Below are 108,955 nucleotides of genomic sequence, written 5' to 3'. Positions count from 1 at the left end.
CATTCCTCTATGAAACCGGCCACATGAGTTCGATTCCTGGCCACGGCTAACAGTTTCGAGTGATATATGAACCGGGCGCTTGTCATCCATTTCACTAACCCGGACTGTTGATCAGCTAGGTGAAGTATTCTCAGACAACCCCTAATGATCCCTAGTCTGCAGATGATTAATCGTGACAAAGGATTACGTTATTATAATGTACCAAGTAAATCGAACTAAAATAATATGATTTATGTCAGGACAATAGGTACATGAAAGTGCTTTTATCTTTGAAGTTGATAAATACATTGAAACATGACACCCTGTTCTGTTGAGTTTGTCTTGAACCAATTCTGCCAAAATTATGCACTCACATGGTCGTGACGGTTTATGAGATGTGTAGATGAACAGTTATATGAACTTGTATTGTCTAATTTTAATGATCTCTGCAGCGCCGCTGTATGTTATGATGCACAGTAAGGGATTCTGAGTGCTGGTTAGTGCGCCATCTGTTGGCAATCATGGGACTCGTTTGAATTTATAATTTCAATAGTGCGGATGAAGAGGAAATTTAGAACGACCACTAGTGTCAACTGAAGTGTTGAACAGATTCCGATCACATTTGGGCGGGTCTGCTGTCACTTGGTTGATTATTACGAGCTGTTAATTCTTCAATACATGACCATTTTTGACCATAACTTTACTGATTTAGAATTTTCCAACAAAGGTCTTATTGTAGTGAGTGCCGCATGTTGCTCTCTCACACATCGGCAGATATCTCATTTAGTCTCGGAGATTGCCAGGCAGGTGTTTTTAGTGCTGCCTATCCAAATGTGAAAAGACCCAACGCAGAAGATGCCTGGGTTTGATCTTCCATGAAGCTCATGGTCTACCCTAAACTGCATCAGCTGCACAAACCAAGACAGGTATAGATACCTGATGCACAAATGGAAAATTTAAAACTCTTCCGAGTGTGCGACTGTGGTCATCCAGAACAGACCGTACAACATATAACGACGCAATGCCCAGTCCACAAATATGAAGGTGACATCACAGCGAAATACTCTGCTGCTCTGGATGCGGTTATCTGGCTTGACCACCTGAATGTGAAATTGTAGACGTTGCTCTGCATCAGCCGTATGAATAAAAACACCCAAAAGGCATAAAGAGGTGTGGTCAGCACTGTGTACAACTCATTTGGTGATATTTTATGGAATGTTGACTTTTAAAAAGGCCTGAACAGGTGTAGATACCATTTCCGTCACTCATGTTGCATAATTGGCAACCCTACCGATGTATTCGGTAGGCTGCCCAATTGTTATACTCTTTCTCGAATGTCTGGGATTGTAGCGTAGTGAAAAAACCACTGCAATATAGCCAGCTCCTCTCCGCACATATACAACTACTGTATGTCCATTTCACCAACGAAGGTGGGCAAGGCTGGAAAAAAAAATCAAGCAGTATAGAACTAGTTGGGTAAATTCACTTTGAGGCAGGAATTTTCTGGTTCTAAAGTGCCCAGAGGTAAATCTCGAGATAATAACACTTACGCAGAACACAACATCCAGATGTTTTTTTATTTGTATTACTTTGTACAATGTTATCTCAGTACACGTGTGTGTACTCGACTTGAGCAGGTGGCACTCCTTAAACATGTATACATTCACGTGCACACGGTTATACAACAATATTGCATGATACAGAATTCAAGCACACGAATAAGGTGAGAACACCTTTGATCCTGGCATAGACTAAATGTATCCGTTTATAAATAAAGCATACTCATGTGCCTCATTGTTGTCACGTGTATTTAAAAAATTAGTCAATATTAGCATTGTGTGGGGGTACAGCGGTGTCGCAGTGGTAAGCACACTACATTATGAATGAGACAACCTGACTTCTATTACCCGTCACGGCTAACGTCAGTGGCAAAGTGATATCTGAACCAGTCCTGTCCCCTCTCTAAACCATCGCCCGCCACCCCCCCCCCGACCTTCACCAACTTGCACTGAATATGGTCTAACTACCCCCAGGATTGACATAGTTGCTGGGAGGGTTTCATCCAGCAGTGGATTGTAAAGAGCTGTGAAGTATAAAATAGGTACCACTCAGCCATTATTCTGGGACATTTGAAACTCAAATTTCATTGGATTACATGAGGATTGATATTCCTTATTCTTTTAAAGGCATGAAGAGCATTGATGAATCACGAAGAGACCACACTTTCCATGAAACTGTTCAAAAGATAATCTCAATAATCTGAAAAGAGACAGCTTGACCGCAAGCTGCGAGCCATATGAATAAATATACGTGTAACTTGATTTAAGTAATGTCATTCTATTATTCACACACAATTACATATGTTTCCAATAACCCCATTGCCAAGTCGGTACTTTTTTAACAATTAAAATGACAACGGTTTTGAGATAAATCCTGGTATTGTGTGACATTATCCGACAGCTCTGTTCTTCACCTGAGGACGGCTGCTTGTGTTGTGGCCGAGACGTCGTGAGAATTTTATTATGTTTTATTTTTATTATTTTATTATTTCCCTTCTGCGTGACTTTACCGAAAGATCCCAGAATATGAATCCCTGCAGTCACGAAAGCTTTAAATCGAAAATTATTCCTTCCTGAACCAAGTTTTTTTTTTTTCTCTCCCGGTGTTGCCCTTTCATTAAAAAAAATGGAACCATGCTCAAAATCAGAACGAGCAATGTTTATGCACATGTATCTGCTGCAGCAACCTTCTCGTGAGTCACGCACGTCAGGTGGGGTGAGATAAGTAACTTAAGGCTGTAAAACAGCCGAGGTGGCTGGTGTCAGAAGTACAGAATACACCATGTTAGACCACGTTCTCACATGTAGCCACATTCCTGGGGAATAATAATACAACTAACGCAGCACTTGTCATTAGATTACTAAAAAATAAAGATAGGTGGCTGGTGTCAAAATACAGCATACACCAGGTTAGACCACGTTCTCACATGTAACCACAGTCCTGGGGAATACTAATACAGTGAAACCTTGGATTGCGAGCATAATTCGTTCCGGAAACGTGTTTGTAATCCAAAGCACTCGTATATCAGTTGTGGTCACGTGACGCTCGGCAGACAAAGCGTATACACGTACTACTCGTATTGCAAGACCTCACTCGTTTATCAAATAAATATTTATTTTAAAAAAATACTCGTCTTGCAAAACACTCCCAGACCACGTTACTCGCAATCCAAGGCTTTACTGTACAACTAACGCATTACTCTTATATTACAAAAAAAAGATGGTACCTGTAATCCAATTTCAGTCGGCAAATGAAAGTATTGCCAAACAGATTGCCATAACTTGTATTCGATGATTACGTTCATGTTGGAAAAAATATCTAATTTGGCGTCACTTCACAAGGCCGAGAATCATTTCGAGTCTCTTGCAGCGCGGTGCAAACCTTCATCTTGGAGAACGTCCGATGGAAGTGGATATCACAGAGTTACCTCTGAGATTCCTTCAAGTGACCTCTGGTCCACACAGAATAGAGGGCAGCATTATCCCGCTCTGCATATGAGAGTGAGGTTCGTCGCATGCCGGTCAAACTAACATTTGTATTCTCAGAGGCTGAAATTTTGCCAAATTAAGTGCAGAACCAAATTTTACATAATGTTTTTTTTCACGTAGCCTTCGGTAACCAGACTGAGGCCATCGACTCACTGCACTTAATGACCCAGTTTAATCAGAATATTTATTGAGTGGAGGAATCCGGTGAGCTGTGAAGCTCTTTTTCATAGACGTCCAGATCTCCGAGGTGCTAATGCAGCACTCTTGACTTCTTAGCTAATCGACCACCTCAATTACTTTGATAAAAAAAATATATATTCAAAATATTCAAATACAACTATACATAAGACATTGCTGGGCCAGAAGCCTGAGTTAATGTGAGGACAACTGCAACAGATGCATATAGGTTACAGCCTACAATCATTACACCGCCGTGATTCTTGAACTTAGTTTAATCGTAACATAGTAATTTTAAGACAGTATTAATAAAGGTAATCAAGAAATCAGATTGCATTACTTTGCAAATACAGGATTGCATGACATGCATTATTATACCTTGAGTTATTGGTTATCGGCACATTTCATTCAACACCTAGTGCCAATACTGAACCAGCAACAGACAATCATTCATCATTTAATTGAAATACTTACACCGATGATATACGTATAAACATTGCACGTGTAAGAATCTGTTATCTAACATGTATGCAAAACAAATGCAAATGTTACGCACTAATCACAGTTTCGCTAACGAAGCATACCGTTTGCAAATAATTTGTATAAATCTAAACATGTTGATTCTTACACGTGTGATTTGAGCCTTACAAATCGGCATGAGGTGATGAATCTATTTTAGCAGGCCAGGCGCCACTGAGCTAAATATCTCTTTTTCAGAAGTAACCAAGTCACAAATGATAGCTAAACGAAGTGGCTTATCACGTGGAAATGTATAGCAGCAACCAAATATTCTAACCGAGTGTTTATAAATGTAGAGGGAAAAATCAGAGGACTCGGATAAAAATCCACGCAACCGTGCAAACTCCAAATCGAACCCACGACCCCCTGTACACCAGGCGAGGTAGGTAACATCTCACCACCGTGATGCCTTCCGATGCATCTTTACACCCCTCACCGAAGGTAAGTACAAGCATATCACAAAAAAAATCTGGTGCCAATACCAAACCAACAAATGGCAGACCAGTCGACAAGGTAGTCCAGATGTCTTCTGACCCTTAATTCTCGAAAACCTAATATATATATTTTTTAAGTAAGGTTGATGTAAAACACAAATTAATATGCAAAGTAAAAACAAATGTTAGGGGTTAATGAATTGGGAGGCACAAGATATCTGGACCGCCCTGTACAGCATGAACAGGGCGGGGGGAGCATTGAAATAATAAAGTACATAGACCTCTGTTCATAAACAAACAGAACAAGCCTGATGAGTCGCTGAAAGTCGAGCGTTTGTTTAAACAAATGTTGCTGTCCAACAAATTGCTCTGCAAAGCGTGGAGCTAGCTTGTTGATGTGTTGAGACGTCTACTGTTAGTCCTCGTGCATTCGTTGAGTGGTGTTGGAGTGCCATCTTGTGGATATTCTTAGAACTACGTGCAGTGAAACCTCGACAAGCAATTCCCTATGATCGATGCAATAATTATTCATTACATATTTACTCTAGGCAAGCCACACTAAGTCGAAAGACTCTTTTTGTTTGCAGGCGCGTCCTACATTGGCAATTACATCGTGTTTTGCCAGTAACCACTTTATATGTAAAGTTACATTGGTGAACGTGCCTCTGGCTTTTAAAGGTCTAGGCATGCTCATTCCATTGTCGGTGATTCCGTTGTCGATGATATTAAAGACTTTCACTTCCTGAGTGTAAAGTGCACGGGATGGGCCTTCGTCACATCGTCCGGCATCACTGACGCTCATCCGCATCGTCCTCACCTTCGCTCGCATCCTCTTTGTCACCCTCTTCCCGATGATCTTCGAAGTCACCCTCATCGCTCTCTTGGCTCTCTTTCACATCTTCACTCTTGTCGTCTCTGAGATGCGGAGGTGCACGCACACACATACAAGTACATACACATGCACATGTACACACACACACAAACGACGATATTATACTCTTTGGTTCTTTCGGTAAAGTCACGTAGGTAGAAAATAAAATAAATCACGCCGTTTCGGGCGCAACACAAGCGTCCGTCATCAGGTGGGAAAGCTTAATTTAATGATTCCATGCTTTCCCACCTGATGACGGACGCTTGTGTTGTGCCCGAAACGTCGCGATTTATTTTATTTTACACCTACGTGACTTTACCGAAAGAACCAAAGAGTATGGATTCCTGCAGTCACGAAAGCTTCAAATCGAAAATAATATAATTTAAACTTGTAGACCACAGGGAAAGTGCTGTGAGGGAACACCTATGAAAGTATGACGCATGAGGGGCCGGAACCATACTCGACTGCCCACATCTCAAAATTGCTGATTATTACACCCTGCTGGAAGCTCATTATTTAAGGCCGAATTGTCCCAGGGCAAATCCAGAACATGCTCACATACCACGTGACATCGATGTGCAAGGCTGGAAAATTTAATGCAGCTTGCCAGGACCATAGCGTTGTGGACGACATCGCCTTATTGTGGGGCTTAAAATGTAACGCCACCAATGTCAATTACATACAGCACCTTCAGGCGGCAAACGCATGTTAAAAAGCGTATGGATGGTTCTTCTTCCCGTGTTTACTGAAGCCCCCGTGTGGCCCCCACTGTGAGCGAGCGGCACCTGCTGTTCTGCAGAGGGCGCGAGGCCTGGGAGTCTCCTTGGCCGCCAGAGTCCGGAACGCCGCCCGTCATCCCCGTGTCGCTCGCACCATCGACACCATCGTCATCATCGTCGTCGTTACCGTCTTCATCAGCGGGCCCGGCCGTCTCCCCGCCGGCCGCCCCGCTTCCAAGCTCGCGCACAAACTCCTCATCCATCCCGGTTTCCCGCAGCGCCTCCCGATAGCGCCGCTCCGCCTGCCTCTTGGCGTTCCTCTGTGAAGGCGCAGTTCCACATCGGGGCCGAGTGTCTCCCTTGGGCATTCGTAAGTGGATGACAGTCAAGCTTCGTAAACCGGATAGGTTTGATGGTAATTCATAAGTAAATTAGCATCAAGCCCTATCTGGTTTACTCACCTTAACAACAAACGCCTTTTCATTTACGGCATGTCCCTAAATTGTACGAAAAAAATGGGTAATTTTGTCCACCCAGCAGTATAAATGGGAATACCGCAGCTTGTCGACCCACTGGTGGCGTGTGGGGGGTTAAAGTGTGGGTACTCACACATTTTTCCAAGCTGTCTGCCCAGTGGAGGTAGGTGACAATTTGTGTAGTATTCTTGGTTCTTTCAGCATCCCTAGGATGCTGTATTTCCGACAGCTCTGTTCTTCACCTGATGATGATTGCTTGTGTTGCAATCGAAACGTCGTGAGAATTGAATGTTTTATTTTTATTATTTTATTATTTCCCTTCTACGTGACTTTACCGAAAGAACCAAGAATGTGAATCCCTGCAGTTACAAAAGCTTTAAATCGAAATTTGTGTAGTGTTTAAAAAATTTAAATACACCCAATGATAAAATCAGTCGAGGGATGAGTCAACTTGCTTTGGTAAAAAAAAAAATGGATATCTTAGTGGAATAGTTGGCGCATTGCTCAGAGTTTATGCAAAGCTTGATGTAAAACTAACATTTCCATGTTTACATTCTATCCATATTAGCCACAGAGAAAACAATGTGTTGTTTACATTTTATCCCAATTAGCTACAAAGGAAAATATGTGTTGTTTAGCTCACTGACTCATTTAAAAATAACCATAAATTGTATTAATTTACATGTGCATAGTTCTTAACAGCTGGTGTATTTGATTTCATTCATTAACGCCAAATATAATCTCTCTTGACAATTGCTCATTTTCATAAAATCTATCATAAAAAATCCGGCGGATCCCCATTGCCACCAATGAAGCTTTTGTCCACGTCTTTACAAAACATAATCTGATGAAAATGAGCAATCATTTGGATGATAAATGACACCCATTTATAAGCTCTTTGGTAACACATTTCCCTTGTTATTTAAAGACAGGAACAACCCAAAGATAGTTTAAGGAAGGAACAACCCAAAACACAATTGAAGTCACAATGCCCCCCCCCCCCTACTCCTCAAATGAGCAATAGGGCAGTGCCCGTCTTATGTTGGAGGCCATGAGTCAGTTTTATGTAAAACGTCACAAACCCATGGTGGGAGTCGGTCTGTGAAAGTGGGGAATTCCGACAACGCGGCACTGGTGTCGTTGACCTTGTCAGGCTGAGCAAACTCCGAGCAGGATATGAACTCGGAACTTTTAACAGCGTCATAACCTTGAGTGACCGGTTTACATGATGATGCATTACATGACAAACAGATGCAGACGAGGGACGTCTGAGCGGAAATATGGCAAACCACGCTTCCCGTGACACATTTGCATTCACAAGCTGTCTTGTTGTCATTGCACTGCATAGCTACACAATACAGGACACCATCAATCACGATGAGAATCCAGAGACTCAATATCTTATCTTACCTTAAAGAAATGTATAAAGCGCCTTAACCAAGGCGCTTCAAAAGTAATTAACAATGGTACATGTGAATGTAACGGTAGAGATGAGGTCAATAAAAATTGATGAGAGGAAGCGATGGGGGCAAATCTGTGATGCGTGAATTCGGTGAAAGCGAAATTGATAGTAAATGATGATGAATGGACAGAATGAGTGAGGACTGAGTGACAGCCATATAATGAGAATATGATGAGGGATAAGTAACGGTGGCGGTTACGAGGGGGGGGGGATTAAGTGGTCGTGGGGCGAGCTAGGGAAAATAGGCGAGTTTTTAATGAGGGGCAGAAACTAGTGAGCGAAGGTGACTGCTTAATGTGGAGGGGAAGTTTGAATCCAGTGAAGGGGGGCGAGACGAGAAAACGAGCGAAAGCGTGGATTGAGCACAAGGAGGAGGAACGGCAGAGATTGAGAACGCAGACGGCAAGGTGACCTAGGATATATCCTCGCACCCTCACTCCATGCATTCCCTGTCGCAGGGTAAAAGCCCCTTGATCCCCGGCTACATCGTGGCGTAGTTTTTGGAGCGCTCTTTTAGAGATGTGCGGTGAAATTTATCATAGACACCTTCCAATTCATTCCCTCTTGGTATTATCCCTACCCAGAATTGGTCCGCAGAAGATACGTATTGTCGATGCATCGATTCTTCTGTAATTCGCCCTCAGTCTCTTATCCCCGCACCTCCAATTAGCATGGTTGGCTACGTACGGTGCGAAAGATATTCAACATACATACACAATTCATAATACTGTAAACGTTTTTGGGTTAGATGGCGTTATTTATAAATGTGTCAGTAACCCTCCACTATCCCGACACGGCCAATCAGTAAAAAAGTGTCACGTTGAAAAAAGACAAATAGTTCACTACTTTAGCCCACCGGTGTGTTGAAGAGTGAAACCACAACATTTACAATTTTTGAGTACGACGTTTCGCTGCCAATTACATCCAGCATCATCGGGCAATTTGCCAGGGTTACGACACATTTATAAATAACGCAATCTAACCCAAAAACGTTTATTATGAATAATATTGGTCGCGAAAGCCTACGTGTTAAACATACATACACAAATTAACAGATAAGTGGAGTAAACTGGAAGTGGTTGTTCAGATAAATGTGGCAATAGCACCACCCCCCCCTAGATAAGAGGAGTTTCAGCTGATTTCATCCTAAAAGTAAACAGTACATTTCTATCAAAATTGATTGATCAAAAGTGTTCAATATTTCACAGAAAAATTATACGCAAATGTGTCTTTGGGTTGCTCGTTTGTTTTTTTAACAGATCATAGAGAAATTCAGTGATAAAAAAAATCCTCCTCCAAAATGCCATGAGCCAGCAGACTCTCCTGCATAGGCTTAGGGACATTATTGCGCTAATGACCTTGAATGGCGCATTTATGCATCGGCAAAGGTTACGCTGGCAAACGTCATTTGTGCAACGTCCCTGTCATTTCAAAACAAAAACAATGCGGTGCGCAGCTGTGATTTCTTGTGATGCGCTCTCATTATAAACACAACCACAGGATGACAGAAATTATTTCTTATGAGCTGTGCATCCCAGCAAAACAACAATTACCCTCCAAGATTTTCTTTCTGGTGGTCTATGGAGCTCATGCTCAGCAGGCCTTTTCTCGTAAAACTACACTTGGAAATGTGCAAAAACTCTGATTTACCGTATTTTCTTCATTATAACACGCTCACAAAAGCGAGACGCACCCCAAGCTTGTACCTGGTGCAAATAAATCTATCTACATCTCGTCTCTCTGTCACACATACAAAACCCAAGCATTTTATACAATGCACCACCAACTTAGGAAAAAAGTGTGTCCTATAATCAAGAGAATACGATAATAAGCTGGGCCTAAACACAGGCCATCAAGGGCATGTTCAGTTTCCCTATGAAGCGTGACGTGCTGTAAAGGCTTGTACAAAATAAGGATGTAAAATTCCTTCATGACTTCAGCTCTCTGATATGTTCTTACCCATTGCGTGCAGTTTGATGTGCTTCATTAAGATCACAGTGCGTTATTGTTTTTGTTTGTAAATTGTTTATTGTTTATCGTTCTTGTGCGAGATTAATTTTGGTATCAGCAGGTTTATGATGCAAGAAGCTGTGCCCATTTGTTTACACGTTTACTGATCTTACTGTGGCACCAGGCCTCTCTTGAAAAATACACTTTTGGTTTGCCAATATGCTCTCGGCAACTTGAAACAAACCATGTATGTATGTGTAAGGTGATGATGACGAGACCTGGGTGACTTGCTCCAGCAGGAGAGGTCTTCTGGCCACACGATCCTTCATGGCCTGCAGCTCTGTGCTGTACTCGTGAGTGCGTTTCTTGTCCTGTTCCCTGCGGGAGGGGGGGGGGGGCGATGCACAGGGAGGGGTAGGTGGAGACGCACGATGCACTTTTATCACCGTATCTTGCCCTCTTCAACTCAACGCGCGCTTTACCTGCTGGAGCTACGTTGTTTTGTTGTTGGACAGCTTATGCCGAGACGAAAATGTTGCTTCTAGACTTGAAGTTTTCGTGACTGCAAGGATTCATACTCTTTGTTTTTTTCGGTCAAGTCACGTAGGTACAAAATTAAAATAAATTAGATCACGACGTTTCGGGCGCAACACAAGCGTCCTTCTTCAGGTGGGGACAACTTAGCGAAAGCACACCGCTTAAGTGTGTCTCAGAGGTAGCTGTGACGAGTAATTCTATAATTTATTTAAATTTTTTACCAACGTGACTTTACCGAAAAAACCAAAGAGTATGAAAATGTTGCTCTCTGCTTTTGCTGCTGCTGCTGCTGGTGATGATGATGATGATGACGATGTCTCATGACCTAATTCTCTGGTGGGATGTCGAGACGTTGATCGGCAATGTTTAAATGTTCACGTCGATGTTAATGGGCCAGTGAATAACTTCAGGAGAGCCTGGTGAATATCTTAAATTGTTCATCATCAGCGTAGGAGATAAGTGCATCTGCTGTGTGACGTTCTGATGCGATTCAATAGGCACCATTGAGTTTAGGTTCTTCTGTGAGTGATTAAGTGCTTGTGAGGGATGTTGGAATTGTCCCAATTTCCTTTTCGCTGAGTTTCAGGATGGAATGAGGATGATAATGATGATTAGAAACTCTATTGATCTGTGTGGAACTCACTTGACCTGCGTGGAACTCACTTAATCTGTCTCAGCTTTCCGGGGTGGCTCTCGGCGAGGCTGCGATGAGGGTCGTTGGCGCGCGCCCGTCGCAAGAGGTCGGCACGCATCGCTTTCTCCCTCTCCCTCCTCGTCTTCGCCCTCTCCTCCTCATCCCTCTCCTTCCGCTCTCTGCCCTCCAACGCCCTACTGCTGCCAGGGAAAAAAATAAACAAATAAAAATCACACACGCGGAAACATCCCCCGGGTTGCGGAAGACCCGACTTATGGAAATATGACCTTCTGAGAATGCTCCCATCAATCACGTGAAAAAAATGTCAATATGCGGAAATGTTTGCGTTAGTTATGTAAGCGTAAGTAGTACAGCGCGGTGAGGCTGCGGATGTCACCTTAACTGAACCAGAGTTTCACTAGCATTAAGGTAAATATAATTTTTTGTAGCGTTACGTAATTGTTTTTCTATCTTAGAACAATTTTTTTCCCAACGTTTCAATTGCTGGTTTTCTTCATTTTAAGTTTATTTCACGAGTTATTTACTGTGAGTAATTTATGTAACACAATTACACTTCGACCGCTTATGGTCTCAGCCAACAACGATTGGAGATGTCTACGCCTAGACTAATGCACGGTAAACGAACATTCGGAAGTGAACGCGTTCTGTTAACAATTAATATAAAAATGTTTTGTGATATTCATAAACAATTGGATACAGTATATGTTCCACTAGTTTCATTATGGGTAGTGTTAGCGTAGATATTCGATCAAATGAAAGAATCACAGGAAGTGCAGAGCCTATGTACAGCGATACGTTACAGGTCACGATAGAAAACGGACGACAGCAAGATACAATACCGAGAGAAAACGACCCTAGTAATCGGGTAGGGGAAGCACAACTATTTCCGGCTATGGGATTCTATCGTTGATTTTGGGGGGAAATTGTTCAGTTTCCGAAATACGGGAAATTCGGATGACGGGTCGTTCTCGGGAACCGAACCCTTCCGTAGCCCGGGGACTGCCTGTATGTCGTTGTCAAACAGAAAAGGCCTGCTGATGGGCAGCAGAGGGCAGTGCAGTAAATTGCACTGCACTTTTATGTTCCCACGTTTGTGCTCCAAAGCCTTCACCGCCCCACCCTTGACCATTGTGGTGAAGCATGGTCAAGTAATCTCCATGACCGGCATGGCAGGGTGAGGCCCTCATTCGGCAGTGGATTGAGTGGCAAAAATACAAAATACATCCTCTCGCTAGCCTAAAAGAGCGTACATGAGTGTAGGTGGTTGCTCCTTAGCTCTCTGATGCGTTTCTCGGTTTCTACCGCATGCTGTACATACAGAAAGCATTGCAGAGCTGCCACGTGTTCTCCAGAATACAAGATGTACTTTATCCTGTATTTTAGACCACAGGTTTTGGTGTCTTATAATCCAGTCGGTGTGTGTATATGTATATCCAGATTTATATAACTTTATTGACACTTGCGTACAAATTTCGATTTAAAGCTTTCGTGACTGCAGGGATTCATCTTCTTGGTTCTTTCGGTAAAGTCACGTAGAAGGGAGATAATAAAATAATAAAAATAAAACATAATAACTAGCGTACAAGTTTGGGGCAAAGTCTTAATTTCCGGAGCGTCTTAGAAACTATTGAAAACTTTGGCTCTTTTTCAGAAGCGACCTGGCCACAAATGATAGCGCAACGAAGTGGCTTATTGTGTGGAAATTTCTAGCAGCCAAATACTCCAAATGCATGTTTCTAAATGTGGAGGCAAAAACCTACAATTTATGTATGTATGTTGAACTTCTTTTGCACCGCACGTAGCCAACTGTGCTAATTGGAGGTACGGGGAAAGGACAACAAAACACAAAAAGTAGTTCAATCTAGATAATTTAAAGGTCCATAGCTCCAGCGGCCTCCTAATATTGGAAGGAAAAGCATTCCAGATGGCCACGGAAGCGCATCTGAATGCGCGCGGTGTGGTAACCACCGTCTTTATTCGATGGTTTAGCCAAAAGCTGCCGCTGCTGCTGCTGCGATTGCCGGAGTTGGCGTGACGATGGTTGATGCTCCTTGACGCGATCAGCGAGGTAAATAATGGGAAGAATGCGGTACATCACAACCGTTAAAACCTACGCAGCAGCAATTCCTCTTGCTCGACACGTTCCAACCTTGGCGCGACCTCACCGTATGGATTCGTGCCGCCGCCTCGCCGCGTCGTTGCTGCGAGTTGGGATCCAGTCGGCCGCCGCGGGGCATGGGCTCGAGCGGAAGGCCCTTGGCCGCTCGTCCCTCCCGGCGGAGGCCGTGGCTGCGGCGGCCCTCTTCTCCCCGCGTTCCGTCGTGCGCAGCGCGAAGGGAGCACAGGCGGCGGGCGGCGGCGGGGCCGAGCGGGACAGCGAGCTGCGCTGGAAGTCGCGCAGCAGGCGCTGGAAGTCGGGCACGCTGTGGTGCACGCGCGGGCGAAACGACGGCTCCGAGCAGCGGGTTGCCATGGGTGCCGTGCGTGACCTGCCTGTCGCACGCAGCGGAGGGTGCAACTTCGCGCGTTAGAATGCAAGCGGCGTCCTGTACAATCCGTGTTACGCTTGTACGTAGCACTCTTTAGTGCAGAGCATCCCAGGGTGCCTTATAACAAAAATCTCCGACAGTGATATAAACCAGTCGGCCAATCGATCCCACTCGAGGACAAGCTAGTGTAAAACAAACACGTGTTGCCTTCATTCTAATTACTCAAGTCTGCTCACCGTAATCACCCCAAGCCTGCCCACCATTCCACTGCTCACCCCAAGCCTGTGCCACTCAATCACTGCTCACCCCGGGCCTGCTCTGCGATGTGGGCGTGGAGTCCGGGTGGAATGGCCGCTTTCTCCAGGAGCTCCTGGGCACGCATGCCGGCCCGCACTCGCCGCAGAAGCTCTTCAGCCGCCAGCCGCTCGCTCACGCTGGGGTCTAGCACGGCTCGCAGGGCCGGTCGCTCTGCCGAGCCCGCGCGCCGGGACTACACACGTACACAAAGATCCCCGGTGGAGCGTTTAACAGACTGTTGGTGCAAGCGCCGTTAGCGAGGAGCGCCTGTGAAGGTCGGCACGGCACGCGATGGGGTGGGTGGTCTGAGGGTCAGTTGACCCAGGGGGAGGCACGGGACCTGGTTCAGCTATTCACCGATGTCGTCTGCGAGCGGGAAATTAACTCAATGGCCGTGTCGGTAGCGCTAATCGCTGCACTGATGCTGCCTACACACACAGCGTACACAAAGACAAAGATCCCCCCCCCCGTATAGCCTATAACAGACTTTTGGGGCAAAAGCTGTGAGCGAGAAGCACCTATGAAAGTCGGCATTGCACGCAAAGTAGTCGGTGGCCAGCACCACTTCCGGTCGCCTTGGTCCGCCAGTGCTGATATTTTACATGCCGCACCGGCTACTCATTTTGAGGCTGAGTCGACCTAGGGGAGGCCCAGGACCGGTTTAGATATTCGTCACTGATGATGGCCATGAGCGGTAATCGAAATCGTGTCGCCGGATTCGTAGGGCAGTGCACCAACCCCTGCGCTGCCGCTCCCCACATGTACACAAGCACACGTTACACAGGCACACAAGCAGTGACATTTGCGACACTTTAGGTTTCATTGATAGCAGCAGTATTGGCGAAATATGTAATATTGGGTAAATATATTATATTGGTGGACACGGATGGAAGTGGGGAGGGTGTGGATGGAGAGTGGGGGAAGATGGGGGGAGGAGAGGGGGGTCTCTCTGACTTTCGTATGGCATTTGAAGAGCAACTGATTGCGTGTGTTGAGTCTGGTAATCCATTCGGTGGCATCAGGAGTTGCCGTCGATGTGTGGAATCCGTACCGCCTGTGTAAGCGCATAATGGGAAGTGGTCGGTTACGTGACCGACAGATCGCATTGCGCCACATTCACGCACGTGGGCCCCTGTAATTTTCCATTTGAAAAAGAAACAGCCGCACCTTTCGCGTGTTGTTCAAACACGATTAGGCAGAGGTGGGTGTTAAGCAGTTTATAATGAGCAAGTAAGCCTTGTTATGGGTTTTATTTTGCCTTCCATTTGTGTCACCGGTGGCACAGCTAAACACTACCGGCCACTGGATCGCGGCGCAGTATTAAATATCCACAACAAGTTCAATTGACAATTTTACCACATTCGCCTAAGCCCAAGCTAGTGACTCCATTCTCAAGTTTGCTCTGCTGGCAGCCCTGATGATTGTTGTATATTTGGAGTTTGCGTGTCTCTCACTCTCTCTCTCCCCGTGGTCGCATAGATTTTTTTTCTCCGGTTCCTCCGGTTTTTCCCTCCACATTTTCTCAACATGTGTCGCTATTGTTTAGATTATATTTGCTGCTATACATTTCCACATGATGGGCTGCTTCGTTGAGCAATCGTTTGTGGTCAGGTCGCTTCTAAGACAGAAAGAGATTAGCTTTATTTGTATATATTGTTTAAACAGATTTGTTTACCTTTCCTATACTCTGCACTCCTATCGTGTTTTTGTAGTTTGTTGTGGTAACGTTCTGACCTGCCCCTACTGGACATCTGTGAAAAAGAGCTTTATAGCTCATCGGATTCCTCCAGTATAAATGCTGATTCTGATTTGGAGAAATCTGTGGTTCGTGTGGAAGCCAGTAAATTAAATGTCATTTCTTTCAGCAATAGAATAACAAAAAACTTAGCCTATATTCTCATCCATGTGCTACGAAGGGCCAAAAGGTTGCCTTTTTAGGCAGTGTTGATGACTATTAATAAAAATTCAAATTTATAATGCGCATTCCATCCTAAGATACCAATGCGCAATGCATGAAGAGCAGGAAACCAAAAGCAGAACCAGGAGGCAACCGACCAAACTGATGAGGGAAGGCCCCTTTAAAGAGATGGGGTTTCAAAGCAGACTTGAATATATCCCGACTCCGAACGTGTTTTCGTTTTTTAATTATTAGTGCTTGTGAGGTACATCCTGGAAGTGTTCGGTTAGCTGCGTCACCTTAGATGGAACCTCCTTTTCCAAGTTGTGCCGTGGACGCACTCTCTCCTCCTCTCTCTTGTTCTCCTCCCTCTCCGCAAACTCAAACGGCTTCAGCGATGCCCGCAGTTCTTCCTGTTGGTCACCGCCAGCACCACAACAATACATGCACCGGTCTTCAGCGTCGAGTGTAACCGGCAAACAAGCGTGGTGCTGCAACATTAGCACAATTGCTCCGAACGGCGCAAAAAAACGTTCAACATCCATCTTTGTTCGACCTGATTGCACTTTGGATTTAAGTGAGGGAGAGTTGCGCAGCCTTGACCTCACTCTCTCGTCCAAACTCATCTGTATCCAGTGGTAAAACTGTGTCTAGACCGCTGCAGATGATGCTGGATCAGTGGATGGTCTTAGGAGACCTTCTGATGGCATTTCCTCCACCAAGGGTTCCACAGATCCAACTCAGATATTGAGTTTGCCGGGTTAGTTAACTGCCGCCCGGGGTTCGGCGTTGGCAGCTGCTGGCAGTACCGACTCACCAGGTGCAAGATGGAAAGCACCTGGGGGTGTGCGCCTACGGTAGCAGCGAGGGTGTTCCCAGCAAAGACTGACTCAACACCCAGCTGGCCAGACCGCATACATTCACACAAACGCTCGTTAAAAGTATTGACCAAACATCCCAATGCAGGACCCTCCTGATAAAGAGTCCTGGGACTCAGTGTAACTCTTCTCCTCCTCACCTTGCAGCAAAGGATGGTGCAGGTGCTCACCCATCTGAAGGAGCACCCTGACGCCTGGATCGGCGTGGACACACACACACACAACGGCGCTGCATGGCCGACGAAGAAGGCCAGAACGAGCGTCAGCACAACGGCGCCTTACTTTGCGCGCAGAGCGGTTGTCGAGGCTGCGCCGCTGCGCCCGCTCGCGCAGCTCGTGGTAGAGGGGCAGCAGGCTGCGCGCCGGCACGGGGGCCGCGCGCACCCTCACGGCGCACTCCGCCTCCTCGCGCTGCCTCCGCTCCAGCGCCAGCTGCGCCAGCTCCTCCGCCAGGCGGCGGCGCCGCGTCCCCCGCGCCGCCTCCCGCTCCACCTCGCGCTGCACCAGCTGCACGCTCGGAGGTGGCGGGCGGCGGGGATCGCGGTTTGACAAGCTGACAAGCTGGCGCTGGGGGGGGGGGGGGGGGGGGGAGCTATGCACGACGGTCGTCCGCAACTCTGCAGGTAAAAAGGTTGATGGATCACTCACTGGATATCTATGAAAAAGAGCTTCATAGCTCATCGGATTTCTCCAGTATAAATAAATATCCTGATTCTGACTTCGTGAAACCCCCTGCCTACCCATTGGTGTCGAGGTCACCGTCTCCTGGCTTGCCAGGGTATAGCAGTACAGCAAGTTTAACTGAATTCCATAACGTCTTAAACATAAAAATAACAATAAACTTCAATAAATCTGCGTGGGGATTAAGTGTTATCCTCCCTACGCTTGCATGGCTTTTCTCCGGGTCCTACCATTTCCTCCCGCGTGTATACACATTCATTGATGAGTTGGTCAAGCATCCCAATGTAGGACCACAGAACTTGGGCAATAGTTGGCTGGCTGACTTCCTGCTTGGCTGTGGTTTGCCACGCCTCCGTGCGAAAACTGCGCGCGCGAGACAAATCCTACAGCATCATGAGATGCAATTTGCGTGAACGACGCTACGTAAAGCTCAACATCATTATTATTAGAACAAATCGCAATCAGAAATGCTCCCATCTTCTGCACGGCCCTCGGGCCAAAAGGCTCTTGGAGTGGCCCGGCCACCTACGACTCGACTCGCCCGAGACATGAATAGATACAAATTATGCGTGAGACGAAAAAAATAAACAAGGGCTAAAGATGAGATGGCAACAGACACGAGAGTAATGAATCCTGTCTCCTTCCCATTCACGTGTAAGCCGCTGCCTTCTAGCAGGCGGGCAAGGGATCTTTAATTGGCTAGGCAAGTTCAGGGGGGGGAGTGGGCGGGCTAGAAGCAGTCGTCCCACACGCTGGCTGCTGATGAAATGGCCAACAATCACACGAAGAAAAACAAAGGGACCCCCCCCCCCGTGGCCTCGCTTCCCACACGATTCTCAACAAACTCCTGCTGGTGGTTTCTTGGTAATCCTGGCCGTGGTTTCTTGGCAATTCGCAGAATCAAAATAAGTTACTTGGCGGAAGGGGAAGCGTTTGTAAAAACAACGTGCACAAAACACACAATCTGGCTCACTCCTTTTGAAATTCGTGTCTATTATTTTCCCCTGGTGGAGCGGGATTGCTATCTTTATTACTTACGGAATAGGAGTTGGGTGTGGAGTGGGTGTGAGGGGGTGTTTTTAAAGGTTTTTTTTTATGAAGGAAGAGAGGGGGCGAGGGTGACAGTAAAACAATGCAGTTTTGTTCTCTAATCTGTGCGTTCCTCTTCCTGTCTCTCAAAATAATTCCAAGTATGCATCTTTCCATGTCAATTTTCACACTTTTCAATGTGCCTCAACAAGAAAGGTTTATTTATTTTTACCAGTTTGTACTTCCTGCTACGAGACACATGGTTAAAAGAATTATGATCGTTAACAAAAATAAAATCGAAGAAAAAACTGAAAAGCATGCTGATGGAAATTGTTATGCAATCTTTAAAATTTTTCTACATATTTTTCTTAAATGACCACATTTCCAAAGCGTACGTCAAGAGCAGGTAGTACGCGGCGCATGACATCACTGCATTGCAATACGTATTGGGGGTCACGTGTGGCAGCTGGCTCGCATATCACCAGCCGGTGAAGCCGCACGCAAACCCACCGAGAAGGGCTTGGGGATGGTGACTTTGGGCGAGCGAGCGCACGAGGCGCTCCGAGGCTTAGGCCTTGGCTCCGGGCGCCTGTGAAACGCCGCGTAGTCATCCAGACGGAAGCCTTGCCACAGCTGAAGCACTCGCCTCACGGCCGGCGGGGTGTCCACCCCCGAGTCGTCCCACGACCCGAGATCGAGCAGCGAGCGCCAGGGCTTAGAGTGGGAGCTGACGCGCATGCCGCTGCTGCTGGTCCCAGTGTGAAACCTTCCCGCTGAGCTGTGCGGAGACAAACGGCAGCAGGGACAGTGTTAACGTGTAACGCCCTGAAAGGGTTCTTAACACTCGCAATGTATTAACCCTTTCCTGTTCCGATGACGTAAAGTTTTTCTTCCGATTTCATTCTGAAACTGTAACGAAAATTTAAGTAAAATAACTTCATCGGTACCGAGGCTGCCACAAAGCCATGCGGGAGGGTGTTGAAGCACAGTTTGCCTCCAGGTATCATAGAGTGCGGTCGTGACGCTAAAGTTCTCTGTGGTGAGTACAATGTCTTTAAAAACAACGCAGCTATGCCTCTCTAAATAAAATTTACGTTGAACCGCTTGCGCGTTCCGAGATTCAGAGGTGAACGGGACACCCACCCTGCAGCTCGAAACGTGCGTTTCGAGCATTTGGCGGTTATACATTTCCCCATGATAAGCCACTTTGGTGAGCTATCATTCTTGGCCACGTCGCTTTTGAAAAACAGCTATATAGCTCAATGGAGCCTTAGCTGGTAAAATGTTAAAAATGTTTTAACAGTTTTAATAGCTCATATTGAACGGATATTTTTTTTTCTCCGTCTAAAACGGCAAACCTGCGCAACGGTGGCTTGGACGCGGCATCACGGCGGTTGTCGACGCCCCATGTGTGCTCGCTCCACCGCGCCGGCGTTGCCTTCGCGGACGGCTCCGGCGAGCTCCCCTCGTCCTTCCTGGGGGTCTCAGGGGAAGGAGACCGTTGCTCCTGGGCCCTCTTGACGGCTTCCCGGTACAGGACTTCCAGCTGCTCTCCGCCCGTCCCCTCGCCCACTCGCTCGTCTGCCTGCTCGGCGAACCCCCGCAGCCGGGCTGGGTCAGACACAGGGGCGGCCGTGGTGGTAGGGACGGGGCAGACCCGCGTGGAGGGGAGTGACGCCGGCCGGCGTGGCGGGGCATCTTCTAACCCGCTGTCGGAGCCGCTCTCCCGCTGTGTGCACACGTGAGAATCTTTACTTAGACGGCAGGAGGAGGGATACGGTGAGCTATGAAGCTCTTTTACACACAGATGTCCAGTATGGACAGGTGAGCAAATACGCACAGACTCTAGATTTGAAGCTTTCGTGACTGCAAGGATTCATATTCTTAGGTTTTTTTGGTAAAGTCAAACTTGACAGACTCATTAAGGACTTCGGACACCGCTGTTTCCTTCGTTTAGTTGCCTCCTTCACATACACGATGCCTCCTTCACATACTTGGCTATTCGTGTAAAAAATGTTCAAGTGATTTTAACACATCCCATCAGCACCACGGCCTTCTGGGAGTTCATCATTTCAGCAGCAATGGTTCAACACAAGTAAACTCTGGCATGTTTTTCGCTTATTTATATTGGAACATTCTCCCCAAAGATGCTAATAATTATTTAATGAACTTGGCTGGGTTTCTCAGGGAATATCAATGCTACGTCTGCTTTGGAAGGAGAGAATAGGAGAGGATAAATAGGTAATATACACGTAAATAAACATACATTAGGTCCGGGATGTGTGCTGTGATGTAATGATGAGAACACTGGACTTACAATACGGAGGTCGCCGATTCGATCTCCCTGTGTGACAGTTTAAACAACGGTGCAAGTTTCGTAAATTCCTCCGTCTGCCTCTGTTCACCCAGCATCATAAACGGGTTCACCGCAGCAAGTTGATCGGCAGGCCACGTGCGGTGGCTGCTCCAACCTCTTCCAGTATGACAAGCCAACGTGGAAGAGGACACAAATACCCCTTAGAGGTGCAGTCTAGGGCTTCCTCGAGTGAAGGCCCTCACGCCAGCAGTGATATGAACAAGTCATTGCAGAGTCGCACCTTAATGGCTGCTATAAATTCCCTGGTGTTAAGCCACTCGTTGAGCTATCATTTATGGCCAAGTCGCTTCTGAAAGGGAGCTAAATAGCTCAGTGGGCTTTACCTGGTCAAATAAAAATAGTTTAGTTTATATTTGTATTTTAAAAAAGTCTACATTCACTGCAATTAAGAGGCCATCCAGAGCAGGACACAGGACTGTAACTTTCCTAAGTTCTTTCCTGCAAGAGTAAATGTGTCTAGTCCTGCTTTGGCTTGTTTAAATAAAAGGCACCGCCTTTACAGTTTTACAATTGGTTTAGAGCTTTAACACAATTTTCTTTATGACGCTTGATCACAGTCACTGTATCTTCAGTTTAACATGAGCGGAATGTACAGTATTGGCAAATAGCAATCTGATTAGGGCTGGTAATCCCGCAGTGGTGTAGCTGTGCTGGGAAGGCATTAGAGGCATTAGTGGAAAGAACATATGTGATGACAAGTATGAGGGCTTGGAGCAAAGACAGATGTGCTTCTCAACGTGTGTTCACACATAAGGCCATGTATGCAAGTGGAATCGAATTAAACTGGATTCCCATAAATGTGAAAAGGGTCAAAGATAAAGGTGCAGCCCTGCAAAATCCTGCTTATGCCACTGCTGGTACAAAGGCCTGCAATGCAGGAAGCTCCAGAGAATCCCACTAGTGGGTTGTGTTGGCATCTTTTACAATTATCAGGAATCTTTGAAGAGGTGGGGGTGCCCACGCTTTACCCCACCACACATTGCTTCAACTGCCATGCCAGAAGATTGAACCAGCGAACTCTGGATTGCAAGTCCTGTGTATTAACCATACATAGCGGCAGCATTATCTTTCAGTACGTAATAATATACATAATAAAGTACGGAAACAAAACTAATGGAAGTTATTAGCCCACAGTGCCAACGGTGGAGTGTCTAGAAAACATAATTTAATGCAATGGTTCAAACCGATGTCAGCTGTAGCTCTGCATTAATTGCACACTGTGATTTAACTCCAAACTTAGCAATACAACAATTCTGCTGCTATGGAAACAGATACAATTGCTGCTTGTTGCGACGTGACGTAATGTAAGCCAGACCACACCTCAACTGCAAATAACCGCACTCCCAGTAAAATTGCCAAGTGTGACGTTGAAATCGTTTAAATCGCAGCATTTAATTGAAAGCAGTAGTGCGAGCAGCAGGCGATCGGAAGGAAGGTTACAAGTTCAAATGCTGGTTGGGGGTTGACTCATCATACCTCTAGGGTCAATAAAATGAGTACTGCTTCAACATGGACACGAAGATACAGGCTGGTCTAGTGGTCAGCGTTAAAGCTTCAGTACATTTCTGCCAGGAAGAGTCATAAGTACATTCTGTTGTAAAATGGATGTTGAAGTCGTCATTGTCATGTTAATTAAAATGTCTCGATTATGTCACTGCAGACTGGCGTCATCGTCAAAATTCCCAAGTTTCACAATTTCCATCAGCCACGTGACCACGTCTCACTTGCCAAACAGAATGTGGAAAATTCCATGGGCTCTGCCAGATTGCGAGATAAGAGATTCAAGTGGCTGCATTGCATGCGGAGCAGGCAAAAAAAACACTCTAATTGCATGAAAGTGCTTACATTCTTACTCTTAGGTTTTTCGGTAAAGTCACGTAGGTAAAAAATAATAATACAAATATAATTGAAACTATCTTATTTGGACCATCTTATTTGACAGGTACTATTCTACTTTACCGAGTGTTGCCATCCCCAGCGTTGAACAGCACTCTCCTCTCCTTTGTTGTATTTGGATTGCCAACCAACATCGTGTAAAACATCAACAAGATGCTATTTTAGGTGTTTTCGGTAAAGTCACGTAGGTAAAACATCAAAATTAATAAAAATAATATGCAGCTGATCTGGCTGTGACTGTCCCACCTGATGACGGAGACTTGTGTTGCCTCCGAAACGTCGTGATCTTTATTTTATTTTATTAATTTTGATGTTTTACCTACGTGACTTTACCGAAAACACCTAGGAATATGATTCCTTGCAGTCACGAAAGCTTCAAGTCTAGAATCAACAAGATGCACCAACTGTTCTCTTTTAGCCCCGCCCCCCCTAACACGTTCCACTCATTGGCTTCCACATTAAGATAAGCCCCTCCCCCTTCCCTCCCCCCTTAAACTTGTATTTAAGAGCTTGACTCTTGGAATTCTGCCTCACTTGAGACAGTAAATCTAGCTGTGACTGTCCCACCTGAAGACGGAGACTTGTGTTGCCTCCGAAACGTCGTGATTTATTATTTTATTTCTATTATTTCAATTATATTTTTATTATTCACTTTTGACTTTACCGAAAAACCTAAGAGTATGAATTCTTGCAGTCACGAAAGCTTCAAATCTAGAATTGCTTACATTCTTGACAAGGCCTACCTACACAAAATGCCGCGTAACATCCAAGGACGACCATGAGGTTCAGAAATCGTTTTACAATTTTAGGCTGGAGCAGATGTTGTCAGTGATGTCTGAACATCCTTGAGTTTGGTGCATTGTCTCAAATAAACTTCGGGTATCTCTGAGCTCAACTCTCACTAATGCCTCATTCTGCATCGCTGTGCAACTCTGTGGTCATGAAATAAAACACATTCCTGCGGAGGGAGCTGGTAGGAACGTTGGGTTGCTCGGTCAATGGCCAGGGTCAACGGTGGCGTGGTGTATTCCGCAAATATGCCCGACTGTGAGGGCGGGCTCAAGCCGGCGTGAGTAGGTTAAACGTTGAGTTTTATAAGGGCACCACGGGGTGACCAGCCCCTCCCACCCAGCCTCACCCCTCCCACCCCCCACCCAGCCCCACCTTCCCCACCCAGCCCCTCCCCTCCCCACCCAGCCCCTCCCCACCCAGCCCCACCCCTCCCATTTTTGGATGCACGATGGACGGACACAATAATCCCCTGTGGGCTGGTGTAACCAGGAGGTTCCTACCAGTATGAATAAACCTCCATTCTCTGTCGGCACATACAAAAATGTTTTAGTCTATTGATCTTCTAGACGTGTGTTCATCGTGAATATGTGTTGAGACAAGCAGACGCAGGACCAATTGATATACAGGATGCCTTGAAGACCGGCAAACTAAATGCTTTATGTTTCCGTGATATTTGTATGTGGTTGTATTTACATATGATTCAGTAACAGCACGTGCATTTTAATCCAGCATTGTTTCGTTGTGTTGAACAAGTGCTCTGACTGGCTAACATCTGGCTAACCAACAGCAGCTGTTTAACAAGTTTGACTCAGCTGATGATGATGTGTGGCTGATGGCGATGATGGTGCCAATGGCTTGGCAACTTATGATGCTGCTTCTAGTGGTGATGATGCTGATGTATGTGATGGTTATGCTGCCCTTACTTATAATGCTGATACCAATGACCAATATTGCGGCTATTTCTGCTGATGATGATGTTGTTGCGAGGAAGGTTACTGTCATAAGGGGCCATCAATGGCAATATTGTGACTGTTATAAACGTCAGTGTTAGGAGATGCAGCAGTGATAACTGTAAATCAGTTGATAGCAAGATAAATGTTTATAAGACGTTGCTCCTGATGATGTTTTTTTGTGTGCTGGTGATACTGCGACTACAGATGGTGATAACGCTGGCAAATTACGCTTCTGCGGCTGATAATGCTGCTGCTGCTTTTGATGATGACACAGTGATGATTCTGATCATTTTAAAATCTGCTGCTTCTGCTGTTACTGATGATTATTGTATTAATGGTGCAACCGTTGATGATGAAACTTCTGCTGCTGACACTTCTGATACTTCTGCAGCTGATGCTGCTGCTGATAGTGTTTCTCATGCTTCCAATGCTTCCAATGCTGTTCACGATACTGACAACACCGATGATGATTTTTCCAATGCTGAAGGTACTGATGGTACTTATGCTGCAACTGCTGATAAGGCTTCTGATGCTGATGCTAACGATACTGTCGTATATGCCAATGCAACATTTACAACTGAAGGTCCGATGCCTGAGGGCCTTTTCCTACGCCTTGTGGGTCGTGGGGTCACATGCCCATACTTCACCACAATGGTCAAAGCGGGTTAGGGACCGTCCATAAATGACGTCACGCGATTTTGGACGATTTTTGACCCCCCTCTCCCCCCTCGTCACAGCACGATAGCTTTGATACAGCTGTCGTGCTGTGACGGTTCCACCTGAAGACGGAAGCTTGTGTTGCCTCCGAAACGTCGTGATTTTTAATTTATATTTTACTTTTATAAATGTATTTTTTTTACCTACGTGACTTTACCGAAAAAATCAATAAGACAGTTGTTGTTGTTTACCCGCAGTGAAACGTCTGCACGCCGCATTGACCCGAACACTCAACCCCCCCACCACCCCCCGCGGCTGTACACGAACACGTGCTAACCCGTATGGCTTGACGGCTATGCAGCAGCAGCATCATCAATGATCGCCGTCGTCGCTATGAGCAAGCGATCATCACGACCATCAGCGTTACCTCCACGTCCGCTGCTGCTGCCGCTGCTGCTGCCGGGACGACTCGGGGCCTTGTGCGGGCGCCGGCGAGCAGCGCGGACAAGGCGTGTGGAGACGACATCTAGCAGCGGCAGCCCCCCCCAACAACACTGGGGTGGCGGCGGTGGTGGTGGTGGGTGATGGTGATGGCGGTGGTGGTGGTGGCGGTGGTGGCGGCTTCCGTACGCGTGGGGGGTCAACTTCTTGAGCCACCGTCACGTGAGGCGGCCGTGCCGATCGGAGGCGCTTTGTGGGTAGGCAGTCCCGGCATACACCAGCAGCACCACCAGCAGTACAGCCAGCAGCAGTTACAACCACATGCAGCAGCAGTTACAACCACATGCAGCAGCAGCTACAACCACATGCAGCAGCAGCAGTTCCAGCAGCAGTACAACCACAAAAAGCAGCAGCTACAACCACAATCACCAGCAGCTAAAACCACATGCAGCAGCAGAACCAGCAGCAGTTACAACCACATGCAGCAGCAGCAGTACAAGCAGCAGCAGTACAACCAGCAGCAGTACAACCACCAGCAGTACAACCACAAGCAGCAGCAGCTACAACCACCAGCAGTACAACCAACCAGCAGCAGTACAACCACAAGCAGCCGCTGCCGCAACACGCGTTGCCCTGGCAACGGCGGCGAGCGCGCGGTGCCGCTTGGGTAGGGGCGGGGCCTCGGTGCGAGGGGGCGTGGTTAGGTTTAGGGGGCGGGGCGTAGGTGTCGAGGGGGAGCGGTGGCGCGGCGGTTAGGGCGCTTGCGCTGCGAAGGAGATGCTGATTCAGCATTCACAAATTTAGCATTCACAAATGAGATAAAAATATTTTTAAAAAATGAACAAATAAATAGATAATTATTCCCCCATTTTATTACATTTTCTATCTACGTGACTTTGCCGAAAGAACCAAGAATATTAATTCCGAAAGTTTGAGGTCAAAATTCACAAATTAAATCACGTAATCTCTGGAGGCCCTCCTTAATCTCTGGAGGGGCCCCTGGGCTGCAGCCCCTAGGGCCCCTTGCCATGATCCGGCCCTGCCTGGAGGAGTTCGATTCCCGCTCACGGCCAACACGGGCGACAAATATCTGAATTGGTCCTGGGGCCTCCTCTCAGAATTGCAATAATTTATGCTGGAATACGATGAGCTAAAAAGCTGGATTTTTTACAGATGCCCCAGTAGAACGTTACAACAAACAATATGAAACACGACAGGGGTGTAAAGTTTATGAGAGGTAAACAAATCACAAATACAACTAAACTTTTTTTTTAATCTTACCAGGTAAGGCCGACTGAGCTATAAACTTACTTTTCAGAAAGCGACCTGGCCACAACTGTTAAGCTCGACAAAAGTGTCTTTTTTGGTTCTATATTCTTTCTCTTTTTATACCTACGTGACTTTACCGAAAAAACCAAAGAGTATACAAGTGGCTAGTCGTGTGGAAATTTACAGCGGCAAATTTACGAGCGCAGCCTCGCGTCTGCGTTTGCGCCATCCACGCGGACGCTTCTTGACCCCCTGGGTTCTGTGGCACGCAGCTTGCCTCGAACTTGGCAACGCCACTGCTTTGCCCAAATGCGCCTACGCGCGACCGAGGGAGTTGAGATAGGGCCGGTGGTGGTGGCTGACGGTCGTCTGCCGCACTGAGAGCATGCTCGACCAATAGGAGAGAGGGGAGGGCGGTAGGCGGCGGGGGGGGGGGGGCTGTACTGCGCATGGGCAACCAATAGGAGAGAGGCGAGGGCGATAGGTGGGGGCTGTACTGTGCATGCGCGACCAATAGGAGAGAGGGGAGGGCAGTAGGCGGCGGGGGGGGGGGGGGTACTGTGCATGGGCAACCAATGGGAGAGAGGCGAGGGCGATAGGTGGGGGCTGTACTGCGGTGCGCGACCAATGGGAGAAAGGCGAGGGCGATAGGTGGGGGCTGTACTGTGGTGCGCGACCAATGGGAGAGAGGCGAGGGCGATAGGTGGGGGCTGTACTGTGCATGCGCGACCAATCGGAGAAGCGGAGGATGGTAGGCGGGGGGGGGGTTGTGTACTGCGCATGGGCAACCAATGGGAGAGAGGGGCGGGCGGTAGGTGGGGGGGTGTACTGCGCGTGCGCGACCAATGGGAGAAGGGGAGGGCGGTAGGTGGCGGGGGGGTACTGCGCATGGGCAACCAATGGGAGAGAAGACAGGGTGGTAGGTGGGGGCTGTACTGCGCATGCGTGACCAATCCGAGAAACGGAGGATGGTCAGCGGGGGAGGGGGGGGTGTACTGCGCGTGGGCAACCAATGGGAGAGAGGAGAGGGCGGTAGGTGGAGGCTGTACTGCGCGTGCGTGACCAATCAGAGAAACGGAGGATGGTAGGCGGAGGGGGGGGGGGGGTGTACTGCGCGTGGGCAACCAATGGGAGAGAGGAGAGGGCGGTAAAGTGGGGGCTGTACTGCGCATGCACGACCAATGGAAGAGAGGGGAGAGCGGTAGGTGGGGGGGGGGGGCTGGATCGGCCACTGAACGGCATGGAGGAGGAGAGTTCGACTGCCCCAGCTTGAGGACAGTGAGGTTATTTCCTTTCTCATAATTCGGAAAATACCGCGACACAACGGGGGCCACAGCAGCACGCCAGTTGCTGAGCACCAATTAACCAAACCCTAAGATCTTTACCCTGGAATATTTCCCCATAGGCCCAGGTCAGGGATCGGCAAACCAAAATAACAAGAATAGATCTTTCTTACGAATTGTGTAAAAAAAAATAACAACCCCTCAATGTTTCGGTCTCCGCAATGCGTGTGAATACGACACGGTGGTCCTCACTAGCGAACGTTAGGAAGCAGTCCTTACAGAGCCGCATGCAGCTAAGGAGCCGCAGGTTGCCGAGCCCTGTGGCCTAGGTCTATCAAAATTATGCAGGAAACTAATGAAGTTGAACACAATGCCACCAAATGTCAGTGCATATCAATTACTGCCACCTGAACACAGATGCCAATTCATGGGCCGTCTGGGTCAAAGCCACACAGGTGATAACCCAATGTACACTACGGGTGTGTGCATGTGTCCATGCGTGTGTGCATGTAAGGGGAGCGATATTGTAATGGCTAGAGCACTGCGCTACGGATCCTACATCCCGAGTTCGATTCCCGCTCCCAACCAACATCGGTGACGAATATCTGAACTGGTCCCGATTCCCCCCTCGGTCGGCTGGGCCTTTAAATGAAGTACCTTGTGCCTATGCTTGGGTCTTTCGGTAAAATCACGTAGATAGGTGCAAAGAAAATAACAAAAATAACAACCTATCTATGTGATTTTACCGAAATACCCAAGAATACGAATTCCTGCAGTCACGAAAGCTTTAAGTCAAGAATGACCCTGTGCATGTGTGTAACAACATTGGTCAGACAGGCAGCCGGGCATGGGACTGACCGCCTACCTCATCGTGTGATGTGCCGGTCTGAATTTGTGCCCTCTAAAAGCGCGTGTCCCCCTACATTGTGTTAAGACGCCTCTACGGGATATTTTTGTCTCCAGATCTAAATTGACCATGATGATGATGGTGGTGTCGTCTAAAACTTTCCACCCTACGGAGCCGCTGACCCAGATGGCAATTGCCTCACTCATTAAAACCTCAACCCACGTCATCAGAATTCATATTGAGCCCTCAATCCACGCCGTCATTACACGGGAATTAAGCAAAACACCGCGTGCTCAGACACCGCCAACAAGTGATGTCTCAACTTCCTCTTGTTACAACGTATGCCCTCACGTAATGTCAACGATTACGGTAACCCACGAACACATTGTGGTGATGCTGGCCCAATAGGTTAAAGCATTTGTTATCACGTGGTTCGCCCGCCTGCCCCAATTTCAATCTATGAACGTGTCATCTGGCAGGTGAGATGTGGTGGTAGATCAGAGGTCGCAAACGGGTTTTGATTCCTTATCCGTACCCGTACCCGGCCGCACCAGGGTCGCAAACGGGTACCCGTACCCGGCCGGGTACCCGTACCTGTACCCGGCCGGGTACGGGTAGGGTACGGGTATCTTATTGCGACTTCTGGGATGAAGCCATGTTGCAGGCGCGGGTGGGTTGATTCTAGGAACTTGAATTGTGAGAAGAGGCAAGACTTTGGGAAATGAGTTACAAACAGTTACTCCTAGATTTGAAGCTTTCGTGACTGCAATGATTCATATTCTTAGGTTTTTTTTCGGTAAAGTCACGTAGGTAAAACATCAAAATTAATAAAAAATAAAATAAAATAAAGATCACGACGTTTCGGAGGCAACACAAGTCTCCGTCATCAGGTGGGACCGTCACAGCCAGATTAGCTGCATCAAGTGAGGCAATGATTCAAGATGTAATCCCTTAAAAGCGAGTTGAGGGGGGAGGAGAGGGGGGGGGGAGCTCATCAGAATGTGGTAGCCAATGAATGGAACGTATCGGGAGGGAGGGGGGGGCTGGGCCAAAAGTTACTCACCAGTGACTCACGGTCTACCCGTACCCGTACCCGGCCGCACCAGGGTCGCAAACGGGTACTCGTACCCGGCCGGGTATGGGAAATCCGGGTATCGGGTAGGGTACGGGTATCGGGTACCCGGTTGCGACCTCTGTGGTAGATCCTAGTCCGGCAAACTGAACAGCCTAGGCTAGGTACGATGTCAATGGAAACCTATGTTTTAAAAAAATACACGCAATACATAGCGGACATCTGTGAAAAAGAGCTTCATAGCGCATCGGATTCCCCCGATAGAAATACATATTCTGAGTGTGTTACACATACACATGTACTCTACAGTGCCGTACATATGTCACAGATGAGTGCGTGTGGGTATGTGTGGTGTATGCGTGTGCTGGGTCATGTAGCCTGCATGCCCAGTCACCGTATGCCTAAACAACTTTTGTTCGGCCGGATAGAGGGGGATAAACGGGCGCGACACGGGCTAGAGAAGAGATGGAGTGATGTGGTACAGGAGGACGTGGAGCTGAGTGGACTTGCCGATGACTGGTACCAGCGGTGTCAAGATCGGCCTCTGTGGAGGAGGCTCGTGAAGGACGCTGCTACTGGGCAGTTGGAGGCAGTCGCCCTCCAACAACAACAGAGGGCGGAGGAGCGACGCTCACAACAACGAGCGGAGCGCCGGGTGGCTAAAGCACAGCAAGTTGGCACAGTAGGGGGCACAGGTGGTGCATCAGCCAGTGGTCTCGGTCATCTCAGTCAGTCGACCCGTGGCACTTGGGTCTGCCCCGTGACCTCCTGCCAGCGGGCGTTCCACACTTCACGTGGCCTCAAGGTGCACATGGCCTGGCACAAGCGTCGTGGTGACGTCACCGCCACTTCGTGGCAAATGGCGTTTGTTTTATGCGTGTGTCAGTGTAGACCAAAAGGGTTTATGTGAGCTGTGTACTGTCGTGTGTTGAGGAGGCCCAAATGGATCAAAGCCTTCACGTCGCGTCCCCCATCAGTACCCAGCTGCCGCTTACCCTCCCCCACGGAAGGGGAGTAATACTATCGCACGAATTGCACACAAAGTGCTTGCCACAAATGAACCACAATACCTTGCTGATCTCGTCAAGGAGGATGAACCATCACGCGAACTCTGGCCATCCTCACAGATGGTCACACTGCATCGCGCGGCGCTTTCAGACGAGCTTCTGCGGCCGTCTGGAATGTTCTTCCTTCCGGTGTTAGGACGCCACTGGGAGCTGTGCACTTTTAAATCATCATCTAGATTGAAAACTCGTTTCTTTCGGATTGATTTTTGTGTTTGGTTTCTTGTCCTGCCTCGCAACTCCGATTAGCAACAGTTGGCTATGTACGGCGCCAAAGAAGTTCAACATACATAATGATCCAACCAGCGGTAACTGAACGGCCATTGAAAATATAGATGATCGATTATCCGGGCGCGCAATTATCCGGCTTCCAACATTATCCGGCCTATCCGGCGAAACTGGCATGTAATCCGACGATCACCGGAAATCCGCTCCAAAGACTGTACCAGTCTGACGATCAGCACCACGTGTGTAACAACAATAAGTTGCTATGCTTGGTTTTAGCGTCAAATATTAAAACCAAGCGTTTTAAAGCTTTAGGACTGCGTAATACATTCGCAACAATATTTCCATGGGTCCCAAGCAGACAACAGTTTGTGTGACATTAAAAAATAGCATTCTTTATTAAAGTAACAGTGCACACCGAGGGATTTAGAGAACAGCAGTTAGGATTTGTCACGCATATTTGCCACAAAGTGTGAGCGAAATTCTACCTGAAATAAAACAATCTTACCTCATATATACTTTTTTTTCTTTTTGCATGTTGTAAACAAAAAATAATTTACACGTTTTGGAAAGAACAAATAATTCCTTTGTGGAAATATATGTACGGGTACATATATGCAGACTGGCATGACAATATACTGGAAGTTAAGTCTTAACTAAAGAGACATCACAACACTTTGTGTCTAATGTATGTAAAATATACACATTTTCATAACGTATTCCAATCGTGCTATTAAAATCATACCACGTGACAAAGGATCGTTTATCAAAAGTGTCAGAGCTGTGTATCACCCTGTGTGTCAAAGAATGGCTGTGAAGATTGTTTTAAAGCACTTCTAAAAAATCCTTCAAGTGGCTTTCTTTACCCTGTACACACAAAGGAATACACTCTCCCACAAAATCCCACAAACTCCGACAAACTTCCACAAACTCCCACAAACTCCTACAGCCTCCCACGAACTCCTACAAACTCTGCCATGCGATTATATGTCACGTGACAGTCAGACCAATATTTTTAAAATTCTCAGAGCTGGAATTTATCCACGTTATGTGCAGAACCAAGTAAGGCATTGTTTTTGCTCGTTGTCCAGTCATTGGTGACCAGACAGAAACCATGAAACTCGACACACTTGAGAACCCAATTTAAGCATAACCAGCGACCTGGAGTCAAACCCAGAACCTCAGTGGTACTGGCTCAGCATTCTGCCCTCTGAGCCACCCGGCCACATCTTGTTTGTAAAACGTCTGATGATGAATAGAAATGATTATGAACTCAAATACCAGTAACATGAAGCAACTTAAAGCATCCACACAGCGATTTGTACATTGATAAACTGCTGAATTACACAATCTTATATATATAAAAAAAACATAGGCAGTCATACAAAGTTTCTGGGAGAAAGGGCACAAGTAAGAAAATAACTTTAGGTTTAAAAAATAAAATAAGCTATGTGGTTTTCTCCCCACCAATGAATCTCAGAAATGATGTACAGAGAGCACAGGATACATCTCCTCCAGATCCTCCTGTAAACAGCAGAGCCACTACATACGTCATGGAGCCATCTGGAAGTGACGTCACAAACCTTCACCCACGTCCACCGGTATCCCCCAAGCGCCTGTCCTACCACAACATCTCGACTGTCAGAGCCAAGTCGAACGTGTGTGCGTGTCCAAAATGAACACGGGGCCATTGCTCATTGTTTTACATCAGCGGCCCCTGTGCCAGTGAACATTCCACATTACTATGGCAGGAGATGTGCTTCTCAAAACACACAACTGCCAAGGATTTCTCTTGAATTAAGTATTCAATTTATCACTCCCAAAGGGATGATTGGCTGAGTCATCCTTATTTTGAATACATAACCATCCGATTGGTCAATCGGACACCCTCTACGACAGTGCCACGTGGCCTATCGCGGAGATCGGTAGAGTTTTGTTTCAAATAGGTCCTCAATAAAGTTAAGTGCAACAAACAAAAGTGGTTTTTGTGTGTGAGAGGTCATTGGTGAATAAACTAAACTTGGGCTATCATCACACCCTATTTCGCAGTGGTTGAAGGAGTCACCCATTGCGCGTGACTCCAGGAATTGTCGCGATTCAGCGTCGCGACTCGAGAATGGATCCTCTTTGTTACTTTGTGGTGACAAGTGGCTGCAGCGGTCACGTAAACCTACGACGTATGACAGGAATAACAATAAAAAATGGCGATTCTTACACGCGCAATATAATGCATGCACTGTGAGCTGAGAGGCAGAGAAATGAATGCATGAATCAGAGCCCAAAATTATAGACATCATATTGACTTAAAACATTTAAGTTGGCTTGGGGAGGACACATAACAATGATGGCCAACGGAATTAGACCGGTAATGGAATGACAGCTTTCGAGAGAGAACGTGCCTGAAATGATGATCATCATGAGGATTGAGCAATGAATTTAGCTCATGCGTATGAGCGACGTGGATTATTGCATCGCGATACCGTAAGAGTTGGCGACGTGGGGATGCCTTTATCCAGCAGTGGACAGAACACGACGGATGATTGTGAGCATGAGAACCGATATTCCGATATTATTCAAGACACCACCCTTACCTAGTTTTTATATCAGTTGGCTGTTTGGATTATAACCCAGAATTTCTTGAGGATGGACTGACGCAGACTTACACTTCCTCAGCCAGCTCATTGCTAGCAGTGGACGTTCAAGGCCACAATCCTAAGTGATGTATCATGCTGATGATGTGTGTAATACGTTGGCTGCAGTCAAAATACGTATTCAAATATGTGTTTGTGTCGAGCCGTCATTGTGTTAATATTCATTTTGCAGCGGAAATCAATTCCGACTCTGCTCAGAATTCAGACTTTTAACACCTGGTATTTTTTTATAGGTTCATAAATCCGCACAGCTCGTTGGCGCGGTCAAATTGTTTTTATGAATTCAAAACGTTAATACAACACTGTATATAGTACATTTGAAAACACTGCACCATATATACATCCATAATACAGTTTTTTTTTATTAGATCGCGTAAATATATAAATGTGTCGTTAAACTCGCCACCACCCGACACAGCCAATTAATACGGTTTATCACGTAAACAGAACGTGCCAGTTCGTTACTAGTAGAGCAACATCGGTGTGTTGGAGAGCGGAGCCACATCTACGCCTCTATTCAAGGAACGAAACAGGTGGACTTCACCACAAATCTGGCTGTCGCCTGATGATGCCGGTTGTAATTGCTGGCGAAACGTCGTACTCAGATTGTACATGTTGTGGCTCGGCTCTCCAACACGCCAGTGTTGCTGTACAAGTAACGAATTGTATTATGGATATTGGTCGCGAAAGTCTACGTGTTACACTGACTGCATATACAATTACACTTTGCAACAAAAGCTTGGAGTCTTACGGCGTCCAAATTGCGACCCCTTTTCGAATACGCTGTACGGAACGAGAGGGGGGGGGCAGTGTTTGTTCGTTTTACAGTCGACCATCGCCAGAGGAATTAAGAAGGGCCCTTGGCCTACAACCAGTTGCGGGGAGCCAACAGCACAGAGGGCTAAGGGACGAGCCGTTTCCACTGAGTAAAGGAGACCACGTCTTGAATGTTATTCGACGCAGCATTTAAACGGGCACCGTAAACTGCACCTTTCGAACTTCCGCGCGAACGAATCAAACGTTGAGCGGGAGAAGAGGCATTTGCTCTAAAGCTTCTGTGCAGACTTTAGGGGTGGGTGGTCGGAGCTGCTTGCCCCAGGTTGTAAAGCTGTGAGGGGCGCCGATGATTTATGAGCACAGGATACTGTATGTGTTTGCCCGGCTTAACGGATGCTTCACAAAGAAGCGTGCCGTGCAATCTGTAAACGTGCCACATGACAGATACCAAATGGGAGGGTTACTAAGAGAGAATTACTTTCAAGGGACACTAAATTCCTTGTTCCTCCCAAAGGCGCCATTTTACGCGAAGGGCGAGTCTGCGGAATAGTAAATATTTAAAGATGCTGAATGACCAAATCCTGCTGGCATATCAGGGTCGGTGTTTTCAATGGGGGACTGTTCAAATTGTCACCACGAATGATTTCCGTTCTGAGACCCCCAACTCGAAAATTCATTGTGAATGATAATATTGGCTGCGACAACCTTAGGCGTGCAGTTGAATAAGTTGCAGTTATTTGTGAGTCCACTGCGGGACAAAGGCCTCCCCACGCTGTATACCGGTTATGCAGTCTGTTTGGTTGTGCACTACTTCATCACGTGTTGGTGAAAGGGGATGTTCAGATATCACTTGCCACTGATGTGAGCCGTGGAACCACAATCAAATTCTGGTAGCCAGAAACCCACCACTCAATCTTAGTGTGGGGTCATTCTCTCCCCTTAATGCCCGTGGGCAGCGGTGTAGCTATCGAGTGTGCAGGCGGTGTAACTGCACTGTGGCCCACAGACTGAAAGGGCCCAGGCACCGGGCTGACCCACACCGACTCTTTATGACCTCGTGGCCCTACTGGCACATCTGTGAAAAAAGAACTTCATAGGTCATCGGATTTCTCCGCTTGCAGTCTAAATAAAGATTCTGGTTTTGATCCAATTGCAAGGCTGATGGTCGCTTTGACCCAGTCACCATGAGCCAGTAGCCAGGTTCATTGTGCAGTGCGCAAACCTCCATGCAAACCGCTCGCCGTGGTGGCGAGATGTTAACTACCTCACCTGGTATACCGGAGGTTGTGGGTTCGATCCCGACCCTGACGCCTGCTACTGTATATTTGGAGTTTGCATGTGTCTCTGTCCGTGGTCGCGTGGATTTTTCTCTTCGGGTTCTCCAGTTTTCCCCTCCACATTTAGAATGAACACGCGTTTAGAGTATTTGGCTGCTACAAAATTTCCACGTGATAAGCCACTTCATTGAGATATCATTTGTGGCCAGGTCGTTACTTAAAATAAGCTGTATAGCTCAGTGGGCTTTATCTGGTAAAATAAATTATTTTTAATAAGACACTATTATGTATCTGAACACCACGTGCTCTATACGAGACATATGCACTTTTATTGCTTTCCATATCTGGTTATAGTGCAACAGGTTTGAGTAAATTAGAAAATATCGTGTAAATGTAGCTCGACTGAAAGCGACATTTAAAATATAAACAACAACAACGGGACAAAAGTCACAACCGCCAAACAACGACGGCGAAAACTGAAATGAAATCACGTTGAACGCTTAAAACCACGACGATCGATGCCTGGATTGGCATTGAGAAGCAGAAAGTAGTTAAAAGAGACTTGCCATTCTGAAACAAAAGCGACTTTGAAAACAATACGACAACACAAGTGCATTTCAAACCGCAGCCTCATCGCGTTTTGTAACCGACGTTGCCCATGAAGCGTACGATGTGTGACACGCAGAGAAATCCAAAACTCTCTTCGATGCTAATATAGTCCGTGAGCCCAAAGCAGATATTTCACTTGTCTGCATCTCACAATCGCAGAGTAGGAACCACAAACATGTGCCGGAAGGCTGCCAGGCAGTGAGCCGGCGCCAAAAACTGCTCTGCAGTTCTCTATATATTAAGATGCTTTCAGCCAATCGGTGAGTGTTTATTATGCACGCGGGAGGAAACCGGAGCACCCGGAGACAACCCACGCATGCGAGGGGGCAACACTCTATCCCCGCACGGCAGGGACAGATGATATCCGTCCACACTTTGCTGCACTGCATTCCGCCGGCAGAGCCAGGGTTTGGCACCTCGTCGCCGATGCCCACGGGGAAGGAAGCCTCGCGACTTGTCGTCGTTTGTGCGGTGATCCACCAACCTTGGCTGCCACCACAGCGCTGGATGACAGGCCACGGGCGAAGCCACCACCACCAACCGGTAACCTATTTATTTGTGGCCCCGAGCATTGAATAACGTGACAGCAATTTGAAATGAGTGTTGGTTATCAAACAATTTACGCTTATTATGGGTTAGAAATAATCCCGTTCCACTAAAGTTTTGCTACCGTAGCTTGGTACTCATTTCTGCTCCGACCCATGGACCCCACATTAAAAAAACAAAACGCTGCCTTGGACAATTAACGAGCACAGCAATTTTTTGCGGTAATCAGTAGCCAAAACGAACATTTCTCTAAGCGGTAAAATAAAACACTGAAGTACGTCGCAATCAACATATTATTACCATCACAATTATAACATTGTAATATTTTTTTGCATTGTTTGCGGCGTCAGGGAATCGCCCACAAGTAACTGGCGAACGCTTTCCGTCACGTGGTCAGCATCAAGTAATGTCAAGGATGAGAGGCGAGTTGGGAACAAAATTACTGCACTCTGACGGTGGAACGTGTACAGAGTCCCTTTGGTCGATCCACTGCTGGATGAGAGCATCTCTATGCCGTTGCGGGTAGCGGGGGGGGGGGGGGCGTTGAGGGGGGCTTTGCCGATTATTTCACCACGCTGGTCCAGTGTTTGTTTGGCGAAGGCTTTGGGCACGCACAAGTGGAGTACAACGATGGATGTTGCGCCGAAGGAATGACCACGACGAGGAAAGCAGGTGTTCTCTTCAAGCGGCGGAGTTTGGACATTTTCCGCGAAATGTAAATTAAATCTTTAATTGTGATTTAATTGATTTATTTTCATTTATTATTATTAATTTTATAATTTTTTACCTACGTGACTTTACCGAAAAAACCTAAGAGTGTAAATTCAATCTTGATTTGAAGCTTTCGTGACTGCAGGAATTCATACTCTTTGGTTCTTTCGGTAAAGTCACGTGGGTATAAAATAAAATAAATCACGACGTTTCGATCGCAACACAAGCGGTCGTCCTCAGGCGGAAAAACAAAAACAAATTAATCCATCAGTGGAACTGCTGACAATTAACGAGCAGATCCACTGCTGGATTTTTCTTTCTGCCTGAGGACGACTGCTTGTATTGCAATCGAAACGTCGTGATTCATTTTATTTTATACCCACGTGACTTTACCGAAAGAACCAAAGAGTATGAAATGTAAATTGTTAGCGGGCGCGCAACTCGTGCTGAAGAGACGTTTCGGAACTGCCTTATGGAGGACATTCACCTCGGGAGAAGGATAATTGATGATCAGCTCATGTGCCGGATAAGTACGGGCAAAAATGCGACCCCCTTCCCACCTCTGTGTCTCCAAATTAAAAAAAAAGTATTTTTTACATATTTCATCAGCCACACAGCCTTCTCGGTGTGCTTAACTTCAGCAGCCTCCATTCAACAAAGCAAACTCTGCGTTGGTTTTGACTTTCAGTGTCTCATCAGCAGCAGTCAGCCTTGCTTGAACCATTGCTGGTGAACTCCCGGATGTTTAGAGGTAACGATCCTCTCCGCTCGACATGGGTCCAAGTACAGCATCTCGACGCAATGTTGCATCGCAAAGCCACGCGAGATAGCGACGCGTTGTGACAGGCCATCATCCAGCAGTGGATAGGTCACGGCTGACGATAATCAGGCTTAATTGGAAGATGGTATATGGCGCTTCCCGTCTAGCCAATCACAACCTCGCTGATCTCTTTACGAGGGTGACCGACAATGACTTGAATATCCTCGGTGGTTCACTGACAACATTTTCGCAGGCGATGTTACTCTGCTGTCAGCAGTTTACAGCGATGCAATGAACTTTAGTCGGCAACGGATACGCGCAGTATTTATATTATTTATGGCTATAAAAGATAAAGGCGCGGCCCTGTAATTCCTGGCTCACGCCACCCCCGGAATAATGCTGCTGAGAAGGCCGCTCGTAACAGGGTACTTGGCCTACTCGTCCACGCCGGCCAGACGTCTTCGCAGATGTGAGAGTTGCCACACTTTACCCCACCACCGCCGCACGCAACTTGCAGATGGACTAACCGTGGTCCACCCATTAATAACGCTGGGTGGGACAGAGGCGGGTGGCTTCAGGAAACGTGCCCCCCACTGTTGGCGTTTGCCGGTCCGTGATGTCGTTTGCGTCGTGGCCAAACCACCGCGGCTTTATTATTTTTTGCTGCTGCCAGTACGAAGGGCACATGCTTGGGAGCTTTCCTTGTTATTTGTGCAGTGCACCACGAAGGGCGTCCGCACGCAACATCCACCAAAAAACGCCGCGGGTCAAGCGCTTGCACGCAGACGATCACAGCCAAACGCGGAGGCCACCCGGCGCAGCTGAGCCACAGGCCCAGCCAGCCCAAGCAGGGCTGCCCAGAGGTTCCCGGAGGCCCGAGGCTGGAGGCCCCTGGCGGATCTCGCCTTTCGGAGCCTCCTAATCCATCGGCGACAAAAAACTCACTCGTCGTCGGTGGCCCTTCTTTCGTGCGAGGGGCAGACTGCCCCTTTTCCGCCCGCGCCTCCCCCCCTCCGACTCCCCCATCCCCTCCCCGCCGAACTCCAGCCGCCCTGACCGCAGAGCACAAGCGGGAGGTGGTGAGTTCGTGCCTAAAGCGCGAGCAGCGTGGGAGAGCTGAGCGACTCGGAGGACGACTGCTCGCCGCCGCTGCTGCTGCGGCGGTGGGCGGTGGCGCACGTGGCGCCCTCTCCCGACGCGCAGCCCCCGTCCGCCGAGGCCCCCGCGGAGTACGGGCGCGTGGCCGGGAACCCCCCCGGGGCGCCCGCGCCCGCGGCCGGGTAGGTGAACACGCTGGCCGGCGGCCCGGTGCCGACGCCCGCCAGGAGCGACGGCGTGGTGCTCACGAGGGGCGTGTTCAGCGGCTCCTCCAACTCGACCGCGTCTCCCGCCGAGATGGCGATCATGGGGACCGGCCGCGGGCGGCCGCGTGCGGCCTTCGGTCCCGCGTGAGCTCGTAAGCTGCTGCTGCTGCTGCCGGTGCTGCCGGTGCCGTACCCGCCCGCTTGAGTCCGCAAGCCCGGCGCGGGCCGAACGAGCGCTCTCGGCGGAGCGCGCGAACACTGCGCCACTTCGCCTGCCGCTTTACTTTTGCCGTCGAAGCTGTCGACTCCGATGCCGAGCTGGTGGTGGTGGTGGTGGATGTCAGCGACGGAGATTCCGGCAACGCGTTCCCTGCCGCCGTCGCCGTCGTCGCTGCCGTCGCCGCGGTCGCTCCTGAGGTTGATGTGGCCAGGCCCCCGTCCGGCGTCGTGGGGTTTCGCCTGGGACGGCGGTCGCTCGGGGGACACCTTGCACGTGTGCTCGTGAGCGTCGAGCACGAACTGCAGTCGCTCCTTCTCCTTCCTCAGCTCCGCGATCTTTATCTGCAGCTCCGACCTCTCGTCCTCCAGTTTGTCCGTCTCCTGCAAATGTATAGACTTTTTGGGTTTTCAGAACGATACGCCCGGTGTCTCCCGGCGTCTCATCACACGTCGGCTGCCCTCCCTGCTAAGCCGTTGGTGGAAATGCCGCAATCACGTTCGTGTGTGCGTCCGTGCATGCACGTGGCGTCATTGGCGTGTCATCCCCGGTTTTTTTCAGCAATTAGATCTTTCCCGTGACCTGCCTTGACCGCTCACCCCGACCCCACTGCCTCTCCATGCCAAATCAAAGCCGTTGCTGCGCGTGCGTGTGCGCGCACACGGGCGATTGAGAGCGGGGGTTATTAGCAAAATCCCGAGTTCGATTCACGCTCACACAGGCCAACCTCAGCGGGGAATATCTGAACCCCTTCGTGGGCCATCCCCTGCGTCGAATCGGCGCGCAAACGTCGGCGCTGGGGGAGCCGAAGGCGGGAAGGTCACGAGCCGTGCCGGGCACTCCGTAGGCGTTCGCGAACAGCGCTTGCACTAAGGGGCTAGCAATAAATGACGTCACGCTGATTTTGGACGATTTTTGACCCCCCCCCCCCCGTCGTCACACGACGTCACGAAAAGACAGACCCCCCCCCCTCAATTATGACGTCACTAAACTCTGCCCCCCCCCAAAAAAATGCTTCAAATCGCTTTAAACTATTGTCATTGTAGTGCGTATTTAATGTGGCGCATGCACTCTGGTGTTGTAGAAGAAAACATTCATTAAAAAGTCTATTTAATTAAGTAGAACGTGTTGTCTATATTTATTTAAAGTTGGGCATTTTGATGTGACGTCACATTTCTCAAACCCTCCCCCCCCCCCATCGTCACACATTGTCACAATTGTCTAACCACCCCCCCCATAGGTGCGTGACGTCATTTATGGACGGCCCCTAACGGCGCGTGCAGGCTACGTGGGCTTACCGCCTGTAGCCTGTCGGTGAGTTCGCGCCGTCGGTTCCGGCATCGCGCGGCCGCCACCTTGTTGCGCTCCCTCCTCTGCCGCCGTCTGTCCATCTCCTCCGGGCTCAGCTGCCACAAACACCGACACACACACACGGAGGGGGGGGGGGGGGAGGGGGGTGGTGAGCGAATGAATGAATCGATCGACGCTCACTCGCACCCCTTCGCTCAACGATGGTGACGATTTGTTTTCGATAGAGACGCCCCGCGCCTCACCGGGGCGTCTCTCCAAGCGCATTCAATCGCATCTCATCTGAAGAAATGTTTGAAAGGGCACTACCCTGCCCACCCCCACCCCCATCGAGTGGCACACGCGGTAACTCGGCATCTGGCCTGCAAGAAGGCATTTTAAGTCTGCCGAGGAGAGCGGTTCGCGAATCGCAAAGGCAGCGAGTTCAAATCCCGGTGGGCGGTTGCCTCAGCCCATCATCCCTCCGTGGTCGATAAAATGATTACCACGTTGCGGGAGGAGTCAACAGAGGTCGTCCTACAGGTGGACTTGCCTCCGCCAGAGGAAAGTGTACACATAGAAATCTGCGACACGCCAAATTACCTATGGGACGTAACACAGCGCCCGCAGTATTGCGGCCCGAACTATTGTAACGCGCAACTCCATATATTTTTGGGAACCTCTCAAAATCCGAGGTCCCGAGAGCCCCTTCGTTAAATCCGGCCCTGGTTGCAGTTGCGCAGCCTGCGTACTCGAAAGCGACGTCGAAGGAGGGGGGGAGAAAGCGACTTCAGGTTTCCCGTGCAAATCGCCAGTGTTATTGTCGTGTCAGCAGCGTAGGTGTGGATAGCTGAGGTCGGCATAAAGGCGCTGCCCTCTGAGTCACAGACACCTCTATTGTGTTACATGCGGTAAGATGGCACGTGCCCAGACAAAATATCCAACGCATTTACTGCACTGTACACTCCGTGCATTACTCTTGGCGAATTTCCACAGTTTTATAGGAGGATGCATCCCAAAGTTTGGAGTCATTTGGAGAAAATAAAATAACCAAACGTGTTTTTTTGGGTACTCTGGAGAATAACGTGTGGCTTTGGCGAGACATTTTGCAGGAGATATTGAATCATGCACACGGTTTTAAAATTGGGAGAGATGATTTCTCGTGGAAGATTATCTATGCACCGCTGGTTGTGTTCTGTCTGCTAGGTCGGAAAGTGGAAATGTATTGCTATGGAGAAGCATTTCACGGAGGATTGCACTGAAGAACAACCAGACTCCATAATGAAGCCTTTATTATGAATGATACTAGTCGCGAAATCCTACAGTGGTAAACTAACAAGACTCCAACCCGCGTGTTCTTTAGGTGATAAACACACATCGTCAACTTTAGTTTAAACATCTAGGTAAACATGTAATCCAGAGCATAAGGAAACAGTGATAATTACAGTAATTTACTCACTCAGATGATGGCACATTGAGACGCTAACATGAAAATTGGGTATTTACTTAAGAGTAATTTTTATACATTATATATTAGAAGTTTGAAATGTTGGTTATGGCTCGATCCAAACGCACCATGTCAAATTCCTGCAAATGCTGTCACATGTTCTTAAATGTCATCTTTACAGCTCGTGGTGTAATTTCCTGGGCGTATTGCGAACTGCGTGTTGCGAGATGCGTCATGTACACACGGGAAGTCTTTTTTTTGGGTTAGAATCGCGTAAATTTACGCGACCTAACCCAGAGAACCTGTATTATGGATGATTCTGATCGTGAAAGCGCACGTGCTAAACAGGAAGTTTGTTTCATTTCGATTTAAAGCTTTCGTGACTGCAGGGATTTATATTCGTGGTTCTTTCGGTAAAGTCACGTAGAAGGGAAATAATAAAATAATGCAAATAAAACAATAAAATTCTCACGACGTTTCGATTGCAACACAAGCAATCACCATCAGGTGTGAAAACCACAGCAATAAAATTTGAAAAAAGTTATTGCTGTGGTTATCACACCTGATGACGCTGTGGTATTTCACACCTGATGATGATTGCTTGTGTTGCAATCGAAACGTCGTGAGAATTGTATTGTTTCATTTGCATTATTTTATTAGTTCTTTTCTACAGGAGAAAAATCCACGCGACCATGGGAAGAGAGACACGCAAACTCCAAATATACAGCAGGCATCGACAGGGTCAGGATCAGGATCGAACCCACAACCTCCTGCACACCAGGCGAGAGATTTAACATCTCGCCACTGCGGTGCTATATATCAGGGGGCTGTTTATCAGTGAGATATCTATCAGTGGGCTGATTGAACCGCTTCTGAGGTCTACACAAGTGAGAGTCCCTCTCTCCACAACACTCAGGGGGCAACTTTGCCAGCAGCCCCAGCTAGCTACAGAGAAAGTGCTGATTCTAAATGTTCAACGTGTGGAGAGTCACACCAATATTTGTATATTTTTCATAGAATGAACAGAACTGGAATTTTCGCCACCAATAAGTGGAAAAACCCAAACTCAATTTGTAATAACAGTCATCGGTGACCAGGCTAAGGCCCTCAATCTGCTACGCTTGTGTTTAACTTGGTTAAGCGATTGGGAGCCGGCAATATTCGAACACAGAATTTCAGTGGCACTTGCTCAACACTGACATCGAAGCCACCCTGCTGCCATAAATATATCTCATTTACACGTAAAAACCAAAATAAAAAACTCGCCGCATTTGTCACATTCGTCATTAGTACTGCTTTATAACAGAAACATACACTATAATGATATTAATGTTGTGCATCGGCCCTCATTTGTCATTAACACTGCCTTCCGTTATCCGGCAGTGTTAATTGTAAATGTCGCAAGTATTTTTTTTAATTTGCACTCGTCCACCACCGCTAAACGTAGCCATTGTGATGATTATTTTCTTTTCGTCCCGGTTACCCTTTGCAATTATCTGTGAAAAGTGCCTGCAAACGAGCAAATATTACGGCTTGCACGACAGTCATATTAGAAGCGCAATGGGCACACCATGCTCGGCTTCCCCTTTGTCTTCCGAGCGCTATGCTGACGGACAGACACGTGGGAGTAATGATTTCATCCCGAGTTGAACCTGGTGGAGGCCCAGAACAGATGTCGATACCAATTCATGGGCCGTGCCACAGATGTCCAGCATAGCCACCGTCGCTTGCCGGCACGAACGCCCCGGTGGCTATGCAAGTGGCTGCCCGTAATCCAGCACTGCGGAGGCAGCGAGGGTTGCTGGATCACCGCGCGAACTGTTGTGAAGCTCCCCCTTTGCCCGTCGACTTTCTGGGAAGTCGCCATACCCCCACGTCTCGCCAGGAGAAGGCGGAATGGCACGGTGTACCGATCGCCATCTCTTTACAACGGCGTAGGGGAGGGGGGGATAGAGCGTTGCCTCCCTCTGGTTTTTCTCGGCAGTGCTCCGGGTTTTTTCTCCCACACGTATAATAAAACAGTTTGACTTAAAACTTTGGTGACCGCAGGAATTCATGTTCTTGGTTATTTCGGTAAAGTCCCGTAGAAATTTTTGTTAAAGTAAAAATTTAAATAATATATAATAATTTAAATTGTGATTAATAATTTCAATAATATAATAAAACACTCACTAATTGGCCGAAAACGTCTTCAAATAAAAACCCCAATGCAGGCAGGACCCTACTGAAACAAAAAAACTAAAGAGTCCACTGTGGCTTTCCTGGATTAGTAAGTAAATTATTACGATTACAAAAGAGAGCGGTGAGACTTTTATTTTCACGTCAATACAAAATAGAAATCAATGAACGTGGACCGACAGGGAAGTGGTCATGCTATCTTGTAAGTTGATCTTCAGGGGAGGAGAGTGGACGGTGGAGGGGGGGGGGGCAGAGGTTTAGTTACGCTTCAAAGGTGCTCAGTAACCAAAACCTGCACACACACACGCGCATGTGCTTAGCCGGTCGCCGGGCTAGATAGTCTGAGGCTTGAGAGGAAGCGGTAAATCAACACGGAGGTGAGTCACAGAGACGGCTCGCCGAGAGAGGGCTTGCTCACGGGGCAGTTGGGGGGAGCCATTGAGAAGCGTGCAAAGCGGTTCAACCGCACCAGGATCCAGAGGATGGGTCGGTGGAGGAGGAGGGGAGGGCAGCTGGACTGGGCAGGCTAACAGAGAGGGCGTGGCGGAAATTGAATCAGACTCTGAATTCTAGATTTGAAGCTTTCGTGACTGCAAGGATTCATATTCTTAGGTTTTTTCGGTAAAGTCACGTAGGTAAAAAAATTAAATTAAAATTCATAAAAGTAAAATAAGACTCTGAATACTCTTTGGTTCTGTCGGTAAAGTCACGTAGGTAGAAAAATAATTAGATCACGACGTTTTGATCGCAACACAAGCAATCATCATCATGTGGGACAACCACGGCAAGAGAAAAACTGCTGCAGACGATCGCTTGTGTTGCGACCGAAACGTCGTGATCTATTATTTTTCTACCCACGTGACTTTACCGAAAGAAACAAAGAGTATGGATATCTGCAGTCACGAAAGCTTCAAATCAAGACAAAATCTGAATCTTTATTTAAGTCCGGAGGAATCCGATGAGCTATGAAGCTCTTCTGGAGCGCCGAGATGGCGAGATGTTAACTGTCTCGTCTGGTGCGAAAGAAGTTCATAATGCACACGTGCATTCATGGAGGAGGTCGTGGCTTGGATCCCTACCCTGACCCCTGTGGATTTTTCACTGGGTCCTCTGGACCATCAACGGTTGCCAAATCTAGCCCCCCTCAATAAAACCGGTCAACACCCCCCCCCCCCCCAGGGAAGCCTTGGCCTACCTCATCAACTCCCACCCCTTCGCCCCCAGCGTGGCTTGCTGCTCTTCCAGAAATTCCTTAAATTGGGCGAGGCTTTTTTGTCCACACCCATTCATTTAGATTTCTTATTATTATTGCTACTACTACAATTTATTGCCTCTTGTTTAACCGCCTGCTGCGTGGTTCTTCTCGGAAAGATGCTTCAGTAACTAAAAACACCTGCGGTTATTAAGGATTCCTGTGACAGTACTAAGACGAGAATCCAGTACTTTCATAAAAATCCTGGCGAGTGGCATTGTGGTCAGAACGCGGATGCCCACAGTATGAGCGTTGCGAGTTCAAATCCTCGCAAGGCGATGACTCAGCCCATCAGGAATCTGTGGTTAATAAATTGAGTACCTCGTGTGCGAAAATGTAATAGAGCAGTTGCCCTGTGGAAATCTGGCCCCTGTCATGGACAGTGCTCACGAATTAATAATGTGTGTCTTGTTCAACCAGATAACTGACCCGTTAGGATAACCAATTTTAATCGAAGAAGAGTTATACGCCTAATAAGAATGTTAATGCCGCTTCAAGGGATTCAGTATTATTTTTTAGATTTAAAAAAATCTATCTTTTTACACGCCGCATTGGCCACGACGCGGTTTTCGAGGAGTGAACTTTTCAGCAGCGTTGGCTTCATACACAATCGAACTCTGGACCAGTTTCGACACTCATCAGCAGAGCCAGCCTCCCTTAAACTGATACCGGTGAACTGCCAGGTGTTTATTGGCAAGGGCCCTCTCTGTTAGATATGGGTCCAACATGTATTTATTATTTTTTTTAACTGAAATACAGCAATCAAACATAGAACAATTGCTAAGTAAAAAAAATCGCTCAAAATCGCAGCCTTTGCGATTTGCTAATAGCATTGTTTCAAATTGCGATTTCGATTTGAAATCGATTAATCGTTCAGCCCTAGTTCAGACCACACGTCAGATATTAAGGAGGAAAAACGCAGCTGCTCTGGTGTGGAGGAGCTGTAGCCGAGTGGATAGGACACCGGTCGTCTTTGTTTAACACGTCAAAGCTGTACGTATGTATGTGGAACTTCTTTTGCGCCGTAGTATGGAACCGTGCCAATTGGAGGTGCGGGGGGGGGAATGGATAACAAACTAAACATAAAGTGTGTGTGTGTTGAACTTCTTTCACACCGTATGTTGCCAAACGTGCTAGTCGGAGGTTGCGGGGGAAGGACAACAAATGAAACACAAAAAGCAGATTTAAAGAAGTTCAGTACATTCTTAACATAGTATATATACATATTCAGTGGTGGTTACATTGGGGGAGGGGGGGGGAGGATACTCCCCCCCTCTCTCCCAATATGCCCCCCACGACACCACCGTGTGTGTTACTGACAAGACACACGCACGCACGTGCACGCGCACACCCACCCACTCACCATTTCGTCCTTGACTCTTCGCCCCACCATGCGTATGACCCCGGCTCTCGACTGAGCGACGGACGACATCCCAGCGGGCAGCGCGTAGGAGGGGGGCGCGAGGTGGCAGGGCGCGGGCGCAGAGGGGCAGCGTGGCCGGTGGGCAGGACATGATGGGGGCATCGCGTGCAGGCCGTGGTAGCCCCCACGAGGCAGGTAATCGAGTCGGGCCTCCTGGTGAGGCCACGGGAGGCGGTCGCGAGGGCAGCCGCCGACGGCGAGCATCTCCGACACGAAGTCCTGCACGGCGAGAGAGAGAGAGACAAAGAGGGAGAAGTGGAGGGGTCGGCGTTACGCCTCGCCGGAGAAACCGGTTGCGCAAGCGGGTCGCAACTTGGAAACATCGATTCTAGATTTGAAGCTTTCGTGACTGCAAGGATTCATATTCTTTTTCGGTAAAGTCACGTACGTAAAAAATTAAAATGAATAAAAGTAAAATAAAAATAAAATAATAATCACGACGTTTCGGAGGCAACACAAGCTTCCGTCTTCAGGTGGAACCGTCACAGCACGATAGCTGTATCAAGTAAGAGAAATTCCAAGAAAACAGTCCTTGTATATAGATACTGGTTGAAGGTGGGAGGAGCCAAGGCTCAGTGGTGGATCATAGCAAAGGCAGGAGTCAATGCGTTCTCGATGCGTTGGGTGGTCCCGAACAAGCGGAGAAAATTCCACATTCCGATGGCCTGGGCCGTTTCGCACCGTACGTAGCCAACCGTGCTCATCTCGGCGTTACGCCACGCCTGAGCAACCGGTTGCGCAAGCGGGTTGCGTGCAACTGAATTCGCAAACCGGAACCGTTGCGCGGTTTCTATCCGCGACTGATGTGGCTCAGTCGTGGGCCGTTGCGAAAGCAGGAGTCAATGCGTTCTCGGCGTGTTTGGGTGGTCCCGAACAGGCGGTGGAAATTCCACATTCCTATGGCCAGAACCTTCCTTTACAGCACTCAAGACTTGTCAGAAAGAGGTATTAATTTTAGCAGTGCCACCTTCAAGACAGAAGTTGGGAAGTCAGTGTCATGCCAGTGTCGTCCCGACTTCCTGTCCTGATTTGTATGTTCTGAAGATGTTTGGCGCAGTTTGCAGCAAAATGCCGCAGCTCACTGCTACATTTGGTGGCAAGAATTATTCTTCAACCTGTTGTTGAGCTGAAATAAGAATAGCACTGGTCAACAACAAAAAAAATTTTCTGGCCTGGACTTTTGCAGCTGTTTTAGACTAATTTCAGGGTGCTGATTCCAAATCTGATCTCAGATTTGCTCTATCACATCTCATTTTTATGCTATCGGCATACCCCATTTTCATTGATTTTATCCGAAATTAACTCTGTCACTTATGATTGCAAGTTGTTGCGAGTCAGTGACTGTTTTAGTGTTAAAATATGGTGCTGTATTTTAAGATAGTGTGTTTAAAATATCATTTTATGTAGATATCCACATTTATTTAATATTTTCTTCTGCAATTTTATTGAAAATGCAATATTTGATATCTCAAAAACCTGATGTGATAGACAAAAACTGATGCCAGATTTGGAATCAGCACCCCAACATTACTTTAAAACCGTTGGAATACCTTATGCCAGAAAAAGTGTGTTGGCCAGTGTAATCGTTGCGTTAAAACGCTTGTCTATTGATCATTCCCATATTTCACGCACAATTTGGATCAAAAGTAGTTCACGAAGCTGCCCCAAAGTGTTTGGAACCACCCTAGCTTCGTCTCTTGGCATCTCCATTCTGCCATCTCTGTTCTCATGTAAACAGACTCTCTTAGAATAATCATTCAAATGTATAATGCGCATTCCATCATAGGATCCCAAAATTAAAGCCACTTTAAAGAGATGGGTTTCAAAGCAGACTTGAATCTATCTACCGACTCTGGCTGATTTCAAGTTGTAAGGCGTTACATATTTGGGTGTCACGCTAAATCATGTAATTTTACAACATAATTGCTCTCGACTTAAAGCTTTCGTGACTGCAGGAATTCATATTATTTGGGTCTTTCTGTTTATAAACTGTTTATAAACAGTTTGCCTTGAGAGGCAAACCCCCACTTAATTTGGAGCTTTCGTGACTGCAGGAATTAAATACTAGCATACGACGTTTCGATTGCAACACAAGCAATCATCATCAGGTATAAATGAAATAGAAACACAAATCTAGTATACTTAGAAATGTAATGTAATCCAACAGAGAGTCGGATAACATAGCAGTCAACACCCTACCTGGTTGATTACGTTCTTCCTGAGAATGCTAAATTTGAGAGAGAGATAAAACACAGAACCAGAGACATATAAACAGACATATAAGCAGAGACAGATATCACAGAGATACATAGAGATAGAGACGTACATGATGACGACTGCTTGTGTTGCAATCGAAACGTCGTAGCTTTTTGTACAGTGTTTTGTAACCTATCTACGTGACTTTATCGAAAGACCAACAGAATATAATTGCTCTCATTAAGTTTGTCTGTTTAAAAAATTAAAATCTGTAACTGCGGAATACTTTGACGTTGCCTGCCTGCCGAGAGACGCCACTGAGAAATTAGCTTCTCGGCTTAGCGGGCTTTGCTGGGGGGGGGGGGGGGCGGAAACAAAAATAGTCTGATTCTGATTCTGTACAAGTGTAGGGGTGTTACGGGTGGGCAAACAAACACACAAGGGGTGGTTGCGCCCGCACGCGTAAGGGTGCCTACATCCACGTCCGCAACGGTTAGCCTTGGGGGGCTGTGGTGGCGCTGTGATCCCCCACAGCCCCACCCCTCGGGGGGGAGTTGCTATATAAGGCGGGGAGCCGGGGGGCTCGGGGTCGAGTGTCGGAGCTTAACCAGCGAAGATCGAAGGCCAGCAGAATAGGCCCTGGGACTCCCCTGGCTCGCTGTCCTTCTAAGGACCGACCAGGGCAAGCCAGTGGCGTGGCCCTGAGAGCCCAGAGCCTATGCTCTTGTAAGAGCCGGTCTGATTGGCTAAGGGTGCCGAGATCCGAGCTTGACCAGAGCAGCTAGCCTCCCCTAACTCTCTAGTGGAGGACCCGGGAGCAGACTAGCCGGGCTAGCGCTAAGGTTGTCTCCCTGTTAGACGGGTGAAGGGGCCGCTACCCCTTCAAGAGCTGTGTTATTCCCCCAGTGTGTAAATAAATAAGTGTGTCTCTGACTACGTCGTCTACGTCTCCTTGAACTCACTACACAAGTAACAATTAAACTTTGTTTGGCTGCGCCCGGGTGCTGTGACATAACTTTGGCCGCATCCCACCGTGGCCTAACCGACAAAGTAAATTAACGAATCAATGCCCACACTGTCAATCACACGGAATTCTCATTAAGTCAAAGAGGGTTTTGCTCCTAAAAAATATTACATCATGTAATCACCGCACTGTCTTGTCAATTGTACCAAAACGCCATTTGGCAAACACTGAGTAAACATTTGATATTCATTTACTCGTAACTTATACAGTACTGCAAATACTGAGGTTGTTACTTCATAAACGTGTTGTCAGGAAATACAACTTTGAAGAGAATACGACCGTGAAGACGTTTAGAAAAACGTGAAAAAACGATTATCGCGTGAGTTTTACGTTGCAATCGGCTCAGTGGTAGAGCAAGAGGCTCGCGATCAGAAAGGTCGTGAGTTCAACGCCTGTTTGGGGTCGACTCAACCCATTAAAAACGAAAATCTTTTTATTCTTGGGTCTTTCGGTAAAGTCACGTAGATAGGTTCTTTGAACCTAAAGTAGATATGTTTTTTGAACCTTTCTACGTGACTTTACCGAAAGACCCATAAATATGAATTCCTGCAGTCACGAACGCTTTAAGTCAAGATTAAAACTTTTACTGGTAGGAACCTCCTAGTTACACCAGCCCACAGGGGATTATTGTGTCCGTCCGTCATGCAGGGAGGGGCTGGTGGGGAGGGAGAGGCTGGGTGGGGAGGGGAGGGTGGGGAGGGGCTGGGTGGGGAGGGTGGGGCTGGGTGGAGAGGGTGGGGAGGGGCTGGGTGGGGAGGGTGGGGAGGGGCTGGGTGGGGAGGGTGGGGCTGGGTGGGGGGTGGGAGGGGTGGGGCTGGGTGGGGAGGGGCTGGTCACCCCGTGGTGTCCTTATAAAACTCAACGTTTAACCTACTCACGCCGGCTTGTGCCCGCCCTCACAGTCGGGCATATTTGCGGAATACACCACGCCGCCGTTGACCCTGGCCATTGACCGAGCAACCCAACGTTCCTACCAGCTCCCTCCGCAGGAATGTGTTTTTTATCTCATCATGGTAAGGTACACTGAGGTGTCTCACTCTTTTTCAGAAGCGACCTGGCCACACGAAATGATAGCTCAACAAATTCGCTTATCATGGCGTGGAAATTTCAGGCAGCACATAATATTCTAAAGGCGCGACGCGACGTTCATTCTAAATGTGGAGGTAAAAACCGCTGGGCCCTGGAAAAAAATCCACGCAGTCACGGGGAGGGAGACACGCAAACTCCAAATATACAACAGGTGTCAGGGTTGGGATCGAACCCAATAACCTCGAACCCACGACCACCTGTATACTCGGTGAGGTCATTAACATCGCACCACAGTGGCGCCCATCATCCTTCCTGGGTCGATAAAACCAGTACCACATTGTGGGGAAGTCAACAGTGGTTGTTCTATGGACAGACTCACCCCCTGCCATCGGACTTAGGAATTTCTACCACTGGCTCAGGGCTGTTAACAGGAGATGAGCATCAATCCCTCAATGTTCACACGAAGCAAGACGTCACGTATAGATGCAGGTTAAGGTGAATTCTTCAGTAAAAAAACTAGCAATGCCATTTCTTATCAGCTTTTCCATTCATTCAACGAATCAATACGCTTCGCAGCATCGCTCTGCATCACGGCGAAGCGAGTTGGTCGAAAGTCACGTGACAAGCCTTGCCCGATGCTTGCTTGCGAAGGAATAACATCGGTTAATATTGGCTGTCAGGCCATGTCAGCGAGGCTTGTCCAGGCAGGCGCCCTGGTCAATGTCAGGCGCCCCGTGGGTACAAAGCCCTCAGTTTGTCTGGTGTAGTGAGCTTGGCAGCGCGTCGGTACGACAGGATGCAACTTCCTCACAGCCGATGACCAAACCGCAGGGAATGCACCCGATTCTCGCCGGATCTCTGAGCGCTCGCTCCGAGCTGAGTCTCGACTATGCCTGGATGCTATGAGACATCTCCTTTACCAGTGGCAAAATAGAGTAATGTGTTGTTACCCTTTCAACTGGTACAAAACTGACACCTTTATATGCATGTTTGCAATAACCACAACACAAGCAGTCAAAATGCAAACAAATAGAAACAACTCTGATAATTTTCGATTTAAAGCTTTCGTGACTGCAGGGATTCATCTTCTTGGTTCTTTCGGTAAAGTCACGTAGAAGGGAAATAATCAAATAATAAAAATAAAACATAATAAAATAATTCTCACGACGTTTCGGCCACAACGCAAGCAGCCGTCCTCAGGTGAAGAACAGGTCTGTCGGAAAGACAGCGTCTGAATGAACACCACCAGGCTTGGCAGTGTATATTTAAGCTGGGTTGGAGGGGGAAGAGCGCCTTGACAAAGGAATTTGCATATGAAGAGGAATTTAACTCTGATAATGATATGCACTGTCCTTGAAGTTGATTGGTCCACACCCGAGACAGCTTTTCTTAGAGCCTAGTCTCCATTGGTGTTGGACCACATGAAGGGTAAAAACCTAATTACTGTGCCTGGATGGGCAGACGCTTACGCGCGTGGACAAGCGGTCACGGGCAGCCGCGAGACGGAAGGTAACGCAGGCAAAATTTATCGTTGTGCTGTGTCGTAACTTCTACGCTGCTACATTTGTACCCCACGGAGACCCGCACGGCATTCCGTGTACGATTGGCACATTTTCCACAGACCATACCTATCGGGATACAGAAGCTTCATTTAGACCGGAGGAATCCGATGAGCTCTGAAGCTCTTTTCGTTTTAGTTTTTTACAGATGTCCAGAATATTCAACTTGTAATCAAGAGCATTGGTAGTTGATGGTGCAAGTTTATTAAATCTCTCCCCCCCTTCGCCCTCCCACCTGTCCACACAGCATAGGTTCCCGCACCTCAAATTAGCGCGGTTGGCTACGTACGGCGCGTAAGAAGTTCAACATTTCGATTTAAAGCTTTCGTGACTGCAGGGATTCAGCTTCTTGGTTCTTTCGGTAAAGTCACGTAGAATGGAAATAATAAAATAATAAAAATGAAACATCATAAAATAATTCTCACGACGTTTCGGCCACTACACAAGCAGCCGTCCTCAGGTGAAGAACAGGACTTTACCGAAAGAACCAAGAAGAAGTGCAACATTGTACAGTTGATCGGGCGCATCATACGTACGGATGGTGGGGCACGAAGCGAGGGTATGACCACCGCTTCCAGCGTGGAGGAGTAGACCAAATTACTCTCGAGAGGGGTTTCTCTGCAGGAGGGACTTCCGCTAGCAGTAGCGCTGAGCAGGAAATTGCAGGGCTGCACCTCTGCCCTTTGAAATCATAATCTTAGGCCACCTCCATCTCTAATCACGTGTGCACTGATTGATGGAGGTTGGAGAGTATATAGATAGTGGTTCAAAAACATATGTTAACGCTTCTGAGATTTTGCAACAACAACACCTGGAGAAGATTCCAGGCGTACGTACGTTGACAATGACGGCGAACAAGTGGGAGACTCTTTGACTTATTGAAGCTATTAACAATACATTTGTTATCACGTTAGGGGAGTTATTATCCGTTCTTTTCCCATTTAAGAACGATAGTCCCATATAAGCGTTAACATCTTTTGATGCACCCTGTTAAATTTTGAACGCAATGGGTTCACGTGAGCCCTCCCAGCCACCGCAGGCCACAACAACGTTCACATATTTTACTCTTTCTGATCGCGGATATACCTTCACTCTTATTTCGGCGCTTGCGTGTTTGCGTACACGGAGTGCACGACATTGTTGCGTGTTTGTGAATACGCCGCTGTTGCAGCTCACGCCACTGTAGAGCACACACAACTTTAGCTTCAACCCACAACACACAACACGCGACATTGCCTGTCGACTAACCCAGAGGAACCCATTCTGCGCTGCCGTGTGGGGTAGAGGCAGTGGGTTAAGAAACCTGCGTCGTCGTTTAAATTGCCGCGCCACGAGACGGAATCGAACCGGCGACCTCTGCATTGCCAAGTGCTGTGCACCGACCACTACACCACAGTGGCATCGCCACGTAATGATGGCGATAACAATGATAACAATGACGATGATACTGATAAGGAAAACAATAATGATAACAATGAAAATAATAATGATAATACTGATGATAATAATGAAAATGAAAAGAACATTTATAGTAATAATACGAATTAGAATAATGATAATAATGATACTTATAATGATACTAATTATGACAATACTAATAATGATAATACTGATAATGATATTAATGCTCTGTTTCTGCCCTAATGCGTGCTGGCCACCTGACAGGTGTAGGAGGATGACAATTCTCGGCGAATCCGCCGCAAGAACACGAACTGCTTCGTGCCCGAAGTTCAATAGCAGAGTACAACAACAACAACGACGACGAAAACAAAAATCACCGAATAACTTTTTAACATCCCAATGTTTTGGCAAAGCAGTTATTGTGTTCCACAAAGGGGCCAGCTCGCGTGGTGGTTGGGGGGGGGTCACAGCCCTGTGCATCTCGTGTGTGTCCGCAAGTCACCGACGCGTAGAAGATGTGGCTGACAGATGCCGACCGTGTGTCTCGGTGTGCCGGAAAGACGTGATATACGAGGAGGAATTTCACCTATCTGTTAGAGTTTTTAACAGACAACGAGACAAGAAGTCACAGCTTCTCGATACGCTGGCCTTCCTCAAGAGATGCCACCTGAAGACGGAAGCTTGTGTTGCCTCCGAAACGTCGTGATTTATTATTTTATTTCTATTATTTCTTCTATTATTATTTATTGTTTATTTATATTATTTATTTTTTACCTACGTGACTTTACCGAAAAAACCTAAGAGTATGAATCCTTGCGGTCACGAAAGCTTCAAATCTAGAACAAGAAGGAGATCACGGTGAAATTTCGATTTAAAGCTTTCGTGACTGCAGGGATTAATCTTCTTGGTTTTTTCGGTAAAGTCACGTGACTTTACCGAAAGAACCAAGAAGATGAAATCACGGTGCTTTGGAGTCTTCTTCCACAACCAGCTGATGAAGCTGATGAAGCTGGTTGTGGATTCGCTCTCCAACAACAACAACCGCTGTGCTGAAGCAGGAACTAATCGGCAAGTTTTGATCACGTGACAACACACACCGATTGCCTGTGTCGGGCGGTGGTGTCAGGTTGACGGCACTTTTATACTTTACGCGATCTAACCCAACCCCCCCCCCCCCCTCCTTGATTTCGTATAATATTGGTCGCGAAAGCCCTTACTGCGTGTTCAAACTGAACTCGGTAATGCCGATTGCGCTGATGACGAAACCTTTCAATGAGCAGCGGTGAACACGCGCAGCAGTGAACACCCGGCGGTGAAAACGCAGCAGTCAACGCACGCAGCTGGTAGCTGGGTCGATTGAATACAATGAATATAATATGATTCGTGAAAATAAATATAAGTAATGCATTTAATTTAATTATAATATAATGTATATTAGTGTAATGTAATTAATTATATTATATTAAAATAATATCATGTAATTATATTACAATTTAAAAATAGTATTATATTAATATAATTAATATAATTATCATGAATATAAGATATTAATCTTGATTTAAAGCTTTCGTGACTGCAGGAATTCATACTCTTTGGTTCTTTCGGTAAAGTCACGTAGGTATAAAATAAAATATAAAATAAATCACGACGTTTCAGGCGCAACACAAACGTCGTGATTTATTTTTGTTTAATTTTATACCTACGTGACTTTACCGAAAGAACCGAAGAGTAAAATATAATTAATATAATTATAGTGCAGATCTGGCCAAGTGGCACAGCTGGTAGAGCGAGCGGATTGCGTATGGAAGGCTTGCGGAGTCCAGATCCTGGTTTGGGGTAAAGTCGAACTATCATCATCAACCTATCATCACCATTGCAACCTCATTTGCCAGTAAAAATATGATAATTGGTTTTTTACCCTTCTATCTGGCAACAAACTGACACCTTTTTTTTACAAGGAGTCATCATCAACCTATCGTTCATCATCATAAAACTATCATCATCAACCTATCATCATCAACTTATCAATCATCATCCTCATCAATAATCATCCTCATCAACTTATCAATCATCATCCTCATCAACCTATCATCATCAATTTATAATTCATCATCAGCAACCTATCATCATCAACTTATCATTCATCTTCTTAGGTTTTGTCGGTAAAGTCACGTAGGTAAAAAATTAAAATTTATAAAAGTAAAATAAAATAAAAATCACGACGTTTCGGAGGCAACACAAGCTTCCGTCTTCAGGTGGAACCGTCACAGCCACGACAGCTGTATCAAGTAAATGAGAGATTACAAGAGCTACCACTCCGTATATATAATGGTTGAAGAGGGGAAGGGCCAAGTACGGCACACTTTTTATTAATATGGTAAGGTGAGGCTTAAGACTAAGAATAGACTGCATAACAAAAGACTGAGCCTTTGTTATGGAGAGGTACGGTTTGTGACTACGCCTAGCCTACATAACAAAAGTGTGAAAAAAGAAAAAACTAAACCTGGTAAAACAAGACTGGCTGTCTATCAATAACCTGTAATAGTTGTCTGTCAAATAAGATGGTCCAAATAAGTGTAGTTAAATCTTTTGTGCATGGTTAATCAAATTTTTCCAATGATTACTCAGTTTGTAACCATCATCACGGTTGAAATTATGTCTGTGTTTGTATATTTGTATGGCTTCGTGTACAAACCTTTGATGGTAGCCAGGAGGTTTGCAGAGCACCTTGGTCTCGGAAAAGACAATTTCATGAGAGCCCACAAAGTTGTAGCAATGATCGGCAACGGCCGAAGAATCAGTTCTGGCGTGTTTCAGATCTGACTTGTGCTCGCGGACACGATCAGAAACATGACGTTTCGTTTCTCCAATGTAGCAATCACCACAACTGCAACTCAATTTGTAGACTCCAGGATACTGTAAGTCAGGAACGACATCCTTCACAGATGGAATCAGATCACGGATTTTATGCACCGTACTGAATCGGACTTGGATCTTATGTTTGTTTAGAATTTTGGAGATCTTTTTGGTCACGCCTGCTATGTATGGTAACCATCTTATTTGACAGACAACTATTACAGGTTATTGATAGACAGCCAGTTTTGTTTACCAGGTTTAGTTTTTTATTTTTTCACACTTTTGTTATGTATGCTAGGCGTAGTCACAAACCGTACCTCTCCATAACAAAGGCTCAGTCTTTTGTTATGCAGTCTATTGTTAGTCTTAAGCCTCACCTTACCATATTAATAAAAAGTGTGCCGTACTTGGCCCTTCCCCTCTTCAACCATTATATATACGGAGTGGTAGCTCTTGTAATCTCTCATCTACTTGATACAGCTGTCGTGGCTGTGACGGTTCCACCTGAAGACGGAAGCTTGTGTTGCCTCCGAAACGTCGTGATTTTTATTTTATTTTACTTTTATTAATTTTAATTTTTTACCTACGTGACTTTACCGACAAAACCTAAGAATATGAATCCTTGCAGTCACGAAAGCTTCAAATCTAGAATTATCATTCATCATCATCATCATCATCAACCTATCATCATCCCGCTGGGGTTGGTTAAAAACGAGCACTACTTTGTGCGGCAGTCAGCCGCGTTTGCCCTGTGGATAGGTTCAACCCCCGTCGTGGGAATGTGGAATTTCCAGCACTTGCCTCAGGGCTGTAAACAGTGCGCGGGCACCGCCTCAACGCTCACTTGAGCAGGACATCACCTTCGACTTGACCGCTCGTTCATTTGAACGAAGCGCTCAAGTGAAATCGGGTTCGTCAGTGCAATGCGAAGCTTGGCAAACGGCAATTAACGAACAGCTATTACGCTATATAACACGATTGTTGTACCTGGGTACTAAGTGTTATTTTATAATTGCGTATGCCTCAAAAGTATAGCAAATGGCTATTATTCCCCACAAACTTGTGCTTTCGTGACCAGGACTTAATGTGAATGAAAGAGACAATGAGCACGTGTTCTCATTGAAAATATTGTAGGTACATTTCAAAATATCACTGTCCTGGTCACAAAGGCAAAGTTTGTTGGGAATCATACTCCTTGGTTCTGTCGGTAAAGTCACGTAGGTGTAAAATAAAATAAATTAAATCACGACGTTTCGGGCGCAACACAAGCGTCCGTCATCAGGTGGGACAACCACAGCAAGAAACAATTTCTGAAGTGGGCAAAAAAAAAGTCGTGATTTAATGTATTTTATTTTATACCTACGTGACTTTACCGAAAGAACCAAAGAATATGGATCCCTGCAGTCACGAAAACTTCAAATTTAGATTTGTTGGGAATAATAGCAATTTTCTGTACTTTTGAGGCATACGCAATTAGAAAATAACACTCATCCAGCAACAAAAAATGTTTTGGTTACACAGTGTTATATTTCACACAGATAGAGACAAAGATCACCCGAGGTAGCCTTCAACGGACTGCCGGGGCAAGTGCTGTTGGTTAGCGAGTAGCGCCTAGCACAGCCACGTCGATACACAGAGACACGCACAGACACAGACTCACACACAGATAGAGACAAAGATCACCGAGGTAGCCTTCAACGGACTGCCGGGCAAGTGCTGTTCTTAGCGAGTAGCGCCTAGCACAGACACATCGATACACAGAGACAGAGACACTCATAGACACAGACTCACACACAGATAGAGACAAAGATCACCGAGGTAGCCTTCAACGGACTGCCGGGCAAGTGCTGTTCTTAGCGAGTAGCGCCTAGCACAGACACATCGATACACAGAGACAGAGACACTCATAGACCCAGACTCACACACAGATAGAGACAAAGATCACCGAGGTAGCCTTCAACGGACTGCCGGGGCAAGTGCTGTTGTTAGCGAGTAGCGCCTAGCACAAACACATCGATACACAGAGACAGAGACACTCATAGACCCAGACTCACACACAGATAGAGACAAAGATCACCGAGGTAGCCTTCAACGGACCGCCGGGGCAAGTGCTGTTGTCAGCGAGTAGCGCCTAGCACAGACACATCGATACACAGAGACACAGACTCGCACACAGATAAAGATCCCCTGGACATCTGTGCATGCTGAATAGCCCGTGGCGTGGTATTCGCACGGTGCAGCTGCACCACGAGCTTGACCCGCCCACACTGGACATCTGTGAGCATCGAGAGCTTCACGGCTCATCGGATTCCTCCTGCAGCTGACATAAATGTCCTCATTCTGATTCGACGACAAATGATGACTCAACGCGCATCCGTTATCAAAGCAGACACTGTCGGAAACCAAATCGCCCGGAGGCTGTCGCCTTACCGTCGCCTGATGAAGCTGCTTGTAATTACTGGCGAAACGTCGTGCTCAGTTTGTAAATGTTGTGGCTTGGCGCTCCAACACACAACCGGTGTTGCTGTACTAGTGACGAATTGGCCACGTTCTGTTTACGTGACTACCCTTACTGGTTGGCTGTGTCGGGTGGTGGCGGGTTTAACGACGCATCTATTCGGGAGGACTCCCACCTTGGCGTGGCTGCAATGCTCCCCGCATACGACTCCCAGTGAAGTCAAAGCCAGAGGCACGAACGTCGCTGTGAACGCATCGCTCCAGCAGAGCTCATCAGTCGCTCGATGTCTCGAATGCGCGCGTGGGACCGTGGTCGCTAAACGGATGCCTCACCCGCTTACGTATTTATTGTAATCTCTGTCGAGTGTCCCCCACGCTCGATGCTGATGCAGTACGTGAGTATGAATAACCTCATATACGCTGCCAGGGAGTGTGCTATGTATGTATGCATGTTGGACGTCTTTCGCAACATACGTAGCCAAACCGTGGTAATCGGAAGTGCGGAGGGGTGGACAACAAACTAAACACGAAAAGCAGTTCTACATGAATGAGTTTTCAATTTGGATTTGAAAGTGTGTAGCTCCCGGTGTCTTCGTAATATCGGAAGGAAGAGCGTTCCAGACGACCGCAGAAGCACTTGTGAAAGCGATGCGGTGACCGTCTTTGCTCGACGGCCGAGTGAAACGCCGCTTGCGAATAAGCTCGTAGCAAGCGCATGTGAACGAGAATGTTGTCTCGGCACGGTGTCCGACGTTTCGCACCACGTGCTGGGAGCTACTTCAGAAACTGAAGCGAGCATCTCGCGGTTTCCCGCCGATCACGGCAGAGTGAGCCGCCTCCATTCGGTTGCTGGAGAAGACTAAACTCTTAAAAGTAAACTATTTATATTTTTGGTTCTTTCGGTAAAGTCACGTAGAAGGGATATAATAAAAAATAAAAATAAAAATCTCACGACGTTTCGACTGCAACACAAGCAATCATAATCAGGTGTGAAATCCACAGCAAGAAATTTTGAAAAAAGTGGCGGTTTTTTCTGACGTTAGCAAAAACCGCCACTTTTTTCTAATTTTCTTGCTGTGGATTTCACACCTGATGATGATTGCTTGTGTTGCAGTCGAAACGTCGTGAGAATTTAATTGTTTGATATTTTGATTATTTTATGATTTCCCTTCTACGTGACTTTACCGAAAGAACCAAGAATATGAATCCCTGCAGTCACGAAAGATTTAAATCAAAATGTATATATATTTTATTTATTTCACCAGGTAATGCCCACTGAGCGACATAGCTATTTTTCTCGAAGCGACGTAGCCACAAGTGACCGCCCAACGAAGTGGCTTATCATCATCATCATCACGTGGACATTTATAGCAGCCAAATACTCTAGACGCGTGATGCTGATTCTAAATGTGAAGGGAAAACCCGGAGAAGAATCCACGCGGCCATGGGGGAGGGAGACACGCAAACTCCGAATACAGCAGGCGTCAGGGTCGCGATCGAACCCACGACCCTCCTGTATACCAGGCGAGGTAATTAACATCTCACAGCCACCGTGGCGCACGGAACGAAACGTCGGACAACGACGCGCGGCACGACCCGAGCACGCGTTGGAGATAGCCCCCTATGCAGACGTATGAAGTTTTTTTTTATCTCTCTACGCTTGCATTCAACGTGACCTTACACAGACGCCTTGGGTTGCCTCCCTTTTACGCAACGTACAAGGGAGACGCGAGCACGGGGCCAAGACGAAGTCTACGTTGCTATTCCCTGGGAAGGGAGCCAAGTCAATTCGTTATGGCCCCCTAAAACAGTTGCCGTCTCTGTGTGGGGAGCGGTGGCGCAGTGGTTAGCGCGCTTGCGCTACGAACCCGACCACCCGAATTGGATTCTCACTCACGGCCAACGCCAGTGACGATTATCTGAACCGGTCCTGGGCCTCCCCAAGGTCGACTTGTAAACATCGCCACTGGGGAGACGAAGGCGGTCGGGCGTGGTGCTGGCCACCCACCACCTCGTGTGCCGTTCCGACCTTCGTAGGTGCTCGCTAACAACACTTGCCCCAACAGTCTGTTAAGGCTATACGGGGATCGTTTGTTTTTGTGTGACAGTGGAGAGTGGTGGCGCAGTGGTTAGGGCGCAGTGGTTAGCGCGCTGCGCTACGCACCCGGCGACCCGAATTGGATTCCCGCTCACGGCCAACGCCAGTGACAATTATCTGAACCTGTCCTGGGCCGCCCCCGCGGTAGACTCAGCCTCAAATGATCCCGACCCTGACGCCTGCTGTAAATTTGGAGTTTGCATATCTCTCTCCCCGTGGTCACGTGTATTCTTCTCCGGGTCCTCCGATTTTTTTTCTCTCCACATTTAAAAGCATGCGTTTATCACGATCGTTCTCCTGACCTAGGTTTACTCTTGCAAATAAGACTCTATCCTGGTCTGTTTAGTTCTCACTTGATTCAACAAAGCAATCGACTTGACAAATGATTTTCATCATCACCAGCAGCAACTAAATCCACTACTGGATGAAGACCTCCCCAAGCCATTACGATGCCATACAATTCCACGATGCCACAACCTAATCCTGCTCCCACGCACGAGCTAATTTCATCACTCCATCTCCGCATGGCGATGGGCCCCCCCTTGGAGGAACGTTCCTGTCCTCTGGCTGCCAATCTGCCACCAGTTTTCAGCCATTGTCTACGATCCTTTCGTAGCAGCGATGGGTCCTGCCCAAGCAAACTCTTCCCCCGTCTCTAGGTTATCTATTTTATGCCCCACGTAAGGGGGAAGCAATTAAACCCCTTGTCCAACGTCGGTGTATCGAACGCGCGTTTCGGCTAAGCACGGTTCACATTACGAGCAGTGCCGGATCAAGCTAGTGCGAGGCCTGTAGTAATGTTATCATATAAAGGGGCCCTAAATAAAAAAAAACACGTAAATATTAAAACACAAATTTTTACTTGCATAGTAAAGTTATTGTATTTTTTCATTTGCTATACAGCCAGATAATACGACAAATCGCGAACCTTTAGCACCCAGTCGTTTATAAAAGTTATGGGCGGTATAGTACTATAGTAATAGAGCAAGTGCAGAATCACTGAACCTGAATTGATCGATTGAAAGCATTTAGCGCGGGGCCCTTGAAAGTGCGGGGCCCGTAGCTCCTACACATATAGCTACTACATATGTAGTAGCTAGATGTGTAGGAGCTACTACACTACTACACATGTAACTACTACACAATGTAGCTACTACACGTATAGCTACTACACATATAGCTACTACACATGAAGCTACTACACAAGCAGCTACTACACGTGTAGCTACTACACGTGCAGCTACTACACACGTAGCTACTACACGTGCAGCTACTACACGTGCAGCTACTACACATGCAGCTACTACACGTGCAGCTACTACACGTGCAGCTACTACACGTGCAGCTACTACACATATAGCTACTACACATGTAGCTACTTTTGCTGCGAGGATAGTCCGGCACTTATTACGAGGTCTGTTGTCTGGAACACGAGGGGGTGGCAGCGGTGTTTCGGGCGCACGCGGATGGGACGCTGCTTCAGACGCTCACCTCGGCGTCGAAGAGTGGTGCCGTGTACGGTGCCGAGCACATCGACGGCGCTAACGATTTACAGTCTTCACCAGGTGTGCTTTTGTGTGTGCGTATGGTTTTGTGTGCGCGTATGGTTTTGTGTGTATGTTCCAGAGGTGGGACAAAGTCATTGTTATGCAAGTCCAAGTCGAGTCTGAAGTCATCAAATTCATGACTCGAGTCTGACTCGAGTCCAAGTCACATGACTCGAGTCCACACCTCAGGTATGTTCTGTGTGTATGTTTTCTGTGTGCATATGTTTTTGCGTGTGTATGTTTGTATGTTTGTGTGTGTGTATTTTGTGTGTGTATGTTTGTGTGTGTATGTTTTTAAGTGTGCATGTTTATGTTTGTGCGAGTATGTTTTTGCGTGTGTATGTTTTTGCGTACGTTTTTTTGTATGTGTATGTATTTGCGTGCGTATGTTTGTGTGTGGGAAGGTGGGGGAGCGGTGGTGTTGCGGTCAGCGCTGTAGGGGCAAGCGCTGTTAGCGAGCACCTATGAAGGCCGGAACGGTACACGAGGGGGTGGGTGGCCAGCACCACGCCAGACCGCCTTTGTCTCCCCAGTGGCGATGTTTACACACCGCACCAGGTACTCATTTGAGGCTAAGTCGACCTAGGGGAGGCGCAGGACCTGTTCATATAATCATCACTGGTGTTGGCCGTCAGTGGGAATCGAATCCGGGTCGCCAGGTTCATAGCGCAGCGCGCTAACCGCTACACTACCGCTAACACACGATGCATACAGCACACGCACACAGACACACACGCACACACGTACACACACACGCACACACACATACACATAAGACATGGAGAGCCACTCAGCATCCAATAGTACAATAACAAGGACGCAAATCTTGTAAAATTAGTTTAACAAGAAGGAGGAGGAGTCGGGGTGGGGGGTGTGTGATTATTTCGGAACCAGGAACGTAAACCGATATATACCTCGTAGATATATTATCTGTCGAACGCGGTTTTGCCCAACGCGGCATTTTACATGAACGTAACCTCGCGTTGGGCGAGGTCTGCCAGTATTATTCCCCTTCCTGGCTCTCGGAAGCGTCGTTCCTCTCCATTGGGAACACTTTTCCTTTTAATTGTATTAATCAGCGAGCAGACGGGGGGATTGACCACGGCTTCCGACGATGATTGTTACAATTGTTCTGGGCATAGCATCGGGCGATGGTTGAACAAAAGATGACTTCTCTTACTGATGAGACCCAACCGAGTTTGAAAGTTGGCCAAATGTATTCTCTCATGCTTAGGCACCCTGATCGTGGACAAACTGACTTTGATCCGTGTCGCCCGGTAAGTCGGCGAGAAGCTTCGTCCACGAAGATTAAGCACACAAGTTATGAAACCTACACACTTGTACGCCTTGCCATCCATTGACCTTTTTCTTTCATACCACGTTAGGGTCCACAGAGAATCACTGTCTTTTTCAAGAAGACACCCAGACGATGTGAGTACTGTATACAGGATAAACACAGTTTCTCTCTCTCTCGCTCTCTGCATGCTGCAATTCACTTTGGCAGCTTACATTTAAATTGTTGAGATCATCATATGGGTACTGATGCTGGCACACAAGACAGCTGCACTCGTCAATGATGTCACGGAGTTTTAAATATCCGCTTCGCATAATTTGGTAATTATGGATAAACATTATTGGGCAGTCGTGGAAATTAATCCATTAATTGTAGGTTAACTCGTTCAGATGGTGATGCTGTCTTCGAAATGAGTGCATCCATTGACGACAAGTACTCGAAAGTCATATCATGGGAGCTTTTTAACAGTATCAAAGTATGAAAATTAAGGATAGGTTTTACCCTTTCTGGCAATGAAACAGCAGGTGTTGAGATGTTTAAATACGAAATAGAAACCTTCTTAAAGGAATCGAGTCTGCATTAACCACACGTACATGTGGTGGGCATGCAAACAAGCATGCTCTGATAATATTTGATGCATTGTCTTTGAAACTGACTGGCCTACACCAGAGACACAGCCTTCTATAGGGCCTCGTCTCACCAGTGTCAGACCAGAGAACGCCACGAGGCGAACAGCACAACGACAATGCCACTATCAGAGCATCTCTAGCTCGGCGTGAGCAGCTACATCATGGGAACCTTTTGTGCAAGTTTCAAAGTATAATTCCACAGTCAGCCCATCATCCCACCGCGATCTATAAAATGCATAACCACTCTGTGGGGAAGTCAAACAATGGCTGTACTATGGACCAACTCACCCTCACCATAGGAATGTGGATTTTCTACTCTTGTATCATTTGAGCATGTATTTACTTTTGACTCGATAGTCAAATGAAGTGTCACTACGCACAAATGAGCCGGGGGTTGTGGGTGCATCCGTTTGTGGCTCTAAGCCAACAGTGGAAATTCCACATCAGTTCGCACTTTTACATCTAGACTGAAAGCTCATTTATTTAGAACTGCTTCTTGTTTCGATTTAAAGCTTTCGTGACTGCAGGGATTCATCTTCTTGGTTCCTTCGGTAAAGTCACGTAGAAGGAAAATAATAAAATAATACAAATAAACATAATAAAATAATTCTCACGATGTTTCGGCCACAACGCAAGCAGCCGTTTTCAGGTGGAGAACAGGTCTGTCGAGAAGGCAGAGTCTGTCGAGAAGACAGAGTCTGAATGTTCAGACTCTGCCTTCTCGACAGACCTGTTCTCCACCTGAAGACGGCTGCTTGCGCTGTGGCCGAAACGTCGTGAGAATTATTTTATGTTTTATTTTATTACTTTATTATTTTCCTTCTACGTGACTTTACAGAAAGAACCAAGAAGCTGCTTTTTGTTTTTTGTTGTGTTTTAGTTTATTGTCCTTCCGCCGCACTTCCGATTAGCGCGGTACGGTGCAAAAGAAGTTCAACTTACGGACATAAAAAAAATATCCCTGACCTCTTTCGAATACCGTAGCCAAGTTGCGTGCCGGACGGATCACGGTCATAATTTGATGACCTTGGAAGAACCCCCCCCCCTTAACCTGTATATAGTATCGTGTCTCTTAGAGTTCTCTGATACAGTAATTTTGCTGTGACGGTGTCACCTGAAGACGGAAGCTTGTGTTGCCTCCGAAATGTCGTGATTTAATTTATTTTAAATTTATTTTTTACCTACGTGACTTCACCGAAAAAACCAAAGAGTATGGACCCTTGCAGTCACGAAAACTTCAAATCTAGAAGAAAAAAAGCAGTCACCTGCAACTTACTCAACTGGGATGAAACACACAGCAGAAGAATCACCCCCCCCCGACTCTCACCTCTGAAACGACTGCGCCTGTGAAACGAGGCACCTTCCTGATAGCCTCACGCTATAAAAAATAGCGTGACTATAAATTGTCCTAAATTATTATTCTAATTGTTATCCACCCAGAGTGGACGCCAGTGTCTCCTTCGTTCGACAACCTTCTCTGCTGATTTTTTTCTCTCTCTCCACAGACTATGATGATGACTGTAAAGCGTTCTGACACTTTAATTGCGATTACGCATGAGACACTGTCTTTGAAATGCCGTGCGCGTGTTACAACATGGCTCGCCTCTCAATGAGCCAAGGATGTGGAATAACAAAATAAATAATCACTTATCCCCTTTATTTGCGTCTCCACTGAAAACTAAATATATTTTTTACACCACTCATCAGCCGCACGGACCTCATAGGAGTACATCTCATCAACAGCGTTGGTTCTAGACAATACGAATGTGGGTTTATAGCGCGTGTTGTGAGCAATTCATCTCTTGAGCGCCATATAAGAACGCTCGGGACTGGTTTCAAACATTTAGTGTCGAGTCAGCAGTCAAGTTTGGCCAATGCTGGTGTGAACTGCCTAATGTTTATTAGGCAAGGACCCTTTCGGTAACAAATGGGTCACACATCGATATTGTACAGCTGACAACATAATCACGAAGCTCCTTTGGGGAGAATGTTAAGAACAAAGTACTGCGTATGATCGTTTCTATTCTGTAGTTTATTTTGAATTACCCTGTGAGCCAATAAGCTCTTAAAGCGGGTTTCATCAACAACAAAAAACAACAATACTGCTTCCCCGACATACGTAACAAGTCACGGTGAAATGAGCTCACAATAAACAATTACAGATAAGGGAAACGAGAAATAGCAAAATCATAATCGCAATATAACAAGTGGCTTCTTCGTCGATGTGAAACGTGTGACCGTTCGATTCTGGGAAGCTTTGATCGGATAGGATAATGACTGTAAAGATTGTTTGTACATTTACATTGTGATGTTGGAAAAATGCCAAATCGAAACATTCAAAGAGCGTTGAGCGACGGCCCATTCGCTCCCGAAATTAAATTCCCAACGGCGAATTCAAAATCTGAGTTACTAACACCAAGTTCAACAGCATCATCATCATGCGAGGTAGGTAAAATCATCAACACGCAGGGAGGCTGCATCGATGGGTGCTAGCTAACAGCACTTGCCCCAACAGTCTGTCAAGGCTACGCGAGGCATCTTTGTCTTTGTGCGAGAGGAGCAGAGAGCGATCGCTCCACGCTGCGTGACTCATCACGGGCCCTCCTCCCGGATGAACCCGGGTAAACTGGCGTTCTCACTCGTACAGCTCCAGTTGCAATATTTTTCTGTCTTTTCTTGGATTTTCTGTTTGCACATAGTCACTTTAAGATGTTTTCTTGTTCATGTTTTTTTGTTTGTTGCGGTTGCACCCGATTCAAGAGCCGAATGGCTCACAGGGCTATATCTAATAAATAAACTTTGAGCTTTGAAATGAACTTTGAGTTATCCGGGCCATGAACACTGCATAACTGGATTTCAGCAGCAGCAGCAGCAGCCGGTTAACTGGAAGAGAGATCCGTAATCCGTCGACCCGCGGATAACGAGACCACGGTCAAACCGGAGTGGACTATATTCAAGGCGCATTACCAGACGCCGCGTGAATACATTACAACGCAGATCACGATATCGCATGTTTCTGCTTTCGTTCAATTTTGTGTGTGTGTGTGAACCCCGCCGCTGCTGAACCGGATGTCACAGCGGGGGTGTTTTAGTAATCGCGGATTTAAAACGTTCTTACCGAGGCACACTGGAACTAGTGCGTTGATGCATGGGAGGGGGGGGGGGGGATACGCAAAGATAGAATGACACGGGATTTCACACGACTGCAATTTCACATCTAGGTGGTCTAGCCCAGCCAGATGACCGCGTCAGCTGGAGTAAGCAGAGTCGTGGCTGCGATGTCCCCTTCGTATTTGTGGATCGGGGCATTGCGTCGTTGTTTGTTGCGTGCTCTGTTCTGAGCGACCCACGGTCGCACACTCGTGGTGGGCAAACCGTGTCAACCCAGACGGGTTACCACCGTATTCTTGTACGGGGAAACTTACAGTCAATCGGTTTGTTTGAAAAACCGTAATTGGCACCATCAAGTTCACGTGACCCTTGAGTTCATTTCATTCATATTGCTTCAGTCAATCATTGCTGTTTGCAAGAATATTGTTTTTAAAACTGGACTGTATTAAGTTTTTATTCCACTAAATACAATAAACTCCCTTTGACCAAATCACCCCTTAATCTGTCTTCACTCAACCCCAGGGCCCGTTTGAGATCTTGGAAGGCGAATGAGGCTTGAGCTGGGAGAATACTCACAGATGTCAACCCACACGAGTTACCCCGTATTCTTGTTATACAGCAGGGAAATTGAGTTTTCACGTCCGTACGGCGTACAGCCGTTTCAATACGGGCAACAAAATGTGTGTTTGTCTATTTGTTTGTGTTTCTCCCCTTGTGATGGGTCTTTGTAGGATGAACGTTGAGATGTATAAGGAGCACTGAGTGACCAATACGGTGTGAATTGGGTCTGTAATAAGGTAGGGCACTGATAAGGAGTTGACAGCTATGGGTGAGGTTTTTAATTTACCATTTGTGCATCAGGCTCGGGGTTAAAGACATTAGTTTACACTATTAACGAGAGACAAACTGGGATTGGGCAGGACGCTTCCTGGGCCAGAGGGGACGGTGGTTGCTGGTTCAAGAATAATAACCGAGTGGCAGCCAAGCAACGGAACGCAGAGAGTAGGTGGATTCATCTTCTTGGTTCTTACGGTAAAGTCACGTAGAATGGAAAAAAAACATAATAAAATAATTCTCACGACGTTTTTTCACCTTGAGGACGGCTGCTTGCGTTGTGGCCGAAACGTCGTGAGAATTATTTTATGATGTTTTATTTTTATTATTTTATTATTTCCATTCTACGTGACTTTACCGAAAGAACCAAGAAGATGAATCCCTGCAGTCACAAAAGCTTTAAATCGAAAGTAGGTGGATTGTTACATTCACGTCAGGCAGAGGAACATGTTGGCGGATTGGGGAGGCCTTCATCCAGCAGTGGATTGACCATGGCTGATGATGATGATAATGACGATGCTGATATTACAGCAGTGATAACTATCCCTATATCAGCGATTGGTACAAGGTATTGCTCAGGTGATATGCACGACAGCTTTTAAACTCTTACAAAAATATCAAAAAAATTATCAAAAACGTAATTTTTCTTCTTGGTTCTTTCGGTAAAGTCACGTAGAAGGGAAATAATAAAATAATAAAAATTAAACATAATAAAATAATTCTCACGACGTTTCGGCCACAACACAAGCAGCCGTCCTCAGGTGAAGAACAGGTCTGTCGGAAAGACAGCGTCTGATGCAGTCACGAAAGCTTTAAATCGAAAAAAAAACGTAATTTGTATAATTGAATTCAAGATCCTTTCAAAACTACAAATATCAAATTGTTGCACATCTAGGTTCAAAAAGGCAAAAGTTGAAAACATTTTGTCCTGAATTATCGGTCATTCATTATAATTTGCAGCGCTTTTGTCACTTTCACGCCTTGGTGAAGGCCTCCACACACCACGTGGGTCAAGGGGGTGTTGTGACCATACCTCACTATTCTGGTCAATGCGGGCTTGTGAAATATGAGGGTCAGGACTGCTTCAAACAATAGCGCTCGTCACTGATGTCAGTTGTGGCTGGGAATTTAACTCGGGTCTCTGGGTTCATGGCGCAGTGTGCTAATCACCGCTGCGAATGCGTAAAAAAAATGGTTTCAGGTTTTTTGTGTGTGTAAACTCACAGACTCACCTATGGTCTTCAACGTGTTAGCTTCCCGCTCCTTCTACAATGAGAATTATAGCACCAGCCACTCACTCAGGCCACGGCCGTCTCTATATATATTATTTTCCTATGGCTTCTCGGGTCTGTAAAAGTATATAGAACGCATTGAGGCAATCTGTTCGCACGTGGTACAAAATAAGGATGTCAAAGTTGTTGAATCGTGCAAATATCGACGAATGAGCGTTCGACACCCGGCATCAGCGTCAAAAGTTCAGCCCTAAAAGCGGGTACAGCAAGTAGATTGTGGTCAACTTGTATAGATTGTGTTGTATATATATAAGCGTTAACTTTTCAACAGAAACATCGTGAGGTTTCCCCAGGCAGTGCGGTGAAATCGTATACCCAAGAATACTCGCTCAGAAATTATCCAACAAAAAAATCCTCTTCTGAATAAGTCTTATGAGTCAGAAAGGGGCTTTTTTTTCTCAACATGTAAATGAAAGACAACTACTGTTAAACGATCGCAAACTGAAATTAGTTTCATTTATAAGAAACGCACTCCAGGTAAAAGACAAAGACTCCCCCATATATACATTATCATGCTGTTGGGGCAAGTGCTGTTAGCGAGCGCCTAAGAAGGCTGGCACGGTGCACGAGAAGGTGATGTGGCCAGCACCACACCCGTCCGTCTTTGTCTCCCTTGTTCTGATATTTACACGCCACGCCAGGGTATACTCATTTGAGGCCGAGTCGACCCAGGGGGAGGCCAAGGACCGGTTCAGCGCTAATTGTCATCGATGTCTGCCATGCGGGTGGCCGTGTCGGGAACGCTCAACGCAGCTCTGAGGCTGCCCCCCACAACACGCACAGCGCACACAACGACAAAGACAAAGATCCCCCGTATAGCCTCCAACAGACTGTAGGGGCAAGTGCTGTCAGCGAGTAGCACGTACGAAGGCCGGCACGCCACATGAGGGGGTTGGGTGGCCGGCACCACGCCCGACCGCCTTTGTCTCCCCCCGGTGGCGATGTTTACACACCGCATCCGGGCGCTCATTTGAGGCCGAGGCGACCTAGGAGAGGACCGGTTCAGACGATTGTCGTCACCGGTGTTTGCCGCAAGCGGGGCCCGGTTTGGTAGCGCGGCGTAGCGCGCTGACCGGCTGCCCCCCCCCCACGGCTCCCCGCACAAAGACAAAGACCCCCCGTATAGCCTTAATAGACTGTAGGGGCAAGTGCTGTTAGCGAGCACCTGTAAAGGCCGGCACGGCACACGAGGGGGTGGGTGGCCAACACCTTACCCGGCCTCCTTTGTCTCCCTAGCGGCGATGTTTACACATCACACCAGGTACTCATCTGAGGCTGAGTCGACCTATGAGAGGCCCAGGACCGGTTCAGATAATCGTCATTGGTGTTTTGCCGTGAGCGGGAATCGAACCCGGGTCGCCAGGTTCATAGCGCAGTGCGCTAACCGCTACACCACCGCTCCCCGCACAACGCACACACACACGTACAGACACACGCACGCGCGGAGAGTAGGAGCAGTGGTAAGAACGGTACCTGGGCATGTGGAGCTGATCCCTCGAGAGCAGGGAACTGTTCAGCCGACGAGAAGCGAGACTCGGCGGAGGACGTGCTGCATTGGGACTTCGTCTCCACGTCAAAATCCCGAAGCATTTCTCGTGCCGCTGATCCTGGCGAACGATGGTAGCTTGGTGTTCACGAAATCGACCGATCGGTGGGTTTCTCGTTTCGGTATATTTGTGTGTGTGTGTGTCTCTCTCTCCTCCGACCCCGGCTAACTTTCGAGTGAAATTCAAAAGGTCCACGGAACGCACTCCCCACCCCCCGCTCTCCGCCCGCCACTTTTGATTACTCACCGCTAATTGAGCCGAGCCGAGACGAGACTGACCCAAAGAAAACCTACAAGAAGAATGCGAAGGACTCTAACCGGCGACCACCACAGTAACGCGGATGAGTCACTTACTGACAGTGCCCGGCACAACTGAACTGATACACAAAGACAAAGATCCCCCGTGTAGCCTGTAACAGACCTCTGGGGCAAGTGCTGTTCGCGAGTAGCGCCTATGACGGCGCGCACGGAAGCAACTACGCCCAACCGCCTTTGTCTCCCCAGCGGCGGTGTCTACCACACACCGCACCAGATTACTCATTCGGAGGCCGCGTTAATCTCAGCGAGAGGCCCAAGACCGGTTGCTGTTGGCCGCGAGTGGCACCACGCACAGCACACACGCGCCACTACCCCCCCACCACTCCCCCAGCCAGCCACCCACCCACCCTCTCTACCTTTTTCCCTTTCTGGCAGGTTCAAAATAAATGAATGAACTCCCGGAGCGCGATGGGTGTCTCAATGAATGAGCAGCGAGACTTGTTAGCGAGCTTACAGCACGCCCCGCCTCAACTCCCTCCTCCTATGCTGTCACACACACACACGCACACGCCTTTTCTGCTGTCACACACACACATCTCTGAGTCACCCTCTCCGGAGTCAGTGGGGCGTTCCTCCTTTATTGGCCAACACGGGGACGGGGGGGAGTAGGTGCAATGATCTTTTCATCCTCTTTTTGAGTGGGGCGGGCGAGTTCGCCTAGTTCGTCCTACACTTTACGGCGGGGCATTATCACGGGGCTGGTTGTTATCTTTTTGTTTGCTTGTTTGTTGTTGTTGCTAAGAAACATTCAGATTCGGAGTTCAAAGTCAGAGGTGTCACGGTGATTTTTCATTGCCCGCTCGAACAATCACCGCTTACAGACCTGGGATAAATTCCGCACGTGTCTATGATGGGGGGGCGGGGGGGATACTCATGCCATTGACCCCAGAGGGATGATGGGCTGAGTCAACCCCCTCCCCTCTGCCGCCAACCAGGATTTGAACCGTTTAACAAGTGGGAGGCTTTCGCGAACAATATCATCCATAATAGAGGCTTTCTTGGGGGGGTTGGATTTTCGTATCACGAGCCGCTCGCTTTACCGCTGAGCCAGCCGGCTGGTCCACGGTTGGAGGGATACCCTGAATGTTTGTTCGATCTAAATTGAATAAGCAGCTGTTTAGAACTTGTGTTTGTTGTCTTTCTCCCCCGCACCTCCGATTGTCGTGATTGGCTACGTACGGTGCGAAAGAAGTTCGGAGGTTGTGGGTATTGGGCCAACATCCCAATGCACGAAACATGACCTGCATATTACTCAATTGGGAAACACAGGGGACATCAACTTCCTCCTTCGGGAAAAAATAAACTTGGCAGGACCCTCCTGACAGAGACTCCTGAGACTCAGCGAGGCTTTCCTGGGTTAAACGAGCCTCGTAGTAAATGATAATCAACAACAACCAAAACATAATATGGGTCGCGAAAAGCCGACGTGTTTAAATTACACAAAAACATGATTTGCGACAATATCTGAAGGGAGGGATTAAAACCGGGAAAATGTCAAAACTGGGTGGTTTTTAACTTTTGCCGACAAAACTGGATCCCAAATGTCAAAACTGGGTGGTCTTGGAAAACGACAGGCAAAACAGGGTGGTGCTTTTTGATATGACAAAACTGGGTGATGTTCAATGTGGACAAATGTCAAAACTGGGTGAAGAAGGTGTACGATTTAATGTATCATTTTGTACACGTTTAGGTCCTTGCGTTATTCATCCATATGTCGCCACAGATTTAGAGCGTTCCAAATGATGTTTCTCGTGGGTCATGTTCCATACCTTGCACCACAAACTTCCCGTTTGCATACTGGCACAGTGTGCCAGCTCGCTTACTTGCCGTTTGTATACTGGCACAGTGTGCCAGCTTGCAACTACAGTAACACTTTCAGCTCGCGAACATACACGAACTTGCCATTTGTATACTGGTACAGTGTGCCAGCTTGCATGCTACACCTACTACAGTAGAACGGTAGATAGTGTTTGCGTCGAGAAGTATGGTGCTGCACACTTAGAACAAAACATGTTTGTTACATATATATAACTACTTCGACGGGCAAGAGCGCTTGTTGTGGCCCTTGGCGTGACAGAAGGAGCACCGCGTGAGGCCCAATGGGCCACCTTCGCCACGGTTGCGAATCCGACGCTTCTTCGGGCGGCCAGCCTTCTTCTGGCGAGGAGGTGGCATCATGGTGTTGTCGCGTTGCAGCTCCTCGGCAATGGGCAGCTCGATACCGGCAACCGAGGTCCATGTCGTGTTGATGGCAGAGACTTGGTAACACACCGCACATGCGTCGTAGAGCTCGGGCATCCGCCCAAACGCCATGAGGGCACGAATGTAGTGCCGACACGGCAAGCCCATCTGCTTCATGTACCCGCACGTGCACGACCGAGAGCTGAGATCGACTCGGCGCTTGGCAGAGGCGTAGGCGTCTGGATCCTTGACGTATGCACGCGTCGAGGTACTCTCGTAGACCTTGTACCTCGGGGCCAACGCCTGCTGAGCGTCGATGAGTCCTTGAGCGTACGGCGTAATGACACGCCCTTGAGCGGCCCACTTCTCGGCGTCGCTGCGGTGGGCAAAGGCCGTCGTCATCATGTCTTCCATGTGGTGCATGAGGAAGTGGAAGGGGTCCATCTCGCGAGCCGGCAGGGCCTCGCTGTTCGTGGACTCCACAAAGTTCGTCGTGCGCCAGCCGTACAATGGCGTCGTGTGCAGGTGCGGGTAGAGCGCCCACGTGTGGGGGTCGATCTTGTTGTAGTACGTGGCCGCCGCAGGCAGAGCTACGCCCAAGCAGCCCAAGGAGCTGCGGAACGCGGCCTCGGAGGCGCACCCTTGGGCATCGTAGATGATGCCTTGGAGGTCGGGCGTGAACGCGGAGCCGATGTTGTCCACGCCGTTGCAGATCAAATGCCGCGTGCAGTGGATGAGCATGAGGTCCTTCCAGTCGGAGGCTAGGATGCCCGTGCCACGATCGCAGAAGACCGGCGTGCCGTCGAGCTCGATGTCGCTGGTCGTGCAGCAGTTGAGAAACCAGTCGTAGGCCGCTGCCGTCTCGGACGGCACCAGCGCCACGGCGAGAAGGACGTTGCGGTTGTTGCCGTCGCGCCCAACGAGGACGAGCATGGTTCCATTGTAGGCGCGCGCCTTCATGTGCGACCCGTCGATGCCGACGACGCGTTGAAGACTTGGCTGCAACGAGCGTGCGATCGGGTTGCAGATGAACGCACCCCAGAAGATGCCCGCGTCTTCTCGCACACTGCAGATCGTCGCATTGAGCTTGCCGAACGTCTCCACCAGCGAGTTGATGAACTCGAAGCCTGCATGGGCCGCACTCTCGTTCGCCGCGATGCACGTGTCCTTGGCGCGGTACATCATCCGGGTCGGGACAATGACGCGAGCAACGTCGGCGACCTGGGCAATGACAGTCGGTGCGGAGGTACGGGGGTTGGCGCGAAAGGCCGAACGGGCTGTCGTGTTCGCCTCCACTTGGCGCTGCGTGATCTTGGTAGTGCCCGTGCAGCCATGGTGATCCGTGCACAGCGCCGAGACGCGGAAGCCGCGTCGTTCCCCCGTGAGCTTCGTCAGCTTCACCTTGAAGGAACAAGGTGTTGAACTAGAGCAGACGATGGCAACGTGCCGTCCGCCGCTTCGCTTGAGGTCAAGGACCGCGCGCTTGTCTTGTTGCAAAGCAAAGTCTTGGATGCCGTGGATGGCCTCGCGGCGCGTGGTAAAAGTCTTCTTGGGGTGGAGGGTTGCCATTCGAATGTGAGCCGCTCCTCCACCTGTTTCGTGAAAAATGCTTGTGAAAAATCACGTTTCTACGTCTACTTTCAATTTTTCACGAGACAATATGTCTATTTTCATTGCCAGCAATTAGATTTTCCACACAATATTTCCGCCAATCACCAACGGTGGGCCAAAGGATTGACCAATCAACGAGATGCGTATTCGTTGGTTTGTTCCGCACCATTGGGACCATGGTCAGGAGCGTCAAGCAGGCTGGTCCATCTCCCAAGGACGTCGCCTTTGTCTCTGTGCTTGGTCGTTTGGCGGGCTATGGTCGAATGCATGGCAAATTTAAGGGTGTACAGTAGCGCGTAGCATCAACCAACAATCCAAAAGTTTGGTATTGACGCGAGTCACTAGTCTAGGTCATCACGCAAGGTGGCAGTGCGCCCGCCTGGTCGCAAGCCCGCCCCGAGCTCACTTCCGAGTCCGAGCCGTAGCTTGAAATGTTGGTCGTTGGGGTGCTGGCACACTGTGCCAGCGTACAAATATCAAGTGTGTGTAGTTATATGGTGCTGGCACACTGTGCCAGCATACTAATACCAAGTGTTTAGATGAATGGGGTGCTGGCACACTGTGCTAGTATACAATTATCAAGTGTATTTGACAAATGTCAAAACTGGGTGCACCCTGAGTGTCCAAAACTCAAGTTTTTGGCCACCCAGGGTGCACCCAGTTTTGACATTTGGGATCCAGTTTTGTCGGCAAAAGTTAAAAACCACCCAGTTTTGACATTTTCCCGATTAAAACCACGCGTAGTCCGGTGCTTGTATCAGTCATCAAACATTTCACGGAATAAAAAAAATGTTACGTACCATTTTTTTACGTCCTCCTCTATTCAACCTCGAGGCTCAAATGTTTAAATATAACCAATGAACCTACAGTCTGCGAATCACACTTTACAGAATAAACAGACAGCTGTCTGTCTGGCAACTTAAAACTAAATTGAGGTAACCGCTCTCGGTTTAAGGCCTCGCAAAGAGTGTACGAAGGTCGTTAAGTGCTTTTGTGGTGGAGTGTGGGACAGGATATGTTTTGTTATTACAGAGGTAAGAATCTGTGTCACGACATGAAAACAAAATGACATTTCAGTCCTTTGGAGTTTGGCCTTTTGAACCAATGTTTCCCATCAGTATTCATTTCAAATGCCCAACACTATGGGCTGGTTTCATCAGCACAGCCAGGCCTGTTATAGCAGATGACGCTGGGTTTGCCTGGTATTATAGGCAAAGGCACTCCACACAAATCCACAAATAGGCCCCACGATGAGCACGAAGCTGCGTGCTCATGCGCACATCAGCACGTGTGCTGATGAGACCCTGAAAGTGGACTACAAATTGCCTTGTTCACCCTTTGCCGTTCCAAGACGTCTGCAAGTTGTAGGGTAGGGGTGTCACATTCACCGCTGAATCTCGGAACGCACAAGCGGTTAGCGTTAATTTTATTAAGAGAGGCGTAGCGTCGTTGTGTTTTTAAGACGTTGTTCTCACCGCAGAGAACCGTAGCGACACGACCGCCGCAACTACGATAGCTGGCGCCCAACTGAAAGGCAAAAGGGGCAGCATCTGCAATTACTTTCTCGTCTCTCTGCTGGCGGAAGGTCCTCAACTTGAGACAGCTGTAGAGAGGGCCACACCTAATAAACAAACAAGAAAATCTGATCGTTTTTAATTAAATTTAATCAAATACCAAGTTTTGGGAAGATTGTCTCCTTCCATAAAACATTTGAATATTCATCGCTGGCTCAGTGAAATTAACGGATAAGAGCATTGCCCTATGCTGTTATGATCAAAGGGACAAGTTGATATATATACTTTTACTGATTTACTGAAGTATTGTTCTTGAGTTGATTGTAATTATTTCAGCGGCAACATGTATACATATAAATATACAGGTTTTATATATTTGTTTGGCTGAAAGCTGTAGGAGTGGAGGGGATAACAGCTCATTGCACTATGAACCTGGTGTCACCTGAGTTCGATTCCCGGCCACGGCTAACACGAGTGGCGAAACATATCTCAAGGGTTCCTGTTTCCCAACAACCCCAACACTACTTCACCGACTCGCATTGACCAGCCTGGTGAAGTATGGTCAAACAACTCCCGTGGTCAGCACGGCACGGGGGTGGACTTCATCCACCAGTTGATTTACAATAATAACAATAGTACGAGTAACTCATTAGACAGCTGTACTGGGGCACATTTCTCTAACAGCGATGGTCCATGCCCATGCCATCTGGCAGTTCACCAGCATTGTTTCAAGATAACCCGACTCTGCATATAAGGCGATGAATGTCAAAACCGGTGCGGTGTTTTTTAGCCATGCCTTGAACCAACGCCTGCTGACATTACATACTCCTCAGCACGTCGTGTGGATGATGGGCGTGTAAAAGAATAACACGCACACATTCGCTTATTTGTTTTACGTGGAGGGGACAGATATGGGAAGGAAATGTAATTACTGTGTGCCTATTTAATTGCTTTGCTTCGTGACACACGTTCCACACGATCCCCGCCTGCCACGTGATCCGACAGTGACAACATCGCGCGGTGTTTTCCGTGAGACGCGCCACCTTGTGGCTTAACGTTGAACATCGTCTCGTGAACGCGGCTTCGAAAACTGGGAACAGTTTCACATAATTATTATTTAAAAAATAAAAAAACACGCTTTAATGAAATGTACCGTCCTAGTAATGGAAGAACTCCACGACTCCAGGAAGTGGCCCCGAAGCTTGCCATAACGTCAGGGACCGTGGCCAATTACAGCCAACGTCAGTTGACCGTAGACAATTAGACCCGAGCCGAAACATAACATATAAAAACATTTTTTAAAAATATTTTTCTTTAATTTTTTATGATAGAATATAGTATTGTCATCAGTACGACATAAGTATACCAAGTTTGCAGTCGATAACACATTGGGAAGTGTGTTACAATTGAGTTACAAGATTTGATGATACAACAACAACGATAACAACAACAGACAGTGAGTTAATAGAAAGCGTGTAATGATTAAAAGTTAATTGCGGTCCAGCGGGATCGATGCGTGATGCGGATGGGCAATTGAACAATGCAGCCGTCACCCAGCGATGTAACGAATTCTGCACGGCCTGGGAATCGAGATTCGATTACAGGACTCACACATCCTCGGTTTCAGTCACCGCAGGTGCTCAAGTGCAGCGAGTTGATGGCCTCATGTCTGGCCATCAAGCTCGGACGAGGATCAAACTCGCTCGCAATATAAAAAAAACAACGAGAAGCCTACTTTCATCTTGGTTGACAGCCAGGGATTTGCACCCAGGGCGATCAGTGGTGTTGACTCAACGTTTCCATCATAAGCTAGACTGACAGAAAGACAATTTGAGGATTAACGCGTCGTACGAGCGCAGTGGGCGGTGCTGCTGCTGCTGCCGTGTAATGGTTCGCGTAGTGGATCGATCCTCCTGGCTGCGTTTGAAACAATGGAGCAAAGTTTCTTGATTTCCCCCTCTCGCCACAGCCCTCGTCCACCCAGCAGCGTCAAATGGGAACGTCGCAGATGAATGGATGGGCAGGTCACGTGTGCGGTGGGGTAAAAACGTGGGGATGTTTTCCACCGCTTGCCAAGATGAAATAGTCCATAGTAGAGTTTTTACTCGGGTTAGATCGCGTAAATATATAAATGCGTCGTGAAAACCCGCCACCACCCGACACGACTAACTAGTAAGGGTTGTCACGTAAACAGAATGTCGTGCCAATTCGTCACTAGTACAGCACTAACCGGTGTGTTGGAGAGCCAAGCCACAAAATTAACAATCTGAGTACGACGTTTCGCCAGTAATTACAACTCGCTTCATCAGCCAGATTTGTGGAGAAGTCTAACCGTTTCGTTCCTTATGATGAAATAGGTCACATTTTTATTTATTTATTTAGCCAGGGTAAGGCCCGCTGAGATGTGCAGCTCTTTCTCAGAAGCGATCTGGCTATCTATCACAAACGAGAGCTCAACGAAGTGGCTTATCACGTGAATAAGTAATATTTAAAAATACTTTTTAAAAAACACGCTTTAATGAAATGTACCGTACGAGTAATGGCAAAACTCCACAACTCCAGGAAGTGGCCCCGAAGCTTGCCATAACGTAAGGGACCGTGGTGATTTACAGCCAACGTCAGTTGACCGTGGACAATTAGACCCAAGCCGAAACATAACATAGAAAAAAAGATAGTTTAAAAATATTTTATTTATTTTAATGATAGAATATAGTATTGTCATCAGTATGACATAAGTATACCAAGTTTGCAGTCGATAGCACATTGGGAAGTGGGTTAAAATTGAGTTACAAGATTTGAGGATACGACAACAACAACAGAGTGAGCTAATAGAAAGCGTGTAAAAAGATTGTTTAAATTTTGATTTTTAACGATAGAATATAGTATTGTCATCAGTATGACTTAAGTATACCAAGTTCGCAATCGATAGCACATTGGGAAGTGGGTTAAAATGAGTTACAAGATTTGTGGATACGACAACAACAACAACAGACAGAGTGAGTTAAATAAAAGCGTGTAAAATAAAATGTTCTAGCAGCCAAATACTCTAAACGCACGTTCATTCTAATTGTGGGAGGAAAAACCCGGAGGACCCGGAGGAAAAATCCACGCGACCACGGGGAGAACATGCAAACCTCCACAGTCGGAATCGAACCCACGACCTCCTGTATACCAGGCGAGGTAGTTAACATCTCGCTGCTGCGGCGCCCTCTCGAGAGGGGCTTTCCAGAGTCCCCTCTAGTGGAAAAAAACATCTCCCCATAAAGAGATATATAATCAATAAATGTTTAAGCAAGAATAATTGTTTTAATTTTCGATTTAAAGCTTTCGTGACTGCAGGGATTCATCTTTTTGGTTATTTCGGTAAAGTCACGTAGAAGGGAAGTAATAAAATAATAAAAATTAAACATAATAAAATTATTCTCACGACGTTTCGGCCACAACGCAAGCAGCCGTCCTCAGGTGAAGAACAGGTCTGTCAGAAAGACAGCGTTTGAATGAACACCACCAGGCTTGGCAGTGTATATTTAAGCTGGGTTGGAGGGGGAAGAGCGCCTTGACAAATAAATTTGCATATCAAGAGGAATTTAGCATATTTATGGGAAATGCAGGTATGTGATTAGTACGACTTATGCCCGTGCATTATGCAGGATTAGCAGCATCAAAGGGAGGGGATATGGGAAATGCAGGTATGTGATTAGTACTACTTATGCCCGTGTATTATTATTTCCATTCTACTGTGACTTTACCGAAAGAACCAAGAAGATTTACGCATTTTTTTATTTTAATTTTTTTCTTTATTTTTTTATTATTTTTTATCAAAATTTCATAACCCGACATATACAACAGCACTTCAGCCAGCAGTGGAGCGAGCGAGCAATTTCAGGGCCGCACCTTTACCTTTTCACGCATACCGTATCACAACTACGTTACAATATAAAAAAAAAACTATTATAGAAAAAATAATCACTGATGTTTTCCCATTCAAATTGCATATTCGCAAATGTATTTTCAGTTTTTAATTTCAGCAGTTAAGTACTGGACAACTTGGGGGTTCTTGAATTATTGTAGTAAAACTCCTGGGCGGGTCATCGTGGAGCCTATTTGTAGATTGTTTTTGGTGGAGTGCTTTTGCCTATAATGATGGGCCGAACCAAGCAAGCATCGTTAGTTTTAACAGGCCTGACTGTGCTGATGAAACTCTGGAAGTCGAAACCAGCCCACACCGTTGGGGAATTTGAAATGAGTAGTGATGGAAAACATTGCTTCAAAATCCCTGACTCCGACGGACTGAAATGTAACTTATACATTTTGTATGTGGCGACACAGATTATTGCCTCTGTGAAGTGTGGAGATGATAGCTTCATCCGGCAGTGGATTCACAAAGGGCTTCAAATTATTATTATAAGCTATATATAGTTACTCTTGAGTTCTTTCGGTAAAGTCACGTAGGTGAAAATAAAATTTAAAATAACTAAATCACGACGTTTCGGAGGCAACACAAGCTTCTGTCATTAGGTGGGACAACCCCAGCAAAATTGTTTTACTGTACTACTACAGTAAAACAAGAGCTTTGTGGCGTCATATTTGAGGGGAGGGGGGGGTCTGACTTTTTGTGACGCCGTGTGACGAGGTGGGGGGGGGGGGGGGGTCAAAAATTGTCCAAAATCGCGTGACCTCATTTATGGACGGCCCCATACGCGGAGACACGGAACGGAGGCCCGTTTATATAGACGTCTGTGTGCACGTGTGCCGGCCACGAAGACAAGCTGCGTGGTGTGCCCTTCTGGAGGGGAATTGTCTCACTCGACCAGAGGTCACGGTGACTGAGGAAGTACCACCGGGGTTTGCGACACAGCAATCGTGAACGAAAATTCATTACGCAAGTCACAGCTGCCTGTTGAAAGCGAGACTTGACGATGACTAAAGAGAAGCCGATGAGACAGCGTGTCCTGCCGACTAAGCCACGTGCGTTCAGAAAACACGGCCACAGCAATAAGCAACAACAACAACAACAAAAACGAGAACAGAAATTGAAAATGTTTGATTTAAAGCTTTCGTGACTGCAGGGATTCATCTTCTTGGTTCTTTCGGTAAAGTCACGTAGAATGGAAACAAAAATAATAATAAAATAAAACATTATAAAATGATTCTCACGACGCTGTCTCCCCGACAGACCAGGTCTTCACCTGAAGACGGCTGTTTGCGTTGTGGCCGAAACGTCGTGAGAATTATTTTATTATGTTTTATTTTATTATTGTTATTGTTTCCATTCTACGTGACTTTACCGAAAGAACCAAGAAAATTGAAAAGTGTCAAGCAAAGAAGCAGGTCCATTCGTTCGTCACGCGCGCTCAGCGACGACGGACGCCTTGCGCCCCGAACGCGTCATTGGGTGACCTTCTTGGGACAGCGTTCGCATCCAGCTGCTCTTGGGTTGCCACTCAGCACTTGTCTCGAGTGATTTGTTTGATCCGCGGATCGTGGAGTGGCAGGAAGTGGGTGACCACGGAGGTGGCCCCATTCTTTAGAGCGGTGGTTCTTCTTCTTTCTTGATTTGAAGCTCTCGTGACTGCAGGAATCCATACTCTTTGGATCTTTCGGTAAAGTCACGTGGGGTATGAAATAATATAAATCACAAGCGGTCGTCTCTCAGGTGGAAAAAACATCACCCAGCAGTGGAACCCGGGGTGCACGCTGTACCCCCTGGGATGTGCGAGATGCCCTTTCTGGGGCGGGGGGGGGGGGTGCGCGACATGGCCTGATTATTTAAATTAAGATAAATAATCGAAAGCACAAATTCATCAAGGGCACGTAAGTTACAACTACTTTGTTTCATGGTACTCTATGTATTTAGTAACATTATAATTTTTTAAAACGATTTAGAACCAAGCGGGTGCAAGGCTGCAGTGAAAGTTAAGGCCCACTGCCGTAGAGTGTAGTGACTACACTTGTATTTTATTACTGCACGAGCTAAGGCTCACTGAGCCACGTAGGCCCTTTGTCGTAAGCCACATTGATCGTCGTGGTTTCAGCGTTCCACGTTACTTCGTTTCAGCTTTTCACCTTCGCTGCTCGGCGGTTGTGACTTTTGTTTCCAGAAGTGGCTGCAGTAAAGTTAAGCACCGCTTCGTTCGCGGGTCGCAGTCCTCGCTTTGCAACGTCGACCGGCCGCCAACCGAAGTGGGACATTTGCTGCAGGAGTCTGCCCATCAAGACGGGGCTAGGCGGTACACGAAGTTGACAGCCGTCTGCCTCGAACCGAGCGCCCGAAGCTACGTCGACGCTTTCTGGCGAAGGTCGAACCACCGTCGGAAGCCGCCGGAGAGATGTCTGCTTGGAGATTCAAACGGAGAAGCGAGAAAAGGCGTCGCGCACGGAAGGGAGAAGACGCGTCGGGTTAATGGCATCATCCGAACTGTGAAGAAAAGTGAAGCGGGGAGCTTGGGCAGGGCGCGTCACGGGCACAAGGGACCCAGGATGACCTACGGGTCAAGAGTGGTAACGGAGTGGCAGCCAAAGTTTGAAACGCGTCCCGAGAGCACGTGCACAGGGGAGACGGAGCGATGGAAACACCTCCACGTGAGGTTCTTCGGTGGATGATTACATCGCCGTGTGAATGAGGGATGGTGGCGTCTTGGGGAGGCCTTCATTACAGCAGTGGCTGATGATGACGACGATGCAAATGCTTCGATTAATTCAGCGCCCACACCATGACCTATTCAAACCCACAAACGTTATTTTATCGCCCTTCGTAGGCCACGCTGACGGAAATAGGAAGCGGGGTGGTTTCGTGATTGTTTCGGAGTACTCCGTGCAAGGGCGGAGTTGATTTCTCATCCCAAAGTTCAATTTCCGGGAATCCAGTTGCGACACCTCTCCCCTTCGACCCACGCGTTGACCGCTTCGAAAGGGAAACGCGTTCGGCAAATGAACGATTTATATCATCATGAGCGTCATCATCAGCCTCTCGGCCAATCCACCGCTGGACGAAGGCCACTCCACTCCGTGGCCATCTCTCGCAGGCCGGCGATGTTGAATCATTCACCTGGCGCCTGTGTAGAGGTGTAATTGTGTATGGGCACGGATGGCTAACAAACACAAGGGGCGTGGTTAGGGCTGCACACAGAGGAGGTGCTCACACCGACGTCCGCACCTGCATCCCCCACGGGCCCCTCCCGGGGGCCGAGTGCTATAAAAGGTGGTGAGCCGGAGGGCTCGAGGTCGAGTGTTAGCTTTAACCAGCGAAGAGTGAAGACCAGCTAGAATAGGCCCCGGAGCTCCCCTGGCTCGCTGTCCTTGTCAGGGCCGACCAGGGCAAGCCGGTGGCGTGGCCCCGAGAGCCCAGACTGACGTTCTTATAAGAGCCGGTCTGGAGACTCAGGGTGCCGGGATCCCAGCTTGACCAGGGCTGGGATAGGTAGCCTCCCCTAGCTCCGTAGTGGAAGACTCAGGCGTAGGTTAGCGGGGTTAGATGTTGTGTCTCCCTGTTAGACGAGTGAAGGGGACGATACCACTTTAAGTGCTGTGTGTACCCGTTACTGTGCACAAGTTGGTGTTAATAAATAAGTGTGCCTCCGACCCCGTCGTCAAAGCCTCCTGAATACTTACTACACCTGCACACGTGCTCATATAATCACTGCATCTCTCCCCAACTCTCCAATGCGCTGTATCAGTTGGTGTATCAGTTGGCTGTCACCACGAGGGAGATTCAGGGTTAACACGTACTGGTGGTAGTAGGCTTTCGCGACCAAATATTATCCGTAACAGAGGTTTTTTGGGTTAGATCGCGTAAATATAAATGTGTCGTTGAACCCGCCACCACCCGACAGCCAATTAGTAAGGTGTGTCACGCAAACAATTCGAATGTTTTGGAATGTTCAGCTTACGTGACATACCTTAACAAATTGGCTGTGTCGGGTGGTAGTGGGTTTAACGACACATTTGTATTTACGTGATCTAACCCAGATACCTCTATTATGGATGTTATCGTTCTGAAACATAGTTGAATTCCCTCTTCTTTACATCGAATCGGGAATTGGCCCTGCTACAGACACTTTGCATGAACTACCTAGGGGCACACCTCAGCAGATGTGCTCCAAAACTGCTGCCCCTATCACTGATCCACTCAGTGTCACTGCCCTCCAGCCTGGCCCAGTAGCTGGGACTGCTGCCCCGATCACTGATCCACTCAGTGTCACTGCCCTCCAGCCTGGCCCAGTAGCTGGGACTGCTGCTCCTATCACTGATCCACTCAGTGTCACTGCCCTCCAGCCTGGCCCAGTAGCTGGGACTGCTGCCCCGATCACTGATCCACTCAGTGTCACTGCCCTCCAGCCTGGCCCAGTAGCTGGGACTGCTGCCCCGATCACTGATCCACTCAGTGTCACTGCCCTCTAGCCTGGCCCAGTAGCTGGGACTGCTGCCCCTATCACTGATCCAATCAGTGTCACTGCTCTCTAGCCTGGCGCAGTAGCTGGGACTGCTGCCCCGATCACTGATCCACTCAGTGTCACTGCCCTCCAGCCTGGCCCAGTAGCTGGGACTGCTGCCCCTATCACTGATCCACTCAGTGTCACTGCCATCCAGCCTGGCCCAGTAGCTGGGACTGCTGCCCCGATCACTGATCCACTCAGTGTCACTGCCATCCAGCCTGGTCCAGTAGCTGGGACTGCTGCCCCTATCACTGTTCCACTCAGTGTCACTGCCATCCAGCCTGGTCCAGTAGCTGGGACTGCTGCCCCGATCACTGATCCACTCAGTGTCACTGCCCTCCAGCCTGGCCCAGTAGATGGGACTGCTGCCCCTATCACTGATCCACTCAGTGTCACTGCCATCCAGCCTGGCCCAGTAGCTGGGACTGCTGCCCCTATCACTGATCCACTCAGTGTCACTGCCCTCTAGCCTGGTCCAGTAGCTGGGAGTGCTGCCCCGATCACTGATCCACTCAGTGTCACTGCCCTCCAGCCTGGCCCAGTAGCTGGGACTGCTGCCCCTATCACTGATCCACTCAGTGTCTCTGCCATCCAGCCTGGTCCAGTAGCTGGGACTGCTGCCCCTATCACTGATCCACTCAGTGTCACTGCCATCCAGCCTGGTCCAGTAGCTGGGACTGCTGCCCCTATCACTGATCCACTCAGTGTCACTGCCCTCTAGCCTGGTCCAGTAGCTGGGACTGCTGCCCCTATCACTGATCCACTCAGTGTCACTGCCATCCAGCCTGGTCCAGTAGCTGGGAGTGCTGCCCCGATCACTGATCCACTCAGTGTCACTGCCCTCCAGCCTGGCCCAGTAGCTGGGACTGCTGCCCCGATCACTGATCCACTCAGTGTCACTGCCCTCCAGCCTGGCCCAGTAGCTGGGACTGCTGCCCCTATCATTGATTCACTCAGTGTCACTGCCCTCCAGCCTGGCCCAGTAGCTGGGACTGCTGCCCCTATCACTGATCCACTCACAACGTTTACTATTCGTGTACGAGGTGTCGCCGGTAATGTTAACCAGCCTCACGAGGCGACAGCGAGAATTCTGTTAAATCACCGGGGCACCAGTTCCCTGGCTCCCCCATTCTGCCGAACATTCTGCCACTGAATATATCCGCAGAGACATCCCAAAATGCAAAGGGAGTTTTACACGTATTTATTTATTGCCAACGACACCAAACCGAGGGCGAGATGGCAGGATGCGTTGGAAACAAGATAAGGAGGCAGTCAGTGTAAGTCTGGGGATCTCTATGCGAGTCTATTACGGGTCTGTATATCAGTGCATGTGTTGTAGTAGTGAGGCATGTTGTTGTTGTCTTTGAACGTGACCCACGAGCCCGTTTCGTCTCCGCAACGTCGCGCTGACGTTCCCCACGCGGACATTTGAAATTTCTCCCGCACGGTATTCGTGCCGCGGCCAAAGGAAATCTTTCGCGGGGTGAGAAACAGTGCCGGATTATCCTAAGTTGCACAAGTAGCTACATATGTAGTAGCTACAGGGCGCCGCACTTTCAAGGGCCCCGCGCTAAATGCTTTCAAGCTATTAATTCCTATTCAGTGATTCTGCACTTGCTCTATTACTATAGTACTATACCGCCTTCAACGTTGATGAACGACTGGGTGTTTGAGGTTATCGATTTGTCGTGTCATCTGGCTGTACAGCAGATGAAAAAATAAAATTACTTTACAATGCAAGTAAATTTTTCATGTGTTTTAATATTTAAGTTTGTTTTTATTTAGGGCCCCTTTTTACCGGATTATTCTAAGTAGCACAAGTAGCTACATATGTATACCATATGCTACATGCCCCGCACTGTGTGAGAACCGCTGTCGTAAGCAAGAAAAAAAAAACGCCCCCTCCAACCCATCCCTTCAAAAATAAGCCTTCAAAATAATAAACCTGAGCTAAGAAAAAATTACGAATTGAGAAACGCTATCAATAAATCAGTGCAATTCCACAGGAAATCACGCGGCTGCGGCCTTTGTGAATGCTGCTGATAGCGCGTGTTGGCCGGAGTGTGCGCGCCTCTGCCACGGAGGGTGGAACAGACGCCCCGAGCTTGGAGCGAGCCATGCTCCGTGCTATTTATAGCCGCTGGCATTTTGGAGAAGTGGGGAGCTCCGGCCGGCTTGGGCACAGTGACGCAAGTGGAATCACGCTGGGCTGGCATCCACCGCCGCGGATGCACATTACGTGCGTGCGTGTGGGTGGGTGGGTGCCCGCATGGAATTCGAGGTGTTGTTATTGGTGGGGTGTGGTGGCAGAGACACAACGCGCGCGCACTGCGCTACGATTCGCAGTTGGACGCTAATCATTTAAATAATGAGACTCGGGGCTTAATTTGGGTCGGTGACCCGGATAATGTTTCCGCGCTCGGCATGCCACATCCAGTTTACCTCTTGTAGCCACAGCCATAAATGAGAAGAATACTGGACGTATTTATTTTACGAGTCAATGGTAAAACTGGAGTAGAAGGCATGGCATTAGTAGCCACAGCCATAGTGAGTCACCTCCAGTCTCCCAGCGTAGTTGATTGATCACGGGTGACGCTGACGATGATGAATCCATACATACGTTTGACCCATAACTCGGGCCAATAACTAGGACCCACAACTAACAGAGGGTCCTTGCCTATAAACTTGCTGATGTTTACCAGCACTGGTTCAAGAAAAGCGTGCCTGCTGATGAGCCACTGGAGGTCGAAACCGGTCCAGATTTGTATTGCTTCGAACCAAATGTCGCTGAAATCGTGCGCTCCCAGAAGGCTATTACTATAGTAATATAGTACTATAGTAATATAGTACTATAGTAATATAATACTATAGAAGGCTGATGGACGGGATTATTCTCTTTTTGTACGTGTAGACGAACAGCTATGCGAAGGAGGCGTGCATTGTCTGCCAATTTACTTGAAGGTGCATTCATCGCTGTAGGAGCATATTTGTGCGAGTGGGTGCTTGTCTTGCTCAGCTTGTGTCCGCACGTGTGTTTGTGTCACCCGCATCACACGCGCTTGCGCGCAGCAATGCCATCGCTATGCGTACTAAGAAGCTTTGCCAAAAAAATTCAAACCAGGTAAGAATCCTCAGAGTTCTGTGATCTTTGGAAACAAGAACCCCCCCCCCTCCCATGCGCACGAGTATATATATATATTTTAAAAATTCACAATTCTGTTTACAAATAAATTGGGGATGATCTTACGTGGGGGATGAACCGTTTGAAAATTGCACGCAAAAAAATGTGCAGAGGAAGAACTGCATTGTGGTGCCTCTAGTCAGTCGCCGTCGAATAAAAAGTCATCAAGTGTGACCGACTTTTGTTCAAGTTTATTTTATGTTCATTACAGACACGAGGAGTCCACAATGCAGTTCTTCAGGAACTGTTGATGGTTCATGCAAAATTCACTCGGCCGAGTGATTTCTGTCCATGTGTTTTTTTTATTAGCGCTGCTTGAAACTTGTGGCTTTGCTACCCGCGTTGTTGTTATGATGATGATGATGGGTTTTCTTGCCATTTAGAGATCATTGATGATAACTGTGATACTGCCCCTGAGTGGATCAGTGATAGGGGCAGCAGTCCCAGCTGCTGGACCAGGCTGGAGGGCAGTGACACTGCCACTGATAATTCACTACAGTATGTAACACGATTTTTGTTCCTGGGTAGTAAGTGTTCTTTTCTAATTGCGTATGCCTCAAGAGTATAGAAAATGTCTATTAATCCCCACAAAACTTTGCTTTTGTGACCAGGACGTTGATATTTTGAAATGTATCTATTTTCAATTAGAAAACGTGTGCATTTGTGTCATTCCTTCACATAAATTCCTGGTCACAAAAGCAAAGTTTGTGGGGAATAATAGCCATTTGCTATACTTTTGAGGCATAAGCAATTAGAAAAGAACACTTACTAACCAGAGCAGTGGCAAGAGCAAGCGATTGCGGGCCTGAATCTTTGTTTGTTGCGACTGTAATACGGTCGGCCGGGCGTGGTGCTGGCCACCCAGCACCTCGTGTGCCGTGCCTACCATCACAGGTGCTACTCGCTAACAGCACTTGCCCCAACAGTCTGTTACAGGCTACACGGGGGGTCTTTATCGTTGTACGCGATGCCGGTCGACATTGTGATGTGATGAGTTAATGAAGAGAAGGAGGGTCACCACCACCAACCACCACCAACCACCATCACCACCACCAACCACGGCACGGTGACCAACATGGCATGCCTGTGAAATGTGTCACGCATCCCTTGCACCCACACTCCCCTGCGTCTCCCTCCCCCCTCTGTCCCCCAGCGAAGGCAACGATTTTCTCTTCCGGCGAATGACTCAGCCGTGGGCGATGCAGCCCCCCACCCCCAGGTTGACTCACGCCGCACGCCGTGCGAGCCACAGAGAAGTTCGACCGATCGGGGTGGTATTTGGAGTGGCACCAAAGCCGCTCCAGAACAAAAATAAATATTTAATCCGACTTCCCTCCACGGGGAGAAGTCGTGGCGGCGAAAGGGAAAACGCGCGTTTTGTGCCACCACGCTTACCCAACAACAACAACCGCCATTCGCCACGGCTTTTGTGCCAGGCTAGGTGCACGCTTAACCGGTCACACACACACACAGACCTCCAACACACACACACAGTTCCATATTCCTAGCGCCAGGGCACCTTTCCTGCCATTGTTAGCAAGAGCATTGGAAATGTCACGGGACATTGTTGTTGTTGCCAGGATCAAAGTCTGAAGAATAAGAGTAGGTTTTTACCCTTTCTGATGTTCAAACACCAAATCGATCCATACTCTTGGGTTCTTTCGGTAAAGTCACGTAGGTAGAAACAAACACTAGATCACGACGTTTCGATCATAACACAAGCGACCTATTTCAGGTGAGAGAATCAGACTGCTGTGGACAAGGCATTGTGTTGACCACGAGAGGGGGGGGGGGGGGCAAGAGGGTGGTTTAGAATAAAGCAGAATAAAGTACTTTTGTTATAAGGGGCCGTCCATAAATGACGTCATGCACCTGGGGGGGGGGGGGGGGGTCAGACATTTGTGACGATGTGTGACGAGGGGGGGGAGGGGGGTTTGAGAAATGTGACGTCACATCAAAATGCGCAACTTTAAATAAATATAGACAACACGTTCTACTTAATTAAATAGACGTGTTGATAAATGTTTTCTCCTAAAACATCAGAATGCAGCGGCACATTAAATACGCACTGCAATGACAATAGTTTAAAGCGATTTGAAGCATGTTTTATTTTTGGGGGGGGGGTGGGGTAGAGCTTTGTGACGTCATATTTGAGAGGGGGGGGGTCTGACTTTTTGTGACGCCGTGTGACGAGGAGGGGGGGGGGGTCAAAAATCGTCCAAAATCGCGTGACGTCATTTATGGACTGCCCCTAAAGTGCTTTTGCCGGCACGTGCGGAGTGAGGGTTGGCGCACATTCTCACTCGTTCATCCCGCCACGCGGCGTCGCCTTCCTTGCGGGCGTAACCCGGGTTCTACGATCAATCACACGTTTGGGATTCCTCAAATCACTGAAGCAAGGGTTAGTATTGCAGGCTTCGCGACCGGGGCTGCGTCATCTTCTTGGTTCTTTCGGTAAAGTCACGTAGAAGGGAAATAATAAAATAATAAAAAAAAACATAATAAAATAATTCTCACGACGTTTCGGCCACAACGCAAGCAGCCGTCCTCAGGTGAAGACCAGGTCTGTCGGGGAGACAGCGTCTGAATGAAACACCACCACGCTTGGAGCGTATATTTAAGCTGGGTTGGAAGGGGGGAAGGGCGCCTTGACAAAATAATTTGCATATCAAGAAGAATTTAGCATATTTATGGGAAATGCAGATATGTGATTAGTACTATTTTAATATTTCCCTTCTACGTGACTTTACCGAAAGAACCTAAGAAGATGAATCCCTGCAGTCACGAGAGCTTTAAACGGGGCTGCGTCGTTTAGACGACGTTGCCAGATGCCACGCACCGTTACTCTTCTGCGAGATTGGATTTGCATCACGAGCGGTGGTGGATGCGAGGCGCCGTGCAGTCACCAACAGATCACTCTCATTTCATTTCACGCCACCCACTGTTATCGAGCACGTCCAGTGCCGAATTATCGTAGTAGCACAAGTAGCTACATATATAGTAGCCCTCCCTCCCCACCCAGCCCCTCCCTGCACGACGGACACAATAATCCCCTGTGGGCTGGTGTAACCAGGATGTTCCTACCAGTATTAATACAGCTGTCATATAGCTAATGGATTCGCACAAACACACACACACGCGCGTGCAATGAACCTATTGATAGTTGGGGATTTAGTTGTTGTTGTTGTTGCCACGTGTATGTCGTTGTGACTTATATGTATGGCCTCTATCAAGCTTAATTTGGAGCTGTCTCCACTCGTTTTGTCGTTCTGCTCTCTCTGTGTGTCTCGGCTGTTGTCCCTCTCCCTCTCTGCTTTTGTCTGTTCTTCGTGTTTGCGTCTTGTCTCTCTTTAAAATTTCACACTTAACTTCTAACTTAGCAATCTTTGGAAAAACGTAATCAACCAGTCTATGCGTTAATTGTGTGTTGACCGACTCTCTGTGTTGCATTACATTTCGAAATTTTGCTAGGTTATTTAATTCAGTGTGTCTCTCTCCCTGTCTCCTCATTTTTTCCAAGCTTCTGCAGCGTGCCACTCATTGACATGCTAATTTCTCTAACCCCTCCCTCTCTCTCCGCCCCCGCCCCCTCTCTCTATTTAAGGCCTCGACACAGAGGCGTGGTTTCTCTGTGTGCCTATGTACGTGTCTCTCTCTCTCTGTGTATCTCTGTGATATCCTGTCTCTACTTATATGTCTGTCTATATGTCTCTGATTCTGTGTTTTATCTCTCTCTCAAATTTATCATTCTCAGGAAGAACGTAATCAACCAGGTAGCGTGTTTGACTGTTATGTGATCCGCCTCTATCAAGATCCAGATACATTAGTACACACGTGCGGCAGACTTATTAATACTTCCTTGTGGGAGAAAACGAAATAAAGACAAATACTTCCTTGATTATTACACAGAACGCGCTTTTGCCGCACGAGATATCATAGTCGTTGTGTGACTTTTAGTTCAGCCGCCGACCTCAAACCACCACGGGTTTGGAATGGGATGGAATGCGCTTAAATATGAATCACGATTTTTTAAAATTAATCTGCATCGTTCCGTTTCTCACAAAACCAACAACCTCGTCACATGTTGCCACCAACGTTGATATCACAAACGACGACGACGACGACGACATTGTGGCGGTTGATTTTCTCAAGAAAACTGAACATTTTCAGTGTTACCTTTTTTTTCGGTAAAGTCACGTAGGTAAAAAATGAAATAAATTGAAATGAAAACAACTAAGTGTGATTTAATTTAGTTGTTTTCATTTTAATTTATTTCGTTTTTCACCAACGTGCCTTTACCGAAAACCCCAAAAACACCATTACATTGGTGTAATGACTCCGACGACAAGGATATAAGAAGAGCCACTTTTTATTATTTTATTACTTCCCTTCTACGTGACTTTACCGAAAGAACCAAGAAGATGAATCCCTGCAGTCACGAAAGCTTTAAATCGAAATCCACTTTAATTAGTTTACACCACAAGGAACTCTGCTATGGATTACACAATCAGGGACCCTTGGCTTGGTGACTGTGTGCCGTTCCTGGCCCTTCCCCCCTCAACCATTATATATACGGGGTGGTATTTCTTGTGATCTCTCATTTACTTGATACAGCTGTCGTGGCTGTGACGGTTCCACCTGAAGACGGAGGCTTGTGTTGCTTCCGAAACGTCGTGAATTTTTGATATTGTTTTATTTTACTTTTATTAATTTAAAATTTTTACCTACGTGACTTTACCGAAAAAACCTAAGAATATGAATCCTTGCAGTCACGAAAGCTTCAAATCTAGAATTGGTGAGTGTCTTCCAGCTTGTTTCCGAACCTCTCCACTCCCCCGTTATATCTCCCTCAGCCCCCCTTTCTCGAACCTTCTCATCCTTGTTTTGATCTCTAGCCAATCCCCGCCCTTTCCCTTTGGGGCCGTCCATAAATGACGTCACGCGTTTTTGGACGATTTTTGACCCCCCCCCCTCTCCTCGTCACATGGCGTTACAAAAAGTCAGACCCCCCTCAAATATGACGTCACAAAGATCTGCCCACCCCCCCCCAAAAAAAAAACATGCTTCAAATCGCTTTAAACTATTGTCATTGTAGTGCGTATTTAATGTGGCGCTGCACTCTGATGTTGTAGGAGAAAACATTTATTAAAAAGTCTATTTAATTAAGTAGAACGTGTTGTCTGTATTTATTTAAAGTTGCGCATTCTGATGTGACGTCACATTTCTCAAACCCCCACCCCCTCGTCACACATCGTCACAAATGTCTGACACCTCCCCTAGGTGTGTGACGTCATTTATGGACGGCCCCTTTAACGGATCCTTTTTGTTTTCCCGTTCAACCCCTTGATTCTCCAATCCCCTTTAAAAGTCTGCCCTCCCGACCAATCAGCGTGGAGGCCTGTATCCTCCAATCGGAGGCCGTTGTTTAATTTTAAATAGCCGTTTGGGGTGCACGTGGCTTGGGGTCATTTTCGGTCAATGCACTCGTAGAGGCGAATCCCGACTTACGCGAACCCGCGCTTACGTGGGGGTACACGGAACCATACCCCCGAGGAACTCTGAGACCTTGCTGAACTTGAAAATAACCACTGCGCAAAGGACGTGGGTGTGCGAACCTCGGTTGCTAGGGCTTTTGGCCAAATGCTCTGATCGCCAGGCTGTGTCAAACACAAACACGAGTACAGTTGGTCAACAATGTCCCCTTGGCCCTACGACCCACCCTTGAAGTTCCGCAGACATTATCACAGCCGCACAGAGCACAAGAGAAAAGGCATTTGCCCAACACATACCAGTGCAACCGCGCATACACACACACACGCAGACGCACCCGGACGAACACACGGACACGCATGGCCAAACGCATCTTCAAAACGAAAGTCGTACCTCCACATAAATGGGTCCCGTAATCGTTGGCGAATGGCTTCGTGGTCAAATTCCGGAGAGTCTAACTTTTCTCTCTCTCTGTCTCTCTCACACACACACGCACAGACACACGCACGCAGACACACACAGACACACACACAGACACACGCACGCTAAAATCACAGAGAACAAAGGTAGACGAGATTACTCGTTCTTTCAGACTGTCCGGGGGGGGAGGGCGGGCGAGATGTCAACTACCTCACCTGGTATACAGGAGGTCGTGGGTTAGATCCCTACCCTGACGCCAGCTGTATATTTCGAGTTTGCGTGTCTCTCTCTCTCTCCGTGGTAGCGTTGATTTTTCTCCAGGGTCCTCCGTTTTTCCACTCCCACATTTATAAATATGCGTTTTGAGTAATTTGTCTGCTACAAAGTTTCCACGTGATCAGCCGATTCGTTGAGCTATCCTTTGTGGACAGGTCGCATTTGAAAAAGATCTGTACAGCTCAGTGGGCCTTACCTGGTAAAAATAATTTTTTTATAAAACAGTTGCGCGTCGGCTGTCGGCGTGAGCCGATGACCGGCGGTTGTCCATTGCAGAGGGCCCCGTCCCCATTATACATAAATGTGGAATTCCCACCACTGGATCAGGACGTTGAAATGGACGCGTGATCCATTGTGGCGCACAGCTAATAGCTCTCCGATGTCGTCTTTTCAGGTCGTACCGCGTGCTGTTTGGTATTGAAATAGAATTCTGAAAGAAAAAAAATCCGTCGTGTAGACGGAAGCCTTTCCTGTCGTGGCCGGGTCACCATAGTGGGGTTCAGGTCAGGTGCAACTCAGAGCCAGATTAAGCTAGTGCGGGGCCTGTAGCATATGTTATAAAGGGGCCCTAAATAAAAAAAAAACACGGAAATATTAAAACACAAATGTATTAACTTATATAGTAAAGTAATTGTATTTTTTCATTAGCTATACAGCCAGATAATACGCAAATCGCTAACCTTAAACACCCAGTCTTTCATAAAAGTTTAAGGCGGTATAGTACTATAGTACTAGAGCAAGTGCAAAATCACTGAACCAGAATTTATAGCTTGAAAGCATTTAGCGCGGGCTCTTGAAAGTGCGGGGCCCGTAGCTACTACTACATATGTAGCTACTTTTTCTATGAGGATTATCCGGCACTTGTGCAACTGCTATAGTTGTATACCGGCCAGGAGTTGTACCCGTGCCGTGAGACTCGGAGTGCAGCCTCACGGCCGCCTATTCTTTCACCATCGTTGACATTTACAAACCGCCCAGACGCGCGTGTGAGGCTGACGGAGAGCTAATTGTGACACACCACTTCACACTCGTGTTAGCCATGTCCGGGGAATTGAACTCGAAACCTTCCGGGTTCGTAGCGCGGTGTAAGGACCACCACGCCAACGCTACCCACACACACACACGTGCCACACGCACACGTGCCACACACACACACGTGCACGCACAGTCACACTTTAAAAATGCCATTCCACTCTCTCTGCCCATGGAATGCTCCTCAGCTCCGTAAGTGACAGCTGACAGCTGCTCGTGTCAATATCGCACCCAACTACGCTGAACGCACCAATCCTTTGTCAGAGGTCGGAAGCCAACTCGGGTGGGGCATCATTGGTACTCTCGATGGGCGACCGCCAGTGATTGCCGCGAGTTTGAAGTGTCGACGGGAGATGCCAATGTTCGGAGTCACCCCGCTCGCTTGAACGGATTTTCTCCGGGTCCTTAAAGTTTCCTCCTACAAGCCAAACATCCAATCTCCGCCGAATTGATTTAGGCAACCTGGAGAAGGCCCTCCTCAAATGAAAATGCTCTTGAGGCTCAGTGAAACAAGGGCATTATCACCATCATCATCGCTATTGTAAATCATACCAGTGAGCATCATAGACCGTTAAATTTTGATTTAAAGCTTTCGTGACTGCAAAGATTCATCTTATTGGTTCTTTCGGTAAAGTCACGTAGAAGGGAAATAATAACATAATAAATAATAAAATTGTATTTTATTATGTAAATTTTTTTATTATTTTATTATTTCCCTTCTACGTGACTTTACCGAAAGAACCAAGAAGATCATAGACCGTTGTTGTGAAGTGATGTTAGCAAGTTGTGCGCTCAAAGTTCCACCCGTGGCTGACCACCTTTGTCGCCAGGGTACTCAAGTTGGCAACACACACACTGACTCACACAGACACACACAGACACAAAGACACAAAGAGACACAGAGAGACACACAGACACAGACACACACAGAGACACACACACAGACACAAAGACACAAAGACACACACACACAGACACACACAGAGACACACACACAGACACACACACACAGACACACAGACACACTCACACAGACACACAGACAGAGACACACACACAGACACACACAGAGACACACACACAGACACACACAGACACACACACAGACACACAGACAGAGACACACACACAGACACACACAGACACACACACACAGACACACACAAACCCACAGAGACACACACACAGACACACAGACAGAGACACACACACAGACACACACAGAGACACACACACAGACACACACAGACACACAGACAGAGACACACACACAGACACACACAGACACACAGACAGAGACACACACAAACCCACAGAGACACACACACAGACACAAAGACACACAGACAGAGACACACACACAGACACACACAGACACACACACACAGACACACACAAACCCACAGAGACACACACAGGAGCATGTGAAAGTTGCAGGCCGAGTAAACTTCATCGAAGCCCCAGGCGAAGTTCAGTCACTGAGTGCCAACTTAGCACAGGCCACAGGGCTAGCAATGGAACGCACGTTGACAGGAATGTCGCGGCGCGATGTACATTACTTACACAGCCGCTCGCCCGACACACACAACGAGACAAAGATTCCCCGTGTAGCCAACGCGGGCTGTTGGGGCAAGTGCTCTTTAGTGAGCGCCTCTGAATGCCGGCGTGGAGCACGTGGACGTGGTGGTGGTGCAAGTAGCAAGCGTGGGCAACTTGGTCTCCCCAGTGCTGATGTTGACACGCGCACACATTACACCACGTACTCATCACTAAAGGTTGAGTTGGCAGAGGGGAAGCCCAGGAGTGGTTTCGAATTCAGGAATCTCACCCCGATTGCTTTGTTCGTCGTGCGGGCCGCTAAACACGATGCTACCGCTCCCATAAGACTCACACGCACGCCGTGACGCAATGGTGGGATGTTAACTCCCTCGCCCTGGGGCGTGCACCCCAGGTGAAGAATCACTGGATTAGAGGAAGCTCCAAAGCTGTTGTTCTTAACCTGGTTAAGCTCTAGAGCTGTGGTTCTTAACCTGGTTAAGCTCTAGAGCTGTGGTTCTTGGCCTGATTAAGCTTTAAAGTAGTGGTTCTTAACATGGTTAAGCTCTAGAGCAGTGGTTCTTAACCTGGCGAAGCTCTAAAGCAGTGGTTCTTAACCTGGTTAAGCTCTAGAGCAGTGGTTCTTAACCTGGCGAAGCTCTAGAGCAGTGGTTCTTAACCTGGTTAAGCTCTAGAGCTGTGGTTCTTAACCTGGTTAAGCTCTAGAGCAGTGGTTCTTAACCTGGTTAAGCTCTAGAGCAGTGGTTCTTAACCTGGTTAAGCTCTAGAGTAGTGGTTCTTAACCTGGTTAATCTCTAAAGCAGTGGTTCTTAACCTGGTTAAGCTCTAGAGCAGTGGTTCTTAACCTGGCTAAGCTCTGAAGCAGTAATTTTTAACCTGGTTAAGCTCTAAAGCAGTGGTTCTTAACCTGGTTAAGTTAAGAACCGCCGGTCTACGCGCTGCCCGCGTACAGAACCCCAGGATGTGTGGTGTCCATGAGTGTCCCCCTCCTCTCTCCCCACGTCCCCAGCACCACCTCCGCTTCGTGCCCGCTCCTCCTCCACCCTCTCCACCCCACCTCACCCCCCACAGCGGACGGCGCTGTAAGTCATCGACGAGGAATTTTTCTCTTGGGTATGATTAATACGGCAATAATAGTGATGATTATTACGGCTCGAACGGGGAAGGATGTGCGTGGCGTCCGTTGGGATTGTGTTGGGGAGGGCTCTTGAATGGAAAAGCTGCCTTTGAACCGACGGTGATGAGTCATTGGAATGCTCGACACGCCACTTGTCCCTAGATGTCGAAACACATTTTTAGGTTAAACAGTAAGTTGAAAAAAAATACCGCCACTATCGATCTATGTATTAGAACAACAAGAAATAAAACACCGCCTGTATAGAAAAAATACACTATTTTCTTTTTTAAATAATGGCTCTCATTAGCAGTGCCGCCAAAGCACAATGAACTACAAAACTCAACACATTGGTCAAAAACACTGCCTTTGCTGAAACAAATTAACACAATAGGCAACGTTTCAGGCAATGGTCCTGCTGCATGGCACATAAATACAGGTGCTGTAAACAAAGGCCAGCTTGGAAGAGCAGACAAAAGGAAGCCCTCTCGAGCTCCATGCAGCGGAGGCAATTCCAACGGTAAGTGACGTGGGCAAGATATTGCAGGGCTGCACCTTTACCTTTACAAAGTTCAACACCCGACTTGCTGTGTGTGCAGCCCATCTAGTATACTGCAGTCACGGTTGTGTGTGTGTGCAGCATTCTATATGTGTGTCTCTCTACAGCAAGGAAAACATGCTTCTGGATTCAACGTGCTTTCGCCGCTCGCACCCCAATACTCCCAGGGCTTGGCGGCAGACACGTGCTAAAACTGCCCGATGATTCAGCAGAACTTTTTTTTTTACACCAAAGCCAGAGCGCGTCTGAGCTAAACCTCAACCTCCAAACGGCGAAACATTCCCCCGATCGCAACGCTCCTTCGCCCGCCAGATTCCTGGACGTTGACCGCAAAAGCGTTCGCTCGGGCGCCTTGTTACACAAACAGCCACGCCACGATCACTCAAAAACGACCATCGACACGTGCAGGCCGGGAGGGGGGGGTTCTCTTTGCTACTACTACGGTCGTAAAAATAATCATCATCATTATTTTACGACGTGCTGAACACGTGCCATATCGTATATAGCGCCAGTGCTCTGACCAAGGAAGGCGTAGTGGACCGGTCCACTAGACGCTGCCTGCAGTAGTTTCGCAGGAGAGATCGATGTTGCTCGAATCCCGATTGACTAATTTAGCGGATATTCTGTGTTTTTTTTTTATTTGACAACCTTTGGATCGTGACAACCGGCGTCAAAGGATCATGGAAGGCCCTCTTGGGCACAAGGCAAGGCCCTGCGTGTCATCCCGATTGACTCATTTTTCAGATATTCTGTTTTCGAATTTGACATATTTGGACCGCGACAACCGGCGTCAGGCACCTCTACAACATCCGCCGTGAAGCAGACGGCGCGTTTGGGCCAAGCCAACACCCCCCCCCCCCGCCTGCCCGCCCTGCACCCCCATGACACTTCCACACGCGTATTTGCCAGCGCACACCGACGCCAGCCGATTTGATTCGGACGCGGAATCTCGTCCGCGCGCGTCGCCACCCTGCCATGGGCATGAACATTGGGCTAGTGAGGCCACCACCCAACCCTGCCAGTTCGAATTTACTGAGACCAATTTAAAAAATAAAAAATATATATTGCATTTGACCTTATCTCATTGAGACAAACGCGCTTTGACAGTGTCCCGGCGAAAATCCTGGCCGACCCATTCTCCACGAGACGCGCCATTTCTTTGTCACGGTGTAATTAGCAGGTTCCGTTATAAAATAATCCAGCAGGGACGGGGTGACGGGAAAATAAATAACGCTTTGGCTTCCCTGTTGAATCACGCAAATGCAGTGCGTGTAAAAATATCTCCATCGAATGGTGAATCGTCGCTATTATCAGCCATGGTCCAACTACTACTGCTGGATGAAAGCATTCCCAAAGTCGCGGCCATCTCTCGCGGACTGCAATGCAACCATCCAGCAATTCCTGCCACGCGCGTTGATTTTATCGCTCCATCTCTACGCCTTAGACGTCCTCTCAGGCAATCGACCCTCCCTCTGGCCCGCCACAAAATTGATTCGCAACAAAACAAAATCTTGAGCTGAAGTGTCGTCATTCCGGCCGCACCTCCGACCAGCACGGTTAGCTGTGTATGGTGCAAAAGAAGTTCGCCACACATCCACACAATCGCAATAATTAGTCACGATTCAGGTCGTGATTTCGCTCATAAATGACTTCCCACCTTTGACGATTGTGGCGAATGTAGCGTCCACCTAATGGCTGCAGTGGCTAAACGAAACAATTACATGCAACACTTTCGAATAAAAAACAACCGCGTGTTAGCGGAGGGCTTATTCACGTTGTACTTGTTGTTTAATGGCATCCTCCGGTTTGACCCTGCATTGAGAATTTGACCAAACGCAAGATCATCCCGACAAAAAAATAAACAGTCTCCAGGCTTTTTTGGAGTAAAGAAAACTAAATCTGATCGACCAACGTCTTCCAAACGAATCGGCCTAAAGACGTATGCTCCACGCATCTATGACGAGCAAATTAGAGGGGGTTTACCAAGAGACATTTGCGATTTTATTTTCGAATAGGAGGAAATGACCCCCCCATCCCTCCCGCGAGCGGCATCGAATATGTCTCTGTTATCACACATGAAGCCAGGGAGAGGAGTCACTAGCCGAAGTAACAAATATCCATCGCCACGGGATATTTTGCCATTGGTGACCGGGGCTCAGGATCATCGATTCGCTTGCGTGCGTGAACCCGGAGCTAACGGCGAGTGGGCTCGCTGGATTTGAACCCAGGACCTCACAGTGTGTGTGTGTCTGTGTGTCTGTGTGTGTGCTCTCACTTGTTATTACTTTATTTCCATTATTACTTTTATTAACTTTTAATTATATTTTTTACCTACGTGACTTTACCGAAAAAACCTACGAATAGGGCTTCCATAATTAGAGGTTTTTTTGGGGGGGTGTCAGATCACATAAATGTAAATGTGTCGTTAAACCCGCCTGACACGGCCAAACAACAAGGTTTGTCACGTGACTAAAAACATGCCAAATCCGTTGCTAGTTCGACGCGTTCATATTCACGCGCATCTGACCCAAAGACCTCTATTATGGATGATATCGGTCGCGACATCCTTCCGCGTGTTAAACTCACAGCGGGGGCCTTGGTTATGACGACCATCGTTTCCTTATCTCCAGACGTCAAGCTCTGCGTCCTGGGCATTGCGCAATATCCCAGCGGTGTCATCTCGCCCTTTGGGGGTCCTTTGAGCGGGACATTAATTTTCAGGGCCGCCCCCACCCTTTCCCCCCCCACCCCACACTATTCATTTATAAACTCCTGGTGGTGGGATGACACAACAGATATATGGGCCCGCAACAACTTGCATGGGGTTCCGAGATGTTGTCACCCTCGCCTGGTATGCAGGAGGTCGTGGGTTCGATCCTGACCCTGACCGTCCTGTATATTTGGAGTTTGCGCGTCTCTCTCTCTCCATGGTCGTGTGGATTTTTCTCCGGGTCCTGCGTTTTTTCCCCCTTCAGGATAAATAAATATTCTGATTCTGATTTAAAACCATGTTTTTAGAGTATTTAACTGCTATACATTTCCACGTGATAAGTCACTTCGATGGTCTGTCATTTGTGGCCAGGTCGCTTCTGAACAGGAGCTGTATAGCTCAGTGGGCCTCAACCTGGTTAAAGAAAATAAATTGTCAAACAAATATTTAATCATGAAATTCGCTGCCATCGCGGTTTTTTTCCTCCACAAACCCTTAAAACCTTTCTCAATTCAGTTACGATTTTTTATTGTGCTGTTTGTTGCAGGCCGCATGGCGTTCGTGGCCTGTGTTCACCCGATGCCCCCCCCCCCACAACTTCAGGAGTGGGGTTCTGATGGGACAGTTTGCTGCATTGAGGCTTACAGACACTGCCATCTCGTGGAAAATTCGTGTACTAAGCTCTGCTTCCACAGCGCTACAATTAATAATCATTGGCACAATAATTATTTTTGTCCCTGGGTAGTAAGTGTTCTTTTTTAATTGCTTATGCCTCAAAAGTATAGAAAATGGCTATTATTCTCAACAAACTTTGCTTTTGTGACTAGGACTTTAAGTGAACGAAAGACACAAATGCACACCACGTTTTCTCATTGAAAATAGGTACATTTCAAAATATCACTGTCCTGGTCACACAAGCAGAGTTCGCGGGGAATAAATAGCCATTTTCTGTACTTTTGAGGCATAAGCAATTAGGAAATAACACTTACAACCCAGGAACAAAAATGTGTTTTTAATCAGTCGTTTTTTAACCCACTTCCCGTGATCCAATCGAGCTGACATTTTCCACACAGACTCGTTGTGCAAGACAATTATTGTTCGTGAAAAAAAATTCCCAAAATTTTACACTTTTTAGGCAAAAACAAATTATTTTACATATATTCAAATAGAACGCATTCATGGCTTTGGCTGAACGTCAGAGTGTAAGAGCCAAGAGCGTAACCCCTCCACAGGCCGTGGCGGAGTAGCGCAGTTGGTAGCGCCCTCGCTTCCCATGCCAAAGGTCGTGGGATCGATCCCCGCGTCCTCCACAGGCGAATATATTTTTAAATCCTTTTGATTAAGTTCGCTGCCACGCATATAAAGGATTTATAGTGAAAAACTTTGTTTTTACGGGTTGTACTTGTTTGTAGGGTGTCACACAGTGTAATTACTTGCTCACGCCACTGCACCGGAGGGCGCTCTCGAGTCGGGAGCGGTGTTCGGCATTGCGGGGCCTCGCCGTGCCACTAACGGCCCTGGGGGCATTTAGTGCGGCCCTTGGACGTGCGCCCACTACCCCCCACCCCCCGACAATATACAAATGTTGACAACACCCCCCATCACAGAGGTCGCAACCGGGTACCCGATACCCGTACCCTACCCGATACCCGGCTACCCGTACCCGGCCGGGTACGGGAACGGGTAACCGTTTGCTACCCTGGTGCGGCCGGGTACAGGTACGGGTAGGCCGTGAGTCACTGGTGAGTAACCGTTTGTCACTCATTTCGGGTAGGGTACGGGTACGGGTAGGGAAGGGGTACCCATTTGCGACCCTGGTGCGGCCGGGTACGGGTAAGGAATCAAAACCCGTTTGCGACCTCTGCACCCATCATCATCATCGTCGTGCTCCTGTCAAAGCCCCACGATGGTTTCACATTCGTGGCGGACCTCACCACACTGATGATGTGCCTATCGGCCAAAGTGCCCACCGCGCTCTGACAATTGGTGATGAAAACTGGCGTCGTTAGTGGGGAGCGGTGGTGTAGTAGCGGTTCAGCGCTACGTTCCCGGCAAACCCGAGTTCGATTCCCGCTCACGGCCATCACCAGCGATGATTTCTCAACCGTTCCTGGGTCGACCGAGCCGAAAATGAGTAGCTGGTTTCGGTGTGTAAACATCGTCACTCGGGAGACAAAGGCGGCCAGGCGTGGTGTTGGCCACCCACCCCCTCGTGTGCCGTGCCGGCCTTCATAGTTGCTCGCTAACAGCACTTTGCATCAACAGTCTGTTAAGGCTACACGGGGTAACTTTGTCTTTGCTTAGTTATATATTTGATGCCCTTTTGCATGAATTATGTTATGATAGTATCAGCTCCACAATCTGCTGCTACAATCCTCGGGCGTACATAACATCTAATTGGGGATGATTCTGGGCTCATCAGAATTCATTCCTGCATTTGAAATTATCCACGATGGGCAATGCATTAGATTTATTTTTACTTGTTTAATCAAATGTTGATTTAATCTTTTTGATTCGACTGAATAAGCAGTGAAGAATGTAGATTTGAAGTTTTCGTGACTGCAGGGATCCATACTCTTTGGTTCTGTCGATAAAGTCACGTAGGTTTAAAATCAAATAAATTAAATCACAATTTAATTTATTTTATTTTATACCTACGTAGTGAAGAATGTATTATCTTTTTTCTATAATAGAGTTTTGACGTCCACAGGAGTGACACGCTGAAGCTCTGCACATGCGGGATTCAATCAATCAGTTTTCTTACCGCCGGGGCCGAGATGTTATCTCCACCGCCTGGTATGCAGGGAGTCGTGGATTCGATCTTGACGCCTGTCGTATATTTGGAGTTTGTGATGTCTCTCTCCCCGTGGTCGCGTGGATTTGTATCCGGGTCCTCCGGTTTTTCCCTCCACGTTTATTAAAATATATTTGGCGGCTGTACATTTCCACTTCGTTGAGCTATGATTTGTGACCAGGTCGCTTCTGAAAAAGAGCTGTATAGCTCAGTGGATCTTACCTGGTAAAATAAAAAATATATATTAATTCTAGTAATAGTTTTCCCAGCCACCCCACATCCCAATGGACATTTGCTTCCAAATCACCGAATCGATTTGGCTGGTAACTGTAAGGAGGCCCCCATTCTGCAGTGGATTGAAAACAAAAACAAATGGCCTTGGAAAAAATAACTTACAGATATGCACAATACGCACTTATGTTGTGTCAGACAAATATAAGACTCACGCTGTTTTGATAATGATGATGATGAAGAAAAACACTTCTTAGTGGTATCGTGGTCAGCGCAATTACATTGCAGTTCAGTGAATTGTCCGGTAGAGGTAGTCATTGGCTTGTCTTTCCGAGGGAGGGTTTCCATACTCCAGATTATTTATTCCTCTCAGTGTTGATTGGCTTAGACAAGATAGGCAAATGCTCTAATACATACACACACAAATAGGCAGAAATAAATATCCTTCGTTTAGCCTTTTAGAGTGATGGGGAAAGTCCTGTTAGTGAACACTCATTAAGGCCGGTAAGACACGCAAAGATATTGTGTGGTCAGCACTATGGATTAATCACATCTAGATCTAAAAATTAGACTATAAACTCTTTTTTTCTTTACCAGATAAGGCCCACTGAGCTATATAACTGTTTTTTTTAGAAACGAATTGGCCACAAATTATATCTCAATGAAGTTGTTTATCATGTGGAAATGTATAGCAGCCAAATACTCTAAACGCACGTTTATAAATGCGGAGAGAAAAACCGGAGGACCCGGATAAAAATACACACCACCACGGGGGAGAACACGCAAATTCCAAATATACAACAGCCGTCAGGGTCAGGATCAAACTCACGACCTCCTGTATACCAGGCGAAGTAGTTAACATCTCGCCAGAGTGGCGCACCCCTAGATCTAGAGTTGACCACCATTTCCACTATAGACCAAAACCAGCACGTGTATCTCAGCCTGCGTCGATTGTGAACAACTGTGCAGACTACTGTGATGAAGTTCGACACAAAACGCCACCAGATTTGGGTAAAAAAAATCAATTCCTCCCACCCAAACACAGGTGCCAATTCCCGGGCTGTCTGGGTCAAACCTGGACTCTAGCCTGAAAAGGGCATACAAAGGTATTGTGTGTAGAAAGCATTGCGGATTCCAACCATTCAGTTATAATCAGGATGCACAGTGCACGTCATCATGGAACGGCTGTAAACTCAACAGCAGTGTTTAAATTTCGATTTAAAGCTTTCGTGACTGCAGGGATTCATCTTCTTGGTTCTTTGGGTAAAGTCACGTAGAATGGATATAATAGAATAATAAAAATAAAACATAATAAAATAATTCTCACGACGTTTCGGCCACAACACAAGCAGCCGTCCTCAGGTATAGACCAGGTCTGTCGAGAAGACAGAGTTCTACACCTGAGGACGGCTGCTTGCGTTGTGGCCGAAACGTCGTTTCAGCCGTCCTCAGGTGTAGAACTCTGTCTTCTCTACAGACCTGGTCTTCACCTGAGGACGGCTGCTTGCGTTGTGGCCGAAACGTCGTGAGAATTATTTTATTATGTTTTATTTTTATTATTTTATTATTTCCATTCTACGTGACTTTACCGAAAGAACCAAGAAGAGGAGTGTTTAAGTCCAGGCTCAAGGCCTCTTCTTTTCCGATGTCCTTTGGTTTACACCGTATACATGAAATACGCCTGATTTACCACGCTGCCCATATCCAACTGTTATGTACTACATCTTGGAAATGTGGCTGTATTTAGATAATGTGTGAATCCACAGTGCATTATTAAAGAGCAAAAATAAATACACGCTGGGTAACGGTGCATTACTTAGCTTAACCCAATAAATATGTTATTCAAATAAGCTGAGTTGTTTCTCGCTCGCTCAAATTCAACCCATGCAATTGTCACAATTCCGCAGAATCTGTAGAGATATCCTGTCATATTGATGAAGCTCGGTGTTGTCAGCGCTCAGGTACCCTAATATTGGGATGCATCGTGGGAATGAGAATATATCCGACAATGTCACAAGTGGGGAAAACCACGCACTGACATTTCATTGCCTCGTCAAAGCCGTCTCCAACTCAAATGAGCATTGAAGCAGCGCTCATTTCCTGTTTCACAGCCCGGAGCCAGTGGTGACAATTCTATATTCATATCGCAGGGACAGGTCCCTCCCGAGAATAACCACGTATTGACTGCCAACCCCACCCCGCCCCCCTCACAAAGCGGTACGTAGTTTATCGACCCTGGATGGATAATGGATCGAGTCAACCGCCAACCAGGAGTTGAACTCGTAAGCTCCACCGCTGATCCACCCGACAGGTTCCTCCATTGTCTTGACTGGTGGATCAACACTAAACATTTATAACCACAGATGCTCTGAATATCCCGGAAATATTTACAGATTGCTCTAGACTGCCTCCTCAACAAGATGACGATGCTGGAAAACCAAGATGTGTGGCAGCCTGTCAGACATTGTCTGAGATTAGATTTGAAGATTTCGTGACTGCAAAGATTCATATTCTTGAGTTTTTCGGTAAAGTCACGTAGGTAAAATATTAAAATTAAAATTAATAAAATAAAAATCACGACTTTTCGGAGGCAACACAAGCCTCCGTCTTCAGGTGAAACCGTTACTTGATACAGCGAGCGTGCTGTGACGGTTCCACCTGAAGACGGAAGCTTGTGTTGCCTCCGAAACGTCGTAATTTTTATTTTATTTTTTATTTTATACATTTTTATTTTTATTTTTTACCT

General features: G+C 47.4%; 3 protein-coding genes and 1 long non-coding RNA gene across 7 annotated transcripts; 1 reads left to right on the top strand and 3 right to left on the bottom strand.

Moving 5' to 3' along the window:
* Positions 1 to 1,320: 1,320 nt before the first annotated feature.
* On the bottom strand, positions 1,321 to 26,326 carry LOC133356164 (protein FAM161B-like). Of its 2 annotated transcripts, none has more exons than XM_061573535.1 (11): positions 25,701 to 26,326; positions 19,957 to 20,327; positions 19,109 to 19,376; positions 17,171 to 17,395; positions 16,310 to 16,423; positions 14,123 to 14,306; positions 13,493 to 13,820; positions 11,336 to 11,506; positions 10,414 to 10,513; positions 6,314 to 6,567; positions 1,321 to 5,572 (listed from the first exon to the last, which is right to left on the bottom strand). In XM_061573535.1, the coding sequence occupies exons 1-11, from the start codon at positions 25,797 to 25,799 to the stop codon at positions 5,446 to 5,448; spliced, it is 2,241 nt and encodes a 746-aa protein (XP_061429519.1). In that variant the 5' UTR covers positions 25,800 to 26,326; the 3' UTR covers positions 1,321 to 5,445. The 2 variants fall into 2 exon arrangements, with proteins under 2 accessions (XP_061429519.1, XP_061429520.1); XM_061573536.1 differs by having other exon boundaries at positions 11,336 to 11,503.
* A 13,532-nt stretch (positions 26,327 to 39,858) lies between these two features.
* Positions 39,859 to 73,394, bottom strand: LOC133356181 (fos-related antigen 1-like). Of its 2 annotated transcripts, none has more exons than XM_061573559.1 (4): positions 72,714 to 73,394; positions 47,854 to 48,132; positions 41,625 to 41,732; positions 39,859 to 40,709 (listed from the first exon to the last, which is right to left on the bottom strand). In XM_061573559.1, the coding sequence occupies exons 1-4, from the start codon at positions 72,828 to 72,830 to the stop codon at positions 39,897 to 39,899; spliced, it is 1,317 nt and encodes a 438-aa protein (XP_061429543.1). In that variant the 5' UTR covers positions 72,831 to 73,394; the 3' UTR covers positions 39,859 to 39,896. The 2 variants fall into 2 exon arrangements, with proteins under 2 accessions (XP_061429543.1, XP_061429545.1); XM_061573561.1 differs by lacking the exon at positions 72,714 to 73,394 and adding an exon at positions 60,409 to 60,592.
* LOC133356242 (uncharacterized) lies at positions 61,763 to 67,653 on the top strand. 2 transcript variants are annotated; one of them, XR_009756827.1, is made up of 6 exons: positions 61,763 to 61,964; positions 64,160 to 64,269; positions 64,485 to 64,638; positions 65,315 to 65,357; positions 65,466 to 65,511; positions 67,509 to 67,653. It is a non-coding gene; the product is annotated as an uncharacterized LOC133356242 (long non-coding RNA). The 2 variants fall into 2 exon arrangements; XR_009756826.1 differs by having other exon boundaries at positions 64,485 to 65,357.
* An 11,291-nt stretch (positions 73,395 to 84,685) lies between the features above and the next one.
* On the bottom strand, positions 84,686 to 87,975 carry LOC133356218 (LWamide neuropeptides-like). Its single transcript, XM_061573593.1, has 3 exons — positions 87,956 to 87,975; positions 86,494 to 87,774; positions 84,686 to 84,743 (listed from the first exon to the last, which is right to left on the bottom strand). Exons 1-3 carry the CDS (start codon positions 87,973 to 87,975, stop codon positions 84,686 to 84,688), a joined length of 1,359 nt encoding a protein of 452 aa, XP_061429577.1.
* Between the last annotated feature and the right edge of the window lie 20,980 nt (positions 87,976 to 108,955).

The sequence above is a fragment of the Lethenteron reissneri genome, chromosome 53 (genome assembly GCF_015708825.2).
Source record: "Lethenteron reissneri isolate LAM-NWPU_2019-01 chromosome 53, ASM1570882v1, whole genome shotgun sequence".
NCBI lineage: Eukaryota > Metazoa > Chordata > Hyperoartia > Petromyzontiformes > Petromyzontidae > Lethenteron > Lethenteron reissneri.
This window is presented reverse-complemented; position numbering and strand designations above follow the sequence as displayed.

Bases quoted from the DNA above. Each gene is read 5' to 3' on its own strand.
- LOC133356181 (XM_061573559.1), bottom strand. From the start codon at position 72,830: ATGCTTCGGGATTTTGACGTGGAGACGAAGTCCCAATGCAGCACGTCC. The intron at 48,133-72,713 runs GTACCGTTCTTA...CTCGCCGTGCAG, and splicing joins GATCAGCTCCACATGCCCAG to GACTTCGTGTCGGAGATGCT. The intron at 40,710-41,624 runs GTAAGCCCACGT...ATACATTTGCAG, and splicing joins TCACCGACAGGCTACAGGCG to GAGACGGACAAACTGGAGGA.
- LOC133356218 (XM_061573593.1), bottom strand. From the start codon at position 87,975: ATGGGGGAGCCAGGGAACTG. The intron at 87,775-87,955 runs GTGCCCCGGTGA...TAGGGGCAGCAG, and splicing joins ATGGGGGAGCCAGGGAACTG to TCCCAGCTACTGGGCCAGGC. The intron at 84,744-86,493 runs GTGTGCCCCTAG...ATCTCCAAGCAG, and splicing joins TTTGGAGCACATCTGCTGAG to ACATCTCTCCGGCGGCTTCC.
- LOC133356164 (XM_061573535.1), bottom strand. From the start codon at position 25,799: ATGTCGTCTCCACACGCCTTGTCCGCGCTGCTCGCCGGCGCCCGCACA. The intron at 10,514-11,335 runs GTGAGTTCCACG...CCCCTCCCGCAG, and splicing joins GGAAAGCTGAGACAGATTAA to GGAACAGGACAAGAAACGCA. The intron at 5,573-6,313 runs GTGCCGCTCGCT...TCCGCATCTCAG, and splicing joins CGCCCTCTGCAGAACAGCAG to AGACGACAAGAGTGAAGATG.